The 141887-nt window shown below is 49.4% G+C and overlaps 3 protein-coding genes and 1 long non-coding RNA gene across 8 annotated transcripts in view; 1 reads left to right on the top strand and 3 right to left on the bottom strand.

Annotated features, from left to right (window-relative positions):
* The window catches only part of LRSAM1 (leucine rich repeat and sterile alpha motif containing 1), a 55083-nt gene extending 2745 nt beyond the window's left edge, over positions 1-52338 (top strand). For all 5 annotated transcript variants that reach the window (XM_039506234.1, XM_039506236.1, XM_039506238.1 and 2 more), the window contains 24 exons: positions 2421-2614; positions 6191-6247; positions 8347-8391; positions 9597-9674; positions 11819-11887; positions 14663-14747; positions 17708-17829; positions 18257-18347; positions 19870-20000; positions 25432-25461; positions 26824-26946; positions 27480-27619; positions 29008-29052; positions 30249-30319; positions 34396-34495; positions 35435-35522; positions 36434-36508; positions 38211-38291; positions 42788-42883; positions 43537-43635; positions 44640-44771; positions 45338-45419; positions 45750-45886; positions 46792-52338. In XM_039506234.1, the coding sequence (XP_039362168.1) occupies positions 2421-2614; positions 6191-6247; positions 8347-8391; positions 9597-9674; positions 11819-11887; positions 14663-14747; positions 17708-17829; positions 18257-18347; positions 19870-20000; positions 25432-25461; positions 26824-26946; positions 27480-27619; positions 29008-29052; positions 30249-30319; positions 34396-34495; positions 35435-35522; positions 36434-36508; positions 38211-38291; positions 42788-42883; positions 43537-43635; positions 44640-44771; positions 45338-45419; positions 45750-45886; positions 46792-46917 (2297 nt within the window). In that variant the 3' untranslated portion in view covers positions 46918-52338. The remainder of the gene's footprint in view (positions 1-2420; positions 2615-6190; positions 6248-8346; positions 8392-9596; positions 9675-11818; positions 11888-14662; positions 14748-17707; positions 17830-18256; positions 18348-19869; positions 20001-25431; positions 25462-26823; positions 26947-27479; positions 27620-29007; positions 29053-30248; positions 30320-34395; positions 34496-35434; positions 35523-36433; positions 36509-38210; positions 38292-42787; positions 42884-43536; positions 43636-44639; positions 44772-45337; positions 45420-45749; positions 45887-46791) is intronic.
* Positions 52339-69391: 17053 nt separating this feature from the next.
* LOC120386926 lies at positions 69392-70105 on the bottom strand. Its single transcript, XM_039506975.1, has one exon. The coding sequence runs from the start codon at positions 70076-70078 to the stop codon at positions 69392-69394; it is 687 nt and encodes a 228-aa protein (XP_039362909.1). The 5' UTR covers positions 70079-70105.
* A 10898-nt stretch (positions 70106-81003) lies between these two features.
* Positions 81004-88253, bottom strand: LOC120386729. The gene is made up of 3 exons (XR_005589884.1): positions 88154-88253; positions 81548-81683; positions 81004-81110 (listed from the first exon to the last, which is right to left on the bottom strand). It is a non-coding gene; the product is annotated as an uncharacterized LOC120386729 (long non-coding RNA).
* A 4422-nt stretch (positions 88254-92675) lies between these two features.
* On the bottom strand, positions 92676-136999 carry LOC120386908 (zinc finger protein 774-like). The gene is made up of 8 exons (XM_039506918.1): positions 136959-136999; positions 127203-127316; positions 126047-126718; positions 119334-119447; positions 118479-118976; positions 106585-107001; positions 95237-95353; positions 92676-94863 (listed from the first exon to the last, which is right to left on the bottom strand). The coding sequence occupies exons 1-8, from the start codon at positions 136990-136992 to the stop codon at positions 94232-94234; spliced, it is 2598 nt and encodes an 865-aa protein (XP_039362852.1). The 5' UTR covers positions 136993-136999; the 3' UTR covers positions 92676-94231.
* Positions 137000-141887: the final 4888 nt, after the last annotated feature.

The following is a 141887-nucleotide window of genomic DNA, read 5'->3' as shown; positions in this document are numbered from 1 at the left end:
TATTTACCATTTATTCCTACCTGTTTTTTCCCATATTTTAATCAGGTACTGATCCATGAGATGACCTTCCCTCTTATCCCATGACTGCTTACTTTGTGTAAGAGCTTTTGATGAGGGACTTTGTCAAAGGCTTTCTGAAAGTCCAAGTACACTATATCCATTGGATCACCCTTTTCCACATGTTTGTTGACCCCCTCAAAGAATTCTAATAGATTGGTGAGGCATGATTTCCCTTTATAAAAGCCATAGTAACTGTTCTCCAACAAATTGTATTAATCTGTGTGTCTGATCATTCTGTTCTTTACTATAGTTTCAACCAGTTTGCCTGGTACTGAAGCTAGGCTTACCAGCCTGTGATTGCCTCTGGAGCCTTTTTTAAAAAAATGATGTCACATTAGCTATCCTCCAGTCATCTGGTACAGAAGCTGATTTAAATGATAGGTTACCACAGTTAGTGGTCTTCATGTGATCTGAGTGTTCCACCCATCCAACTGGCTCCTAGCCTTCCCACCCTCTGTTTTTTTCACTGGCTCTTGGTTCCATTTTCTTCTCCATCCCCTGGCTCTCAGTCCCAGTCTCCTTGTGCACCCAATTCCAGCTTATCCTCTCCACACCAGCTCCATGCCTTCTTGCCCAACCAGCCTGAATTTCCAAGCAGTTTCCAAGCAGCTGCCATTTAAAGGATCCAATTTGCCAGACAACCAGTTGAAATTTCTCCTTCTAAACTGCTCATCCTGCCCTTCACAGCAATCTTCAGTCTTGGAGGAGGGGCATTAGTTAAGGGCCCATGTCTCAGAACTGATTGGGGATAGAACCGGGTCTTCACTTTCCACTGGGATGCCCAGCACCCAGTTCTAGCCCTGGAAGGACCTGAGATATCAGACCTTCCACTTCCCTCATTGTTATATCAGAAAACTATTTTAATGTTTAGAGGTCTTTACAATGTATTATTTACAACTGTCCTCACCCACTGCAGCCTTGCGTGTTTGGGTGTATATAATCTACGGCAGCCTACCTTTGTAGGTGAAAGGCCCTGAAAATCGTATCAGTTTAGAAACCTAAAATCTTGCAAACACTTTTACACTGTTTGACATATATAAAATATATGTGGGGATACGGTAGGCTTAAAGAAACCCTGCCTTCCCTGACTCACTTGTGCCTTCACTGCTTGTGAGTTATGCAGCTACCCCAACATCAGCCAATAAAACCTTTGTAATGGACCAGTAACATTGTGTGTGTAAATTTCTAGGTAGAGTATCATGTTATAAAGCACTAGGTGCCATTCAAACAGCCAGCTCTGGATTGGCTGAATATTCCTAATTCTCTCATTCTGCATCTGGTGCTAGCTGCTCTTAGTTTAGTTCTGACTGCTGGACTGTTCCATTTTAAGGTTATTCTGAGGGAATGAAAGCTGCCATATTTTTCATGAACTTAATGTCATTATTTTGTTGTTCATATTCTAAATCTTAATAGTGTCTGGTGCTGTGATGTTCCCTCTGATGGGACTGTATCTGCCATATACATGTATAGCAGGTAGTAATACATCAGTAATACATAGTCCCAGTCACAGCTCATCTGAGAAAGAACCATTCAGTTACTCTTTGCAACCCTGTATCTCAAAGCTCTTTGAGGTTTTTGGTACATTATCTCCAAACAGTAGTAACCCCCAGTGCATCTTAGTTCATGCATGCCTCATTTCTGAAGATAGGAATGGTCTTGGTGTGCTAACAGCACTCTCATCTTATTGCTATTGTTACTACATGACTGCGGTATTGTTTGCATAGTTGCTGGTTAATTCAGGATTGGCTAAATGTGTCCCAGAGTCAATAATTTGGTGTAACAAGGCCACCCTAGTGTTTAATATGGCAAGACTGTCTGCAAAAACTAGAGGTTGCAGCATCAATACTCAAGCTTGAGCTGAGAGTCTTGTGCTCTGGGCACTGCAGTTTGGAATTTATCATCTCTGCAGCCCATGGCACTGCATATGACTAATGCGGTGGCAATTAGCTCTGATTTTATGGACAAAGTTTAGGTGCACTTGCGTTAACACAGGTTAGAATGTAAGTGATTATATCTTGAAAAGTCTGCCAACTGAAAATGGGCTTTAAACTACTAGATGTTTTAAGCAAAAGTATTAGGTGATTAAAATTGGAGAAGTATCCTACTTGGATTCTGTATTTCTGTCTAAGAAGCATGTGCCTGAAAAGTATTAATTAGCCCAAAGCAAAGGTGGGGTTTAAAAGCATAAAATAATCTACTGTAATGGCAGGTACTGCCTGGATGCAAAATAAGTGTCCAATTGGGCACTCTAATCCTTCTGCCAACATGGAGTCCCACTGATTTATGGAGATCATCTGGCAGAATCAGGGCCTAAACGAAGACAAATGCAGAGATGGTGATTTTCTCTTCTTTTTACTTAGAGTGCAATTCCTTAACCCAGACTCACTGTCAACACCTGTTACATACAGTCCCTGACTCTTCTGCCTTTGTTTACACTGATCACTTTCTGCCACTGAGACGGGTCTGGAGTGAAAAGCTAAAGATGCTGCTGTTCTTCCGTAAAAGGAAACCCAGTGATGAGGCCCGGAAGCGTCTTCAATACCAAATGTGCCTGGTAAGCTTTGGGGTGGTGCTTTTCCCTTTTCTGTATCCCTCTTTTGGATAAGGATGCTAAGCTGAACTCCCAACCACTGGTAACTACAGATCCTATGGCACTTTCCCTACTATGTGCTACTGCAGTGCGAATAATAATAATGAATAAAAGTCCAGGTGTTTACCTGCACTGTGATTTGGCCAGGATAGCTGGAGTAGATCCTCAACTGGTATAAGTTGTCATAGCTACATTGAAGTGAATGAAACTACAGTGCTTTATACCAGCTGAGGGTCTGTCCCCTGGTTTATATTCTGCCTCCTTAAAACAATCTCCAGGTAGTTTTTTCACCACTTCTAAAAGTAGTTGTGGAGTGGTGCTGGCATAGGATGACTGCCATGTTCTGCCCCAGAGGTAGCCACATTTTGGTAGCGGGAGATTGAGTCCTATTTAAGCAGATAGCAAAGTGCTTCAGGATGAAAGGCCTTATGCACTGGATGAGGTGTAGCTGGTGTAACTGAGAAGAGATGAGTGGTTTTAGACTTTTTCCCCTATTCATAATTTTAATCGTTTAGAGACACTAGCTAGCCAAAGGATCAAATGTTGCTTTGGATGTCTGCATCCAGTGTGCGTATTTTAAATTAGTATGATGCATAAGCTCTGCCTCTCTAAGCACTTCCTGCTATCTTGCTCTGCACTAAAACCTTCATTTAAAGCTGAATTTGGCCCCTGTATTTTCTGACACGTATCTTCATGACATCAGTTTCACTACCTGGGTTAATAACAGTAGTTACATCTAATTGTCTGGTGAAAACAGGAATGAATAAATACGTATTAATGATGCTACTCCCTGAAGTCATTACTTTGGAAATTATTAGACCCTCAAAATGTAATTTACCTTAGAAGCTGCAGAGGACTAGAACAGGGTTTCTCAAACAGGGGTTGCCGCTTGTGTAGGGAAAGCCCCTGGCGGGCAGGGCAGGTGTGTCCGGCCGATCGTGGCTCCCACTGGCCACGGATCGCTGCTCCGGGCCAATGGGAGCTGCTGGAAGTGGCATGGGCCAAGGGACTTACTGGCCGCCGCTTCCAGCAGCTCGCATTGGTCCAGAGCAGCGATCCGTGGCCAGTGGGAGCCGCGATCGGCTGGACATGTGGACGGGGCAGGTAAACACACCGGCCTGGACCGCCAGGGGCTTTCCCTACACAAGCGGTGGCCCCTGTTTGAGAAACCCTGGACTAGAAGAACTCTTCTTCCAACTGGTCATTGTATCTTTTAATAGCTCAGAGATGAGGATGCTGAGTGTTATGAAGAATTGCTCTTGTGACTTGCAGCTGCTTCTAATTCTTCCTAGTAACCCCAGAAGCCTGACCAGTGAAAATGATGGTTTTCTTTGTCTCTGAACATTACAGTGATTCATGTGTTCAGAGTCCAATCAACTAATTGGACTGACTTGGTAGTTGTTGTTAGCCTCTGTCGGGTTCCCCCTCACAACTCCCTTTCACTTTTATGTTCATGTAAGCTGCCTTCATTTCAGTAGACTGTGTGAAATGAATTTGCGGGGAGGGGGTCTTTGGCTAGTTCCTAGTGGGACAGGTGTACATGTCACAAAATACACACAAATGGTTACTTATTGGCCCCTTTGTTGCCAATCTCAGCAGAGAGGCCAAGGACAGTGAACCTACCCTTTTACCCCAGATCTGGTCGCACCAGGTCAGGATTGGCACATTGGTGGGGCAGCAAAGGGGCAGCTTGCCCTGTGTTGCTGGGACTGTACCTGTTCTGGAAATAAATGGGAGCTTTGGTCTCCAGGGCTATCAGTCTGTTACTCCACCATCCCTAAAATTCACTCAAACTTCCACCTTCATGGATAAAGCTTAGGTGGTGTTTGGAATTCAGTTTTTGCTCCTTGAAACTTGTCTGAGGGGCCCCAATTCAGCAAGGTGCATAAGCACGATAGAGCTTTTGAGACAGTAGGACTATTCACGAGCTTAAAGTTAGTCATGTACTTAAATATTCTCCTACATCAGGGCCTAGGTGCTTATGCACTTGAAGACCCTGATCCATCCCCCCTTGAAGTGAGTGGTGAAACTCCTACTGCTTGTAGTGGTGCAGGGCGTCACGAAGTCCCCGGGCGATGCTTTGGAACTGCTCCCCACAAAGCCAGTCAGGACTTTGAGGAGCCTCCTCTCCCTTGGAGCAGACTGTCTTCAGGGCAAGAAGCTCACACGGCTTCACCTTCCTGGGTCTGACCTTGGAGCATTCGCATATGCCCCTCCATGTGCTTCCCGCAGCGAGTCCACCCAGGCGGGGTCCTGGGGAAGCCAGAGGGTCCTGCACGCACCCCCACTTCGCAGTCAGACGTGACTCTTAGCCAGCCAGTAAAACAGAGGTTTATTAGATGACAGGAACACAGTCTAAAACAAACCCCATAGCTGGGTCCATTTCTGGGACCCAGCGAGCCAGACAACCCCGTCTGCCCTCGCTTCCCATCCCCAGCCAGCTCCAAACTGAAACTCCCTCCAGCCCCTCCTTCTCTGCTGAGTTCCTTTCCCGGGGCAGGAGGTCACCTGACCTCTTTGTTCTCCCACACCTTTAGCATCCCCTTGCAGGGGGGAAGGGCCTGGCCATTAGTTGCCAGGAGACAGAGTGTCAGCCAGAAACTGAGACACCCACACAGTATTCAGAGGAAACATTAAGAACAGTCCCACTTCGTCACACACGGTCAGGCCCAAAGTGTGTCTCTGCTCTGGAAAAGTGTCTGTAAAACTAGCACTGTGGTTTTTGTTGTCCCAGGATTATTGCCATAGTGGCTGTGCTTATTCTCCAAGTGAAAGGATTTTTTTTCTAACTGCCAGCCCTGTAGACTCAGTCTGGGCTCCAAGTCAAGCTGGACACTTTCCATCCTATGAGCATCACTAATAATAACAAGTTCGGGAGGCCAAGTTACACTCACTGGTGCAACCTCATTATTGCCTTAGTGATAGCAACAGGTTTACACAAGTGCTACTCACTGGAACATAATAACCGCTTTATGCAAGAAGGAATTAATCCCAGCTCCCCTTTCACCAGCTGAGTTAGCCCTGTAGCAGGAATAGAAAGCAGCAGCAATTACTTTTGTTCCCATAGATAGCAGAATCTGATTCTCAGTGCACAAAGGGAGTAAGTCTGTTGACTAAGAGGTGTCATTTTTACAGTAGTCCCTTTAGGTAGTAGAGCCTCCCTCTCATTCATGGCATGATCTATTTCTCTCCAGTCCCAGAGAACCAGGAATTATGTCACTAAAACACTTTCATATGCTCGCTGTTAAAATCTTCTCGCACAAGTAAGTGACATCTCTGCTCTTGATGCAGAAATTCACTTTGCTGCACAAACAATGTTTGTATTGTTGAATTTAGTTTCTTGGTTGCATGAGCAGGGCTGCGGGTATAACTCTGGAATATACTTTGCATCTAATACTGGCTTTTGATTGTGGTGGTCATAACAAAGATTAAATTTCTATGTCAGCAAGGTAGTTTAGCCAACATGCAGCAAGAGGCCCCTTGTCTCTCTAAGCATTCTAAGGCTGCAGCATATATCTCTATCTCTTTCTCTCTCTGTAGGCAAAAGAAGCTGGTGCTGATGACATTCTTGATATATCTAAATGTGAACTCTCCGAGGTATGTGATTTGTAGAGTGAGGGGACCTGTCCAGTTCTCTCATTTCCTCCCAGTACTGAACTTCAGTCATTATACTCTGATGAGTCTAGAGCAGTGGTCACCAATTGGTCGATTGCAATCAACTGGTCGATCCTGGAGGATCTCCCAGTTGATCATGATCTCCAGCTGCACAGCAGGGCTGCCGCTAAGACAGGCTCCCTGCCTGTCCCGGACCCACACCGCTTCCAGAAGCAGCCCTGGGGGGGTCTCCCTCTGTACACTGCTCCTGCCTATAAGCATCACAGCCACAGCTCCCATTGGCTGGGGATGGGGAGCTGTGGCCAATGGGAGCTGCGGGGGCAGTGCTTGCAGAGAGAGGCAGCGCCCAGAGCCACGTGCCGCCCACCCCCTCCCCCCAGCGGCCACAGGGGCATATTGGCGCTTTCCAGGAGTGGCATGGGACCGAGCTAGGCAGGGAGCCTGCCTTAGTGGCAGCCATGCTGCACCGCCGACTGGGAGCCACTGGAAGTAAGTGCTGCCCAGCGGGAGGCCACACCCTAACCTGCAGCCCTGAGCCCCCTCCCGGAGCCAGTACCCCGAACCTCCTCCTGCACCCCAGTCCTGAGCCCCCTCCCAGAGCCAGCACCCCGTATCCACTCCTGCACCCCAACACTGTGCCCCAGCCTGGAGCCCCCTCCTGCACCCAAACTCCCTCCCAGAGCTTGAACCCCTCACCCCTTCCTGCACCCCAAACCCATCCCCCAAGCTCAGCCTAGAGTCCCCTCCTACACTGCGAACCCCTCAGCCGCAATGGAGAATGGAGTGAGGCTTTGGGGAAGGGGCGGGGCCTCATGGAAGCAGTGGGTAGATCCTGGGTTGCCCTTAAATTCAAAAAGTGATCTTGGGCATAGAAAGGTTGGAGACCACTGGTCTAGAGACAGAGATGAACGTCTTAACTTATCTGTGTCATCACTTTATCCGTGCTGAATTGTTCCCTCTTTGTTCAGTCTAGTTCATCTCTTGAAGTGTGGGGCTTCTGCCTCTTTCCTGGGAAGTCTTCTCTGTGGCCTAAGTCAGTAGTTCTGCACCTTTTCCATATTAGGAACACCCTCTCGTTTAGCAATATGGGAAGAGAAGGGTGATCAAGACCCCCGACACCTTATTGTGATCCCAGGTTAAGAATCCATGGCTTAATATATCTCATTGTCAAGGAATTTATTTGTGAAAGGCTAACGGTTGCTTTTCTTAACTTTATCCCTTTAGTACTAGACCTAGGAATCTTGCAACCTATGCTTATTTACCTGTACAGGTAAAAGTCTGTGGTTCCAATACAACTAGGCTGCTGCTTTAAGAAGAGAGAAAATCCCTAACGGCAGAGCAAGGCCCCTCTCCTAGCTTTGTCTTCTTCTAGGCTGCCCACAAACTTGGAACAACCCAGATGTTGAGAAGCGAGGACAGTTAATAGTGAGTGAGGAATTGCCACGCCCTTTAGCGAGACACATCTTCACATTCTGGCCCCCTGATGGTCTGTGAGCCGCAAACCAACTGATGTTTCACCTTCATGTGAACAAGACAGGTCAAAGCATCAGCGGTTCCGAATGTGCCATGGTGCTTGGTACTGGCTAGAAGTGTGCACTGATCTCAGTTTTCTGACTACCCCTGTGTACAGTTGCCAACATATGTAAAGGCATCTATCCTCTCCCCTTTCCCATTTGGCCAGGGTGTGTGCTGGGAGTTACAAAGACATGCTGGGATCCCCATTTGTATAGTGACTCATTTAGAATGTGCCTGGGCTTCTGAGGGATCTGCACACTGCCTGTTAAGCCACCCAAGTCCTGGACAGCTGCCCAGACCTAGCAGCACATTCTCTGTTAGCCTGAAGTCCCTGTTGTGCTGCCCAGAACCAGTGGTTGACGTTCACAGCAGTGCAGTGAAGTGCTGGGTCCTGGGACCAGCTATTGACTAATGACAGAGACCAGTAATCTTAGAATCAGTTGGGTTTTTAATGAAAGCGGATTGTTCAGTCCTGTGGATGGATACTTTAGAAGTGCTTAGAAAAGTAATGGCATGTTGCAATGTATCGTTGTGATATATTGAGCTATTTTTATGCTTGATTTCAGATTCCTTATGGCGCTTTTGCAACATGTAAAGTTTTGCAAAAAAAGGTAAGAGAAGTCTAAATACTAAGCGTTATTACAGTATGTGAAGTGCCTGTGTAGTGTATATGGGCATTTAGATGATGCTTCGGAGGAAGATGAAATTTCTGTCCTTAATGCACTTGGCCAGTTGTGCAATGCTATATATAGAGGGTGTTGTGATGTTTTCTTGGGGCACACAGGAGTCTGTTATCTTGTTACTTCCTTGCCTCAGTGAGAGAGAGAGACTTGCTGGTGCTAAACGTGGTGTCAGTTCCCTATCACTCTAGTCAAACAATCTACTCAGAAGCTCTGCCAGCCTTGCTTTACCTTGCCAGTTAACTTTAGGTGCACTCCAATCCCTCTTGAAGGCAATGGGGGCATGGAGGAACATCCGGGGGGTGCCATGGTGCCCAGGCCAGCTGCCATGGGGGCAGGGAGGGAATGCTACCCAGCCCCTCCCTGCCCCCAGCTCAGCTTTGCTCCCGCCCCCAGGTGTCCCCGGCCCTACACCTGGCCCTGGCCCCAGCCTCAGTGTGGCTCCACTCCTGGCCCTGCACCAGTCCCCATCCTCAGCACCCCCACCACAGCCGGGCTGTGGCCCCGCTCCCAGCCCGACTTACCCCTGGCTGCAGCCCCAGCCTTGGCCCTTTTACCCCTGTCCACATTCTTCCCCCTGACCCACGACCCTGTTCCTGGCCGCTTTGGGGACCGCTTTGGGATCCCCCGTTTGGGGACTGCTGCTATAAGCTTTCATGTAATACCTCACATGACCTTCTTTACAGACAAATACTATGATAGCAGTATGTTAGGTGTAGTGAGTTTGTCAAGTCTGATAGGAGTTGCTGTCAGAGAGTAGTGAACCACTAATGGACCTCTGTTTCACAGGAGAATATGTGTAGGGATTCTTGCTGAGCCCCTACAGGAGTTAACTTAGAATGAATCAAATCTCCTACTGTCTTAACCTACATGACCTCAAGTATTATTGATCAGAAAATTATCCAGACCCCGTTTGGATAGAAAGGTTTAAATCCAACTGTGATATCTGACTCTGGCCTCCTGTGGCAGCCAGTTTCACTCATGCAAATAAATATTTTATTTAATATTTAATCTAATCAGGTCTGAACCCCTTACAGAAATAAAATAATTGAATACAGAATGAAATCCACGGGGATGTGGTTGTTCAGGCTGTAATATCTCCTGTGATGTTATTCCAATAATATTTTTCTCTTCAGGTGCTGATTGTTCATACTAATAATCTAACATCTCTGGTTCCAAAGTCCTGCAGTCTCCTGAATCTCATAACTGTGAAGGTAACCTGTGATCCTGTAACAGTGTCTCTGTTCTGCAGAGTAAACCAAATAAGCCCCCTACCCATCCAGGGGCATCTCTAGGCACCAGCAAAGCAAGCACCTGCTTGGCGCAGCACATTTGCAGGGGCAGCAGGGATCCAGCATGGGAGCTGAGAACCAACAGGGGGCCCTGGGAGCTGTAGTTCCTTGGTTAGCTCCCTGCCTATAGAGCCAGCCCTGGAGCAGGGAAAGAACTACATTTCTCAGCATTCCCTTGGCCACTACCAACTGGAAAGGAAGGAGGAGGACCTCATGCCGCAGTGTGCTGTGAGTGGAGAGTTGCACTGTGAATGGTAGGGGGATACCATATTTTAACATTCAAAAAACAGGACACTCCACAGGGAGGGAGGGTAGCCCCACCCTGCCACCATCCACTCCCTCCGACTGCCCCCCACAGAAACCCCAACCCATCCAACCCCACCTGCTCCCTGTCCCCTGACCACCCCCTCCCGGGACCCCTGCCCCTAACTGCCCCCCAGGACCCCACCCCCTATCTAAGTGCCACTGCTCCTTGTCCCCTGATTGCCCCCTCCTGGGACCCCTGCCCCTAACTTCCCCTTGAGACCCCACCCCCCATCTAAGCATCGCTGGTCCTTGCCCCTGATTGCCCCCTCCTGGGACCCCTGCCCCTAACTTCCCCTTGAGACCCCACCCCTATCTAAGCACCGCTGGTCCTTGTCCCCTGATTGCCCCCTCCTGGGACCCCTGCCCCTAACTTCCCTTGAGACCCCACCCCATCTAAGCCTCCCTTCTCCTTGTCCTCAACTGCCCCTCGTGAGACCCCCAACTTCCCCTCTAGGACCCCACCCCTACCTCTCCCTGACAAACCCCTGGGACTCCCATGCCTATCCATCTGCTGCCTGTCCCCTGACTGCCCCTCCGAACCCCTGTCCCATCTAGCCCCCTTCTCCCTGCCCCTGACTGCCCCCGAACTCCACCTCATCCAAACCCACCTGCTCCCTGTCCCTTGACTGCCCCCCCGGAACCCCCAACCCCATCTCCAACCCCCCAGCTCCTTACCGTGCCACCCAGACCAGCGTGTCTGGCTCTGCGCAGCTCAAGCTCAGTTTGGGCAGCTATTACTTCATTTCTCCCAAATCAAATATAACTTGCTGTAGAAAAAGTAGGATAAAATTGAGCAAGAAATGCTTCCCAGTGGTTATTAGCACTGGAATTGCTATTTTCAACAGCCGTTGCTTTTTTTTTGTTTGTTTAAAAGGAAGACAGTGATATTGCATTGGCAAATTCCCCATAGAAAGAAAGAGTGGAACAAAAGACTAATAAAGGCACCTCAACTTTTCCTCATTTATGGAGGACAGTCTTATAATATGCATCCAGATATCCTCCAATTATGGGAATGAATCCTGTCTGTGTTTTGCGCACATCCAAAATTCCTGCTGAATGACCCGCCCAGGGCTGCAACGGAAGGAGGGTGCAGATGGGGTGGGGGGAGAGCCCAAGGCTGGGGCGGCAGGAGGTGTGGGGGGGAAGGGGAGAGCCCAGGGCTGGGGCAGCAGGGAGGTGCCGGGGGGAGCCCAGGGCTGGGATAAGGGGCAGCCAACATTTTTTTTGTTTGGGACGGCAAAAAACCTAGAGCCGGCCCTGTACCCATCAGACTGATTCTCACCTCTAGGGACTGGCAGCAAAGTGCAAAGGCTTCTTCACTGAGCTTACCCCTTCAGTTTCATCCCCGGGAAGCAGTGGCAGGAAGTCTTTACCATCTGGTGGCTGTTGAGCTCCTATCACTGGCACTACCATGAATCCATTTGTTTGCAGAGGCTGGGTTTTTCTTAGAGTCATAGAAATGCAGGGCTGGACGGGATTGAGAGAGTTCATCAAGTCCAGCCCTCTGCACTGAGGCAGGACCAAATAAACTTCCTTTCTTGTCCTTCCTTTGCTGGCCATGAAGAACAATGGATCACGGATAGGAGTTAGGTGCCCAGCTCCTATTGGAAGTCAATAGGAAATGGATGCCTGATGTTCTGAGGGCCCTTTGAAAGTGGCAGACTGACTTTCACTGCTAGGTAACTGCTCTCCTTCCGTGCTTACAATGTGACACCTCACCACAAGCTTGGTTGAGATGGAATCTTCTCCTCCTGTCCTAGGTTTTAGATCTCCATGACAACCAGCTGACATCGCTTCCTGATGATATTGGCCAGCTGACATATCTCCAGGTAAAGGGTTTGTGGGTTGTGTCCTGGGTGTCTGCTTTAGGATCTGTTCTAGGGCAGCGTGGTTGATTTGTATTGCTATTAAATAGCTAGCTAGTATTTTAAACGATAGTTGTCAGTGGCTTGGATCCTTATCACTCACTTGACTTTCCCCAAGAGCCAAGCTAATCGCAGTGAAAATGGCAGGATGGGGCATAACAGGCGTGTCACATTTCTTGGTACCAGTTTACACCACTCTGCTATAATTGGCCTTCAGGCTAGGGCAACAGCTAGCAAACCAGTCACAGCAGGTCACCAAGCGTGTGCCAGAAGCAGAAGTTTCCAATCCTATTGCCTTTCTGAAATACTCAGGTTCTGCAGCTCCTATTCATAGAGAATCATAGAATATCAGGGTTGGAAGGGACCTCAGGAGGTCATCTAGTCCAACCCCCTGCTCAAAGCAGGACCAATCCCCAATTTTTGCCCCAGATCCCTAAATGGCCCCCTCAAGGATTGAACTCACAACCCTGGGTTTAATAGGCCAATGCTCAAACCATGGAGCTATCCCTCCCCCGAACGTGTTGGGAGTGACAGTCCCACTGTGCCTATTGTAACTCTGACCTCCTGTTGCCACTGGAGAAAGACACTGGTCCTCCCCTCCTGCTCTGCGCTCTTGCCGCAGAGGGCATTGCTCTAGGAAGTTACCGGACATTCCACGATGAGAACCCACTGGAGCACAGGGATCTTGTCTCCTGAGAAATGAGGAAGAGCATTACAAGACTTAAAGTATGTGTGTATTGTACATAATACACAGCTACGTTGGACCAGTCATGTCAGCCGCATGGATGCCAACAGAATCCCCCGCCAGCTTCTCTATGGTGAGCTCTCCCAGGGCATCCGGCATATAGGTCGTCCACGGAAACGTTACAAGGACACCATCAAAGCCAATCTGCAGTACAGCAGTATCAAACCTAGGGACCTTGAGGACGCCGCCAGCGACAGAACACAGTGGCGTGCAACAGTCAGAAATACCTGCATCGCCTTTGAGGATGACCGCTGCCGGCGTCTACAAGAGGCATGCGAACGACGTCACAGAGCACCAGCAGCGCACAATCCACTGACCGCGAACTTCTCATGCACCATCTGCAGCAAAATGTGCACCTCTAGAACTGGCTTGTACAGCCATCAGAGGGCACACCATGAGACCAACAATAGATGATCTGCACAGATTTGTCATCATTGGATCGATGGACTACCAAGATGGAGGGGGCACATGTCCTGTGCAGCCTTTGAGAGACCTACCCTCAGCAGTGACTTTGGGAGCCCTGTTCCAAAGACCATGGGAAGCTATGCATTGTGGAGGAGGGAGATGGTCTCCGTGGGTAGGGCAGGATTGGACCGTTATGTGAACAAACTAACTGAGACCCCAGCAGCATGCTCTGATTAGGTTGGATGCTCTGCCCTTCTGTTGGGAAGGTGGTGCTCTAGCAATGGAGGCTGGGAAATATGGTCCAGATCGGGAAGAAATAAATTTTATTTGACAAACCAATGTTAATACTCCTTGTAAACTCAAAACAAATTCAAACTTAAAACAATTGTCTGAAAATGCATCTGACATTTTATCTATGTACTTTCTCAAAGTCTCAGATCTAATTTATTACATCTTTCCTGGAGGTTATTTTTAGGTTATACAGTGCACTAACAATATAGGCCCTGGGTGTATTACACAGCATTGTTATGTGTTGAACAGGGGCACTTGTGGTGTGAAAAATGTTTCTCTGGAGTCTGGACCTTGCCAAGAAATTATACCCTGGCCAAGAAATTTAGATCATGACAAAAAAAAATTGACTACCCCTGTCCTTGACCCTAATATTCCTCAGGGAATTCTGCTCTATTATGCATGTGCAGAAGTCATGTGTCCTGCTGAATTTTTTTTTTCAGCAAAAAAAAACATTTCTGTCCCAGAAGTATGGCAGTTCTGCCTTTGCCCAGCAGAGGCCGCTGTGGCACCAGAACAGCTAGCACAGAATTCCCCCAAGAGTAACTCCGAGGAGTCTAGTGGGACAGCCATGGACTGTTATGGGTTACTGGGTCCTCAGCCTATGTGTCAGTATATAGCACCCATCTGATCATATCTGGCTTATTTTTCTGTGCAAACAAAGGGGAAAAGTGGGCAGCTCTGCAGGGTCTCTTACTAGCAAAGCCAGACCCTTAGGCCATATCTACACTCAAGCCTGTGGGTCAGCAAAATGTATGTTGCTCCGTGGTGTGAATATTCCACATGCCTCCGAGCGACATAAGTTACACCAACATAAGTGTTTGTCTGCACAGCACTATGTCAGTGAGAGAACTTCTCTTACCAATATAGCTTATGATGCTCGCGGGGGTAGTTTTATTATGCCAACAAGAGAGCTCTCTCCCGTCAGCATAGAATGTCTTCATCAGATGTGCTGTAGCGGCGCAGCTATATCAGTACAGTTGCACAGCTGCAATGCTGTCCATGTAGACATGGCCTTAGGGACTACAAATTGACAAATCCTCTTAAAGTGACTCAGTGGGAGCTTCCAAGAACAGCTCTTCCCAGCTAGGCCAAAACTATGCTCTTGTATTCTGGTCAGCTGCAGACTCCCAAGTCTCCCTGAGTGACTGGCCAATGGCTCTTTCCAAGAGTTTTGTTACCCAAACAGTTGTTCCTAAACCCATTGGGCTTGTGGGCACCCTGACACAGCATAAGCAAGCAGAGGTTCTGAGGCTTATGGAATGAATCGCTTGAATATCTTCTCTCTCTTAATATTCTAGGTCCTAAACATTGAAAGGAATCTCTTAAAATCTCTTCCACGGTCTATAGGGGACCTCGCCCAGCTCCAGACCCTCAATGTGAAAGGTATGACAAACTTTTCTAAGGCTGGCCACCAGGAGTGCAACAATAACAAGTTCCCAACTCCTAATTTGCATGTAATTTACATATTTTAAAACCACATTGAACTCTCACACCTATGGTTCTTGCTTGTCCTTGTATCTTCCTCGTTAGATGACCAGAAACTGTTGCTTGTTCAAGCTCTCGAGCAATTAAAAATAATGGTCCTGTGCCTGCTCATACCAGTAGTTATAGGGAGAGAGCAAATGGCAACTGCATTTTAGAGCTCCCCAGTCTATATTTCACCCTCTGGCTGCACTTTGGGCACCTGGTTTAGATTATACATCCCTTGAATCTCCCAAGCATAGAGGGGAGGAGAGCAGGGCAGCCTGCATCTGTGGAGGGAAATACAGTCAGAGAACCAAAGTAACCTCTTTCTGCCTAGTGACTTTGCCTCTGCAGATGCTAGTGGTGCTAGGCCGGAGGAAGAGGACTGGAGGGCAGGGGAGTGGGAATGCTGTGTATGCTCGGTGGGGTACTAGTGACTCAGGGACGGGGGGAGATCACATGCCACCTTAACCGGTCATTTCCTCTATTTTGTGGGCTTGTTACTAATGTACAAAGCCCACTGACACCTCAACCCTTTAACAAAGTTTTTGTGTGGAAATTTCCTTTGTGTAAATTCTGACACAAAACTCTTCTCTACTAAGTGCTATGTTTTGGGAGCGCACGTAGTGACTCTGAATACAGATGATGGACATGACAGGAGAAGTCAGGCAAACAGAAGATGACTCTTAAATATTTGAATGCTGGGGTTGTTTCTCAAACACACTAATGCACCTCTTGCTCTGTGCTCTCCTATGAAATTGCCCTGCTCTGAACCAGGCGCTATGTCATATCAGTTTTCTGCTAGGCTGGTAGAAAGGACCAGGAAGCAGTAGGATTGGCAGATCTGCTGTAGGCTATTGAAATACCCCCCTTTTAGTTTAGTTGTGACAATGCTTTTGGTGTGGTGTTGTAGGGGATGGGAAGAGCTACACTCTGTGCTGTGAGACTAATTTCTGGCAACAAGAGAAGTGAGGGGCTATAACACAGGCCAATAATCAATATCCTTCCCTCTCATACCATGTCTTTGCAGTGGAGTTAAGATGTTCCAGCACCGTGTGTGGCCTGTTAGGGTACATCTACACTGCAAAAAACCCCATGGCAGCAAGTCTCAGCGCCTGGGTTCACTGACTCAGGCTGATACTGCAGGGCTAAAGCTAGCAGTGTAGATGTTCCCACTCAGGCTGGAGCCTGGACTCTGAGACTCTCACCCTTTGCAGAGATGTACCCACAGACTCAATGTCTCAGTAAGAGCTTGTCTACACTACCGTGCAGGGTCGATCTAAGATACGCAACTTCAGCTACGTGAATAGCATAGCTGAAGTCGACGTACTTAGATCTACTTACCACGGTGTCTGCACTGTGGTAAGTCGACAGCTGACGCTCTCCCGTCGACTCCACTTGTGCTTCTCGTTTTGGTGGAGTACCGTCGACGGGAGAGTGCTAAGCGATCTACTTATCGAGTTTAGACTAGACGCAATAAATCGACCCCTCCTGGATCAATCACTGCCCGCAGATCCTGCGGGTAGTGTTGATAAGCTTTTAGTGTGACTAAGGAAGGAGGTTCTGTGCATGCTGAACTGCCCAGCACATTGTAGTGCTTAGAAATTGCTGATTTGGTAAGCCTCAGGCTGGGGCTGTCAGGATAGGCCCTGATGTCCTAGCTGGCTGTGGCCAGCTAAGGCATCTAACAAAGCATTAGCCATACCAGAGTGTGTGTACAGTTTGTGTAGTTTAATAAACAGTCTGGAACCAAGAGGTCCCGCAAGCCCAAAGACTAGGTCTCACTCTGAACTTCGTAGCTGACAGGGCTGATTTCACTCAAATGACCAAGAACAGCAGTTTAGCTATTTGGAAAGACTAACTTTTCTAGCTGTACTGTCCCTTTAAATGTTAATACCTCTGTCAGGGGCTGGGGGCATTTGTGCCTGCTCCTGGCTTCCTCCCCATCTGTTCCCCATGTGTCCTCGCTGTCACATTAGGCTCCTCTCTCCATCATGGCTGTTGGCAAATCTTGTCATTTGTGGCTGTCCACAGTCTCTATGCCCCAGCCTCTCCTCTGCTCTTACCATTATGGTGACATTTTCACTGCCCTGTCCCCTGCATCCCATCTGGCTCCTCTCCAGTCTGGACACTGCTGCCAAAATCCCTCTCTCCTAGCTGCTCAGCCCTGGGCACTTCCCCTCTTGGAATTCCTCAATTGGCTTCCACTCCCCTCCAGTGCCCTGTTCTCCTCTTCCCCTGCCAGGCCCTGACCAGCTCCACCCCTTCCTCCAGCTCCCTTCTTGTTCCCTCCTGCTTCCTGAATTCCCTTTGTGGGTTTTTCTCCCACTTTCACGTTTGTTCCTTTCATGTTGCTCCTTAAGCCTGGAGTCCCTTCCCTCTGCTTTGGGGTCAAACCCTGCCTCTCCGCAAAGCCCCTCACACTCAATCCACAGAGTCCTTAACCTGGTACATTTGGGTTCTGGGTTGTAGCTAGTCAACCTCTTAAGCCAAGGACCATTCTCTCAATATCTTTTGTAAGGGACTGGCTGGTCACATGGTGTTGGCTTCCAGCTGGCTGTGTCCCACTGTGACCTTCCCAGGGAAGCAACTGCTGTAGTGACCCCAAGGATGTTATGTGGCATTGCTGGTGAGCGATCTTGACTATGAGGGAGGCATCTACATTGGTCTCTTTGTTAAAATGTGCTGAGCCTGCACCAAGTTTTGAGATCCCCTCATGTATGGTACATAATGATTTTTATTCAGACTAGTGTAATCTCAAGTCAGTGTATTGAAAATACCAAACTAGCTGGCAGCTGAGGGGCTTGCAGTTCAGAGGAGTGAATTCTCTGGAGTGTCAATTTGGAGGGTGGACTAATTGGCGTCCCTTTTCTCCCTAGGTAATAAGCTGAAGGAGCTGCCTTCTACCCTGGGTGACCTGCGCAGCTTGCGCACCCTTGATATCAGTGAGAATCTGCTGCAGAAATTGCCCCAGGCACTGGCTCACATCCGCACGCTGGAGGTATGCAACCCCTGCACACACATGGCAGTGTTAGGCACCCACAATCCAGGCAACTGCAAGGGGCCCCGAGACAGTGAGAGGACCCTGCATATGGTGACTCAGTTACTTGTCCCTGGTGACAAACACAGTTGCAGTGGAGCTGGAACACACCCTACCTGTGCAGATGATTCCATTTTTTCTCTACAGAATGGCATCCTCTATGCACAGTGCATGTGAGATCATGCTGGCTGCAGGTGATGCCTGCTAGTGCAGAAACATTCTGCCATTCAGTCATAGTGAGGTGCAATGAAAGTCTGGCAGTTCAATCTCTAGGGTGAAACTGTCCTTTTCTGCTGCTTTGACCCCCTGGCTTTGAGCCAGCGGGACTCTGTCTGGGTTGTTAGATTGTGAATGAAAGCTGGAGCTCTGTGTGCTCTTTGTTTTGGAGACTCTGATGCTGGATGCTTCGTCCATGACCTACCCGCCGTATGATGTTTGCAGTGCTGGCACAGAGTCTGTCCAGCAGTTCCTGTGCAAAGGTAAGCAAGGGGAGAAGCCTGTAGATGGGGGTGAAAGGTCAAGGGTCTGCTGCACAATGTACCTGCGGCTAAATGCCAATTAGGTCTTGCCCTGAGTTCCAGGAATGTGTCTGTGAAGGCGTGATGTTCCAAAGGGGATTGGTACTTCATGAGCTGTACCTGGTACTTCAGGGAGCTCATGATTGGTGTTTTGCTCATGTGGCAGATACATTAGAGAGCATGTAAGCCGTAGCTGGCAGCCAGCCAGAGTATGAGCTACGGGCTGGGTATTGACTTCTTACTGGCTTCTTGAAATTGATGACCAATTTCTGAAAGGGGCAAGGTTGGTCTTGTGGTTAAAGCATAGGAGTGGGAGTGTGATGGCAGATGTTGACCTCACACTCTCCAGGAAAGGGTAATGAGCTGCTGTGGGCTCAGTCAGCCCTGCCCCATTCCACCTGCAATAGGTGTCAGTCTTGGAGGGAGGGTTACCAGGGGAACAGCACAGCTCAGTGGGGGCTGACTGGGACAGAGAACAGGCTTCCAGCTCTCACTCTGAAAGAGGCGCCTGGCTGGGGCTGCAGACTGCTTGAGAGACAGCTGGCTGCCAGAGCCTTCCCGGGGGAAGCTGGGCCCGATGCAGGACTGTTCTGATTTGCTACTGATGACTCGCCTGCAGTTGCAGAAGCAGGTGGCTGCAGATATTGCCCCTCCTGAAAGGGACGACATCCCGATAAAACCCTGTTGCCTTTTTACACCTGCCCAAGGACTCCGTAGTGCTCTGTCCTGAGCCAAGGAGAGATCCAGGTGCGTGGAGTCCGGAGAGCTATTCCAGGCTGCGTTACTGACTGTGTGACTATGGACAAGCCACGGTCTCTGCATCTTCTGTTTCTCATCCATAAAATGGGGACAATGTGACTTCTCTTCCTCATGGGAGGATGGCAGGCTTCTTTCACAAAGGGCTTGGAGGCCCTTGGAGAAGGACAAGGGACTGGTATTAAAATGCAAACACTTAAGCCTGCTAGGTGAGAAGAGGGTGAGGGAGGAAGTGCTGCTTGTGTGTGTAAGCTATATAGCCAATATGGGGGGTGCTAAATGGAGTCAGACTTTCAGCTGAACTCCCTGCGATAAGAGCAATCGGGGAGAGAGTCAGAACTGTAACATTACTGTAATTCCAACTGAGCACAATCTCCCCCTCAGCTGATCCCCAGGCAGCTCAGTCGAAGTGGGTCTGGTGACTCCGAGTAGCCTTGTTTGTCCCTAAGGAGAAGGGGACACTAATGCTCCTCCCCTCCAGTGCATGAGACCATTCATCACAGCCACCATCTTCCTAGGTGAGAACAAAGCCGCAGCACTCCCTTCAGAGCCTGCCATTGCCAGCTCCTAGCTGGCTCCAGGGATCTGTGAGCTCCTTCAGGCACTCTACCAGGGTGGGGAGTGAGAGACCGTGACTGGAAGCAGAGTCTCCCTGGGCCAGCCCTGACCCACGTGTTGTGTAACTGGGTGGCTCTGTGTGATTTGCCTAGTGTCTGGTGTCTTCCAGAGTCGGGAATCAAATACTGCCCTCCCTCCCAGTATCTTCTTCCAGTGCTGGAAAGTGATGGAGGAGAAACATCAGTGGATGGTGTCGACAGGCATGTGCATAAATACATGGAGGAAGAGAGCGAGTGGCAGGTGAGGATTTCAGCCACATACAGAGCAGAATACTGGCACTTTGCACTTCTGCTGCACCTTCCATCTGCAGATTTCCATGCCCTTAGTTCACTAAGCCTCAGGATCTCTCACCCCTGGGAGGTATGGAAGCCTCATCCTTACATCCATTGGCTAAACGGAGTCACTCGGGTCATGGAGTAAGTCAATAGCGGAGCCCTGATGCCCTGGAACACAGCTCCATCACCACGGCCCTGCTGCTCAGGGTGTTCAAAGCACACTGGAAGCCAGTTGCATAGAGCACATTATACATATTCATGTTAGTATTTTCCTGCACTACAGTACCTTCATTTTAGGTCAGCATCTTGAAAGCAAGGAGGCAGGATAGCTAGAGGGACACGCAGAGTGTAATGCACTGTGTGGCCTGGCATTGCAATACAGGGAAATTCTGAATCTTCTCCAACGGGCATCAATGGAAGCATTAAGGCTCCATATAGGCCACTTCCCCATTCGAAGCTCAAGCTTTAGAATGGGAAGTCCTGCAGCTCCACCCAGGAAGTGTGGAGTCAGCCCCTGTAGGTCTCAGTTCGATACTGATTAGCTACTGATGCCACATGGCAAGTGTGCTGGGAGAATCTGTTGAGAATCCTTCTCCTATAAGCCCTACTGTGTTTTATTTGAACCCTTTCCTCATTTGGGGTATTGTATACAAACCAGCATGCCCCGCTGCTTGCTTCTCATTTGAGGCCAACGTGCCTAATTAGGCCCAGTTTATCACCGTGTCAATCCAGAATCACTGCTTGTGGTCAACAGATTTACATGAGAGCAGAATCTGGCCCATCAGCTTCTGTCTCTAACATCTCAAACCCTTCCATGGTAACTAATTGGCATTGGCTTGGATGGGCCACGGTATTGCAAACTGAGGACCCAGATTTCTAGACATAGTATGGGGCATGCAGGGTCAGCCCTGCACAGGGCTGTGTGGAGAAGAGCTTTTTCATTGGACCAGCTTTAGCTATTAGGGTAGGGCTAGATATCTTTTCAGTTACAGGCTCCCTCTGGGAGCTTAGATGGAAAATCTTCTGCTATAAAACCCTCATGTTCAAGAGATTTGTTTGTATTTGGATTTTCCCCCATCTGCAATCCCGACATTGCAGCCTTGTCCTAGGGCAGGGGTCGGCAACCTATGGCACGCGTGCCAAAGATGGCACGCGAGCCGATTTTTAATGGCACGCTGGAGCCTGCCAGGACTTCAGCATGCCATTAAAAATCCTGCCCAGCCTGGCCTGCTCTCCTCTGCCCTCCACTCCCCCCGCAGGGGCAGGGAGCAGAAGCACAGCCGTGCGCATGGGGTGGGCAAATGGCCCCCCTCTCCCAGCGTGGCAAGCCACGGGGTCCGTGCTCCCGGGCCAGAGTGCCAGGCCGAGCGCAGCAAGCTGACGGCCCCTCCCTTGCCTTCCCTCCCCTCCCCTCCCCTGGAGCCCTGTTGCCGCGTGCGCAGCGCTCTGGGGGTCGGGGCTGCGCGCTCCTGCAGGGCAGTGTTTGGCTCTGCGGGGAGGCAGAAACGCTTCCCCCTCCCCTGGAGCCATGCCACCCTGTGCTCTGCGTGGAGCCTCATGCTAAGGGGTCCAGGGCTGGGGGGGTTGGATAAGGGGTGGGGGCTGTCAGGGGACAGAGAGCAGGGTGGGTTGGATGGGGTGGGGTCCCGGGGTGGTGGTTAGGGGCGGGGGTCTCTGGTGGAGGTGGTCAGGGGGCGAGGAGCTGCGGGGGTTGTCTGAGTCAGGAGTTCTGGGGGTCCTATCAGGAGGCAGGGGTGTGGAGAGGGGTTGGGGCAGGCAGGGAGCAGGGTGGGGGTTGGATGGGTCGAGAGTTCCGGGGGTCCTGTCGGGGTGGGGAGCAGTTGGATAGGCATGGGAGTCCCGGGTATCTGTCTGGGGGTGGGGATGTGGATAAGGGTCGGGGCAGTCAGGGGACAGGTAGTGGGTAGGGTCCAGTCAGGGGACAAGGAACAGGGAGGCTTAGATAGGAGGTGGGGTCCTGAGGGGGCCCGGGGGGGGTAGTCAGGTGACAAGGAACAGGGGGGTTGGGAGTTCTTAGGGGGGCAGTCATCCAGCCTTCTCCCCTGAGCCCCGCATCCCCCCAGGCCCCTGCCCTGAGCCCTGTACCTCCCTCATACACATCCAGCCCTCTGCTTGACTCCTTCATCCCCCTCCCACAACCCTAGCCCTGACTCTGGCACCCCCACTCATACCCAGCCCCCGCACTGCCCTGACACCTGCACCCCCCACATACCCAGCCCCCAGCCCTGACTCCAGCCCTCTGCCCCCAGCCCTCTGCCCTGACTCTTGCACCCCACCACATCACCAGTCCCGCCAAACCCCATGCACCCGCCACATCCCCACCCCTATCCAGAGCACCAAACGGGAGCTCCTGCACCCCCCACACACATTCCCACCTGCACCCCTCACATCAAATGGGAGCTGCCCAGGTAAGTGCCCCATACCCGAACCTCCTGCCCCAACCCTGAGCCCCCTCCCTCATTTTAGCTCCTGGCCAGACCCTTCACCCCCAGCCCTGTGCTCAGTGCACTCCCACCCTCAACTCAGTGCAGAGAGAGGAAGAGAATGGCCAGAACCAGGGTTAAGGTAGGTATGTGGGCAGGGCCGGGACCCCAGACTGGCAGCGGGCTGAGCAGGTCTGGCAGCCGGGATCCTGGCTGGCAGGAGCCGGCGGATGGAACCCCTGAGCGGCAGTGGGCTGAGCCGCTCAGCCCACTGCCGGTCTGGGGTCCCAGCCGCCGGCCCCGCACAGCCCGCTACTGGTCTGGGGTTCTGGCTGCTGGACCCTTGCCAGCCAGGGTCCCGGCCGCAGGCCTCGCTCAGCCCACTGCCGGCCTAGGTGAACAGAACCCCAGACCAGCAGCAGGCTGAGCGGGCTGGCAGCGTAAGATCAACATTTTAATTTCATTTTAAATGAAACTTCTTAAACATTTTGAAAACCTTGTTTATTTTACAATACAACACTAGTTTAGTTATATAATATAGAGACTTATAGAAAGAGACCTTCTAAAAAACATTAAAATGTAGTACTGGCACGCGAAACCTTAAATTAGAGTGAATAAATGAAGACTCGGCACACCACTTCTGAAAGGTTGCCGACCCCTGCTCTAATTTAAGGTTTTGCATGCCAGTAATACATTTTAATGTTTTTTAGAAGGTCTCTTTCTATAAGTCTTTAATATATAACTAAACTATTGTTGTATGTAAAGTAAATAAGGATTTTAAAATGTTTTAAGAAGCTTCATTTAAAATTAAATTAAAATGCAGAGCCAGGATCTGGGCAGTGTGAGTGCCACTGAAAATCAGCTTGCGTACCGCCTTCCCCTGCCTTACAGGCTTGGCCCTGAATCTTCAGTGGCCCCAGAGCATGCTGCTTTCCACCGGGTTCTGAATCTCAGTGGCACCTGGCTGGGACGGGCAGGGGCAGCGCTGTCTCAGAACAGTAACTGTGGGTCGAACCATTTCCTCTTTAATCAGATTTAACAGATTGTCAGGCCATGTCTGTGCTACAGCAGCAGCTATGCTGCTTCCTCCTACAGCGACGAAGGGTTTTTCTGTCTGTAGGTAATCCACACCCCTGAGTGGCAGTAGCTAGGTGGACAGAAGCATTCTGCCATCAACCTAGCTGCATCTACCCCAAGGGTTAGGTCGGTATAGCTACAGAGTTCACAATTGTGAAACACTATAGCTATGTCAACCTAACAAGTGTAGACATGGCCTTAGGCCATGTCTACACGAGAGAGCTTACAGTGGCGCCGCTGTAAAATCTCCAGGATTGCCCCTCTATAATTAAGCCACCTCCAGCAAGCGGCAGTAGCTGTGTTGGTGGGAGAAGCTCTCCTGCCAACATAGTGCTGTCCATACCGGCGCTTACATTGATATAACTTATGCCACTTTGAGGGAGAGTATTCACACCCCTGAGTGACATAAGTTATACTGATTAAGTGGTAGTGTAGACCAGGGGTCGGCAACTTTTCAGCAGCGGTGTGCCGAGTCTTCATGTAAACACTCTAATTTAAGGCTTCGAGTGCCGGTAATACATTTGAACATTTTTTAGAAGGTGTCTCTAAGTCTATAATATATAACCAAACTACTGTTATATGCAAAGTAAACATGGTTTTCAAAATGTTTCAGAAGCTTTATTTAAAATTAAATTAAAATGCAGATCTTATTAGTTTAGTGTGATCTGATCCTTGCCCTTGCTTTTCCTTGCTGATTTTTCCAATGTCTGGTTGCACCTATTTAGATACTTTAAGCTGCAAACAGGCTTCTGAGTTATAAGTTGATAACTAGCTGGCAGAAGGTCAGTGGCTGGAACCCCTGATCCGCAGCTGAGGTGAGTGGAGCTGGCGGCTGGTAGGGCTGAGCAGGGCCGGAAGCCTGGACCCTGTCTGGCAGGGGGGTTGTGCTGGAACTCCAACTGGAAGCAAGGTGAGTGGGGCTGAGGGGACCCCTGCTGGCAAAGGACCAGCAGCCAGAACCCCAGAGCAGCGGGGGGCTGACCGCCAGAGCTCTGGGGTTTCCACCACCGGCTCCTGCCAGCTGGGGTCTCAGCCCGCTGTCAGCCTGGGGTTCCTTCCCCCAGGCCAGCAGCTGGGCTGAGTGAGATTGGCAGCAGGACCCCGGCTGGCAGGAGCCAGCGGTGGAAACCCCAGAGCCAGGGCTGGCTGAGCAGCTCAGCCCGCCGCCGCTCTGGGGTTTCCGCTGCTGGCTCCTTGCCAGCTGGGGTCTCAGCCCGCTGCCAGCCTGGGGTTCCATCCGCCAGGCCAGCAGCTGGGCTGAGTGGGACCGGCAGCAGGCCCCCGGCTGGCAGGAGCCAGCAGCGGGAACCCCAGAGCCGGGGCAGGCTGAGCAGCTCAGCCTGCCGCCACTCTGGGGTTTCCACCACCGGCTCCTGCCAGCTGGAGTCTCAGTCCGCTGCCAACCTGAGGTTCCATCCCCCCAGGCCAGCAGCTGGGCTGAGTGGGACCAGTGGCCGGACCCCAGCTGGCAGGAGCCAGTGGTGGAATCCCCAGAGCAGTGGCGGGCTCAGCAGCTCAGCCTGCTGCCGCTCTGCAGTTTCCACCACCAGCTCCTTGCCAGCTGGGGTCTCAGCCCGCTGCCAGCCTGGGGTTCCATCTGCCAGGCCAGCAGCGGGTGCTGAGTGGGACCTCGGCTGGCAAGGGGCCAGCAGCGGGAACCCCAGAGCGGCAGCGGGCTGAGCAGCTCAGCCCGTCCCACGTGCCATGAAAAATCGGCTCACGTGCCACCTTTGGCATGCGCGCCGTAGGTTGCCGACCCCTGGTGTAGACATAGCCTCAGTCGAGGAAGAGGGAACGGAGTGGCCTAACATTACCTAGAGAATGTGGTTCCCCTGATTAAATACCTCTCTCCTAATGATTTCCTTTACTTTTCAGAACAAATTCTTGGATTATGAGAAGAGGAAGGTAAGGAAGAGTCCCTGCAGAGGCCTTTTCTGGGAGTTCTGAGTGTGCTCGTTTCTCTTTCTGTCCAGTTGAGCAAACCAGCACTCAATGCCTTGAAACCTGGAGCTTTGCAACCCCCTGCTCTCTGAGTGAGAGAGGCATCAGAACACACACTCCACATCTGACTCTGAAGGCAGGAATTGCCTGACACGCACTAGTTGTTTTCCTTTCAGATCAGTTTGTTTTGACAGCCGTGGCATATATTTGCGTGAGAAGTCCCAGTTCAGGTTAAGCATGTGTCCATCTCCATGTGGAAGAAGCAGGGCTGCTTCTAGTGCTTATGCTTTCTGGAGCCATCCCAACCCTTTCATCACTTCTTTTCTACTCTCTAAGCTTCAGGAGTTTAAGTGCCTGGCTAGATCCAGACACTGTGTGTAAACGTATCCACACTCAGCTGTGCCAGAGCACCCGCGTCCTGACCTGCAGCCCCCTGCTACTCCAGCCCTGGGCCCCATTCTGCCGAGGTACCTCAGTACTGCCCCACGGCAGCTGCTGTTCCTGACCCCCTCCCTCCTACCATATAGCTCTTCCAGTGCACCTCCAAGCCAGACCTGCAGTCGTAACGAGAGCCCTTGTTGCTGCTCCACTCCTTTGCACATGCAGCTAAAATGTCAGTGATCTTTTCTGCAGCCAGAGTGCTGATTTGCTGTCAGTTGTCACCACAGAACTGACATTACTGCTCATCTGGCTTCCACCTCTCACTGCGCCTCTGGCTCTGGGATTCTTTCCCCCTGATTCATTGACTGGCTGCATTTTTCCCAGTGAAATCTCATTTCCTGCCCCCCTCTCTAACCTCTACCTGTCCTTGCTGCTAGGCCAACGCCATGAATGTACTGCATCAGCACTGCCGACCTCTGTTAGTCACTCACTCTGTGTGTCACCCAGACCCCCTCCCTCAGCTCAGGCTTTCTGACTGGCTCATTCTGTTGCTGACGGCCTTCTCTGCTGGCGTTCTGAAGCTCCTGGGGATTTCCCTGGCCTTCCAGAGGCTAACAGTACTGCATCTCTCTCTTCCGTACAGCATGTTGTGGGGCTGGGGGAGAGGGTGAGCTCACTGAGTGAAATGACTTTCTGACCATGCTGAAATGTCGGTAGCAAGGCAGCTGGAACAGCAGTTTCCTCTTGATGCTGTTTGGATTCCTGTGTAGGAATCACTGGATTTTTCTAGAGCACTCCAGCTCCCCAGCTGGTTTAGCCTGGACATACAGTTGGGATCTAATTGCCCTGATACTGTTTTCATCAGCCTGGGTCTTGGTTTGAATAGTGGAATAGCCTGCAGGCTGCCGATCCTGACCCTCACTCTGCTTCTCGCTCCTCTGCCAGGAAGAGAAGATGCTGGAGAAGCTGGAGTTCGAGCGTCGCCTGGACATGGGGCAGAGGGAGCATGCTCAGCTTCTTCAGCAGAGCAGCAGTCAGAAGGAGGAGATTCTGCAGACTGTGAAGAAGGTACATCAGCTGGGGCCCAAGGCTCTGGCACCTGGCCTGTGGCTGAGGAGTACATTTGATCTGGACTGTCCATCTGTTCTGCTCTGGACAGACTTGACCCTTGCCCACCTGCTCCCTTTCAGAACAGGCATTTCATGTATCGACATGTGGGCCCCACCCATGCTGAGGGGCCCCCCAGAGGCAGCACTCACAGGGCTCTCCTCTCAGCTTTCTGTCATTTTTATTCCCAGTTTCTCCTCTCCTTTTGACTCTCCAGAGGGCTTTTCAGGGACTGCAGCGACAGTCCTGCACTGGCCCCTCACGCTGGCCTAGAGGTGACCTAGCATGTCTCTGCTCTGTCTAGTGTCTCTGGCTTTCACGTGATGCCATCAGTGTCCGTGTAAGCTCTGGATAGGCTCCTTGTCCACTCTCTTGGAACCTTTCAGCTCCTTGTAATAAAACACCATCCTCAGTGATTCGCACGGGCTGTGGGCACAGCTCAGCAGAGTTGTCATTTCTCCCTTCAGCTAGTTTCCCTTTTCTCCTTGCCACAGGAGCAGGTGAGGCTGGAGAAAGGTCTGACGAAGCATCAGCGCAACCTGGAGGGAGAGCACCTGAAGCTGCTGGAGCAGCTGAAGCAAACGGAGCAGGGCATTGCCAGCCGAATCCAGAAGCTTCTGGAGGAGAATCAGAGGTTGGCCTCCTCCCTGGACACCTTGCAGTCAGCGCTGCCCCTCTGCACATTTATTTCTTTGTCCCGTTTTGCGCTGACCGACTGCTTGTGACCTGTCCATTTCTCTGAGGTTTTTCCATAGTCAAACTCCCCAAGCAGCACAGAAATGACTGAGCAGTGAGGGTGAATCCCTGTGATGCTGTGGTGGGGCAGGGGTGAGGCTGGAGAACAACGCCAAGGGAAACCCTCAGTGCTGCAAATCACCCAAGGGAAACCCTCCGTGCTGCAAATCCTTGTTTGGAGGCACATTCTATCACAGCCTTCCTGGTACAGACTGTGGGCAAAACTAGCCAACGTGCTTAAGGCCTTGTCCATACATCCAAGATGTCCTACTTTCTATGGATATAAGTCTCTAGTGTGGACACAGTTACACGGTGTCTCTATGCCTTGTACCCAGGGAGCTGGCCTTGGGCTTAAGACACCTCACTGGGACCTGAGCTTTGGTTTCACTTCCCAGCCCTACTAGTCTCTGCTACTTCTCTGGCTTTAGCAAAGTCTTTGGAGGTCCGACTGAATGACCAAAATGGTCCTGCCGCCCCAAGTCTGAACTCTGAAATTTGTTAGGTGCAGGCTGCTGTTGTCACTGAGGCGGGCATGATCACATGTGTTTAGCCAACAGGGACAAACCTAAACTTTCAGCCCAGAATTCCTGGTGCAAATAACTGTGAACAGAAGAGTTTGGGCCGTGGTGGAAGCGGCTGCACCCTGGGTGTCCCAGCTCCCACTGCCTGGCCTGAATCTGTTCGGCACAGAGCTGCGGAGGGATAGGTGCTGACCTGAGCCCAGATACTGAGGGGAGGGAAATGTTGCAGAGGCGCTGTACCCCAGGAACTGTGTGTCCTGTTGCTTTGCAGGAGAGGGGAATGCCAGCTAGTGTGTGTGGTGTATGGAGTTATATGATGAAGCTGCCAACAGCAAGGAAGGCTGCCAAGCTCCTCCATGCTCCAAGGGGTAAATCCTCTGGCCAGCGCCTAGCCCAAGCCCTGGGAAAATAGGTACAAAGAAGGAGTCCTGCTCCACCCCCACTCCTCCCATCATGGGGTTGGCCTCCCAGTGGCTCCCCCTTGAGGGTGAGGATGGGAAGATCTACCCAAAGGCAGTGTCCCCCAGCCTCTTGCCTTTTCCACTGATGCCTGTGCCCTGGCGGGGGGAGCTCACATAGCTCCTGCCCCCATGTAGCAGAACTGCACCCTGGCTGCAGCTGACAGCTCCACCAGCACAGAGGCAGGGACAGTGGCCAAGTCAGTGGGCTGGTGGTAGCGGCATGTGGCTTGCTCAGAGAGGACTCCGCTCCCTGGGGAGAAGGGTGCCCTACTCTGCAGTAAAAACCTTCTGCTTTATTTTTCTAGGCAGAAACAAAGTTCAGAAATTTTAAAATCCCTGGAGAACGAGAGGTAAGTGCCCTGCCTAGGATAGGCTCCTCTGGGCAAGGGTGAGTGGCTGGGATGGAGGGATGGACTCGTTCACCTCTAGGCCATGATTCTGAATCCAGCTCAAGTCAGCAGGGATAGAAAGTTGTTTTCATCTGGCAGCCATTGGGTGGCCTGTGTACAATGAGTTTGCTGTTATTCGACCTGGTTCCTGGTGAAGCAGGAGTCCACACCACAAGAACCAGATCCACAGTTGGCAATAATTGGCCCGGGTGCTGGCAGGCTCAGCAGAGAGGTCAGGGACTAACCAGGTGGTGAACGTTGCTGAGGATAACCAGAATACCCACGGTTGTTACAGCTAACAGTATGGGAAGGGCGAGGAAACGGTGTCTCACTCTTCAAGATCAGGATGAGACGTAATGTAGGGGCAGATTATCCCTTGTTTGCCTGCTGCAAGATTCCTTGCACCTCCCTCTGAGGCATGTGCTTTAGGTGCTGTCAGAGACCTGATGCCAAGCTAGATGGCCCCAGTCTGATCCAGTCTGTAATTCCAATGAGAAAATTGACCTCTCCTCTCCCCAACAAAGAGGAGGTCCCTGCAATCTCCTGAAGCCCTAAAATGTGGATCAGAGGACCCAGATACATCTGCTGGCTGTTGTAGGGCAGAGGGTTTCTGGGAAGGTGCCGTGCTGTTGGGTTGAGCACTTTGGGGACATCGATCACCACCATCTTTGTTGTTTATGCAGTGCCATTGATGTGCATAGCAAGGCAGAGATACAGAGTCCTTGGCACTCTAGAGGCTGGGGATGTGTATATGGGGGGACCCCAGAGAACAGGAAGCAAAAGGAGGGGGTCATCATTTAGGCAGAGGAATAGAGGTTTCATAGAAGTTATTTTATTTCACTTATTCTTACTCCCTTGGGTTTTCCCAAGGGCAGCCAGCCTTCTGGCAATGCCCTCTGATTTGGCCCTGCTGGGAACAACATAGGCACCCTCCCCAGTGGACAGGCAGTGTCCTGTCTGCGGCTGGAGATTCCTGAGCCTCTGCAGGCCTCCTCCTGGCATCTCTCGCTCACACGGATGAGTGACCGGATGGAATCACTCAGCCATTCAAGCCCAGGGTGCAGCTTTGAGGTGGGTGGAGAGGGTGTGGCTGGCTGGCAAGGGTGAAATGTGGCTCTGGCAGAAGCAGTGGTTGAATGGACCTGCTTCTTTCTTAGAATAAGGATGGACCAGCTGATGGCAATAACGCAGGAGGAGACAGAGCAGCTACGCAGAAGGGAAGTGGCCTGTAAGTCCAAGGGAAGGGGGTTGTGGTGGTCATCTGGGGGATTGGGGGAGGGGGTGCGAGAGGGCCGTATCCTCTGATGGGTGGAGGGGGACTGAGAGGACCGTATTCTCTGGGGGTGGGGGGGCTGAGAGGGCCATATTCTCAGGTGGATCGGGGGAGGGCTGTGAGGGCCATATCCTCTGGGGAGATCGGGGGGGAGGTCTATGAGGGCCATATTCTCTGAGGGAATGGGAGAGGGAGGCCATATCCTAGGAGTGGCTCCTGGCTACACATGACTCTTACTGCTATAGCTTGCCTGAAATAGTGGTGTGAGCAGGTGTGTAGCTAGCACTGGGTCCCTGGATGGCAGCTCATCCATTACCCTCCTGCACTGCACCACTAATCGCAAGGGAGTCACATCCCTCTGGCTGGAGCAGTGAGAGATCTGGCAAGGGATCAATCCCCAGCGCACACATAGCGCGTTGTACATTCAAACCAGCTACAACTGGCAACCAGCCAGGTGAATGAGGCAGGGCTCAGACCTGCATAAATGTTACCATGGGTAAATACTGTACCCTGTGGGGGTGGGGTTTGGGGTGCTGCCTGGATCCAGCTGAGCCAACTCTGCTGTATAGGAGCTGGAAGAAACTGATTTTGAGGTTTGGAAAGCAGCCCAGTGTGTGCACTCGTTACACAGAGACACGCGTCTCACCTATGCTGCCAGCATTTGCTGTTGGGATTAAAATGTGTGTGTGCAGGAGCAAGCGCGTGCCCTGCTGCGACAGAGACATCTGTGCTGAAGCTATCTCAGAGCCAGTCTCCTGCCTCAGCCCCTATTTGTGGGTATTTCAACCCTCAAAGCAGTGACTTCATAGAATTCAAGATCAGAAGGGACCATTATGATCATCTAGTCTGACCTCCTGCAAGATGCAGGCCACATAAGCCGATCCACCCACTCCTGAACTAATTCTCTCCCTTGACTCTGCTGTTGAATGCTCCAAATCATGATTTAAAGAATTCTAGTAGCAGATAATCCACCAGCAAGCGACCCCTGCCCCATGCTTCGGAGGAAGGCAAAAAACCTCCAGGGCCACTGCCAATCTACCCTGGAGGAAAATTCCTTCCTGACCCCAAATATGGCGATCAGCTGAACCCCGAGCATGCAGGCAAGACTCTCCAGCCAGACTCTCTGGAAAAAGGCTAACAATATCCTATCATTGACCCTTTGTACTAATTACCATTGTGGCACGTTATTGACCTATTGACTAAACCCGTTATCCTATCATACCATCCCCTCGAAAAACTTATCTAGCTTAATCTTAATGTCATGGAGGTCCTTCGCCCCCACTGTTTCCCTCAGTAGGCTGTTCCAGAATTGCACTCCTCTGATGGTTAGAAACCTTCGTCTAATTTCAAGCCTAAATTTCCTGACTGACAATTTATATCCGTTTGTCCTCGTGTCCACATTAGCACTGAGCTGAAATAATTCCTCTCCTTCCCTGGTATTTATCCCTCTGATATATTTAAAGAGTGCAATCATATCTCCTCTTATCCTTCTTTTGGTTAAGGAAAACAAACCGAGCTCCTCAAGTCTCCTTTCATACGACAGGCTTTCCATTCCTTGGATCATTCTAGTGGCCCTTCTTTGTACCCGTTCCAGTTTGAATTCATCCTTCTTAAACATGGGAGACCAAAACTGCACACAATACTCCAAATGAGGTCTCACCAACGCCTTATATAACAGGACTAGCACCTCCTTATCTCTACTAGAAATACCTTGCCTAATGCATCCCAAGACCGCATTAGCTTTTTTAGCGGCCACATCACATTGCCTACTCATAGTCATCCTACAATCAACCAGGACTCCTAGGTCCTTCTCCTCCTCTGTTACTTCCAACTGGTGCGTCCCCAGCTTATAACTAAAATTCTTGTTAGTCATCCCTAAATGCATAACCTTACACTTCTCACTATTGTATTTCATCCTGTTACTAATACTCCAGTTTACAAGGTCATCCAAATCTCCCTGGAGGATATCCCGATCCTTTTCCGAATTGGCAATACCTCCCAACTTGGTGTCATCCGCAAACTTTATCAGCCCACTCCTACTTTTGGTTCCGAGGTCAGCGATAGATTAAATAAAATCGGACCCAAAACCGAACCTTGAGGAACTCCACTGGTAACCCCCCTCCAACCCGACAGATCACCCTTCAATACGACCCTCTGCAGTCTCCCCTTTAACCAGCTCCTTATCCACCTCTGGATTTTCATTTCAATCCCCATCTTTTCCAATTTAACCAGTAATTCCTCATGCGGTACCGTATCAAACGCCTTACTGAAATCAAGATATATTAGATCCACCGCATTTCCCTTGTCTAAAAAATCTGTTACTTTCTCAAAGAAGGAGATCAGGTTGGTTTGGCACAATCTACCTTTCGTAAAACCTTGTAATTTGTCCCAGTTGCCATCGGCCTCAAGGTCCGTAACCACTCTCTCCTTTAATATTTTTTCCATGACTTTGCATACTACAGATGTTAAACTAACAGGCCTGTAGTTACCCGGGTCACTTTTTTTCCCCTTCTTGAATATAGGAACTATATTAGCTAATCTCCAGTCAAACGGTACAACCCCCGAGTTTAGAGATTCATTAAAAATCATCGCTAACGGGCTTGCAATTTCACTCGCCAATTCCCTTAATATTCTAGGATGAAGATTATCTGGGCCCCCCGATTTACTTCCGTTAAGCTGTTCAAGTTTGGCTTCCACCTCAGATACCGTAATGTCTACCCCCATATCTTCATTCCCGTCAGTCCCTCTACCACTATTCCTTAGCCCTTCATTAGCCTCATTAAAGGCTTTCTCGGGATACAGGCCTCTGACAGCTCCTGCAACTTCAACCTGAAATAACCCCAGGTGTCATCCGCCTTTAGATCCCTAAATATGTTAGTCCAATCCACTTCCCTAACTAGTCGCCTCAATTTAGTAAAGTTAGCCCTTTTGAAATCGTAAATTAGTCTCAGATGCAATTATGTTTATCCTTCCATTTATTTTGAAACGAATTAGCTCATGATCACTCGAGCCAAGGTTGTCCCCTACAACTATTTCCTCAACAAGGTCCTCGTTACTTACCAAAATCAGATCTAAAATGGCATCCCCCCTCGTCGGTTCAGCAACTACTTGATGAAGGAATTCATCAGCTATCACGTCTAGGAAAAGCTGAGCCCTATTATTATTACTAGCATTTGTTTCCCAATCTATATCCAGGAAGTTAAAATCTCCCATGATCATACAGTTCCTATTAGTATTTACCTCCTTAAAAACATTAAAGAGCTCTCTATCCATATCCAGGCTAGATCCCGGCGGTCTATAGCACACCCCAATCACTATCCCAGGGGACGCTCTAGTAGTTTTCTTCCCCAATGTCACCATTGCCCAAACAGACTCCGTATTATTCATTGCATTGCTAGTTATTTCGTTACTTTTCACCTCATTATTGACATACAATGCTACTCCCCCACCTTTACCTTTGTTTCGGTCTTTCCTAAACAGCACATACCCTTCCATACCTGTGCTCCAGTCATGGCTACCGTTCCACCATGTTTCGGTTATTCCTACGATATCCGGTTTCAATTCTTGGACTTAAACCTGCCTTCATGGGATGGCGAAGTTTTTACCCATCTCTCTAGTTCTCTTTCCTTCAGTAGCTGGGTGGAGGCCCCAGGCTGCAGCGGGGAGATCAGATCTGCAGCCCAGTGGGACCACTAGTTAGTGACTCTGCTCCTGCAAGCAGCTGCTGGGGAGCTGAAACTGGGGTGGTGCCCTGCAGAGGCTGAGAGCGTATCGTCTGTGTAGAGCAGAGTCCACAGGACGCTCTCCTGGCTGGCCTCTCATCAAGCCCTGATTAGTGGTTGCCCATTGGGAGGGTGCAGCTATCTGGCTTTCCACTCTGAACAGCTTTACATGGAAACAGGGATGGAATAAAAATTGGAGGGGGGACCCCAATTTTAGCATGTTCTTGTAGCTGAGTGGGGAGCAGGAACAATGCTGGACATAGAGTTAACCTGCTTCGAGCACTAATCACTCCACTTTGTGTCTCCCAGCTGCCATGCAACAAATGCTGGCTGAGAGCTACAAGAACAAGCTCATCCACATGACCTCTGAATCTCGAAGGCAAGACCTCGTCAACCAGGCATGCTCCAGGTACTTTGAGAGAGCAGTGTGACTGATAGCAATCTTATAGAACTCCTTCCACGGCAAAGGGCCCCAGCACAATTCTGAGACATACACACAGGGATCTCTGCAGCCACTTCTGGAGCGGAGCACGACAGCTATTTAACAGCACACAGCAGTATTAAAAATTGAAAAACAAAAGGGACACCAAGATAGAGCTCTTACATTTAAACACGAATAATATTAGTGTTACTAATGCTCTGGATTAGTAAGAATTGAAAGAATGGTATAAGCCTGATTTATTTTATTTCTTACATTTCACTCAGTTTGGAGGGTGAAAATGAAACCAGTCATTTCATTTTTGATTAGTCACTTTCACTGCCATGCAGTCACACAGTGTTCTTTGGGGGCCTCTGTGTGGCCTGGAATTCATAGGGTGCTTTGGGGAAAGGAAAAGCATCAGAATGTTGGTTCTTATCCCTTGAAAGCAGCCAGAGCAGTTCTCTCATTGAGCGTCAATCAACTGCACTTACAGCGCAGTTCTGCTCCGACAGCGACAGTACTGGGGTGTCTTTTTACTTGAGAACTGAGACCGTTTCCTCTGCAGTCACTGAGGCAATGCACTTCATGGGACTAATGATACAAAGTCCTCTCTTGGAGCAGAGGCCACACTTTGATGTTTTATGAGCTGTTGGGCATGGACACTGAGTCACTCTCAGCGGGTGTACCAGTAAGTTGTGCCTCTGTTTTTGTTTCATTTATCAGCCAGGGTTGGTTGGTGGGAAGGAGTTTACACACCTGCCAAGTGCGTGTGAGAGCTCTGGCTGTCCACTCATGCTCAGTAATAAACTCGCCTGTTTTAGGAAGTCCCCTGACTTCTCTGAGTTCATTTCCATGGCCAGCTTGACCTCTTATTTGCATTGCAGTCTGAGACCCTGTAGTAATCCCCTGGTGATGTATCTCTTACAGCCTGGCAGAGATGGATCAGAAGTTCCAACAAATCCTGGCTTGGCAACAGCTGGATCAGAACAAGGCCACTAGTCAGATCCTGCAGGAGGTAGGCTTGTGATCAGGGAAGCTAAGTGCATGTTGTAATGGGGGTGGGGAACAGAGCTGGCATGACAAGCACATTGGCTGCTTTAAAGCCTTGTTAAAACTAGTTAGTTAGGTGCAGAAATCTCTGGCAATCTGGATAATTGGTTGCAGTGGCTAAAGGGAAACTATGTAATGACTTGTTCTCTACCCAGAGAGCCAGCAGGAAGCTTTGAGGCATCTGTGAGAGGAGGGCAGGGGGTAAAGATCATGGGAAGCAAAGACAGTCAGGTGACTGAGGCAGGCGACCTGGTTTTGGGGCTGGGTGACCTAGAGCAAGTCACAGGCCAATGTTTTCAAGTCAAACATTGGAGGGATAGTTCAGGGGTTTGAGCATTGGCCTGCTAAACCCAGGGTTGTGAGTTCAATCCTTGAGGAGGCCACTTAGGGATCCGGGGCAAAAAAATTGGTCCTGCTAGTGAAGGCAGGGGGCTGGGCTCGATGACCTTTCAAGGTCCCTTCCAGTTCTAGGAGATTGGTATATCTCCAATTATTACCTTTATTACCTTTACCTAATCACTAACTCTGGGTTCCCAGGGGAGATGCTGTGGGCCTGACTTTCAGAGGTGCCAAGCCCCCTCAGCTCTCACTGATTGCAGATTGCTGATAGCAGTTGGAAAATCAGACCCCAGCTGTTAACACCTGCTTTGAAAATGTTTGGCCTTAATTTCTCTGTGCCTCAGTTTACCAGCTGTAAAATGGGGCAATTGTGTTTTATTTCTTGGGATTGTAAGGAGGCACCCAAATTCTGCAGGGGTGAGCACCAGGGAAGTGTTTGTAAATCAGATCATTTCAGTGTAGTGAGGGTCACTGGTGTGTTTGCATCCCCATGATTGGGCCTCGTTCCTGGGTTAAGCAGAATGTAATGTTTCATAGAGTGAAATGCAGAAAGCGGCCTTTGAAGCCCTTCAGGTGAAGAAGGATCTCTTGCACCGGCAGATCAGGAACCAGGTGAGTTGGCGCTGGCAGAGCAGAAGCAACCAAAGATTCAGCTCATTCATCTGGGTGGTGAGACCACTGCAAGGAAAGTTGCCGTGCTGCCTATGCAGAGCAGGGTCTGAGGAAAACCAAGGACCCTTCTGTTTCTGTAGGGCTGTGTAACACAAAGTGTCAGGCAGCACTGATTTGATTTAATAATACTTCTTTCCACCATGGAGGAGTGACGGTGAGGTCTAATAGATCCAAGGGAAATGATGGAATCCCCATTACTTGAGTCATCAGAAACTCGACTGGCCAAAGCACATGAGAATGGGTTATAGAGAGCAATCCTGAGCCAGGCCTCTGCCATGTGACAGGCTGCATAGTGAGTGGGGCTGCTGTCTCCATAAGAATTCATTGCATCTCCATCCAGACCATTAGATTTGCACATTGCGGCATGAGCTCATTATTATCTGTTTCTGTTGCCAACCTACTGTTTGATCTCCATTTTGTTAAAGATGAAGCATGTTACTGGGGGTGGGTGGTGGAGACAGTTCTGGGAGCACGGCACCAGGGTGCCCCTATGGTTAAACGACAGAGAGGACCTGGCCAGTTTCTCAGCGGAGTGCTCCAGGCTTTCCCCTCTCTGACCCTAAGAAAGGAGCTCGGTGTAGGAGATGGGGAGGAGAAGTTGAATGGCTTTGCTTTGCTATAATGAGCTAAACAGGGCCAGTCTTTGCAACTTGTGGGAAGCCCACAGGCCTTGTCAGTGATCAGATCACACAAATGTGCTTTTTGCTTGAACTTGTACCTTCCTTGCAAGATTCCATCACTGGAGTTCACCAGTAACAAGAACCTTGTGGATGATCAGCCTACTTATCCTTGCTCTACAGTCCTAGGGCGTCTTTGGGTCATGTCTGGCCCTCAGGCTTCACTGCTGGGCACCTCTCTGTTAAACACTCTGCTCCTGGGCCTTCACTTCCCCTGCATTCCATTGGCATGCTGTGCACCTAGTGGAGTGGTAGGATGCCCCTGGAGCAGTCAGCAGCATGCCAAGGGTGTTCTTCCTGGATGGTTGTGGGATGTATGGCAGCAGATAAAATAATGGTTCAAGTACAAGCCTGGGTGACAGGCGATCTGGGCTCTGTTCTTGGCTTTGCCACTTATTTACTGTGGGATTGTGGACAAGTCACTTTGCCTCTCTGTGCCTCAGTTTCCCTATCAATAGTTATACGTTATTGGTATTGTAGTAGCACCTAGAAGCCAAATGTTGTGTGCCCTGTACAAACACCTAGCAAAGAGATGGGCCCTGCTCCACAGAGCTTACAGTCTAAGGAGCTGCATTAACACAGAGTTAATGTGTCCCTACTTTCCAGGCTGGCTGAGAGGCTTGAATGAACCAACTGACTGCAAAGCACTTCAGGGCCATAGGATAGAAGGTGCTTAGAGACAGGCATATAAAGCGCCTTTTGTTGTGTGGGGGTGGAACACAGCTAGTTAGCATCAGGCAGAGACTAACCATGAGCAGCTGGCAGCGCAGTCATGCAGGCAGTGCAAGGCAGCTTGTGAGTTGTTTACTTGGCCCTGGAGAATTGACAGAACAAAGGGAGAGGACAGGCTTCCCAAAGCGCAGTCCAGCCCCCTGTCTCCCCAAGGGCAGCTAAGGCTGGCGCTAAAGCAGCTAAATAAAAGTCATTTCAAATGTCAGTAAAAAACTGTTTCATCTTCTGTTTAGATTAAGTTAATAGAAACAGAGTTATTGCAGCTGACACAGCTGGAGTTAAAGAGGCAAGAACTGGACACAGAGACACTGCAGGTATGTAGGGCTCCGGGGCTGCCCCCTCTTCTACCCTGTACCTTTGCTCTGGGGTCTCAGAAGCTCTGCTCCCTTCCTGTGCTCTTTGCAGTTTCTAGGTGGTTTCATGCTTAGTCAGAAGGGGATGTTCCCCAAATTCCCTCTCTCCTGCTGCTTTCTGAAAACATTGCTGCTGCTCCTGGAGATCTTGAGTAATTTTCAGTTTGAAAACTTGGCAGAAGCAGGCTCATTGGGCGGGGCAGGAGCTTCTCCTAGCACACATCTTCCAAGCATCTCATGTTTTCTTGCATTGTTTTTTTTTTTATTTTAATTTGTTTAAATATCTGCCAAAAATGACCCATACCTCTCTCGTCCTCCTTTCTAAGTCATATCTCCAAGGTCATCACAGCATCCCCTCTGCCAGACAGCCTCCCATCCCCAGGGCAGTTTTCATCCAGCTGTAAAGGGAGCTCAAGTTGGGTTAAAGCAGCTTAGCTTTAGTTTTCTTTCATGTGCCTTTGCAGGAATTGTCTTGCAATGTGAATTACCCCATAGGATTTGCCAGTTCAGGTCATTGGTCCAGTAAGTCTGGTATCTGTAGCCAATAGCTGATGTGTCAAAGGAATATAGTTTGCCTAGTACACCCTGCACTGATCAGTTGACACCCTGAAGCATGAGATTCGATTGCCACTTACTCAGCATGTGTGACTGTAAATGCTATTAGTCATAAAACACCCCAATAACTGATCTCTGGTGGCAGGGAACCCTCCAGGCTCATTATACCTGGGGGAAGCAAGACAGTCACAATTTCCTCTCTTCTGGGAGGCTGCCAAGTAGCTCACTGTAGATTGTTAAGAGCTGGGCACATCCCTACACACCTGATACACGGCCCAAGGATCATGGCACAGGTAGTTGCAAAGCAGCCACTACAAGGGGAAAGAGTGGGAAGTCCTGTGGTCAAGCGAATGAGACGGGGCAAGGGTGTAGGCAAACTGTGGCAGTGCCAGGGATGGCGGTAAAGTGTCAGGAATGGTGTCTTGACTCTAATCTGTCAGCTACTCTCAGCACCGACCACTTAGAAACTACAACTGAGCCACATTCCCCCTGGTAACGCATTAGCCAGCATGGTTATATACAAGCCCATAGCACAGTCAGCATGGATTCACCAAGGGCAAGTCATGCCTGACTAACCTAATTGTCTTCTATGAGGAGATAACTGGCTCTGTGGATGAGGGGAAAGCAGTGGATGTGCTATTCCCTGATGTTAGCAAAGCTTTTGATACGGTCTCCACAGTATTCTTGCTGGCAAGTTAAAGTATGGGCTGGATGAGACGACTATACAGTGGATAGAGAGCTGGCTAGATCGTCGGGCTCAGCGGGTGGTGATCAATGGCTCCATGTCTAGTTGGCAGCCGGTATCAAGCGGAGTGCCCCAAGGGTCAGTCCTGGGGCTGGTTTTGTTCAATATTTTCATTAATGATCTGGAGGACGGCATGGACTGCACTCTCAGCAAGTTTGCAGATGACACTATACTGGGAGGACTGGTAGATATGCTGGAGGGTAGGGTTAGGATACAGAGGGACCTAGACAAATTAGAGGATTGGGCCAAAAGAAACCTGATGAGGTTCAACAAGGACAAGTGCAGAGTCTTGAACTTAGGACAGAAGAATCCCATTCACTGCTACAGACTAGGGACCGAATGTCTAGGCAGCAGTTCTGCAGAAAAGGACCTAGGGGTTACAGTGGACGAGAAGTTGGATATGAGTCGACAGTGTGCCCTTGTTGCCAAGAAGGCCAACAGCATTTTGGGCTGTATAAATAGGAGCATTGCCAGCAGATCGAGGGACGTGATCATTCCCCTCTATTCGATATTGGTAAGGCCTCATCTGGAGTACTGTGTCCAGTTTTGGGCCCCACACTACAAGAAGGATGTGGAAAAATTGGAAAGAGTCCAGCGAAGGGCCGCAAAAATGATTAGGGGGCTGGAGCACATGACTTATGAAGAGAGGCCGAGGGACCTGGGATTGTTTAGTCTGCAGAAGAAAAGAATGAGGGGGGATTTGATAGCTGCTTTCAACTACCTGAAAGGGGGTTCCAAAGAGGATGGATCTAGACTGTTCTCAGTGGTACCAGAGGGCAGAACAAGGAGAAGTGGTCTCAGGTTGCAGTGGGGGAGGTTTAGGTTGGATATTAGGAAAAAAAATTTCACTAGGAGGGTGGTGAAGCACTGGAATGGGTTACCTAGGGAAGTGGTGGAATTTCCTTCCTTAGAGGTTTTTAAGGTCAGGCTTGACAAAGCCCTGGCTGGGATGATTTAGTTGGGTTTGGTCCTGCTTTGAGCAGGGGGTTGGACTAGATGACCTCCTGAGGTCCCTTCCAACCCTAATATTCTATGTTTCTACAGTAGTTTCATGCATGTCTTGAACCCTTAATGCAGGATCAATGCCCAAAATGGGGTGCAGCAGGAACTCACATGAAGCCCAAGCGTTGCACTAGATGTGCACCAAGTGGAGCAGACTGCAGCTGCCACCCTCTTTAGTACCAAAGTGCTGCCTGTAGAGACGCTAGGTCCCATTATACAATGACTGGCCTGAGCACCCTTCCAGCTGCTGCAAGCTGCAGTCTGTGCAGGCCACAACCGACCAGGGTAGCTGGAGAGCAGCATTGGAGACTTCTGAGGTTGCACTCCAGCCACACATGCTCCAGGGGGCTAACCCCCTGAATCGGTACTGCGTGTGAATGTTCTCCCCTGGCAGCAGCTTGAGCTTGGGCCTCCGTGAAGCGGGTACACTGGGCATGCCTGGGGACTGTGGGGAACCGAAGAGAAGGCCTGAATAGCTGGCCAAGGAAAGCTGGCCATGTGGGGAGGGGAGCACCAGAGCTAAGCTGCTGCTTCTGAGCCGTGCATCAGTGGCTAAAGCCTCCAGAGCTATTACTTACCCTGTCCTGAGCAAATGGGGAGAGGGTCAAGCACCTTGGAGTGGGACAGCATGGGAGGGATAGGAGCTGATTGCTCCCAGAGGTATGTTTCCAGCAGAGCTTTCCCCAGGGTAATTGTCTTATGACCTTCAGGGAAGCTGATCAGTTCTGTGCTCCAAACCAGCCCTTTCTTGCTCACAGAATCCATGTGCCAGGATCTGTGTGTCTGTGGAAATGAAAGAAATCAACAATTACAAATAAACATGAACACAACATTCTGTGTCAAGGGAAATGTCTTCTCCAAATGAGATCAGCACAAGACAGAGGGGTTGTGTGGCTGGTGTCCCATGCTCAGTACCCTTCCTTTGGGACAGAGAGGAAGTCAGCAAGTATTTCACAGACCTCAGACACTCACCACGTTCCTGGAAGCTGCTGCCCGTATTTTGTCTGCAGTCTCCTGCTGCACCACCCAGGATTAGGGGGCTCTCATTAAATCCTCTGCTGAGACATAACCCCCTCAAGAGTAACGCAACAGCAGCGATCAGAACCCGCCCCTGTTCCTGTTAGAGGAAATTCCTGACAGTGTCTGAGCCCTGTCAAGGCCATGCTTGATGAGTGCTTCTCTCTGCTCCCCAGGCCTCTTCTGGGGGGTTGGCTCCAAATAATGTTGCTGGCACCTTGGTCCCAGACATCTAAAATTTCCAGATCCAGTATTCTGTTGGTTTCACCATACCCTATGTTCCTCCAAACTAACACAGAGCTAAGTGGGATAAACCTCTGCAGCCTCACCCCTGTATTGACCAGCGGGAGGCGCTGTGATTTGTAATGTCCCAGGGGTATTCCAGCTCTTCTGCTGTCATCACTGTCCTTGATGACAATGGTTTACAATGAGGACTGCACCTCTACAGCATCCTCCCCTCCCCCCACAGCCACAAGCTCAGGGCAGCATACAACAGAATGAAGATCAAATCCCAGCCCCGTGACATACAGCTCCATCAAATCAAGCAAGCCCCCTCCCATGGAGCCTGATTCTATCTGATACTCGTGAGATCTCAAGGAGTCCAGCCATCTCCAAGGCCATGGAGATGCTGTTGCCTAGGCCCGTCCCCACCCACCTGGGTACCTGGCAGGCTTGCAGATCTCAGCCTCTGTGGCCTTGCTGCAGATAAGGAAGGGGAATACAGATGTTCCTGTTGCTATAGATTGAGGCAGAGTCTCCAGCTGGAGTGTGAGGGTGGCTTATGGGCAAAGGGCTGCCTGAGTGAGTCTGGTCACTCTGCACAGCGTGTGGTGGGACTGGGGTAATGGACAAGTGCAGGGCGGTACGTTGAGAACTGGGGAACTGCCATTACTTGGTCTAATGTGCGTGGCAGCGACCCCTGGCCCCCAGCAGAGATCTCCCTGAGAGTGGGATTGGGAATCTGCTCAGCTTTGCTGAGGTTCAGTTGGACACGGCTCAAAAACTTGGGTTGAGTATTTGAGCAAAATTAATGCTCTGCCCACTGGAGGTTATGGTTGAGAGACAAAGCTCTGCAGCTGCACCCCTGCCATAGCCTTCATGTGATCGGGAGACAGGGCTGCCTCTGCTTCTGCTGCAGGAGGTGATCACAGAGCAACGCCGAGCCCTGAGCTACATGCTGCAGCAGCTGCTCAAGGAGAAGAAGCAAAGGGAAGAGGAACTGCAACAAATCCTGGTATGTGATGGGACTTGTTAATGACTCTGCATAGAGCAGGAGCAGCACACAGTGCTATGTGGGGAGTGACCACATGGGGGAGAAAAGGGGACCAAGACGAGGGATGTGATATTCTGTGTTCATAGGGCCCATTAGTGTCAATGGGAGCCTTGCCGGTGACTTTAGAGAGCCTTGAATCAGGCCCTCAGTGTCCCTGGACCAGTGTGGGCACTGTGTTTGGCAGAGGTCATCATGCATACTCCCTCCCTGCCAGAGCAATGGTGACCATTGCAGTGTTGTTTCTAGGGGAGGAGGGAAGCAGGACACAGAGACCCTATGCGGTATCATAGCCTGCCAACGTGCTTCGTCTTCTCGAGCCATATCCACTGGCAGCCCCTTAGCACAGTTTGGTCCCAGTGCGTGGGACAAGGGTGCCTGCAGGGCAGAGGGAGATGGAGAATCCTGGGGGTGAGCAAGAGAAGGGATGTAGGGATCAAAGGAGAGTCAGCCCCAGGAGGCCATTAAGGTCCCAGCCCTGGCGCTCCATGGCAATGTGAGCTACCATCGGTGGCTCTGAGCTTGCTCCACACTGACATTGCTGTTGGCTTCTCCTTTGGTGCTGCAATTCAAACTCCCTAGAGCCTGGGTTCTAATTCACCTTCTTTTTCTTGCAGCTGGAGATGGAGGCAAAAAGTGAAACAAAGCAGGAGAACTACTGGCTGATCCAGTATCAGCGCCTGCTGAACCAGAAGCCTCTCTCACTGAAACTCCAGGTCACTGCGGGGTAGTGCTGGGATTGCGGTAGTGCTGGGGGCCATGGTACTAGGTGCTGCCCCAAATCTAAGCCGGTAACAAGCGCTTTCCATTGCCCTGCCCACCTGCTCGGCTGGAGAGCAGTTCCATTAGCAGTGTCACCACAATGGCTGAAACGCTACCAGATCTGCTTTCCTCTGATCCCCTTGTGAGGTGCCTTGCTAGACCTCCCTGCCCTGCGCAAGGTTGTGGCTGCTGAGCATATCCACAGAAATCCCAGTGCAGCTGTCAGGAGGAGATGCTCTTCCCTTTGAGCCTGCAGTGAGCCAATAGCTCAGCATGGCATTGGGGGGCGCTGGGCTGCCAGAGGTATGGGCCTCAGCCTGAATTTTTAGCTCCTAGTGGTGATTACACTGATAGCTATTTTAAGAATAGGACTTTTGGTCTTAGCCAAACTTCAGCTCAGGTAGCTGCATTCAGCATCCCCAAATCCCCCTGCAATTTCAGTTGAATGCAGGAGTCTTTTCACTTTCTGTCCGTAACTTTTGCCCTGTGTTGCGCACTGTTATATAGCTGCTGGAGTGGTGGCTCAGGTGGCTGATTTCAGCAATGGCTGAATTGATCCCGGCTGGCTTGCATATCGACTGGAGTTTGTAAAGCACTTTGGGAGGGCAGGTACCTGCCAGAATGGGAACTGTCAAACCCTTGGTTTTACTCTTCCAGAAATGGAACATTTGGGGCATGGCTGGTAAACTAGAAAGGTGCAAACACTGCTCAGATGCAGCAGTGCTTCCAGGGATCCAGCATCTCTTGGGGAGCAACTTACCTCTGAGGAAGGCTTCTAACCAGTGATTACCTAGAGCAGGGGTTTGGCCTAGAGAGATGGTTTGGGAGCAGTGCTTGTTCCTCTTACGCGGCTTTGGAACAGGGTCTCACCCCGACCCGGGGCTGATCTCGCGCGCTGCCCGACCGGGGGCTGACCCTGCGCAGTCCCTGGCCAGGGGATTTACCTTGTCTTTTGCAGGAGGAGGGCTTGGAGAGGCAGCTGATAAACCTGCTAATCGAGCTGTCGGCTGAACAGTACGTACCAATCTTTGCCCATCACCGGCTGTCGCTGGAAATGCTCAGCACCATGACCCTCAGCGACCTGGCAAAGGTACAATGGCAAACGCCCCTGTAATGCCATTCCCTGCGTCTGCCCTGCACTCCAGGGGCTGATCCTGCCATGGCCCTGGGCCTGGGCCTGGGCAGCCTAGGGAAGCCCTGTTGGGTTTTGTGCTTACTGCTGTGTATACGGGTGGGGGGGCTGGATGGAGGGCCTCATGCAGCCCCATGTGCCAGATCCAGTTGGGTGCTCTTCCAAGGGCCTGTCTCCCGACACGGGCCTTACCAAAACGGCTGCTGCTGTGCAGAAGCCACCCGCTGCAGCGTCTGCTGGGAAGGAATCTGTGCAGCTGGCTTAGCACCTTCCTCCTCCCTTGAGAGCTCTCCGGGCCTTGCTGGCTCATGCCGAGAAATGCTTTGGTTCTGGGTCCAGGGCCTAGTGGAGACGCAGGAAGGCATCGCCTGCTTCCCAAGGCATTGCAGCATGAAGCCAACGAGCCTTGCCCAGGCTGTGTATCCTGCTTCGGGAAACATGGCCTCCCTCTCGCTTTGCCTCCCCAGGAGCTCTGTTCTCAGCCCTAGCCTCTCAGAGCTAACTGGCCTCTCCTTGTGCTGCAGATTGGAATCACAGAAACTGGCCTGCAGCACACGATCCTCAGGCGAGCCCAGGAGATCCTGGCTGTGGCTAAAACAATCCCAGGTACCACCAGCTTATTCCTCTGCCGCATTGCTGGATGTCCGTGTTCTATAAGCATCCAGGTCCCCTTCAGCCCGGAGCAGCCTCCTAGTCCTCTGTGCTGAAGGTCTGCAGCTCTGTGCAGGCACTGGACAGCCCAAGTGGGGAGTGGGGAATGTGCAGGGCTGAGTGAGATCCGGAGAAGAGGCAGGCCAGGGAGAAGCTGCAGAGCCTGTTGTTGCTGCAGCCTCCCACCGTTCAGATGGCAGGGCTCCGGGATATGCTGCTTGGCCTGGGGGCTGGTATTAAGAGGAGGCTAGTGCTGGCATTCATGCTTTCTCCTGCTGACTACAGAGCTGCTGAAGAGCACTGAGACCAAGGGCCCTGCTGCCCCAGAGCCGAGTGCCCCCCCTGAAGAAATCCTCCCTTCTGCACCCCAGCTGGAGCTGGACGAGAGGAAGTCTGAGTGCGTGGTCTGCATGGAGCAGGAGGTGAGATCCTGGAGCTGGCGAAGGGACTGATGGCTGGAATGCTGCAGCTGTGCAGCAGTGTACAGCAGAGAGCTCCCGGAGGCTGACCTACTAGGTGGGCTCAGCAGCCTAGCCTGGGGCAGGGCCCTCTCATCTCTCCCTTTGTGGAGGCTGGAAGGCACATGACACCCATCTCCCACCTCCCGCCTCAACAGCTGGCTGCTGGGAGCTGCTTCTGATCCTCAGCACTTGCCAAGAGCCCAATGCCAAGAGCCTCTTCACATCTGCGAGCCCAGCCCTGGGCTGCCAAACAGATGGCTGAGAAGAGCAGCGAGTGGAGATGCCGACCCTGCTCACCTTGGTGTCCTTCCAAGGGGTGCTCACAAGTGGGATGGGGGAGTAGGATCAGTCACCTGGCAGGTAGGGGAGAGATTTGAGTTTTCACCTGGGTTTATCCCTGAAAATGGAGCAGGGCAAGGTACAGGGTCAGACGGGGGTTGCTGACAGCCCTGATCCCCGCAGACTGGCTCTGTCCAACCCCAGCTGTCCAGAGTGGCAGTGCCTGAGCTCTCTGCTTCGCAAGCCCTGCTTTGCTCAGTATATTCAGGAACATAGGAGAGTGAAAGCTGGGCCCGACACTGGATCTGCTTCAATAGAAATATGCAGTGCTTAGAGGAAGGGACCAAAGATCAGGACACCTGGATTCTAGTTCCAGCTCTGCCATGGACTCACTGGGTGAGCTTGGGCAATTCACAGCCCCGCTCTGTACCTCAGTTTCTCCTCTGTAAAAGAGAAGTGACACTGCTCTTCTACCTGGAGGGTGCTGCAAGGCCTAGCTGGTGATTGTGTGCACTAGGCTTTCTGCTGTGCAGTGGATGGGGCAAGAGCAGTATGACCCCCCTCTCCACTCTGCCTCCTTCCTGCAGGCCCAGATGATCTTCCTGAACTGTGGCCACGTGTGCTGCTGCCAAACATGCTGCGAGACCCTGCGCATCTGCCCCCTCTGCCGCAAAGACATCGTGCAGCGTGTCCGCATCTTCCACAGCAGCTAGCCAGGGAGCAGCTGCTGGGCTCTTGGGGCTGGAGGTGCCATCAGCTGGGAAGGCCGCTGCCCAAGGCTCCTCGGAGGCCTGGGTGGGTGTCCGATCTGCTCATCTCCATGCCGCAGCGTATCAACCACCCCTCCCAGTGTCACGTGTACACTTTGCACTGCTCAGAGCCTGTGACTGTGAGGCCGCTTTGGGGAGGACTGGAATGTGCACTGTCACCTCATGTCCTGGGGGGGTAACTCCAGGGCTGAATGTTCTCATATGCTCCAGTAGGCATGTTTAGCACACGCCTCTTCCCCCACAGTAACCCCTGCAGTCGCCCCCTGTGCTATGCAGATGGAAGCAGACGCTGCTGAGTGACTTAAGGGCTGTCTCAAGTCCCCGTGAGTGTCGGTGGATTTCTGCCTCCCTTGCCTTGCCTGTCTGTGTGCTCCCAAGATGCCTGGGGGGCTGCAAGCCCGTCCCTTCCCTGTCTAATGTATTTATTTGCCTTCAGCAACATGATCACACTACACTGTTTCCTCCAAGCCAGAGGAGACTGGTTCAGTCAGTAGCTTCCTTTTGTGCTCTGAGTAGCTCCCTTTGTGCATGGCCCTGGGCACCTGGGAGACCAGAGCTCCTCCATGGGGTGCTGTTGTGGGAAAAGACAAGCACTTGGTAGCAAGCATGGGATTCTCTGGGAACCCTGTCAGGCCCTCACACCCAGACTGCTCCAAGCCCTCACACTCCTGCACCGGAGGGATCTGACCCTTAGCAACTGACCATGCTGGGAGAACCATGATTCCCCCCCCACCCCCGACACACACACTTTAACCCATCTCCCATTGCAGGGGGAGGGCCTGTGGGTCTGCTGGCAAGGAGCTGTCTGTCAGGTTGGATCTGCTGGCTAGACATAGAGGGGGCTGGTTCTGAATGTAAGTGGCTGCTCCAGTCTTGCAGCTTGGACTGCAGGCTGATAGCGCAGGTCAGGCATGGACTGGGAGGGCCCATTCCCGTCACTGGGTTTGGGGAGGGACAGACTAAGTAGCATCCGTCAGCGATGTGACTGGAGAACTTGCAGCTGACCCTGCAGGATGGGGCCCACAGCTGCTCTGCACAGGTGGTCCCGCTGGAATTGTGGGGCCATTTGTCCAGCCCTGCCAGGTCCTGGGTGAAAATAAATGTGCATCTCTGAGCTAAGGCTCTGATTTCCTCGGGGCGCTGCTGCCGCCCTGAGCCAGCACGGTCTGTGGGGGAGAGCAGGGCACTCTTGCCAAAGCTATAGGCGGGAGGTAGTCGTGCATGGGGGGAGGGTGATGTTCTTGATGGAGCTGTTGGCAGCTTTGCATTGGGAGCAGGACATTTGGTTAATTGCTTCTCCATTTTAATTAATAAGTAACGATTTCAGTAAGTTCCCGCTTTCTAGACCTTGACCTACAAGCTGAACCAGCCTGTCTCATTTCCCCAGGCGCAGCTGGTTTGTGCTGGTGGCTGTTTACTCACGTTTTCTTGAGAAGTGTGAGGGCAGTTGAAGGGTGACTCAGTGTTGAGTACTGGCCTTTTACCTCCATGGGCCGAGGTTCAAAGCCGGTCCTGGATCCCCAGTAGCAATGGGACTGCTGGGATCTCACTGGTTATCCTCCTCTGTCTGCATCAGCGAAGCCCAGCTCCTCAGAGCTGGTGGTGTTGGCTCATCTCCCTCCCAGAGACCAGCGGGGGCCACTGCAGGGTGGCGGCAGAGCTGGGAGGTGGGAAGGCCACAGCATAGGACTGGGATAGGAGGCAGTAGGACTAAAGTGCAGGTGGAGCTAGACCTGCTGGTGCCAGGCCTGGCTCTCCAGAGCAGCACTAGGCAGTTCCCTCACTGATCTCCTCAGCGGCTGAGCTCTGGGAGGAAGGATCCAGAACGTGGGACCCACTGGCTGCTTCTCTGGCCCCGGCCCCGTGACTGGTGATGGCAAAACAGTGGAAGGCTGATGGGCCCGAGGCTACGAGACGTGCCTTGGGGGAGCTGCATGCTCTCTCTGCGCCATGGTCAGGTGGCATTATGAGCATCCTTGGTCGGGGGGGTCACTTCCCATCTGAGGGACCCAGGAGGGCTGAAAGAAGGCCATGTCAGTGGGGTCCCAGGGCCGGTTTCTCAGCACGGCAGGGGGCACTACCCACCAATGACATGGAGGAGCTGCCTAAATGAACTCGGATTGAAATGGGGTAGGGGCCCCACAGAGGGGTCTCTCTCATCCCATCCCCAGGGCCTTTTATTGCTGGGTCCTGATCCTGTGGGTGGCTGAGTCCCCTTCGCTCCCAGGGCCTTCTGTGGGGGGAGAGGCAGGATCAGGCCCTTCCTCCCTGATACAGGGCTCAGTGCTGGAGCAGAAGGTTCGTGCTGGAGCTTCCTTTGGCATCTTCCCCGGCTGTCCCGCTCTCTCTAGGCTCCAGGACCCTGTGTGGGGGCTGTTCCAGGCTGAGGACTCTGAGGAGGTGCATCTTGGCACATCTCTGGGGATCCAAAGTCAGCATTGGGCCTAGGCAAAAAAAAACCCCAAGGCCCATCTGCCTTTGCCTCAGAGAGCAGGCTGGTCCCTGGCTCAGTCTAGGAAAGCAGCTTTGACCGCTCTCCTGAGCCCCTGCTCACAGAACAGTTACTGTGCCCCCAGCGTGTGGCAGGGGAGTCAGACAGCGGCATGGGCTTATGGCAATGGCAGCAGCATGCACAACACCTTATCCCCACGTCTCATCCAGCCCAACTTGGCACTGACCCTGGCAAGTGAGTTTGGGGTCTGAGTTCCCAATGAGCTGGAAGCTATGTCCCACAACTCCCCCTTCCTGCAGTGCCGTCTCCCCACTGACCCTTAGGGCCGATCTGTAGGCAAGGGTGCTATGGGCCTTGCGAGTTCAGTAGCCAGAGCTGCCCAGCACCTGTTTACTAGCTCCCACCTCACCCACCCACTCTGGAAAGGCTCCCTCCCCTGCCGTGCTTGCCCCCAGCCTGCGAGCCAGGCCTTTCCACAGCACCCCTGAAGCCCTTGGGGAAGGCTAAGACCGTAGTATGGCTGTCACATGTATGTATTTCACTACTGAGCCTGTATGTGAATAAATGCCTTCAAAGGGTGGGTCCTGGCGAGGCCTGGATTGAATTTCCTGCCCCGGGCTCCCATGCCCCATGGACTGCAAGCGTCTCAGAGGGGCACGGGGAGGAGAGTGCCCCTCTGGCTCTGGCAGGTTCAGAGCTCAGGCGGGTTGTGAACCGGGGTGTGTTGGGGGACAGAGTAGGGGCAGGGAGGGAGGCTCCAGCAAAGACAAGACTCAAGCCCTTACATGCAGCTGTTTGCTGGAGAGGTGGCAGTGTCTGTAGGGAAAGGCCTGTGTCCCATTGTTGTGTGTCTTCCCTGGGACTGTCAGGTTAGATCCTCCAGCTGCTGCTCTGGGGGCAAGGCCTGGCATGTGTGAATGCAGCATCACAGGTGTTTCTGTAACACTGCCCAGCCACCTGTGCCAAAGGTAAGGCAGAGGTAATGAATGACCAAGGCAAGAAGCAAGGTCCACAGCTTGCCAATAAACAAGCCTCAAGCCAAAGGTCCTTGGATAACGCAGAGCTAGGAGGTGTGTTTCTTGGCCCTCCCCCATGTGGTAGCTGGGATTGGGCTGTGGGAATGTCTCGCCTGTCGCTGCTGGGAATTGCTGGCTGCTGGTTGTGCAGACCTATTTGTGTCTTGTTTCTGGCAAAAGAAAAGAAAGAGGCATGAAACTGAACAATAACAAACCAATCGCCCTGCTAAGGGCTAGCGCTCCCTCCACAGCCCGTGGCAGCCGCAACAGCTAAGGCTCTGCATCTTGGGCTGAGTCCCCTGCTGTTGCCCAGCCTATGGCAATGCCATTGAGGGGGGGGGCCTATGCTGGTAACACAGGTCAAGCCTCATGTCCCCACCTGGGGCCTCCCTTGCACCCTGGGTGTTCTGGTCACCTTGTAAGTTAGAGAGGAAGGTGGGTCCTGCAGACAATGGACGGAACTTCCCACTCAGCAGCCTCCCTCCTACCCACCTCACCTTGCCTCCCCTACCAGCAGGCTGCCTACTTCTTTGCTAGCTTCCCTCCTTTCCCTGTTGGTTCCATGGTGCCCTGCTTGCCATCCTCAACCCTTGATGGCCAACCTTCTGCTGCCAGCCTTGGACAGATACTGGAGAGAATTTCCCCAAAGCCCCTCTGAGTGCAGCTACTGTTGGAAGAGTTGATGTAAAAATAGTACCTTTTCACTGCGCAGCTCTGCGACCTGCAGGGACTGTGCTGATCATCTAGTCAGAGCTCTTGGAGAACCTAACCCAGTGGTTTGTGTATCTAGCTCAATTCCTGAGTGCAGCTTTTGGAAAGCCAGCCAGTCTTGATTTTAGATGCCAAGTGATGGAGAAGCAGCCTGGGCTCATTACACTTCCTTTAAATTTTGCATCTTGTTTTCAGTTTAAATTTTGCTGACTTCAAGTTCTGGCCATTGCGGCTTATTTTGCTTTTGTCATTCTGCTCAATTAAAGAGCCCTGTAGTATCAGCAAGACCTCGGTGTAGGTACCAAAAAACCATGACAAAATTACCTCTGCCCCTTCTGTTGGATAAACTAAATAGATTGAGCTCCTTCAGTCTCTCACTGAGCTCTCACCGGGTGGTTTCCAGGCCCCAGGCAATTCTTGTAGCCCTTTGCTGAACCATTTCCAAATCTTAAACCTTTCTTTAATGTGTGGACAGCAGAACTGGATGGTCTCACTAGGGCCATGTGCAGAGGTAATACCACCTCCCTCCTCCTAACTATTCCCTTCCATACTGTGTTAGCCAACGGCCTTGCACTAGGAGTGCATGTTCAGTTGGTTATCCACCTTGGCCCTTCATCCTTCCCAGATGTACAGATTTTACTGGCTATGCTACATTGTTCCTGCATTTCTCTCCTGCTAGCCGTGCAGAGCTGATGCTGCTAAGGCTGCTGTAGCTGTACTGCACTCGGGGGCAATTCAAGGTGTGACTGCAGCATGGGTGTACCTGTATCAGTAAGGGTTTGGATTTGTCTGTGCCTCGTGCCTGAGCTGATGGAGCCTGGCTTGGTTCTTGGATCCTAGGGGTTGGGGCTAGCAAAGAGACTTCTTTACTTTCAAACGAAGCAGATTTACTCTGGAGTAAGTCAGTACCCATGCTCTTCCACATGACCCCTCCCTGCAATGCTGTACAGAGTTGCCAGTGCCCATTGTTAAGGTGACCTGATGCTTCCCTTTACAAGACTCTGTTTTCAGTGCTTATAACTTTGCCAAATGTTATGCATTTGGGCTGATATTTCCCAGGCCCAGTGTCTGCTGCAGGCTGAATTGTTTTGGGAAGCTTCAGCCAAAACCATTCAGCCACTTCTCAGAATGAGATCAGGTAAAATATGTTCTTGTGCCCATGTCAATCAAAAACTCTGACCCATTTCACTCTGGAGCAGGGATGTGAAATGTGGCAGGGGGTGGCCTTGGTGTCAGTGATGTGCCTTTTGCTACTCCTTTTTTTAATAATTGGAAATATACCAATCTCCTAGAACTGGAAGGGACCTTGAAAGGTCATTGAGTCCAGCCCCCTGCCTTCACTAGCAGGACCAATATTTGCCCCAGATCCCTAAGTGGCCCCCTCAAGGATTGAACTCACAACCCTGGGTTTAGCAGGCCAATGCTCAAACCACTGAGCTATCCCTCCCCCCACTCCTGGGGAAATTCACACAAATTTGGCCAAACTGGGCATTTGCAACCACCTTCTCTCTCTCTCTCTCTCACACACACACACACACACACACACACACACACACACACACACACACACACACACACACACACACACACACACACACACACACACACACACACACACACACACACACACACACACAGAGAGAGAGAGAGAGAGAGAGAGAGAGAGAGAGAGAGAGAGCGCCTGAGTGCAGAGCTATCAGGGCTGAGCAGGACTTCTCCTGCAATTGCTGCTCCCAGCTGTCGGGGGGCTGCTGTGGGGCCAGGCATGAGTACTGAGAGCAGAGACTGTTGCTCCTACAGCCTGATTGAACTGCAGAACAGAGGTTGGAGGGGGAATGATTGGGGTGCGGGGGGATTCAGCCTCCTTGTGCATATGCAGTGTTCTCGTGATCACATTCAGTGCAGAAGCTGGGCGCTATGCCGTGCATGAGGCAGGGCTGTGGGAAGAGAAAAGAGTCTCGTGGTTATGGCAGCTGAATGCTGCCCTGGAGGACTCAATTCTATCCCTGTCTCTGCCACAGAGTTTGTGTGTGGCGATGGGCATGTCACTTACACCAGTCTTTTCACAGTTCCTCATTTTCTGGGTGCCCAGCGCATGCCCCTGGCCCATAGGTGGAGAGAGGGTGACTGCGGTTGGGGAAACGAACACTTAACAGCTACCTGGAGGTGGGGGTAGGACAGTGAGCTCGCTGGGCCCTGTACTCACGGGGGCTGTCAGAAAGCGAGCTAGCCCAGCTGTGCACTCATCTGGGGCAGCGCTGGCTCCTGTCCCGTGGCCGCAGGGCGGGCTGCAGAGCAAGGCCACCCAGCTATGTCCTGTCCCATGGAGGGGGCTGGCCTGAGCCCAGCTTCCCCCCACCCCCAGCCTTTGGGCTCTTTTTCACCACAGTTTGGGTCAGGGCTTCCCCTCGAGCTGGACATGCATGTGAGTGGCAGTTGGGGAGTTGGGCTGATAGATTGGGGGGGAGCCCCCTTTAGCCATATCCACCTGCCACCTGTACCCTGGGGCTGGAGCTGCAACCTCTGCAGCTGAGGTCGATCGGCAGTCTGCTTCGAGCACAGAACGGGCTATAAAAACACTAACTGGCCCTGAAAAGCAGGAACTGTGTCACAAGTTGGGCCACCAAAGCGAGTATCCACTGTTGACGGTTTTGGCCTTCCCTGGTCTGTGCTGTGTTCACCAGCTGGATGAGGAGGATGACACTACCACCTACTTGCACGGGGTGGTGTGAAGCTGAATTTATGAATAGCTGTGATGGACAGGTGCTGTGGCGAAAGCAACATAGCAAAGCACCAGAGGAAGCAACTACTCTTGTGTTCAGTGCAAAATAATGCCCGGGGCTTCCTGCTGATCACAATGGATAAAAGAAATAAGGAGCTGCCTGTGGAGAACAGAGCCTGTGATGGCTGAATCTTGGTGCATACACACAAGGGGGTGAGTCAAGGTAGCCCAGGCAACTGATTTCTGATTCTGATGGCTTGATTCTGCACCTTCAGGATGCTCTTTGGAGGCAGTTGGATGGAGACTGAGTCCCCTGGGAGAGAGCTGCTGTGCCAACCCAGCACCTCTGGGCGCTTGCTTGAAATGCCTGATGGGGGAGGGCTGGAGGTTCAGAGCAGCCATAAACTCTAGGGCAAGCTGAGGCCTGGGAGTGCTATGCTGCCCCCCCCCCCCCCCCCCGCGCCTGAGCCCTGCATGTGCTGCAGCACATAGAGGGTCACTGTTGCAACACTTTGTCCTGCAACTCCAGGATCCCTGGGGAGGAGAAATTGGATTTCAACATCCTCATGTCAATAGTTGGGGTGGGGGGGGAAGGGAGAGAGATAAATAGTGGGGTCAGGCCTGAGCCATCTCAGCCAGTCTCTGTATTTGCCTTCTGCAGATAACCAGCTAGGCACTTGAGGGAGAGGAAAGAGGGGGGAGGATTCCACCCCATGCCTGGGCAGTGGAGGGGGTCAAAGCAAAGCCCTGGGAGCAGAGCTGGGCTAAGTGCTCTGACTCCAGCCATTGTGGGGGAGGGGGCCCTTCCTGGGGCAGCCCAGAAACCTCTCATTGCAGGCCCCCTCTAGTCTGCACTGCAGCATGCAGCACACATGGGGGTTTACCGCTGAGCCCCAAAGTGCTATCAGCTGCCTGGCGTGAGGGCAGGACTGGGCTCAATATGGGAGCTGATGAGAGGATGGCAGAAGTGGCCCAGGGTTTTCCCTTTTCCCTGAATGTTCCCTGTTAAAGGCTGTTGTCACGCACACGGTAAACAGTGACTCCTGCGACTGGTGAGCGGCTCCTCCCAATGCAACACTGCATTTCCTTGCCCTTTGCACCAAGTGCCAGACGGGTGGGCTGGCAGCTTGGGGGTGTGCAGTTGGGAAGCCCCAGCAAGTGGAAGCAGTTTCCTCAGAGTCTCGCCTGCTGCTGGCTGGGTTGACTCTGTTCAGCAGCTATGCTGATGCTGGGATGGCTGCAGGAAAGGTAGGGGCAGCAGCATGTCCCTGACTGCTGCGTGTGCTCCCACCCACAGCAGTGGGGACCTGGGGCTGCTGGATTAATCAAGGATCCACCAGTTTTGCTGCTGGGCCAGGTCTTCTGAGCTGCCTCACCCCGCTCCCAGCTCTGCTCCTACTGGCCAGTTCGGTCAGTACGTTGAGTAGGGTCTGACAGACAGGGCTTCGCAAGAGCTGGCTGAGCCTGGGGGAGCAGGACAGGGCAGGGAGTGGAACTGAAAGTGCTGCTGGGGACTGGGGAGGGTGGAGGTTGGGTGATGAACTAATCTGTAGTGAGCTCAAGGCTGTGGCATTAGGCCAAGTCCCATACTGCACCAAACAGCTGTGCACAGTGAGGGGGAAAAGGAAGCAGACTAGTGGGAAATGTGGCAGGGAGTCCCCCTGGGCTGTGGGTGGGGGGCTTGAAGCGTCAGCGCTTTGGGGCAGGGACTTTTTGTCCTGTACTTGCATGGCACCTAGCACCCTGGCCCATGGCAGAGACTCACAGGAGCAATGGTAAGACATACAATAAATAATAACAATAAGCCACACCAGCCAGGCATCATCTGTTCCAGGCTAACTGCGGGGAATACCGGCTGTGAGAACAAACATGAACGCGAACATACGTCTGACAATGGGGAGGGGTACCCCATCCAGCTCAGCCTCCCCCTCCACACTTTGCTGGTTGTGTTTGGCCAACATTTTCCTCTTAAGCGCTGCTCCTGCCCGCAAGGAGTCACAGTTGCGAGGGTGCAGATTGGTGTGGATACACCATGGCCCCTGCTAAGGAAGGATGATGAAGCTGAACATATCAGTGACTGCTGTTAACAGCTCATCACAGCCAGGGCATAGCCTGGCTAAGTCAATGACCAGCCAGTCCTGTTTCCAGCCTTTGGCCCTGTGCAAAGAGTGCCCTGTGGTGCGTGACTCCCCACCCCTGGCCTGTTATTCTGGCTTGGACTACACTTAGAAATGACATCAGTCAGAACAGTCAGAAATGTTACGCTCTGAGTCCTGAAATCAGACTGAGCTAGCCTGGGGTGGATGAAAGAATTCTTCCACCTTAAACCTAGCTACCACCTTGGGAGGAAGTGGGTCTACCACTGCACTGGAAAATCCCCTTCTCTTGACATAGGAAGTGTCTACACTCGAGTGGCACAGCTACAGCATGGCAGCCTCAGGCCTTGTCTACACTAGAAAATTAAGTTGGCCTAAATATGTCGCTCAGGGGTATGAAAAATCTAGACCCCTGAGTAGAGTAGTTAAGCCAGAGGTTCTCAAACTGGGGGTCGTGACCCCTCAGGGGGTCACAAGATTATTACATGGGGGGGTCACAAGCTGTCCACTTCCACTCCCAAACTGCGCTTCACCTCTAGCATTTATAATAGTGTTAAATGTAAAAAAGTGTTTTTAATTTAATTTAATTCAGAGGCTTGCTGTGTGAAAGGGGTCACCAATACAAAACCACTCAGTTAAACCAACCTAACCCATGGTGTAGACAGTGCTAGGTCAACAGAAGAATTCTCCCATTGCCCTAGCAACCGCCTCTCAGGGAGGTGGATTGCCTATGCTGATGGGAGAAACCCTCTGGTCAGCAAAGGTGACGTCTACACTGAAACACTCCTGCTGGGCTCAGAAAGCTCCTTGGCTTCTCCAGGCAGGTCTCTCCATTGCAGGGCACCGCTGGCTCCCCAGGGTTGTTGCCAGCACGGGTAGGTCACAGCGAGGAGCTGAGGCAGCCACGCCGTTCCTGCTTCCGCTGCCTGTGTGGGCTTTGGCTCGCCTTGGGGACTTTGCGCTCCCTGCAGCAGCAAAGCCACAGGCCAGGGGCTGGCTCAGGGCAGGATCCGAGGACCCAGACAGCCAGGACTCTCTTACTGGCTGATTTAATCCCTGGGGTCAACTTTCCTCAGCACCCAGCTCCTCTGGTGCGGGACCCAAGGCCAATCCAGCTCCTGCAGCCCTGGGGATGGGCCCTCAGTAACGGCCTGAGCCAGCGAGCACCCTACTGCTTCCCCAGGACAGGTCATAGAATCATAGAATCTCAGGGTTGGAAGGGACCTCAGGAGGTATCTAGTCCAACCCCCTGCTCAAAGCAGGACCAATCCCCAACTCAATCCCCAAATCCTTAAATGGCCCCCTCAAGGATTGAATTCACAACCCTGGGTTTAGCAGGCCAATGCTCAAACCACTGAGATATCCCTCCCCCTGCAGCAGGTCCCACTCCAGCCCAGGCCTCATGGCGCTGGCTCCTGCTGACATCCTGCTTGACGTGTGTGCCAGGGAGTGTGGGATTTGCTACGAGGCCTACAAAGCGGCTTCCAAGTGGCGGGTGCCGAAGCTGCTGCTGTGCCACCACTCGCTGTGCCTCTCCTGCCTCAGGAAGCTGGTCTGCCAGGCCCGGGCCATCTCCTTTGTGGTCTGCCCCTTCTGCAGGACGGTGACCCTGGTGCCCGAGCAGGGGTTGCAGGCCCTGCAGAACGACGAGGACATTCTGCGGGAGGCATCGGCCCCGTGCAGCCTGCGCAGCCCTGGGGTCCTGGCGGGGGCCAGCTCAGCCCCAGGGGAGGAGGAGAGGGAGGAGAAGGAGGAGGACGAGGCGGCCCCCAGCACCTCGGAGTACTCCACAAGCGCTTCCTCTCTCTCCCTGGACATGGAGTTTAACTACGTGACCCATTCGTCCATCTTCACCATAAGCAGCGTGGTCTCCCCGTACGGCTTGGCGGTGCCGGGCAGCCCCAGGGCCTGGAGCGGGCTCCACATGCAGGAGGTGCAGAATGCTTTCTTGGTGGGGCTCCCGGGCCAAGCAGCGTCCGTGGATGCTCAACCACCCATCTCCTCGGTGGAGAATCTGCGCCTGTGCTTCGCCATGGGCATCCTCATCCTCATCATCTCCGTCTTCTTTCTGCTGGTGTTCCTGAAGTAGGCCAGGACCTGGGGGTGCAGCAGGAGGGGCGGCTGGAACCAGCCCAGGACAGAACTGACCCGGTAGCCATGGTGGCAGGAAGCCAGGCTGCTGATGGAGCAATGGGGAGAGGCCTTTTCAGATGGCTCAGCTGAGCTCTGACCTGAGACCCCTGCAGGAGCCCAAACGCGGCAGCCTCCACCCAGAGCCTCGCTGAGCCACGTGTGTGGTGTCCTCGGTGCTGGGAACACAGGGTGAGCTGAGCTGAATCCCCTACAGCCACCTAGTGGCAGCATGAGTGTTGGGGTGAACACTGGGCCCCACGCATGGGGTGGTGGTACTTAGCGTCTCTGGGCAGGAGGCAGCGCGCTGCGTGACTGAATTGGCTGCAGATTTGTCTATGGCTGAGTGGAGTGGGCACTAGAATAGTTGGTGATGGGGGTGGCATGGGGGTTTAGCCGGAGCTCTCTGCTGGGTGCGGGCATTGTGAGTGCGCACAACTCAGCAAAAGCTGGCCCAGCTGGCCTCCAGGGACAAAGGCACTCAGAATTACAGGCCCATTTTGGATATGGCCTCGTTTAACAGGCAGGGATTGAACTGGTCCCCACTTTAGCTTGACTGAGTTACTGGCTAGAGCTCACCTCAGCAGCAGCAGCTGCACCTCACCCTCCTTAAATGCTAAGGCTTCTATGCCCAGATCCTGAAAGGTACTGGGGCTGCCTCCCAATGTCATTGAAGTCAGTGGGCGTTAGGAGCCTAAGTAACTTTGAGGGTCTGGGCCTTACTGCCTAAGCATGATCACACTCATTTGGGTGCACTTGTGGGGTGAGAACCCCCCTCACCCTCCAACCCCTACACCTGGAATTGCTTCCCTCTGAGCAATGTCAACATTGCCAGCCCCTAGTGATCAAAGGTCAGGCCCCATGCGCAGAAGCCTGAACACTGGTATTTCTTCTTCGAGTGATTGCTCATGTGTATTCCACAATAGGTGTGTGTGCTACACCAGTGTTGGAAACTTTTTCCTTGGCAGTATCCATAGGGGAGCGCCCCTAGCGATCCCTGGAGTGGCACCTCCATGGCGCGGTATAAGGGGCGCTGCGCGCTCCCCCCCCCCCATCCTCAGTTCCTTCTTGCCACCAGTGAAGGTGCTTCAGAACTGCAAGCTGCAGCTTGTCCCCAGAACTGCTTGTTTGTTCAGTGTATGATAGCCGTAGTTCATTAGTTTGATTAGTTTAGCTAGCGCGCCTGGGCCAGGGCATGCCCCACGCACCGGGTTTTAAGTCGTGCAACACTTGTAGGTGACCTATGCCAGTCAGTGATATGCATGCGGGCTGTTTGGGGGAACCCATCTCAACTATCACTGCAAGATTTGCAAGTTGTTTAAGCCTGGGACCGAGAGAGAGAGACATTAGGCTCCGGGTCATCCTGATGGAGTTGGCGTTGACCCTGACTCCGACGTGCCGCTCCGAGTCGGCACTGGACACTGCGGTGTTGTTGCACGGTGACCCCTCAGCGCCATCTACTGGTCGGCACCACTCCCCATCCAAAGGTCCTCGTCTCAGAGGGGCTATCGTAGCCGGTCATGACATGAATGTCGAGGCCGTTCCCATTCGTCCTCTCGCTCCAGGCCCTCACCACGGCACTGCTCCCGCAGCCCCCGGACATCAATCGCCAGCAAGTCGCCATCGTGGATCCAGCCACTGGAGCCGATCGCGGAGCAGCTGTTACCGACAGTACTGGTCCTCCACGTTGAGGTCGCAGTCAGCACTGCTCCTGGTGCCACCGCTCCTCCCAGTCCAGGGACAGCAGCTGGTCGTACATCAGTCCGGTGTCCCTTCATAGCTGTCCATCGATGGGTCAGGCCAGCCAGGCCAATCAGCCCGGTCCCCTGGTGCCACAGCAGGTGCAGTGGTGCCAGGCCCCGTGGCCAGCACTGGCACAATGGTACCAGTGGGCACCATGGTCCCCGACGCAGCCGCTGGTGGGGGCTCGCTCGGTGTCCGGAGCCTTAGAAGGGCCATCAGCCTCCCTCTCCCGGCCTCTGAGGAAGGAGTTGGTGGGAAGTTCATCCTCGGCACCGTGCCCAGAGACCGACCAGGCGGTGGATCCTCCGGTGCTGGTGTACATGCAAAGTACTGCACCAGCCACCTCGCCCTCCCCAGAGTAGGTGATTACAGCTTCTCCTCCCTCCGTCCCGCAGGAGGACTCTAGGGCCCACCAAGAGCTATTGAAAAGGGTGGCTTCAAACCTCAACCTCCAGGCAGAGGAGGTGGAGGAACCCTCGGGCTCCCTGTTTAACATCCTGTCTGCCTCAGTACCGGGCACACAAAGGGGTGACGAGAATTTCAAATGCCTTGTGGCAAACCCCAGCCTCATCTCTAAGAGAGCGGAATGCAAGTATTTTCTGCCTGTCAGAGGGCATGAATATCTATACACCCACCCTGCGCCACCAACCATAGGGAGCAGCAGGGCCAACCAGCCCCTACTCCAAAAATAAAGATTCAAGGAGGATTCATTTGGAAGGAAAATGTGTTTATCCTCAAGCTTCCAGTTATGGGTGGCAAACCACAGGCTCCCCTGAGTTCAATCTGTGGGGCTCTTTGCCCAAGTTTGAGGACTCCCCCCAGGAGCTTGACAGGAAGGAGTTCAAAGTGCTGGTGGAGGAGGGTACAGAGGCTGCCTGAGCAACCCTGAAGACAGCATCTGATGCGGCAGACATGGCCACACGGTCCATGGCCTCCGCAGTGTCCATGAGAAGGACTTCGTGGCTCCTGCTCTCGGGACTGTCCAGCAAGGTGCAGACCTCCCTGCAGGACCTCCCATTTGACAGCAAAGCTCTGTTTGCATAACAAATGGATATAAAAACTGCATGACCTGATTCCCTGAAAGATTCCCGCACGATGCTCAAGACTCTGGGTCTCTATGTTCTGGCTCCAGCTAGACCTAAGTTCAAGCAGCAGGCTCCCACCCAGGCCACCCACTCTAAATATGAGCCTGCTTATAAAAAGTTGCGGGACTATAAGAAGTGCCCGCAGAGGCAGTCTCGACCTGCCCCCAAGCCTGGGTCCTCCAAGGGCAAACAAGCAGGGAAATGGAATTTTTGACATGATGCCTGGGGGCATGCTGCCAGTTCTCATCAGGGATCCACCCACAATTAAGCTTCCCTTCTCCAATCGGTTGTGTGCTTCCTTCCGGAGTGGTCACAGCTGACCTCGGACTGATGGGTCCTCAACACCTTCTCTCGGGGTTACACCCTCCAGTTTACCTCTACCCCGCCCAAACGCCCTCCACCTCCATCCCTCCTGGGGGACCCCTTTCACGAGACTCCGCTCGAGCAGGAGGTGGGGCGGCTCCTTGACCTAGGAGGGGTGGAAGTGATGCCAGTGGAGTTCAAATGCAAGGGGTACTACTCCAGCTGTTTCCTTATCCTGAAGGCCAAAGGGGGGGCTCAGGCTGATCCTGAACCATTGTGAAGCTCAAGTTCCGCATGGTCTCCCTGGCCTCCATCATCCCCTCCCTGGATCCCAGGGACTGGTACGCCGCCCTCGATCTGCAGGATACGTATTTCCACATCCATATATTTGAGCGGCACAGATGCTGCCTCCATTTCACAGTTGGACAGGAGCACTACCAATTTACGGTCCTCCCATTTGGCCTGTCCATTGCCCCCAGGGTATTTGCAAAGTGTATGTCTGTGGTGGCGGCCTACCTCAGGCACCGTAGGGTCCAAATCTTCCCCTATCTGGATGACTGGCTGGTCAATGGCAGCTCCCGGCCGCAGGTGCGGGATCACGTGGCTCTCCTCCTGTCCATGTGCGCCGCTCTGGGCCTGTTGGTAAACAACACCAAGTCCACGTTAGTCCCAGTACAATGCATAGTTTATCAGGGCGATCCTGGATGCCATGTCGTCCAGAGCCTCCATCCCACTGTACAGGTTCAGGACCCTGAAAGGGCTTATTGACATAATCACAAGGTTTCCAGTGACAATGTCCAGAGCATGCCTCCAGCTCTTGGGTCACATGTCAGCATGTACATATGTGGTCTGTCATGCCAGACTCAGGAATGAGGCCCCCTCCAGTTCTGGTTGGCCTCGGTGGTCTCCCAGGCCAGAGACAGGATGGACAAAGTCCTCACAGTGCCTGACCCAGTGATCGCCTCCCTACGGTGGTGGTCCTCCACAGGGTCCCATTCAGAGGCAGGCCCCCATCTCTGGAACTGGTGTCCGACGCCTCAGATCTGGGGTGGGGAGCCCATGTGGGACACATTCAGACCCAAGGTCTTTGGTCTGCACAGGACCTGGTCTGCCACATAAACGTCAAGGAGCTCAGGGCAGTCCGACTGGCGTGCATGGCCTTTTTCTTGCACATGGAGGGTAGGGTGGTCAGGATTCTCATGGACAACACGGCCTCGATATTTTACATCAACAGGCAAGGCAGGGCCTGATCCTCTGCCCTCTATCAGGAAGCTCTCAGGCTGTGGGACTTCTGTATAGCCCACGACATTTCCCTACAAGCTTACCTCCTACCGGGTGCCCGAAACTCATGGGTGGATCGCTTGAGCAGGGACTTCTCCTCTCAGCACAAGTGGTCTCTACACCAAGAGGTGGTGTTCAGACTTTTCCAAGAGTGAGGAACTCTCCAGGTGGACTTGTTTGTGACTCGGCAGAACGGCCGGTCTCCCCGGTTCTGTTCCAGAGGGGGCTGGGAATGGGCACTATCTCTGATGCCTCCCTCCTGTCCTGGTTGGGCTGGTTTCTCTATGCCTCCTCCCACCCATTCCCACTGATAGGCAAGGTCCTGGAAAAGATAAAGACAGACAGGGCCCAGGTCCTCCTGATTGTCCCGGCATGGCCCAGGCAGCATTGGTACGGGACCCTCACAGGCCTGGCAGTCACCCCGCCATGGCCATTGTTGTCCCACCCGGACCTCGTCTCCCAGAACCAGGACCACCTTCTCCACCCCAGCCTAGCGGCACTCCACCTCACAGCATGGCTGCTCAATGGTTAGGTTTCGAGGAAAGGACATGCTCGGAAGGGGTTCAGCACATCCTCTTGGAAAGCAGGCAACCTTACATGTGCTAAGCCTAGTTGGCAAAGTGGTCTCAGTTTTCCCGATGGGCGGATGAGTGGGGTGTTTCTCCCATGCCTGCCCCAATCCAGCTAATTTTGGACTACCTCTTTCACCTTAGGGTCGAGGGCCTGGCACCCTCATCCATCAAGGTGCACTTGGAGGCCATATCTGCTTTCCATCCGCTGGTGCGGGGCCACATGGTATTCTCCCATGCTATGACTGGCCTATTCTTTAAGGGCTTGAATCATCTCTTCCTGTACGTTAGTCCCCCAGTCCCACAGTGAGACCTGAATCTGGTATTGGCCTGCCTCACAGGCCCCCCTGTTTGAGCCACTAGCTACGTGCTCCTGGTCGCACCTCTTGTGGAAGGCAGCCTTCCTGGTGGTGATCAGGTTGGCTAGGTGGGTCTTGGAGCTCAGGGCCCTGACCCCCGAGCCCCTGTACATGGTGGTCCATAAGGATAAGGTCCAGCTCCTCCTACATCCTTCGTTCCTCCCGAAGGTGGTCTCTGCCTACCACATGGGTCAGGCCATTTTCCTACCAGTCCTCTGCCCCAAGCTCCATGGGTCCAGTGAGGAGCGACGCCTGCACATGCTGGATGTGAGACAGGCTCTGGCTTTTTACCTGGAGTGGACTAAACCATTCAGGAAGTCCTTGCAGGTGTTCATCTCCTCAGCCAAGTGCATGAAGGGTCAGCCAATCTCCACTCAGCGGCGCTCCAACTGGATCACCTCGTTCATCCACACCTGTTACGACCTGGTAGGAATCCCCTCACCGCCAATTGTGAGGGTGCACTCGACTAGGGCGCAGGCCTCATCGGCTGCCTTTTTAGCCCATGTCCCCATTCAGGTCATTTGCAGGGCTGCCACATGGCTTTCAGTTCACACATTCACCTCACATTATGCGATCGTCTCCCAGACCAGGGAAGACACAGGGTTTGGCAGGGCAGTGCTCCATCCCAAGTGTCTGTGAACTCCTACCCACCTCCCACAGATATAGCTTGGAGTCACCTCTTGTGGAATACACATGAGCAATCACCCGAAGAAGAAAAGACAGTTACCTTGTTGATAACTGGTGTTCTTCAAGATGTGTTGCTCACATCTATTCCACATCCTGCCCTCCTTCCCCTCTGTCGGAATTGTCTGGCAAGAAGGAACTGAGGGTGGGGGGGGAGTGCCCCCCCAAGCCAGCAAGTTAGAGCACTATAAAATGTAAGTGTAGACAAGCCCTAAGGGTATATCCATGATGCAGAATTTACCTGGAGTTACCTGATGGGGCATTAACTGCACCTAATTAACCATTGTAAAGGTGGTGTGGACTCTCCCCAAATGTTATCCAGGGTACAGAGTCCCGCCCACCTTTAAAAACATGTTAATTACCTGGAGTTAATGGGCAATCAATTAACTCCAGAGAAACTAGATAAGCCCTTCATGGCAAGTTGGCCAGGAGCCCAAGGTGGCTAGCAAGGGACTCTGGGCCAGATTTTTAAGTGTATTTAGGTGTATTCAGAGATTCCAAGGCCAGTGTAGACCCTGGTGATCATCTGGTCTGACCCCCTGTACAGCACAGGCCAGGGACCTGCCCCAAACCAATGCCTCAAGTAGAGCTTTTAGAAAAACATCCAGTCTTGATTTACAAATTGTCAGCGATGGAGCCATGGTAAATTGTCCCAGTGCTTATTTACCCTCAAAAATGTACACCTTATTTCCAGTCTTAATTTGACTAACTTCAACCGCCAGCCTTTTAATTATTATACATTGCTCAGCTAGATTGAAGAGCCCATTATTAAATCCCAGTGAGTCAGTATGGCCTACGTTTGTTCCTAGATGTTTACATACAGCCGTATTAAAATGTGTATTGTTTGTTTAGCCCAGTTTACCAAGCAATCCAGCTCTCGCTGTGTCAATGACCCGTTCCCTTCATTATTTACCACTCCCCCAATTTGTGTGTCATCTGCAAACTTTATCAATCATGATGTTATGTTGTATTCCAGGTAACTAATAAAGATGTTAAATGGGATAGGGCCAACAACTGATCCTTGACGGACGACACCCCCCCCACTCCCAGAAACACACTCACTTGATGGCAATTCCCCATTTACAATGCCATTTTGAGACCTATCAGTTAGCCACTTTTTAATACATGTAATGGGTACCATGTTGATTTTATATCATTCTATTTTTTTAAATAAAAGTGTCATGTGGTAGTAAGGCAAACGTCTTACAGAGATCAAAGTAGATTATGTCACTGTTACCCAACGTTGGGCCAGCCAGTAAGCTTAGGGAGGACTAATGACCCACCACGTTTATTATACTGAGAGCTAAGCTCAAAAGAAGGTGCGGCGTCACACTCAACTACTCATGCTCCCAGGACAGGCACAGCACAGGAGATGTCAGGATCCTTTAAAGTAAGTGTCCCACAGCGCAGCGATGGAGGGTGCGATGAAGGTAAGTCTTCCCGAGGCGCGATGGAATGCAATGCAGCGAACCACTGGCCAGGTGGTCCGGGTGAAGGGCCTTCACGGGAGGTACAAGCTTGTGAGTGCTCTCCTGAGCACATGGCCCCTTCCCCTTTTAAGGATCTGCTCCTCATGGCCTGCGACTAGAGATGACTTGGCTGCATCTGGCTGGTCACACTCCACCTCGGGCAGTGTCCATGCACTGGGTGTCTGAGTGCTGCCTAATTAGAGTCCCAGACACCTTGCCTAGCTGGGAGCTCTTCTGATCTTCCAGCTGTTTAAGCAGCCCATTCATCGCACAAGCTTTCCAGCAGGGAGGGGGAAAGCCACGTCACAGGTATACAAAAAGAGAGAGGAGACAAAAGCGGGGGCGGGGGGGTAACAGAGCCCTTTTGAGCATACTGGTTATACATAGCATACAGACCACTGCTGCTCCTACAACAGTCAGCACTGATACTGTTGTCAGCCAGATGCAGAGGTGTGCCTGGGCATCTGTCTATAAAGGAATTTAGGCTCCTAATGCCTGTTGAAATCAACTTACACTAAGCGCCTACATACCTCTGTGCATCTGGGCTATTAGGCACCTTTAATGTAATACAAAAATCTGTCTATGCCTGAATTGGGCTCTCAAGAAATTTGATCCAATTACTGTGACCTCAAGCCCTGGTTCCACTCACGTTTGTAAAATCCCCTGAGGGATTCCCGTTAGCTGGGCTCTGGTTCTGTAACAAGGGCTCAGCCAGCTAGCAGCATGGATGGTGGCACTGCCAGCAGTAGCAGGCTAGTGTAAAGGCTATTTAAAAAACTGCTCTGGAGCAAAGTAGCCTGATGCCTGTATTTCCCTCTCCACCAGGGGCAGAACATTTTTTTCTTTTCTATTTAAATTTGGCGTGTTTTTCACACCATGAATGCCTGTGGGGCAAGCCTGGGTCGTGCTGTGGGGAGCTGGGCACTGGGGAAATGACAGCATCAAAGGAGCCGAGTGGGAAAACTGCACTATGGACGGATTTTTTTTCTCCAGCTTTTAAACTCTTGGACAGTGCTCTTCTCCGTTACCACTTACTGCCTGTCAGTGACTAATGTACGGTTGGGATAAGGAACCCTTGGTAAATATCCAGCATCCTTGCCTCTGCTGAATGGCTGGCAAAGCAAATCTCCCTGAGCTCACCAGGGTTCTCCCACAAAAGCAGGGTGGAGTAGACATGCCTGATTGTTCTAAGGTGAAAGAGATGCAGTTAAACACACAAACAAACCAACCCTCCTTTCAGGCTCTCTTAACACAGGATAAAGCATAAAAAAGGGGGACTAAGTCCAACTAGAAAAAAAATCCTCTATAACAGCAAAGGGGCAGGTGGCAAGTGGTGCGGGGCCTGGCCTGTCAGGGAAAGGGAGATGGCGGATCAGTAGGCGATGCTGTGAGTAACTTCTTTCCGGAAGGGAAAAAACACTTATTGTTTTACAGACAATTAAAACGTGAACACTCTCCTTGTGTCACTGCCATGTATGGAATTGCCACAGGGCTGCTACTTGCTTGCAAAATGCAGAACATTCTCTCCATCACAGAGCTATGAAAAGTTTGAGGTAACTGCCTCTAACAGAGGGGTGGGTTATGGTTAGGGTTTGAATCACCCCTTGAGCTTGGGGAGTGACCAATCGCTGGGGAGTGACCGATGGGAGCTGCAGGGGTGGCACCTGCAGACAGGGCAGCATGCTGCAGACCCACCTGGCCTTGCCTCCATATAGAAGCCAGAGGGGGAACATGCTGCTGCTTTCAGAAGCCACTTGAGGTAAGCGCTGCCCCGAGCCTGCATCCCTGAGCTACCTCCCCGCGTCCCTGCCCCAGCCTTGATCCCCCTCCTGCCCTCCAAACCCCTTGCATCTCACCCTCCCTGCTCCAGTCAGAAGCCCCCTCTGGCACCCATAACTCCTCATTTTTGACCCCACCCCAGAGCCCACAGCCCGACCCAGAGCCCTCACCCCCTCCCACACTCCAACCCCAATTTCATGAGCATTCATGGCCCACTATACAATTTCTATGCCCAGATGTGGTCCTCTTGCCAAAAAGATTGCCCACTCCTGCTGTAACAGTTCTCACATCCCTAGGAAACTGCACCCAGAACTATGAAAACACATTGAGGAAAAGTCTACAAATTCAAGCAAGAGAGTGAGACCTCATCTTGCAAGGCAGGCATCCAGAGGTGGGAGGGATTATAGGGGAAGGTTAATAGTAGTTTAAGTTTTAAACTTGGTGATCTGTTCAGGCATTTCCAAAAGATGAGCACTATGTCTGCTCAGCCTTAAAGTTCTGGACACCTGACCCTGATACTTGGCACAGGGCACTTAGCCATTCCTGAGTCACTCCCTGGACATGCCTAGCCCAGAATCAAAGGGCTGTTTATCTTAACCCACAGTGGGAACAAGGCCCTGCTTCTGGAAGACGTCCACACTGAGTTATTGAGTCACTGCTGTTCCTGAGTAGCACCATGTATGACCAAGCCCTTAGGGCTGGGGTGCTGAATGATTTTCTAAAGGCTGGCAGATGTCCCCATTTTACAGCCAGGGCAAGAGACTTGCATAGATAGCTCATACTTCTCACCTACTGCCTAAAACAGACAGCTGACAGACTCCTTGACTAGTGGCTGTAATCCATGGTGTTACCCTGTGCTCTGCTCCATATGGCAGAGCTGCAGCAGGTTTATATAGTGTTCTGTGTCAATGGGCTGACTTTACAGCTAAGCCATGTCTGCTGATTGCTAACAGTAGTTCATGCATTTAACGTCTGCTGGGGGGGACGTTATCGTTCATGCTCCCAGCAAACTGTACACTCTGCATGCCAGGGACCAACAAAACAGGAATGAAGTTGGGCTGCACAGAAATCTAAATGAACCACCACCCAGTCCTAGGAACAAAAACAGGGCAGGCCACCCTGGTCAGAGAAGGAGCTGGCAGGGGGCTCTGTACTCAGGGCCTGGCAGGCAGCAAAGCCTCAGGCTAAGACATACTCATCCTCACCACACATAGTAAGAGAACGCCTGCCCAAGCAGCTGGGCCAGAGCCTCAAAGCATTCCAGGTGTCTTAACTGCCATTGCCCACAATGACCAGAACTGCTCTGTCCCAGCAGATACAGGCAGGGCCTTCCCTTGAGACTTAGCCGCAAGTGGAGAGGGACGGGGGATAAGCCTGAAGGGGAAGTGGGCAGGGTTGCAGGACTTGTAATGGCAGTTTTCTGCCTGGGCTGGAAGCTTGGCTGCTCCCGGTTCCCTTTCCCTGTTTGCAGGGGTGGCCCGGGCTCTCATGGCGCATTAGTGGCTACTGTTCTGCCCCATGTGACGCTCACAGAGACCCAGCACACCAGGGTGGAGGTGAGTGGGAAGCTGCCTTTATTTCTTCTTACCACCTAGCTCTCAACAACCGCCAAAGGGGTCTCTCCAGATGGTCCCAGGCCCGGGGAGCCTGCCCACAATGCCTGGCCCCCAACCACACACACAGCCCGGGCCAGCCACTGTCACTTCTGTTCGAAACACAAATATTCATATTAGGGCTTGTGCTGGATGGCTGTAGGCAAATCCTCTGGCACCCACGCTGAACCCACCTTGCGTGCCCAGAACAGAGGACACCACACACGTGGCTCAGCGAGGCTCTGGGTGGAGGCTGCCGCGTTTGGGTTCCTGCAGGGGTCTCAGGTCAGAGCTTAGCTGAGCCATCTGAAAAGGCCTCTCCCCATTGCTCCATCAGCAGCCTGGCTTCCTGCCACCATGGCTACCGGGTCAGTTCTGTCCTGGGCTGGTTCCAGCGCCCCTCCTGCTGCACCCCCAGGTCCTGGCCTACTTCAGGAACACCAGCAGAAAGAAGACGGAGATGATGAGGATGAGGATGCCCATGGCGAAGCACAGGCGCAGATTCTCCACCGAGGAGATGGGTGGTTGAGCATCCACGGACGCTGCTTGGCCTGGGAGCCCCACCAAGAAAGCATTCTGCACCTCCTGCATGTGGAGCCCGCTCCAGGCCCTGGGGCTGCCCGGCACCGCCAAGCCGTACGGGGAGACCACGCTGCTTATGGTGAAGATGGACGAACGGGTCACGTAGTTAAACTCCATGTCCAGGGAGAGAGAGGAAGCGCTTGTGGAGTACTCCGAGGTGCTGGGGGCCGCCTCGTCCTCCTCCTTCTCCTCCCTCTCCTCCTCCCCTGGGGCTGAGCTGGCCCCCGCCAGGACCCCAGGGCTGCGCAGGCTGCACGGGGCCCATGCCTCCCGCAGAATGTCCTCGTCGTTCTGCAGGGCCTGCAACCCCTGCTCGGGCACCAGGGTCACCGTCCTGCAGAAGGGGCAGACCACAAAGGAGATGGCCCGGGCCTGGCAGACCAGCTTCCTGAGGCAGGAGAGGCACAGCGAGTGGTGGCACAGCAGCAGCTTCGGCACCCGCCACTTGGAAGCCGCTTTGTAGGCCTCGTAGCAAATCCCACACTCCCTGGCACACACGTCAAGCAGGATGTCAGCAGGAGCCAGCGCCATGAGGCCTGGGCAGGGACCTGCTGCCTTGCGACCTGGCCTGGGGAACAGCAGGGTTCTCGCTGAGCTTGCTGGCTCAGGCCGTTACTGAGGGCCCATCCCCAGGGCTGCAGGAGCTGGACTGGCCTTGGATCCCACACCAGAGGAGCTGGGTGCTGAGGAAAGTTGCCCCCAGGGATGAAATCAGCCAGTAAGAGAGTCCTGGCTGCCCTACTGGCTGTCTGGGTCCTCGGATCCTGCCCTGAGCCAGCCCCTAGCTGCAGGGAACGCAAAGTCCCCAAGGCGAGCCAAAGCCCACACAGGCAGCAGAAGCAGGAACGGCGTGGCTGCCTCAGCTCCTCACTATGACCCACCTGTGCTGGCAACAGCCCTGGGGAGCCAGCGGTGCCCTGCAATGGAGAGACCTGCCTGGAGAAGCCAAGGTGCTTTCTGAGCCCAGCAGGAGCAGTCTACTTATGTAGCCTTCAACCTCCTGGCCGGCTGCACTGTAGTCACTGAATAACAGGCCAGCACTCAGTCTGGGGAGTCCCACACTGCTGGGTACTGTTTGCACTAAGATAAAGGCTGGGAACGGGAATGGCTGGTCACTTGCTTAGCCAGGCTACGCCCTGGCTGAACTTTAATCACTAATTGATGATCTGCTAAGAGCAGGACCTCTCACGTTTGGTGCCTCCCCTCCTTAGCAGGACTCCTGGGGATGGGAGCAGACCATGGCCCAGCAGCGCTCCAGAGGAAAGTGCTGACCAAATAAATGTAATAAAATGTATAGTATGGTTAGAGACCCGTGGCTGGAAGGAAGAGTTTCCCACATCCCCGATAACTGTCTCCAGTCCCACTGTTAACAACAAGGCGTACAAATGCCTGCCTGCATTGGAATTGCTGGGATGTTCTTCTCTCCAAGGACATTTGGTCCAGTTTGGGTCCTGCCCCAAAGGCAGAGCAAGAGGCATTTTACCAGTACAGGTCTTTCTCCAACTATTACTTTCTAGCATGCTGAGTCAGCAGACAGCAGCCCCTGGCATCGGCCCTAAGAGCTCATTGTGTCACTAGTTAAAGAACAGGGCAGCAACTTAATGAATAGCAATAGCTAATGAGAGTCCTGATCACCAGCAGAGGCTGTTTGCTAAATTGTCTCCACCAGGACCATCAGAATGTTCCTTTCAGGAGATAAGGTAGGGAGCTCCTTTAAGGGGGAGGGATAGCTCAGTGGTTTGAGCATTGGCCTGCTAAACCCAGGGTTGTGAGTTCAATCCTTGAGGAGGCCACTTAGGGATCTGGGGCAAAAATTGGTCCTGCTAGTGAAAGCAGGGGGCTGGACTAGATGACCTTTCAAGGTCCCTTCCAGTTCTAGGAGATTGGTATATCTCCAATTATTATTACCTAGATGCCCAGATGGTGCCAAGCCCTGCCATTCCTGGGATTTGTCACATCCCCTTTTAGCCTTGGGCTTTTATTTTTATAGTCAATGTGCTAACCTGGTTTTGAACCGCCCCTTTAACTACCTGTGCAGGCAGTGCTGAGTTATTAGCTAACTTGATTAAAAATCCCAGCCTTCTCACCCTTGTGACCTTGGAAAGTGGATGTCCTGGTGTCTGTCTCCTCTGAACAGGTGACATTCCCTACCTAGACTGAGCTATTCCAAGGCCAGAAGGGACAGGGGTGATCATAATGCACAGGCCACAGGATCCCTTAACTACTTCCTGTTTATGCTAGAGCAGATCTTTTAGAAAAACATCCAGTATTGATTTAGAAATTGCCACTAATGGAGAATCCTCCATGACTCGGTAAAGTATTGCAGTGAGTAACTGCCTTCATTAATAAACGCTTGTGTATTATTTCCAATCTGACTTTGGCTAGTCTTGCCAACAAGTTAAAGAAGTATGGGTTGGATGGCTGGATGGACTATAAGGTGGATAGAAAGCTGGCTAGCTCGTTGGTCTCAACAGGTAGCAATGAATGGCTCCATGTCTAGTTGGCAGCCGGTATCAAGCGGAGTGCCCCAAGGGTCAGTCCCGGGGCTGGTTTTGTTCAATATCTTTATTAATGATCTGGAGAATGGCGTGAATTTCACCCTCAGCAACTTTCCAGGTGACCTTAAATATGGAGGAGTGGTAGATACGCTGGAGGGTAGATAGATAGATAGGATACAGAGGGACCTTGAAAAATTAGAGGATTGGGCCAAAAGAAATCAGAGGTACAAGGACAAGTGTAGAGTCCTGCACTTAGGAAAGAAGAATCCCATTCACTGTTACAGACTAGGGACCGAATGGCTAGGAAGAAGTTCTGTAGAAAAGGACCTAGGGGTTACAGTGGACAAGAAGCTAGATATGAGTCTACAGTGTGTCCTTGTTGCCAAGAAGGCTAACGGCATTTTAGGCTCTATAAGTAGGGGCATTGCCAGCATACTGAGGGACATGATCATTCCCCTCTCTTTGGCATTGGAGTACTGTGTCCAGTTTTGGGCCCCATACTACAAGAAGGATGTGGATAAATTGGAAAGAGTCCAGCGAAGGGCAACAAAAATGATTAGGGGGTTGGAGCACATGACTTATGAGGAGAGGCTGAGGGAACTGGGATTGTTTAGCATGCAGAAGAGCAGAATGAGGGGGGATTTGATAGCTGCTTTCAAGTACCTGAAAGGGGGTTCCAAAGAGGATGGATAGACTGTTCTCAGTGGTACCTGATGACAGAACAAGTAGTAATGGTCTCAAGTTTCAGTGGGGGTCGGGAAGGGTTAGGTTGGCTATTAGGAAAAAAAATTCACTGGGAGGGTGGTGAAGCCCTGGAATGGGTTACCTAGGGAGGTGCCTGGTTTTGGCATTTGGATTCTCACCACTAAGCATGATTCTCACTCTGACCACTAGGTCTGGTCTCCTGACGTGTTCGGGCTGGTTTGTGGTTTAACCATATGGTAAGTTCCGTGTAACCTTGTGCATGTCTTTGTGAGTAAACCAAGTATCACCAATAATCAGTGCATGTTATAGCACAGCGCTTCTCAAACTGTGGGTCGGGACCTCTTTTTAATATGGTCGTCAGGACTGGTGTTAGACTTGCTTGGGCCCAGGGCTTCAGCCCTGGGATCAGGTTACAGCCCCCCACCCCCAACCTGGGCCTGAAGCCCTTGGGTTTCGACTTTGACCCCTTCTGTCCCACGGGAGTTAGGGCTCGGGTGGGTTCAGGCTTCGATTCCCCCTCCTGGCTCACATAGTAATTTTTGTTGTCATAACGGGGGGTCATGGTGCAATGAAGTTTCAGACTTGAACTTGTTATAGCAAAGTTCTTATCTTTCTTTACTATCGTTTGCTGTCCTAATGCCATGTAGTCCAGCTCTGTTAATTGGCTTACCATATCTGCCACAAACCTTTTCAGTCATATCTCCCATTATCAGGATCATAGCTTGATCAGACCTCTCATCTACAATGCTATCTTGCTGTTGATAAAGCTGTCCTCTTCTCCTGCTTCTGTTTGTGTATGTAGCAGCAGCTCCCAGTTATGCATAATTTATTGTAGTTAATAGTAAACCTTGCTATAACAATCTGCTCACACATTGTTTTCCAGCTGTTCAATGAAGTAACTGTTCTCTTGTCCACTGCTATAGCAATCTTATCACTATGCTTCACTTGTCCACTTGACTGTACAGAGTAAAGGACAATGTAATTTCTGAGTGTCAGCTTTCCTATACATAGGCAATGCATCTCCTGTGTTGCAGCAAGGGAGAGTTGTAACTTCCTTAACTCCTCTGTTACTAGCTGAGCCTGCCCTGACACAGAGTTCTATCATTCCAACTGTAATGTTCTCTGAAATCTATGACCATTTCTATTTGTTAGCTGATCAGAATCCCTATAAATCAGTTTGGTTTGCAGCACTGTTTCTATAACAAATGCGTTTCAAATGGGATTACCAACTGGCCTGCTAGGGACAGGTATTAGCAGTTCCACCCTCATCTGCTTGCCTTCCAAAAGCATTGCACAAAGCAGTGAATAAATCACAACTATTGGACAAGCAAAAATTTTGGAAGGCAGGGGCTCAACAACTAGCGCAGGCATCAAGAAAACAATATACAAAAAAGTTAAATTGAATGGAGACACAATCAGGCCAATGATGAAAGCATTGAGAACAAATGTCAAATAGGTGCTGAGAGTATGGCAGGAGCATTTTGACAAAGTGCTGAACCTTATTCATCCAGATGCAAGCATTTTAGACATCCTAGAAAACAGGGCACCTTGCAAAGCAAGGCTAAGTGGATATCAGCACTGAACTGAAATCAAAAGAATAAATAGGAAGCGCAGTGAAGCCATTAGAAAATGAGAGCTGCAGGAGTATACAATATAACTGCTGAGCTAATAAAAGCCAGTGGGACGAATGCTATTAGCATTAGAAAAAATATCCAAGAAGGTACGGGAGCAAGAGCTACTAGCTGAATGATACAACTACTCTTGTAGACAATCATGAAGAAACGAGTTAATTATAGTGTTGTAAGCTTATTGTGAGTACTGGGAAAAATCACGATGAAAGCAGTTATTAGCAGATTAAAGCCAATTTTAGAGGCAGTAGTAGACAAGGAACAGCATGGTTTAGACTAGGCCAAAGTTGCATTAATCAGACATTCATGCTCAGATAGTTAATGGTGGGGGGAAATGAGAATGGGGATTAAAGATATTTGCAGTTTTGTTGACTTTACAAGCATTTGATTCAGTTTGGAGGGATGAATTATGGAAAGTAGCAAAGTTATATGGAGTTCCAGATACGATAACTGCAATTATATAAGCTATGTACTAAAATTCATTGGTAGAAAATTTAAGCAGCTGGCTCAAGTCAAATGATGTAAGATATTCTCTTCTCTGTCATGGAGAATTGGTGTAGTCAACTTGGTTTTACAATAAATTCCAAGAAGATACGTGGTTGCATGTTGGAAAAGGAACACCAGATAGTACTGAAACAGAGTCATAGAGTCAGTAAAATTTTGTATGGCCCCAGGAAGTTTGATTAGTGCCAATGGAAGTTAAAAGGAGGTGTGCCTTAACTATGAGTGCTGTACAGAAACTGATGACATTATGGACTGATAAAAATAATGTTTAGTAACAAAGTGAAAATTTGTCAAAGCGGTGTACTAACAACATTAGTCTATGGCCTGGGAGCAACTGTGTTAAATGAAACAGACATCGGAAGGCTGGAGGAAGTCCTGAATGGGCTGGTGGTATAGTTCTGAATGGCTATAGACTACTGGAACGCCCCCCCTAGTGTGACCTCGCACAAACATGTGGAGGATGCCATTTGGCTCTACAAAATGGTGTCTTCCCTGTGGCATGATCTTGCATGTATAGGAAGTGTGAGCTGATGCTGTGAGGAGGGTGCCATTTTGAAAGAGAAATAGCATCCTCTGTGCACCAAAAGTGCTGGAATGCTGTTCCGGCTCTGCTACACCTCGGGATACTGCAGAAGACAAACAGATGATGGGATGCCAAAGAAAGTGCACACAGCCAAGGTCAAGCCAAGCTAGATCTGACCATCAGCTAGCTGTTATGCAAAGACATGACCAGGCTGGGCTTAAGGAAGGAACAAAGCCATGAATGAATAACAATGCTGAACTGCTCCTTCTTTCTGTAAAGATGCTTAGGGATGAAAAGGAGGTTTTATGCCTTAGCAATTCTGATACAAAAGCTAGAACAACACCACCTTTTATCTCCTCTTCCTCTTTGAATACCTGTGAAGTGGCTTTCCCCCTCCCTGCTGGAATGCTTGTGCGATGAATGGGCTGCTTAAACAGCTGGAAGAGCAGAAGAGCTGCCAGCTAGGCAAGGTGTCTGGGACTCTAATTAGGCAGCCGTCAGCCACTCAGTGCATGGACACTGTCCAAGGTGGATTGTGACCAACCAGATGAGGCCATCTCTAGTCATCTCCATGAGGAGCAGATCCTTAAAAGGGGAAGGAGCCATGTGCTCAGGAGTGCACTCACAGCTTGTACCGCCTGTGAAGTCCCTTCACCCGGACCGCCTGGCCAGTGGTTCGCTGGGTTGCATTCCATAATCCATCAGGAAGACTTACCTTTATCGCACCATCTATCGCTCCACTGTGGGACATTGACCTTGAAGGAGACTGACATATCCAGTGCCGTGCCTGTCCCGGGAGCATGAGTATGCGAGTGAGAGTGTGACGCCGCACCTTCTTTTGAGATTAGCTCTCAGTATAATAAATGTGCTGCTTTCTGCCAAATCCTGGTGAGTCATTAGTCCCCCTAAGATTACTAGCTGTCCCAATTTCGGGTAATAATATGACTCATTAACTTAGAGGTGAAAGCTGGGGTGTTGGAACAATTTGTATAGTGGAGGAGCTGTTTGAGCAATTGAACCAAACTGTAAACCGTGTATATGAGGGAAAACACTTCAGGCTAGGGGATCTGGCAGCACCCCTAGATCCAGCACTTGTTGGTGAAAGGCTCCATAAAACCAGTCACTAGAGCTAGCCAGGTCACTGTGATGGTCTCTTGTTTTGGTATTTTAAATATATAACCCTTTGTACCTATGTAGCAATTTAATCCACACAGCAAAACACTTTAGAAACATTAAGCCCACTATGGACTCTGTTGATGATCATGTGTAGATGCTCTGGTGATGCTGGGGGGGGGAATGGAAGGGGGAAAGCAACATAAAAACCCTATCGTATATAGAAAGCTTAAATCTGACAACACCCTTGTGATGTAGATAAGGGGGGTCACTTGCCCAGTTTGGAGATGGGATGCAGCAACTGTTTTGTAGCACAACAGTTTGGGTAGGAAATGATGAAGAATACATTATCTAATTGAACTTAGATTAAAATGTAATTAACTGATCTGGCCCCTGGCCAAATCACTGGAGTAAAAAACCACACACACTTACAAAATTCAGCATGGGACCCTTACTGATCACACAGGTGTGAAATTTACCTTTCATTGGAAGATGACACATTTAGCAGCACACTGCCCCTGACAGACACATTGTTGGTCACCAAGCCCATATTGACCCAGATGGGTAGAATTCATCATAGCACTGCCATTGTCTACAGCGCTTGGAGATGTCCTAGCTAAGTATTCATTGACCCAGTTATGGTTTCTGAGATCTGACATGTTCACAATACAATGCAGGATGCTACTATCTTTTCATTATCTGTTGTTTTACAAGAGGTCATTAAGACTGAGACCTAATGTGGTGATCCTTCTTGGGCAATAACAGTATATAGCCGGTCATGGGGCCTGATTTTCCCAGCCTTCTGTAATCCAGCGGTGAGTGTGTGTTACAGGTCCTAGTCTCCACCGAGCCACAAAGCAGATGAGCTGTGACAGGCTCCAGCTACAGCATTTTGTTTCTTTAGCTTAAGCTGTAGCATCTCATGCTCTTAACTCTGGAGGGCCCCAGTACATCGGCCAAGATGGTGGCCATCACACTTACATGGAATTAGCTTATATGGACTTAGTATGCTAAGATATAATTTCACTATTCATGAAATAAAGTACTAACTGATGTAAATGAGCAAGGCAGAATCAGGCCTGTAATTATTAACAGCTTCAGGCTTGCAATAACTTAAGTATTGTCAAATTTCCGTTCTGACCACTCCGTCCAGGAAGGCTCTGCCAGCCTCCTGTTCCCAGAAGTTTTGTAACAGATTGACCACTTTGTATCTGTTCTACTCTCCTATACTGAATCGAATACTGATCTTCAGACCTGCTTGTATGTATGCAATTTCCATCTCCTGACAATAGCACCAATTCAGCAAAGCAATTGAGCACCTGCTTACGTGCCATTCAGTGCTGAAGAGGGATGGACTTAAGCATGGGTTTCAAATTAATGGTTGCATAAGAGATGCTGGTGTTTTGCTCAGTAAGGGCAAGTGGTGCAGGTACTCATTTGATGTACTCGGTGTTTTTGGAGGCAAAGGTCATGAGTTATTTTCCTGAGGTTCATTTTGCTGGGTTGTCTCCTGATGTCCATTGTGTTTGCATGTATATGTTCATGACCATGGATTATTATCCAACCTCAAAATCTGGGTTCTAAAGAGATAGGCTCGAATAACTGTACAACAAATCCTGCTCTCTTCTGAACTCTCTGAAGTGTAGTCAGAGAGAGAGAGATAGATATTACTCTTCAACTTATAGCCTTGAACCACTGATTGACGCAAGGGTGGGGAATAACTATGTAATGGACTAGTCAATTGCTTTGGAAGATATCCATTTAGCAATGGGTTTACTAATATCTGCAAGCATGCTCTATTTAACTTGTTGACTATAAATCTGATGGAAATTAAGTGCTATAGAAACAGCCTTCATATCACTTTAATACCATACAATTGTCTTGCTACTAAATTCCTGGAGCTGTCCCTTAGGCTTCTTTTTTGGGGCTGGTTAGAAAATGGAGGGAAAAAAATCACAAAATGTTTAATTTTCATCAACATTTTCCAACCAAAAATGAGCTTCTCAATTCTCTGACTTGTGATAGGTCTGTTATAATAATTATCAGAAAATTTAATATTTTCGCTAGTGACTTGCTAACATATTATGCCACCAGGATAAATATGGAATAATTCTTATGAATTACCACAGATTTACATATGGGTAACTGAAATCCAATATCGTCTTTCAGATTATCAAAAATAAAAGAATGCTGTAGATTTTGTGGAAGTGTACAAGATACAGATTTATAAAAACAATATGAAAACAGGTAGTTAGGCTGGGGAAAGGGGTAGTCTTATTGCAGGTGGTGGGCGTACTAGTTGTCCTTCATTCAGGAGAAATGTAAAAACAATCAATCTCTTTTGTGGAATTAGAAGCCACCACCCAAGCTGGAATAGGAGTTTAGCCATGCAGTCAAAGGGGCTTTCACTGCGATCTGAGTGCAAATGCAGGAGAATGGGAATAGAAGGGAAGCGGGGAGGAGTGTGACACCGCAGAAGCACAAAGGCGGCCCAGAGAAGTAGTTGTAGTGAGATCTCAGAAAAAGGTGAGCGAGAGAGAGAGATTTTTGGGTAGACTGCTGGATCGAAAGAGGCTTGGAATTGTGAGCAAAGAAACTATTCCTGCTGTCACTAGGGAAATTGAACTCTGTGTACATTTTTGTAAATAAACAGGATTGCATAAAAAAACCCACCTGACTCCATCATCAATTTATCCCCCTAGTTTAGAAACAACTCACAAGCCTCCAAATATTCACGACTTGCTAAGGTCAAAAGTGACAGTATTATGAATTCTTTTGTTGTCATGTTCTTAGGTAAAGCGTAGACCCGTTTCAGTAAAGAACCCTAAAACACTGAACATTCTGTTCTGTTTGCGCACAGCTAGCTATCAGTAGATCTAGACAATAAGAGTGTTTGTTGTTACATAACACTAAGAATTCAGTTATTAGCCCAAATCATTGTATTTCTTCTCTGATTAGGCTTTAAAAATAAGCAATTAGATATTCTGTAAAGTGCTTAGGAAATTTGCATGATCAAAATCAGCATGTACTCTGTATAAATTGCTTTACCATATTGCAACCTGGTATCTACTCTTAAGAGGACAACGTTTCCTGAAGCCGTCTCATAGCACTTCATTCTAGATCCGTTTTAAGCTACTTTATGTTTCAAATATGGGTGGTATCCAGCTGTGTCAATTAATTTTTTAAAATTATGACCATGCTCTACGAGCCAAATGCTAAGAATTTGTTTATAGCAGTCATGTGCTATGATAAGCAGGGCTGCTTTCCTGGACTGTGGTTTTTATTTGGAACTCTCTTTATAATTTAGAATCAACCCCACTTCTTAAACAAGTTTCCCATATCAGGGCCTCCAGGTGTGTTAACGTGAACCAGTTAATCGTTGTAAAACACATTTAAACTTGAAATGATTTGACATCAGAGTTATAACAATTTGAGAAAACACTATTCCCTTATATTTATAAGGGGCTTAATTTGTGTTAATTTGCAAAGATCAGCTCTCAGGTGGGGTAAGGTGGCACAGTCTCTTTGCCTTTAATGAAATGCTATAACTTACATTAGCTGAGGGTTTGACGGTGATAAATATAAAATTATCATAGCGGCAGCCAAAATGAAGGAAATGTTTTATAGCTACAGCATGAACAATACTATTGACTTGTACCACCATCTGCTGGAAGACAGCAAAAATAAAAACAATTGGAAGTTGTTAGCTACTCCCTCGGGACAAGATTTACTCTTCTTTACACAGATCTGGGCCCTAGTCAGAGGGAACATACCCATGTAATCGAGGAGCAGCATTTGGCCTAACTGAGTACAGTCTCTCAGTTAGGCCTGTCTTTTTATCATGTCCATCCGTATAGTAGAAGAGTAGCTGTCCTATGTCATACAAGATTCATCAATATCTATATTGTTTATTCACAATGTTTTTATCTTTGTTGTACTGTTCCTTTTGAGAAATAAGAATATAGAGTCAAAATAAAATGTACTTTTTAGCCCAAATCTATGTGCCATTCCTGATCTTAATTTAACAGGACAGAGCCTCTTTCCTCTGGAATGAGCAGCCAGCTGAGACACCTACGGCAGTTGCACACATTCTACAAGGGACTCCAAAGTCAGAGCAACGGTGTTTAGTGAAGTAGAGCTGCTCTCTTTGAACCTCCTGACAGATGAAATAAAGGACTGGAGGTCATCATTAAAAATAACGTAAATGGGCGTTTAATCCGCAGCGCTATGATTGCCGAATCAGGAGAGAAAAAATAAGACGGCATGTCCGCTCAGGGCTTGGCATATTCACTTTATCGAGAGGTAATAAAGATTGGCCATGACGTAGAAAATCAAAATTCAAGTTTGCCAGGAAGAAAAGAGCCTGCGTAGTAGTCAACTAAAGAACGGAACAGTTCACGTAAGCAGTTACAAGAGCCTTTATTAAAATGGAGAGTTACTTTTGGCAGAGGTTGACTCAGGACTAGAGGAGGAACCACTTGGGGGGGGGGGGGGTCCAGAAACTCTGCTGACTTGGGAAAGTGTGTCTTTATGCAGAAGTGTGAATTGTCTCAGTAGATTCTGATGTGTTTTTATCCCTTAGGCAAAGATATCTAAAACAGGGAATATAAAGTACACAGGCTTTACAAACCCACACCACTAGGTGGAAGCAGATACTTTGAGTAGTCATTTATTGAGAAACGGTTAAAAAAAGTGAAGTAATATTCTTGCCATTCTGCTTAAAGCCATAGGGCATACAGCTGAGCAGAGTCATCTATAGAGGTCTGGATTTTTAATTTTTTCCATATAAGAACCTGCTTAAAAAAATCACTTTAATAAATTGCGTTTTCCTCTCTCACCTATTTGTGATGTGATGAAAAAAGATATAATTGTCTGTTTATAATAGCTACTTGAAGCAGAGAGTTAGAAAACAAGTTTGTAAAATGCTCCCCTTGATTTCCGTGCGAGTTAGGAGCCTAAATACCTTTGAGGCTCTTGACCATACTCCTTTCCAGCAAAGTGAGAGAAGCCATGTAATTAAAGCACCTACCTGGTCATCAGCAGCTTATGGGGGTAGGCCACAGTCCCGTGGCTGGCATAGTGCTTGCATAGGCTTGACTGGCTAGCCTGGACATGACAGACTGAAAGGCCAACTGGAGCTCTTTGAAGAAAGGACTGCAGGAGGTCTTGAGGAAAGATTTAAAGATGAATACATTTGTGAGTGAGCAGGAGGTAACAGACAGAGCTAAAGTAAACCATTGTATTCTCTAATATCCATTCTATATTCACACACACATTTAAAAACTATAGCTTAGTTGTGTGGAAGAAAACAGTCTCTTTACGCTCAGTTTGATTGCAACAAGTCAGAGACAATTTATTTTCCTGATACCTGCAAGGGGAGAGTACACTCAGACAGTCCCAGGCAGGCCTCCGTTAGATAAACAGGTAGGGCAAGCATTTATGCGTTTTGTTACAGACAATAATGATCAACAACCGCATCTTGTTTATACAAATTCCTTCTGATAGCTTACTTTTGTCAGCAGTTCCTGCTACAGTCTGCATTCCAGTCTTATGTAACACAAGGTCAAAAAAACAGTAGCTCTTACTCGCTTTCCACGTGCCTCAAGCACTACCAGAAATCTCGCGTTATTAAAGGTAGTGTTCGCCTGATTCTTACTCTTATTCCTAAAAGTTAAGATAGCTGTGTTCAAATTCCCTTGATCCTTATCTCTTGCTTCCACAGCTTTAATGTTCGCCACTTATATGCCCAGAACCTCAGCGGCTGTAAACCAGTGTCGCTCTGTTGACTTCACTCTAGCTGTGTTTGAGTTACACCAGTTGAGGAGTTTGTCTACAGCCTCTGGACCTGAGTTTCTAGTGAATGTTAAGCTGAAGGTCTTCCTTTTCTCCCAGTTGTTTTGTGTTTATTCTGGGTCCTCATTTTGTGCTTTCTGCATCCATGGAGCCAACATCTAGCTGTGGACTCCATCAGCGAGAGAGGAAATTAGAACAAAAAATGCAGAAGGACTTCGCCTCTATCTCGCTGCATGAAGCTCTGCTAATATCTTAAATGCAGGATAACAAAGCGTGCGGTCACATTTCTTAGCAACACTCGTGCTCCTAAACCTACACTATTACTATAGCAGGTGTCCCATTACCTACCAGGTGTCCCATCTGCTATGGTCAATCCCCGATGCTTCAGATGAAGGTTGGGGGGAAGCCCCCCACACCATACTCACAGCGTACATCTAGCCAATTGTGCATGGGAGGAAATTCCTTAATGACCTCTGCAGGAAAGGTCAAAACAGGGGACCTAAAGTTAGGCTTCTAAATTCATACTGAGGGGTAAGAAAGTGGCCTGATTTTCAAGAGCTACTGAGCCCGCAAAAGTTCTGAGCATAGCCAATAGGTACATCTGGGTGCTCAGGATTTTTGAAAATGAGGCCTTGACTAAGCAAAATCCTTAAACAAGTCTATTTGTCGGGTTAGAGTTAAGGATTTGATTAGGATGGTGAATCAGGGCACTGGTGCCTTATCATGGATTTAGAAGCTTAAGTTTAGGCAGTTCTGAAAATTTTGGCCCTCAATTATTATTCTGTATGCTGTCAAAACGCATAAATGGACAGTAAAGAGGCAGATTATTTTATGTGGGGGGGGCTCTACTTGAAAGGAGCAAATTTTCTTCATTACGATTTCCCCCAAACACATTGGGTAGTTCAAGAAACAAACCTGGAGGACGGAAGGAAGAGGCTTTACATGAGTCCCAGGTCTACTTCTCACAGTGTTTGGCGCCTGCAGAATCTTTACTGGCTAGTGAACTAAAGATGCCAGCACCAATTTCTACTATCAGTGGTAATCAGAAGAATCCCCTAATCTCTCCCATTCAGTAAGACACATCTGCCCGTCTCCATGTCTTCCTACCCCCGAAGAGGTCCTTGCACCCCCCCCAACCACGTGTCCCTCCACCTCCACTCAAACACCCACTACCCCATCCCCATGTGTTCCCCACTACCTTCAAATCCCAGTAAAACCAACGGCTGTTAGGGGCACTGAACAGCTTTCAGACAATCTCACTCAACAGGAAATCATACAGTGTTAGGGTTAAATAAACAACAATTGCAAAGGACGCGAGTCATTCAGAAGAGAGCTGATTGAAATATTTTCTTAATTATATTTATATTCATAATTTTTTCCCCAAATTTGATTAAAAACAAATCTGAAAAATGTCAATGACAATTTTTAACAGGAAGTATGCAGCTAGTATTTTTGAGCTGCTAAAGAGGAGGCTGAATTTTTTTTTTGAAAGTTAAAAATGATTTTGATACTTAGCAATGTAAACAAATTAAAAATAAAGATTTTTAAATTAAACTGCCTTTGCAAACAGCTCTAATTAAGAGGTACAAAGAATGGAGGAAAAAAGTCTTCAAATTATTGTACTTGAAAAAAGAGTGAGAGCTATAAAAGAGAAAAAAGCCTTTTGTGACACAAGACGCGGAAGGGAGACGTAAATGGGTGACTCGCAATTCTGTGTTAAAATTCTTCCGTTCTACTGTCATGTGACTAGCAACTGGGTGACATGTGAGGCACTAAAGGTGAGTTTTGCTGGCTTTCTAAACTTTTAGCAGAAATTGTAATGGTAAATGCTATGTGTCTGGCACTCTGTGATGATGACATTTCATGGTTGGTACTTTTGGATGGAACAGCATATCATATAAAACATCGAAAACCCATAGCTTTATAATATTACGACATCATGGAAATTCTGTCTGTACCGCGTGTACATGGATTGTAGTTTTTTAATGCACCTAAAGTGCAGCTGAACATGGGATAGTTAGCTAAATTAATTACTGCTATAAGTCTAGTCTGCCCCAGTGTAGTTACAGCAGGCATGAGTTGGCCTAGAATGCATTAGTATCTGGGGAAATAGCTTACCTGGTCTAGTTGGGAGGCGCATTAGAATAGACTCCTGAAAGCAAGCTATGAATCTCGGCTCTTTACCAGGAAATATTGTGATAGGGCCGTTCATACAGTAGCCCTGTGAAAGTTGCACTCATTAGGAGTAGAAAAGGTGTGCCCGTTGGATGATATTGAATGACTTAGCAGGAACATAAATTCTGTGTCTCATCTATGCAGTTGAAGCAGACCATCATCAAAGCCTCCGTCTACATAAGGAGACGCAGTAAGATCAGATAGTTAAACAGCTCTCATGGTTCATGTATGCTTCTTGGCACAAAGAATTGAGCCCATTTGCGGTTCATGGTGAAGAATTAGCTGAACATGAACGCATGTTGTGGCCAAAAAAGCTAAAGCTTGGAGGTATAAAAAGAGGAATCTCACATAGGAGTACATTTTACCTCTAAAACTGGCACTTGTGTGACTACCGTTGGACTACTGTGTCCACTTCTAGCGCCCACAATTCAAAAAGGGTGTTGCTAAATTGCAGAGGACAGTGACAGAAGAGCCACAGTGATTAAAGGATTAGAAAAAATGCCTTCCAGTGGTACTGTTTAGTTTAACAAACAGAAACTAAAACTGTGTGTCACAAGGTTTACTTACCCCGCATTGATTCAGCAGGGTTAATCATACTTTGTGGGCCGAGGAGGCCATGCCCCTCATCTCTGCTGGCCATGGTTCCGCTGGAACCAGGATATAAAAGAGAACTGCTCAGTTCAGTCTGGGATGGCTGCCGAAGGGAGCAGAGGTGCACTGCAGACTCCTGGAGAGAGACTGCCAGAGTGCCAGGATTCAGCGGCCAGCTGGATTGTGGCTGCAGCCGACGCCCAGCCACCCAATGCCAGAGATGGCGGAGCGCCCACAGAATCCAGGAGACTACCAGCTGCGGAAGACCAGGTGGGAAGTAGCCTAGGTGGACTAAGCGTTGAGCCAGTTGAGGTACCGGGCTTTGACTCAGCCCATTTTGGAATTGGAAGGATCTTCACTGAGTTCGTGGCACAAACCTCTGGGGCAAGACAAGACCCTGGGCGGTCACCCTGTGGAATAGGTGGAAACCAGTGGAGAGGGGCTGGCCAGTAGGCAACACTTCCCTGCCGCAAACGGTGGTTCTAGTTACTCTGGCCACTACGTCATATTGCCCTGCTGCCAAGGGTGGTTACATTGACTCTGGCCAATAGGCTGCACTGCCATACCTAGAAGGGCAGCCCTAGTGACTCAGGTTTTGGGCCATGGCCCCTCACCGAAGGGTGGCTGTACTGATCCCGACCATTAGACTATGCTACCCCAGTAACCAGGACTGCTGTGGTGGCTAGGCCACCCCAGATCGACTTCGATTCCTCCACAACCTGACCTTATCCTGTGATAAGATGGCTTAATTACAGTCTATAATATCATACACGAGCGAGTCCTATTTTATAATGGGCTTTTCAATTTAGCAGAGAAAGGTGTAACTTCAGCCAATTGCTACCAACTGAAGGTAGACACATATAGACTGGAAGTATGGCGTACATTTTTATGGTGAGATAATCCTTTACAAAGTGCCGGAGAGGATTCTCCTCTCTGACAATTTTTAAATCAAGATTAGTATGTTTTTCTAAAAGGACAAAGTCTATGGCCTGTGTTATAATGAATGTCAGACTTGATGATGGCCATCATCCATTCTGGCCTTGGACTCTACGAAGCCCCTGAGTCTGTTTTAGTCACTATATAGTGCTCCTTTGTCTGCCCACCATCTGCCCGTCACCCTCTGTTGCAGAGTCTGAGCCAGTCTGGTGAATAAACTAGCCCTCTACTGAATGGGATGTGTCAAGCCATCAGAAGTGCTCTGCACAACCTTGAGCTTAGGCACAGAAGATCTGAAGCATATTAACAATAAAAATCTATCGAATGATAGTGAAGAACCTTGGGACCGCCTCATGCCTAACTGATTTATGCAGGCTCAAGACTAAGCAGGTAGTGGGCTCATTTCTTAGCTAATATCAAGCTCAGTTTGTAAAGTAATTTCACCTTAAGCCGCTTATCGGGGGTCTCAGAGGGCACATGGACTGCCCGCCCCCCAAGGCAGCAATTCGGCGCGCTGCTTGGGGCGGCGAAAACTGTAGAGCCGGCCCTGTCTCCCCAGCAGCCAGGAACTGTTCATCACCCTGGAGCTAATACCCTCCACATCCTCCCAACGTGGGCTACCGGACCATGATGGCGGAGAAGGCACTTCTGGTGAGTGCACCTTTGTAAATACAATACAGAGTTTAAAAGAAAGTGTGTTTAATGATGCCTTTGCCCTGAAGACTTGTACAGCTACTGGAAAAGTCTGTTAACATGTCTGGGGATGAAGCTCTCCTGGAGGTACTCTGAAAGCCTTTGCAGAAGGTTTCTGGGTAGGGCTGCCTTATTCCGTCCTCCATGGTAGGACACTTTAACTTGCCAGGCCAGTAAGCAAGTAGTCTGGAATCATTGCAGCACAGAGCATGGCAGCAAAAGCTCCTGGGTTTTGGGTGCATTCAAGCAACATTCATTCTTTATCTCTCTGTGTTAGCCTCACGAGAGTGATATCATTCATGGGCACCTGGTTGAAATAGGGACATTTGTTTAAGGAGACATTCAGAGGTGTCCGTTCACGCTGGACTGCTTGCGTTTGGCTTAAAGGGCTCATCCCTGATCAGAGCCACGCAGTGGGGGGAGGATGCCGCAGTTCGAAAGCATTCCTACATGTAATGAAGGTGAAAGAAGCAGAACCCCGTGTGCCCTTAGGGCTTACGATGGCTGCCTGCAAGCTGAAGTCTATTGCCCAGCCACGTGTGATGCCTCAGTCACACCAAACCGGCAGGCAGTCAGTATAAAAGGCAAAATGCGACCTTGTACAGAAAGAACATGTGCTATGTACTATGAATTGCTTGTTTCACTGAGAAACACTCTCCCATTTGTTCTCTAAATTTATCTTTTTTAATTCTACTCTTCCTTTTTCTCCTCCTGCAAGTGCAAATGTTTCTATGCCCCCCCATCATCTCCGTCCCAGAGGCTGTCCCAGCTTAGAAGGAGAAAAAAAAAACACTCGGGACGACATGTTTTCAGAGGATGTTTTCTCCCGCACTGATAGGGCACAGATTAATGCGTGGAGGCAAATAATGGCAGCGTCCTGGAAAGTGTTCAATGAACGCGATGAGAGCAGGCAGGAGCATGATGAGAGCAGGCAGGATGCCATGCTCAAGCTAATTGGGGAGCAAATGGACATGCTCAGGTGTCCGGTGGATCTGATGCGGGCAGGTGCGACTCTAGGGATTTTGCCGCCCCAAGCACGGCAGGCAGGCTGCCTCCGGCGGTTTGCCTGCGGAGGGTCCACTGGTCCACTGGCACGCCTGCGGGAGGTCCACCGAAGCCGCGGGACCAGCGGACCCTCCACAGGCAAACCGCCGGAGGCAGCCTGCCTGCCGCCCTCGCAGTGCTGGCAGAGCACCCCCCCGCACCTTGCCGCCCCAAGCACACGCTTGGCGTGCTGGGGCCTGGAGCCGCCCCTCGTAGCTGTAGTCAAGAAACCAAGTGATTGGGCAGCTGGCCCAGCACTCCACACTGCTGAGTTTTCTTAAGCATAAGGAGATGGAAAAGGCTGCCAGAGCCTATCATTGATGACATGACTTCCTTCCCCAGAGGGGATCAATCTTTCTTAGAGAGCTTGTTGACTGGAAAGGTAGAAGATTTCAGCCTTTACCTTGGTCTTTATGGTTGACAATTCCAGCTTACTCCACTTTAGGGTGCGTCCCCTGAGATTTCTGGGCAAATCAGGGTGAAGTATGCGTTGGACACCGACAACATGACCCAATGCAGTTGGAATGAGGACAACTTTGAGCTAACATCGTTTTGGAAAATTCTTCCCTAATCCACCAGTTTTCTTAAAGTATCTGTTCATGAAAACCACATTCAATGAAGATGTGTGAACCCTAAAGATAAAAATGAAAGAAAAAGCAAGGCCCGTTTTAAGGACGGCGCCATAGCCTGGCCTAATGGTTCAATAGCTATGCTTTAATATCTGGCTTTTTCAAAAGGAAAGCGGTCTGACTACCCATAAAAATAACTGGTTGCAGACATTTTTAACAAAAAGAAAAAAACAAAAAAATGAGTAATGGCCTCATGCATCCATCAGCTTGCTTATAAATATATATATAGACATCTCATCACAGACGTCATGTCTTTCCTTTGCTAACAAGAACTAGGGAATCTAGGTAACCCTTACAGTCTAACTGGGTAAAAGGTTACATAGCTGTCTCCTTAAGTAGTCATCCTCTTAACAGAAATTGACTTTAAAGCTTATCAGAATAAATTCAGTTTGAAATAGAAATAATTGAATAATAATTGAATAATTGAAATACTGATCTGTATTCTCAAGCACATTATTACTCTCCCATATTCCATCACCACAACCTTTGGAGTACGGTTTTATTTCAGCATTCCTTAGTAAGAAGGGGTAAAATAAGCTTTTAAGGATTGGCTACTGTTTGCTATATTACTAATGAAAAGAGAAATATAATCAGAAATATATTGGAAAGATAAAAATTATCACACAATTAGTCTCTTGCTCATTAACAAATAATGAACTTCATGTTTAATTTCATTGTCACTGGTAACAATAACATAATCCAAGATTACAAAATCTTACAATATATGGTATTTTCCTTTAATTCCATTTCAGCCAAGTGAACCCTTCTGTAAACTTGCAGTTTACACCTATATAGGTGCCTTCCATTTCTGGAAGTTAATTTATCTCTGGCTTTTCTGCCATAATTGTTGGTGGAAGAGGTCTCAAACTACATGGGAAGGCTTGCAACATGAGTAAACCCATCTCTATTCTATTTTCATACTTTTTATCTGTCAAAGTAGCTGGAGATGGAGACGTGATGCAAAGGCATAAAACACAAGAACAAAACTAAGAGACTAAAGCACAGAATCAGGACTCAACATTCAGATATCCTGCAGTCTGAACTTGGAGCTTGACACATGGGTTACCATCACTTGCACAGAAGGAAAGTCCTTATTGTCCAACAGTGCAGCCAGTTTGGGATCCATGCGGAAGGATTGTCCTCAGAAAAAGAGTTGATACTCCACTTTGCCTTGTGAAACTTTGGATTCAAATGGTAAAGGACAATTTAAATCTAACCACTGCATCCTTTGGGACTCTAATCAATGGCACTGAACTAGGGAGTTGTGTTCTAAACACAGTTTTTCTTGGATCGTAAAAGCCCACAGCAGCTTTCATTTCTATGGTGAAAAACAACTATTGGGTGCCTGCTGTTTTTACCTGAGTTCTTGCCAAATCCTTGGTCTTGATGAGGGGAAATTTACATTTCTCTGGAGAAGAATCCTTTTCCAAACCATCCAAAATCTCAGAAGTGCTAGTGAATAATGACTTCCCCAAACATGCTCAGTTTATTTCTTTAATCTGGTGGAACAGGTCTAAATTAGAAACTAAATATACATCTGGATGAGAATCACTATAGGGTACACGATGTGGTGTTTTTATTCAAAAAGAGTAAATTTTCGGCACCTGTCTCACATTAAACACTCCTTTCATTTTATACACATTGGAAGCATTACAAAGGGTGACTTCAACTACAATAACAAAACACTTCTATTTCCTCCACATCTGCATTGCTAGAGACAGCACTTCTCTCTGTTAGGATTAGCTAGGAGATATCTTCAGGAGTTGTTACCTCTAGAGCCTGGGTAACAACTAGGGTTGCCAACCCTCCTGGATTGTCTTGGAATCTCCCAGAATTGGCCTCTATCTCCTGGCAGCTATTACAAGCCATCCATGAGCTTTTAATAGGTTGCTAAAAGTCTGGTGGGCAGTGCAGTGGGGCTAAGGCAGGCTCCCTGCCTGCCCTGGCTATGAGCGACTCCCAGAAGTGACCGGAAAGTCCCTCTGTCTCCTAGGCGCAGGGACAGTCAGGGGTCTCTGCGCACTGCTTCCGTCCAGAATGTTGACTCCACAGCTCCGATTGGTCAAGAACTGCAGCCAATGAGCACTGCAGGGATAGTGCCTGCAGGCAGGGGCAGTGCACAGAGCCGGCTGTCACCGTGCCTCAGTCACAACTGAGAATACCAAATTCAGGACAAATTCAGAAATAGGCCAGACACACCCCAAAACTGGTGGTTATTCTCCCATAAAATATGCCAGACTAGCAACAAAGGTAAACTTTTGTTTCACCACTCTGTCTAACAAAAAGTCAGAAAAGCAGTTTCCTTAGGTATTCCAGTCCTTGTATCACCACCAAAAACACTAAGCTTAATGATGAGTGGTTATTTAAAACCAATTTCATCAACCGAAGGGTTCTTCTGATCTCAAAGGACCAGCCACACACCCAGGTCAATACATAACTCAGATCTTACCCAATAAACAGGGCTGGCTCCAGGCACCAGCCGAACAAGCTGGTGCTTGGGGCGGCAGATTCCAAGGGGCGGCATCCCGCCGAATCTTTGTTTTTTTTTTTTTTTTGCGCTTCCTTCCTCCGCCCTTGCAGGTTTTTTTCTTTTTGGTTTGCTGCTCCTGCCGCCCTGTAGGGGGCGGTGGCACAGAGGAGGGGAGTGCTGGGAGCGGTGTCAGGTCTACAGCAAGCCCGGCACCCAGACCGCGTCCTTCCCTGCCTGCCCCCCGGAGCGGAGCCCTCCCAGCAGGCGGCGCGGTGGGAGGGGCCGCATGGCAAGCACCTCGCTTAAGGAAGCCCTGGCCACCCCCCTTCTCTCCCCGCCCCCCAGCTGGGGTGTGCATTCCGCTGCCCGGGGTCTGCAGGGCTGGGAGTCCCCATGCTCCCGCCGCCCCGCAGGGATTTTTTTTGTTTTGTTTTTTCTTCCCTTCGCCGCTCCCGCCAGCCGGGCAGTTTGTTTTGCACCCACCCGCCCTTTGCTGCTCCGGCTGGCAGGTTTGTTTCCCACCCTCCCTCCTTCGTCGCAACGACCGGCCGGCAGGTTTCCTCCCCCCCCCCACCCGCCCTTTGCCGCTCCGGCTGGCCAGCAGGTTGTTTTCCTGCCCCCGCCCCCTTTGCTGTTCAGGCTGGCTGGCAGGTTTGTTCTCCCCCGTCCCTTCGCCACCCCGGCCGAGCGGCAGGTTTGTCGTCCCCCCCACCCCTTCCGCCCTTTGCTGCTCCGGCCCCCGCGCAGGTTTGTTTGTTTGTTTTTTGCTTGTGGCGGCAAAAAAGCCAGAGCCGGCCCTGCCAATAAACACGCTGTTTCCAGTCCTTTAGTGTCTAAAATCTAAAGGTTTATTTATAAAATGAAAGAAAGAGCTGAAAGTTAAATTTGGTTAAAAGAATCAAATACATGCAGTAACTGCAAAGTTCTTGGATCAGACTTCTAACAGTGATGGAATAAACTGATGGCTTGTTAAGTCTCTGGCTGCTTCCAAATCATTGGAAGGTCCTCAGTCCATTGATTAGAATGCTCCCATTAGTGTAAGTCCATATTCCAGAAGTTTGAGCAGGAGAGGCAAAATGAAAATCTTTCCAGGGCCTTTTATAGCTTCTGCCAAGTGAGGGGAAACCCATTGTTCTAGTTTGTGGAAAATTACAGGTAACAAGTAGGGTTTGGAGTCACATGGGCAAATCACATATCAATGCCTGCTTCGCTTAGTCATAGCAGAGGCCATTACCCATACTTCAGTTAGAACATTCAAGGAAAATCCATCAGGCATGGACAGGCGTTTTCCATGGCCCACTGTGAGTTCTCTGTTCTTTGATGGGCCATTCAACTCGAATAGTTCCTTCACAGTGTGCTGGCTAAATACCTTGTGGGTGTTACCACAGGAACAAACATGTAGTAATACAGGTACATAATATAAGAATATTCAGCAAATCATAACTTTTCCATTGACCCCTAACTTGACACACTTTGTACAAGATTTGTTGCAATTATATAACAGTACAACATAATAATAATAAAACAATGATCTACATGATCATATATTAATTATATAATGTCACAGCCTGGCCGCCTTGAACCTAGGAGCTGGACATGTCGGCTGCTTCTGGGAGCCTGCCCCCCACACCCTTTCCCGCTCCCAAACTCCCTTCCAGAGCCCTCACCCTGCACCCCAACCCCCTGCCCCAGGAGCCCCCACTCCTGCACCCAAATTCCCTCCAAGAGCCCCCTCCCCCTCCCATACCCCAACCCCCTGCCCCAGGTCTAAGACCACTCCCCCTCCCATACCCCAACCCCCTGCCCCAGTGCTGAGTCCCCTCCCACACTCCGAACCCCTAGGCCCCAACTCTCAGCCCAGAGACCACACCCCTTCCCCATGAGAGTGAATGAGGGTGGTGGAGAGTGAGCAACGGAGGAAGGGGGATGGAGTGAGTGGGGGGAAGGGGACTCAGAGAAGAGGTGGGGCAGGTGCATGGCCTTGGGGAAGGAGTCGGGCAAGGATGTTTGGGTTTCTGAGATTAAATGTCAGCCTAGCAGTATTCAAGGTTATGTGAATATTTCCATTGGTGTAACTATATCAGGGGGTTGCAACAATGTAATTAGATTGATGTTTAGTTGCCAAGGTGCAGTTGTCTACTAGATAGTCAGATGAATCTGGAATGAGTATATCTTAAAACCACTAAAAACCTTGATTTAAAACATCAAGGAGAAGAGTCCTTGCAAGATTAATGTGAGCAATAATTTCCTTGATAGCACATCCCATAACTGTGAATATTCTCTCCAGTTGACTGAATTGAATTTGAATTTAACCATTTCTTCACGGAGAGGTGGGGAAAAACAAAAAATAAGGGAAGAAATTACCATTGAAGCAAATGGGAATTTGTCTCAAAGTCTCCAATAAATCTGCCAGAGAAAACTAATATCCAGTTGTGTGACCAAACAGCTTTCAGGAAAGAGAAAAATCTACCAGAGGTACAAGACATTTTTCATTTCAGATAGAATGAGATTCTATAGCAGGTTTCATCTGATGACTCAGAATCAGGACCACAGATTTTCCCATTGCATTGTCCTCTGAGCCACTGAAACCTGCTTCACTCACTGCCATCTCATTATTATTGAGTTGCATTATTTGCAAAAGTTTTAGCATCATGATAATGGTTTGTCTAGACTAGGAAATGTGGAGTACATTAGGACAGGCTAAGGGAAAATATACTGGCTAACGCAGACTAATATACTTGGGCCGTGTCAGTATAGAAAACATAGCTGTGATTTTACATCTGGATAGCTCACTGGAGCTAGCTAACTACAAAAACATGCTAATGGAGAAAAGGCCCAGGTAGAATTTACCACAATCCGACTAACTGACTTCATTTGTATTTCACCAACCTGGAGCTGATGTGCATTCCTAATAAGAGGGACTCATACTCCCGTGACTCATAGAACAAAACAGATGATAGAAAGGGTCTTTGGGGATTCACCCAAAGAAGCGCAATCTGCAAAAAGCAAAACTGGACAACTCACCTGGGGGAGCAGAGGGACCACAATGAAGTAAATGGCGCTAACAGGCTAAATACCAAAAATTTTAAAGGGAAAATACATTTTCTTGTTAGCCCTAGACAAGATATTTATGGTGTTTATCTCCTTTGTGGCTTCACTGAAGATAAATAATGCATAACCTCTGATAGAAGCTTTTTTCCCACTCTCAGAACATATATAAGGTGTCAATCCTGTGTGGACCATTTATTATCTCCTAAGGTCTGAGTAGTAAATGAAAATTTTCCCACACACAACATTCACAGGGTCTCTGTCCTTTCTGGAATTTCTGACGATTAATAAGGGCTGATTGAACAGAAAAGTTTTTTCTATACTCACAGCATTCCTAGGGCCTCTCACAAACATGGGTTCTCTGATGTCTAATCAGGGTTGAGCTCTGAGAGAAGGTTTTCCCGCATTCACAGCATTCAAAGGGTCGCTCTTGAGTGTGGGTTCTCTGATGTCTAATAAGATGTGAACGTCGCGTGAAGGCTTTCCCGCACTCACAGCACACATAGGGTCTCTCTCCTGTGTGGATTCTTTGATGTACAATAAGCTGTGAGTGCCAAGGGAAGATTTTCCCACACTGGCAGCATTCATAGGGGTTAGGGTTTGTGTGGGTTCTCTGATGTCTGATAAGGTCTGAGCGCCGAGTGAAGGTTTTCCCGCACTCACGGCATTCATAGGCTGTCTCTCTTGTGTGGATTTTCTGATGTAAAATAAGGTGTGAGCGTCGAGGGAAGGTTTTACCACACTCAGGGCATAGGCTTTTTCTCTCTCCCATAAGGATTCCCTGCTGGGCTGTGGTTTCCTTGAGGTCCTTGTGATTTTCCTCACAACTGATGGATTTACTCACTTTCTCCCCTGGTTGGGACACGTTTTGTTTAATTCCTTGTGATAATAACCTGTGCAGTTCAATGTGCTCCTCATCTTCCTGCTGTGGATTCTGCTCTTTGTTCTCACTCACCATCCGATCACCTACAAGGACAGAGAAAAACCTCAAAAGAAGAGATGGAAAAGGGGACAGGAAACCAAAGGAAGTGCTGGAGCCATGGGGGAAAAGATCAGGAAATTATGTCCCCAAAACTCTTTCCCAGAGGGGAAAGAGGAGGGGGATCAACTCTTGTCTGAGATCCAATTACAATGCTCAGGATGCAGGCAGGTTAAGAACTGAACTACTGCCACGTGTCAGACAAGATGGGTAGGATGCCATGAGCGATATCTGCTCTGAAGATATGACACCAGCTCGGGGACAATCATGAACTCAAAAAGCTCTCAAGGTCCTGGTAGGGAATCCCAGCTGTGTCCTTCAGGCCCAGATAGTATTTGAGTTGGTCCAATGATTCTTCACCTGTGCAGGTTCCTGTCAGGATCTCTTTTTCCCCCAAGCCCTGGAGATCTGAGACCCACAACTCTTCCCCTGGTTCCAGCTGGGACATCACCTCAGGTTTGGAGACTGGAAGCCCTGCTGAGATGAAAGAAAATAAGTGAGATCAGGTGAATTCATGGGAGCCTGATCACAAAGAATAAATATGGCCTTTTTAAAATCCCTGCTCATTTTAAAGCACTGAAATTCTTGAGCCAGCTCTCCAGGTGTTCAAAGGCACCAGACACTCTGCTTATAAGGGGATTTACTACCCACCTCTGCTGGTGCACACACAGCCAGACACTCCTCATCAAAGGGGCTCCTGTAACCTTGAGAAGTAACTCCAAATTACAGGAAGCCAAGGGACATGTCACCTTGGAACTGCTTCTTACTGACAGAGACCCCCCCAAGGGAATGAGACTGGTGAGCATGGGTTTGCGGGTCTCAGCATAGTAATGAATGGGGAGGAGTGGGGAGATCACTGAGTGCAGCAGGGCTCAGCATTGTAAGTGTGGAAGAGAAGTTAGTAGGCCCAAAACCTTTGGTTGACATGACTGTGTCAATGATCATTGGGCTGAAGGGGAAGAGAGAATGGAAATTGCCAGCAGAACTTTTGCAATAGCCAGTCTTGTGAAATATAGCCGTGATAGCTAGAAATTAGGAAAAGCCTCAACCGCAAAAGTACAACCTGATGATAAACAGGAAAGCTTGTTGCTTCTGTATTCCTAATAAGGGATTGTTTTTTCTGTTTAAGAGCATATTACAAAAGAAAAAGTGTTTGACTAATTGCGGTTTTAAGCTTTATAAGCCTCTGTCTGTCTGTAATTCGGGGGCACTATCCATTTGATAGTGGCCCCGGGCATGCTCATTAAATAAAGGAGCCTCAGGCTGTTCTGATTCAAACACAACGCGTGGTTAATTCATCCACAACATAAGGAATGGGAAGGAGTGGGGAGATCACTGAATGCAGCATGTCAGGGATGTTGGGATTAAAAAAGCACATTTTGAGAAGTTAAAGAATATAGCAAGTCAGGTGAAATAGAAAGGAGCTTGAAAATCCCATAATGTATGGGCAAGGTTATAGAATGGTAGAATCATAGAAATGTGGGGCTGGAAGGGATTCCAAGAGTTGATTTAATCCAGCCCATGCACTGAGGCAGGAACAAGGAAACCTAGACCATCCCTGAGAGGTATTTGTCTAAACTGTTCGTAAAAGCTTCCAAGATGGGGATTTCACAAACTGTATAAAATGTCTTTTTGATAAAAGTGTGTAGGCTGCATAGATTAATAGAATTTGCAATAAGCTGTAATGCAAGATACCTAGAAACTTCTAGGCCAGACATCCTGGCCTATTTCCTCTGTGATGCTGAAAGCAACCTTTAAGACCCTTACTCAGAAAAGTAATAATAGGAGACAAACCTACGCAAATTGTCTAGGGACTTTTTGAATATCTGCTAACCTTTCACCTAGTTAGGTGCAAAAGGAGGGTATTTCTGCCCACAAAATCTAACAAGTATACCACAAGATACGTAGATAGTTGTCATCCATATGCACATAAAAGGTCAACCTATGAAAACAGGTACCCTTACCTTTCCATGGGGGAAAGACAAATTTGGGCATAGGAGGAAGGATTTCTCCCTATAAAAAGGGTGGTAATCCTCCATTAGGACAGACGATACATCCAGCTATTTCCCATCGTCTCACCCCGTCTCCCCTTTGAAGGCTGTCAACTACTGATGGTATTTCTTTTCACAGCTGTATGAACTTATTTCTGTTTTGCTCTAAAGCATCTATACTAAGAAGGGTTTAACTCATAGCCAGTTTCTTTGTAACTTCCTCTAGCAAAGGTGTGAAATTCACTCTAGTACTACTGTTGCAAAGTGCATTAAGAACTGTGATATTTTGTAACTTTGTAATCTCATACTGCTTTTAACATTTTACATTTACTTCTTATTTCATTGATTTTAAATAAAAGGTCTTGTTTGACTAATTCTGTCTCAGTAATAGTTTTTCTGCCACATACCCCAATCTCCTTGTATAAATTCTGTGAAGCCTGATTCAAGACGAACTTTATCTTCTGATCACACATATTGGCGAGCCATATCCATATTATTAATATTTATCAATTATTATTAACATTCTTAATTAATTAGAAAATTAATTATTAAATACAACTAAATTAAGTGGATAAATTCCACTGTCCCTACTAACCCTCCCCAAATCAGGCTACACTAGCTAGCACTTCCTGGGGGTGTGTATGGATAAATTATGGCAATGGGAGAATCCCTCCCATTACTCTAGTTAATGTCTACACTGAAGTGCTAATGTGGCGCAGCCCTTAGTCCTATTTCTCCAATCTCCCTGTGGTGGAGTTGGAGCTGTTCTGTAATAATGATGAGTACTGTCAGGTGTCCTGGATACTGGGATATTTACTGTATGAATATTTTGTAGGGCTGTCGATTAATTGCAGTTAACTCACGAGATTAACTCAAAAAAAATAATTGTGATTAATCGGACTGTTAAACAATAGAATACCAACTGAAATTTATTACGTATTTTTGGACGTTTTTCTACATTTTCCAATATATTGACTTCAATTACAACACAGAATACAAAGTGCACAGTGCTCACATTATTTTATTTTTATTACAAAATATTTGCACTGCAAAATGATAAACAAAAGAAATAGTATTTTTCAGTTCACCTCATACAAGTACTGTAGTGCAATCTCTTTATCATGAAAGTGCAACTTACAAAAGAAGGGTTTTTTGTCACATAACTGCACTCAAATACAAAACAATGTAAAACTTGAGAACCTACAATCCACTCAGTCCTACTTCTTGTTCAGCCAATTGCTAAGACAAACAAGTCTGTTTACATTTACAGAATACAATACTGCCCAATTACATTGTCACCTGAAAGTGAGAACAGGTGTTTGCGTGGCACTATTGCAGCTGGTGTCGCAAGATATTTACGTGCCAGATGCGCTAAAGATTCATATGCCTCTTCATGCTTCAGCCATCATTCCAGAGGACGTGCTTTCATGCTGATGATGCTCATTAAAAAAAAAATCCGTGTTCTGCCACATATTTCATGTTATAGCAGTCTTGGATGATGACCCAGCACATGTTGTTCATTTTAAGAACAATTCACTGCAAATTTGACAAAAGGCAAAGAAGATACAATTGTGAAATTTCTAAAGCTAACAGCACTTGACACAAGATTTAAGAATCTGAAATGCCTTCCCAAATCTGAGAAGGATGAGGTGTGGAGCATGATTTCAGAAGTCTTAAAAGAGCAACACTGATGCAGAAACTAAGAACCCAAATGTAGCGGGGTGACCACCTGCTCCAGCCTGGAAGGGGTTGGAAAAGCCCTGCAGAGGGCTGGGGCTGGGCAAGGTAAAACTCTGGCTGATTGGGGGAAGTGGCTGCAGCTGGAGCCATGCCCCAAACTGAGCAACAGGGCCTTATAAGAAGGCCAGGGAAGCCAGAAGAAAACGGTCTCCCTCTGCCTGTAGAGAGAGAAGGGCCTGGCTGCAGGGAGCTAGAGACAAAGTACCTGAGGGGAGCAGGGCTGGGGACAGGCTGAGGAGCTGGGGAGCTCCAGCCTGGAAAACCCCAGGCTGCGGCCTAGCATTGGGCTAACAGGTACTGGGGGTTGCAGAGGGCAGCCCAGGGGTAGGCCAAAGCAGCAGGTCCAAACCCAACCTTGCCAGTGATGAGTGGCTGATACTGCAGTCTGCCCCAGGGTGCGGGGGCTAGACCAGGCCTGCACAACATGCAGCCTGCGGAGCCTCACTGTGCGGCCCGCGGGGGGATTCTGAATCCTCCCCCCCACAGCACTCTGCGGGCAGCCCAGAGCCCTTTAAATCCCAGCCGCGGCCGGGAGTCAGAGGGCTCTGCACTGCCCTCAGCCGCGGGGAGCCCAGAGCCCTTTAAATCCCAGCCGCAGCCCGGAATCAAAGGGCTCTGCGCTGCCCGCAGCCGCGGGGAGCCAGAGCCCTTTAAATCCCAGCCGCAGCCCGGAATCAAAGGGCTCTGCGCTGCCCTCAGCCGCGGGGAGCCCAGAGCCCTTTAAATCCCAGCCGCGGCCGGGAGTCAGAGGGCTCTGCACTGCCCGCAGCCGCGGGGAGCCCAGAGCCCTTTAAATCCCAGCCGCGGCCGGGAGTCAGAGGGCTCTGGGCTGCCCGCAGCCACGGGGAGCCCAGAGCCCTTTAAATCCCAGCCGCAGCCCGGAATCAAAGGGCTCTGCGCTGCCCGCAGCGGAGGGCAGCCCAGAGACCTTTGAATCCCGGCCCGCGGCCGCTGATTGCCTCCTCTACGGACCCCTGCTCTAACTGCCCCCCAGGACCCCCACCCTTTTCTAACACCGCTGGTCCTTGCCTCCTGATATCCCTCTCCCAGGACCCCACCCTCTATCTAAATGGCGCTGCTCCTTGTCCCCCGATTGCCCCCTCTCGAGACCCCTGCCCCTAACTGCCCCTTGGTACCCCAGCCTCCTTGTCCCCAACTAACCCCTCCTGAGATCCCCCCAACTTCCCCTCAGGACCTCACCCCCTACCTGTCCCCTGATGAACCCCTGAGATTCTCATGCCTATCCAACTGCTGCCTGTCCCCTGACTGCCCCCCCGAACCTCCGCCCCATCCAACCCCCCCTGCTCCCTGTCCCTTGACTGCCCCCTGGAACCCCCTACCCCTTCTCCAACCCCCAGCCCCCTTTCCGTGCCACTCAGACCAGCGTGTCTGGCTCCATGCAGCTCCAGACACATTGCTGCCATGCTCCCCCGTGGAGCCCACAGCCTTCCCTGCCCCCCAGCACCGGCCTTCCAGATTTGAACACCTCAGGATTCAGGAGTGCTCAAGCTCAGTTTGGGCAGCTGTTACTTCATTTCTCCCAAATCAAATATACTGATCCACTGTAACTTGCTGTAGAAAAAGCAGGATAAAATTGAGCAAGAAATGCTTATTAGGACTGGAATTGCTATTTTCAACAGCCATTGCCTTTTTGTTTGTTTAAAAGGAAGACAGTGATATTGCATTGGCAAATTCCCCATAGAAACAAAGAGTGGAACAAAAGAATAATAAAGGCACCTCAACTTTTCCTCATTTATGGAGGACAGTCTTATAATATGCATCCAGATATCCTCCAATCACACAAGCTGAAAACTGTTCCACTTTACTGCAGCTCTGTAACCATATGGGAACCAATCCTGTCTGTGTTTTGTGCACATCCAAAATTCCTGCTGAATGACCCACCCTGGGAGTGAGTTACCAGTGACCCAGGGCTGGGGCAGCAGGAGGTGTGGGGGGGGGAGCACTGGTGGGGGGGAGCCCAGGGCTGGGGCAGCAGCGGGGTGGGGGGAGGGCACTGGTGGGGAGGAAAGGGGGAAGCCCAGCACTGGGGCGGCAGGGGGTGTGGGTGGGCGGAGAGCCCAGGACTGGGACAGCAGGAGGGTACAGGGGGGAGCCCAGCGCTGGGATGGGGGGCAGCCAATTTTTTTTTTGCTTGGGGCAGCAAAAAACCTAGAGCCGGCCCTGCTGGGTTCCCCCAGCCGCCGGAGCCCCGGGCCCTTTAATTTGCCCCTGAGGGCTCCCAGCCACCTCTTCAGCAGAGAGCCCCTGGTTGATTTAAAATCAAAACCTCCCCACCCCCAACCTTCCTTTTTGGCCCACAGCTGTTTTGGTGGGGCAGCGCTGGGGAAGGAGGGTTTGTTTCCGCAGGGCTGGGCGGCCCTGGGGCGGGGTGTTTCTGCGGGGCCGGGAGGTTTCGGCCCTCAGCTGTTTTCTTTGGAGGAATGTGACCCTCGCCACTTTACGAGTTGAGCAGGCCTGGGCTAGACAATGACTGGCAGTAGCCTGATACTGAGGCGAGGTGGGGATAGAGGGTGGGGGTTCCTTGGGGTAGGGAGACCCTGAGAGAAAGGAGTTACTGCCAGGGAGAAGCACCCCATGTACAAGGGCACTGGGTCCAGGGAGGGACACGGGGATCAGAGGACAGGCAGATCACCGGCCTACAGAGGGTGCTCCAGAGCTGGAATGAGCTAATTCCCGGGGACAACCAGCAGGAGGCGCCGCAGGGGTGAGTCCACATGTCTACACCAAACAACCAAAAAAGAAATGCATCTTTCTCAGATGATGAAAATGAACATGTCAGTCCACACTGCTTTGTATCGTTATTGAGCAGAACCCATCATCAGAATGGACTCATGTCCCCAGGAAAGGTGGTTGAAGCATCAAGGGGCGTATAAATATTTAGCACCTTTGGCATGTAACACGACGCTGGCTACAACAGTGCCATGCAAACACCGGTTCTCACTTTCACGTAACACTGAAAACAAGAAGCAGGCAACATTAGCTCTGCAAATGTTAAACAAACTTGTTTGTCTGAGCAATTGGCTGAAAAAGAAGTAGGACTGATTGGATTTGTAGGCTCTAAAGTTTTACACTGTTTTATTTTTGAATGAAGGTATTTTTTAGTACATAATTCTACATTCGTAAGTTCAATTTTCATGATAAAGAGATTGCACTACAGTACTTGTATTAGGTGAATAGAAAAATATTATTTCTTTTGTTTTTTACAATGCAAATATTTGTTATAAAGTGAGCACTGTACACTTTGTATTCTGCATTGTAATTGAAATCAATATATTTGAAAATGAAGAAAATATAAAAAATATTAAATAAATGGTATTCTATTATTCTTTAACAGCGCAATTAATCACGATTAATTTTTAAAATCACTTGACAGCCCTAATATTTTGGTTTACTTTAACAGGGGGCTGTAAGGAAAAGAAGCAGAAAGGGAAGAAGAATGGCTCAAGATGAGCCACAACATGGAAAACCCTGAAGGATTATGAAGAAACAATGCCACAATGATTAGCTTTGAATATTCTACATCCTAGCTCCAACCTGGCTTAGACAAACAGGACCAGAACATCAAACTGGAGCAGCTAAAGAGGAAGGACATGGCTGTTCAGTAAAAGCAGCAAAGAATCCTGTGGCACCTTATAGACTAACAGACGTTTTGCAGCATGAGCTTTCGTGGGTGAATACCCACTTCTTCAGATGCAAGTCATGACAGGATTCTTTGCTGCTTTTACAGAACCAGACTAACACGGCTACCCCTCTGATACATGGCTGTTCAGGTAATTGTTTGGGGGAAGAGACAGAGTCAACAGGACCCCGCAGGTCCTGCTGAAGAACTTAGACTTGCCTCATTGACCATGGGGAGAGGGAAAGTATTTAGGCAAGACACATGCATGAAGACTTTGTTATTTTAAAACCCTTTTACTCTTTTCTTTTTGTTCTGCTGCAAAGTAAAACAGCCTTCTTCATAAGACCTCCCAAAGGTGCCCACACTCAGCCTGACATGCGGGGTAAGCAGAGCAGATATGCTGGGTATGGAAGCCAATGGCCTGGTCTAGGAGAGGGAAAATGGCAGAAATCCACTCCAGAAAGGCATGAGGCTGACACCTTTGGGGGGGAAGGGGACAAAGATATAACTAGCCCTGTCACTCACCAGGACACCTATTCCCCTTTCCTCCCACTGCTCTCAGCCCTCCCTCCTTTGTGGTACTGCAGGGTCACCAGATCCCCATCATCTCATCCTCTCCATTGCTCCCTGCTCTCCCTTCTCCCAAGGACCCCTGATAGGAACCTCACACTGTCTTGTATCAGTGGATGGGCCCAGCTGACGGTCACACCCTCCACGCATGTGGGAAGTGATTATAGCAGAATGCTAGCTCTGACACAGTTACAGTTCAGCACCATTTTCTGTTTATAAATTGACTAATCTAACTGCTCTGAAATCCACGTGCGCTCAGATTATCTTGGCATTTGCTACTCTCCTTGGCAGGGTTCTGAAACTGCAGGTCACGACTCCTCAAGGGGTCACGAGGTTATTTAGTGAGGATCACGAGCAGGTGCATGAAACAGAGAGCAATTGCTACAATTTAAATCTTGGGTTTTAGAAAATTACACACACCTTTCTGTTGCAATGTGTATTTACTTCCAAAAGAACTGTAAATATGTAAGACAGAATCGTTGTTCCTAAACAAAATAAATATTTATATGATCACCAATTTAAGGAAACTGGACTCTGGGGATTGTAGTATCATGTGCAGGTTTGTTGTCTTGAGACAAAAAAGGTGGGGCTAAGACAACATTAGATGGTTCAGCAGTTGAAGACCTGCATTAAACCGCAGACCAATCAGAACATAGAGATTGGCTAAAATAAAATAAAAGTTAATAATTTAACAGTCAGACACACAGACAAGGGTGGCACTGTGTTTTTTTTTTGAAGGGGCTATAGTGACCCCAAATTTTGCCTTAGCTCCCCATAACCACCCCTTCCAATGAAAAAGTCAAACATTACTCAGAACTAAAGATGGCATGGTATGACATTGCCACCCTTACATATGCAGTTCTGCGTTGCTACTTGCATCAGCGCTGCCTTCACAGCTGGGTGACTGGCTGGTAGCTGCTGCTCTCCGGCCCCCGGCTCTGAAGGCCACACCTGCTACCAGCAGCAGCGCAGAGGTAAGGGTGGCAAAGGGGCACTAAGTCTACCGTGAAAAGGTGATAGACAAAGTTTCTCCCCTGCAACCGCATTACTGAACAGTAACTATCTAAAAAAATAACTTTTGGACTTACAACATTATTTCTATACAACTGTGTTTTAGTCTTAATTTATAAACAGTGAGAACGGATACATTAATTTAAAACAATATGGTAATAAATTTAGCATTTAAAATAGTGTTAAATATAAAAAAATGTGTTTTTAATTTAGAAGGGGGGAGGTCACACTCACAGGCTTGCTGTCTGGAAGGGGTCACCAATACAAAAAGTTTGAGAACCACTGCTTTATGGGCATGCAGGGTATAGTTAGTGGTTTAAATGTAAGGTTATTTGAGAAAACAGTTCCTGAGATTCATCCCCCAGAACTCCCTCAAAATGATCCTTTTTACATAACCCTTTTGCTCTTACAACATTTTGCACACACCAGGATGAAACTGTGCTTCTAATGGTTCCCAGACTGATCTCATTTACTTGCCATTTATCTCAGCTAGTACAAGGTAACCTCCTGTAGGGCCTGGCTTATAACTGTTTTGGGAACCAAATACATGGGCATTTTGCCTTGTTCCAAGTAACGTACTATGGAACTCTCTCCCCAGACATGTGAGATAATACTGACCTACATAACTGAACAACACTGTGATTATATCCAGTTACTTAGGTTAGTAGCACAGATTGGGGTGTGCTGTTGTTCACCATTTCAGACTTGAGATTTCAAACCACTCTTGTTTCCTTGGTTGCATATCCCATAACTAGGAGAATTCTCTCCAGTTGACTGAATACCATTTGAACCTCCCCATTGCTTCACAGAAGGGTGGGGAAAAACAAAAAATAAGGGAAGAAATTATCATTGAAGCAAATGGGAATTTGTCTCAAAGTCCTCGATAAATCTGCCAGAGAAAATTAATATCCAGTTGTGTGACCAAACAGCCTTCATGAAAGAGAAAAATCTACCAGAGATATAAGACATTTTCCGTTTCAGATAGAATGAGATTCTAGAGGAGGTTTCATCTGATGACTCAGAATCAGGACCACAGATTTTCCCATTGCATTGTCCTCTGATCCACTGAAACCTGCTTCACTCACTGCTGTCTCATTTATCAGAGGGGTAGCCGTGTTAGTCTGGATCTGTAAAAAGCGACAAAGAGTCCTGTGTGTCCAGGGAGGTTGAAGTATATTACATTGGTGGAAGTGCTGGTGAATGAACCGGTGATGTAGCGGCTTTCACAGGCCTTGGGAGGCAGGCCAGTCCTTGCCCACAGACAACCCTCCAACCTTAAGCATATTCTCACAAGCAACCACACACCACACCATAGTAACTCTAACTCAGGAACCAATCCATGCAACAAACCTTGATGCCAACTCTGCCCACATATTTAGACCAGCGACACCATCACAGGACCTAACCAGATCAGCCACAACATCACCGGTTCATTCACCTGCACGTCCACCAACGTAATATACGCCATCATGTGCCAGCAATGCCCCTCTGTTATGTAGATCGGCCAAAGTGGACAATCCCTACGTAAGAGGATAAATGGACACAAGTCAGATATTAGGAATGGCAATATCCAAAAACCTGTAGGAGAACACTTCAACCTCCCTGGACAGACAATAGCAGATTTAAAGGTAGCCATCCTGCAGCAAAAAAACTTCAGGACCAGACTTCAAAGAGAAACTTCTGAACTTCAGTTCATTTGCAAATTTGACACCATCGGCTCAGGATTAAACAAAGACTGTGACTGGCTAGCCAACTACAAAAGCAGTTTCTCCTCCCTCGGTGTTCACACCTCAACTGCTAGAAGAGGGCCTCATCTTCCCTGATTGAACTAACCTCATTATCTCTAGCCTGATTCTCGCCTGCATATTTATACCTGCCTCTGGAAATTTCCACCACATGCTTCTTATAAAGTGGGTATTCACCCACGAAAGCTTATGCTCCAATATGTCTGTTAGTCTATAACAGGACTCTTTGTTGCTGTCTCATTATTATTGAGTTGCATTATTTGCAAAAGTTTTAGCATCATGATAATGGTTTGCCTAAACTAGGAAATGTGGAGTACATTAGGACAGGCTAAGGGAAAATACTGGCTAACGCAGACTAATATACTTGGGCCACGTCAGTATAGAAAACATAGCTGTGATTTTCCACTTGGATAGCTCACTGGAGCTAGCTCACTACAAAAACATGCTAATGGAGACAAGGCCCAGGTAGATTTTACCACAGTGAAGCTAATTTAAGTCATTTCTGTTTTCCCCATCTGGGGCTGATATGCATTCCTAGTAACAGGGACTCATACGCCTCTGACTCAGAGCAAAGCAGTTGATAGAAAGGATCTTTGAGGAGTCACCCCAAAGAAGGGCAAGCTACAAAAAGCAAAACTGGACCACTCACCTGGGGGAGCTGAGATCACAATGAAGTAATGGCGCTAACAGCCTTAAGGGCCACATGTGCGAAATAGCAAAAATATTAAAGAACAAAACCTATTTTCTGTCAGCCCTAGAAAAGGTTTTTATGGTGTTGATCTCCCTTTGGCCTTCTCTGATGCTAAATAAGGTGTGACCTCTCATGGAAGCTTTTCCCACACTCAGAGTGTCTATAGGGAGGCCATGCTGTTTGGATCATCTAATGTTTCCTAAGGTCTGAGCGGTAAATGAAAGTTTTCCCTCACTCACATTCATAGGGTCTCTTCCCTTTGCGGATTTTCTAATGATTAATAAAGCCTTCTCTATCAGAAATGTTTTCTCTGTACTCACCGCTTTCACTGAGGTTTGCACCTGTATGGATTCTCTGATGTCTAATGAGGTTTGGGCATCGAGTGAAGGTTTTCCCGCATTCATAGCATTTATATGGTCTCTCTCCTGTGTGGATTCTCTCATGTAAAATAAGGTTTAAGCGGCGATGGAAGGTCTTCCCACATTCAGAGCACATGTTTTCTCTCTCTCCCTTGAAGATTCTGTGCTGGGCAGTGGTTTCCTTGAGGCACATGTGATTTTCCTCACAACTAATGGATATACCCACTTTCTCTCCTGGGTGGTTTCCCTGCTGCCTCTCCTCACGACTCCTGGACATGTTCCCTTTAGTTCCTGGTGATAATCCCCCGCACAGTCCCACGTGCTCAGCATTTTCTTGCTGTGGATTCTGCTCCATGTTCCCACTCACAATCCCATCACCTGCTAGGACAGAGAGGAACCTCAGAAGCAGGGATGGAAAAGGGGAGAAAAAGCCAAAGGAAGTCCTGGAGAACTGGGGGGAAAGATCAGGAAATGAATTCCCCCAAACTCTTCCCCAGGGAGAAATCAACTGCTGTCTGAGATCCAAATCCAATGCAGGCAGGTTAGGAATTGAGCTATTGGCAGATATCAGCCAGGATGGGTAGGAAGCCATGAGCAATATCTGCTCTGAGGATATGACACCTACTAGGGGACAATCCAGAACTCAAAGCGCTCTCAAGGTCTTGGTAGGGAATCCCAGCTGTGTCCTTCAGGCACAGATGGTATTTGAGTTGGACTAATGATTCCTCACCTGTGCAGGTTCCTCTCAGGATCATTCTTTCCTCTGAGCCCTGGAGATCTGAGGGGGCTCTGCATTTTAATTTAATTTTAAATGAAGCTTCTTAAACATTTTAAAAACCTTATTTACTTTACATACAACAATAGTTTAGTTATATATTATAGACTTATAGAAAGAGACCTTCTAAAACATTAAAATGTATTACTGGCATGCAAAACCTTAAATTAGAGTGAATAAATGAAGACTCGGCACAGCACTTCTGAAAGGTTGCTGACCCCTGAGGCATTTGAGTGTTCAGCAGTTGAAGACTTCCATTAAACTGCAGACCAATCAGAACATAGAGATTGGCAAATAAAAAAAAAAAGTTAATAATTTAACACAGACATATAGATAAGGGTGGTGCTGAGGGGGGCTAGCAGGGGCTATAGCCACCTGAACATTTGCCTGAACTCCCCCCCACCCCACCTTCTAGTGCAAAGGTCAAACACTACTCAGAACTAAGGATGTGGCATAGCCACCCTTACTTATGCAGTCGTGTGCTCCTGCTGGCAGCAGCGTTGCCTTTACAGCTGAGTGACCAGTCAGCAGCTGCTTCTCTCTGGGCCCCCGGCTCAGAAGGCAACGCATGCTGTCAGCAGAGGCCCAGAGTGGCAATGGGGCACTAAGTGTACTGTGAAAAGTGATGTGGACAAAGTTTCTTCCCCCCTCCACACTCCATTATTGAACAGTAACTATTTAAAAAAATACCTATACATGGAGATATACCTATCTTATAGAACTGGAAGGGACCCTGAAAGGTCATCAAGTCCAGCCCCCTGCCTTCACTAGCAAGACCAAATACTGATTTTGCCCCAGATCCCTAAGTGGCCCCCTCAAGGACTGAACTCACAGCCCTATGTTGAGCAGGCCAATGCTCAAACCACTGAGCTACCCCTCCCCCCAACCTTTTAGGCTTATATTATTATAGTAATTGTTGTTGCAGTAATAAGTTATAATTTCATGTATATAGTTATGAGGCTGAAAATGTATCCTCATGGCTTAAAATAAGACCAGGCAAGAACTCTCTAAGAGCAGAGGGGCAGATCACACCTTATCAATGCATGTATGGGACAATCCCAGCCCAGCCTCAAAGGAACAAAGGCCGCTGGCCTAGGCAGCAAGAATAGGATCTGTTGGACTCTCGAGTGAGTCACCCCCCTTTCCTTTGGTCAGTTTGGGACTGCGATGAGGTAATGCTGACCTGACTCTGAAGGAGGGAGCACAAAGCAAAGAGGGAAGAAAGAACATGGTAAAAGGGAGAGATGTTTGCCATGCTCTCTCTCTCTTCCACCTACATCTACAGACACCACACCAAGTGACTGATCAAAGCGGACAGCCTGGCTGAAGAGCAATCACCAGCCTGTGGTGAGAAGCACCTAAGTTTGTAAGGGCACTAAAAGTGTTAAGATCAGCTTAGAATGCATTTTGGTTTTATTTCATTTGACCAAATCTGACTTGGCCAGGAAACACAAGAAGGAGAGTACAAGATGGGAAACCTCCTGATTCATACTGAGAAAGTAGGGCAATCGGCTAGTTATCTTAGGTGCATGTACACGATCGCAAGAAACCTGAGAAACATGCAGGAAGAATTAGAAGTCCTGGAACAATCAAGGAACTATGATGTAACTGGAATAACAAAAACTTGGTGGGCCAGTTCACATGACTGGAGCACTGTCGTGGATGGGTATAAACTGTTCAGGAAGGAAAGGTGGGAAGAAAGGTGGAGGAGTTGCACTGTATGTAAGAGAGTGGTATGATTGCTCAGAGCTCCAGTTTGAAACTGGAGAAAAGCCTGTTGAGTATCTTTGGGTTAAGTTTAGAGATGAGAGCAACAAGGGTGATGTCATGGTGGGCGTGTGCTATAGACCACCGGATCAGAAGATGAGGCAGTTGAGGTTTTCTTCAGACAACTAACTGAAGTTTCCAGATCACAGGCCCTGGTTCTAATGGGGGACTTCAATCAGCCCGGTATCTGCTGGGAGAGCAATACAGCAATGCACAGACAATCCAGGAAGTTTTTGGAGTGTTGGGGACAACTTCCTGGTACAAGTGCTGGAGGAACTGACTAGGGGTCGTGCTCCTCTTCACCTGCTGCTTACAAACAGGGAAGAATTGGTAGGGGAAGTAGAAGTAGGTGGCAACCTAGGCAGCAGTGACCATCAGATAGTTGAGTTCAGGATCCTGACAAAAGGAAGAAAGGAGAGTAGCAAAATACGAACCCTGGACTTCAGAAAAGCAGACTTTGACTTCATTAGGGAACTGATGGGCAGAATCCCCTGGGAAGCTAATATGAGGGGCCAAGGAGTCCAGGAGAGCTGGCTGTATTTTAAAGAAGCTTTATTGGGGGCGCAGGAACAAACCATCCTGAAGTTCAGAAAGAATAGCATATATGGCAGTGAAATCTTCGGTTAGCTTAAACTCAAAAAGGAAGTTTACAAGAAGTGGAAATTTGGACAGATGAATAGAGAGGAGTATAAAAATATTGCTCGAGCATGCAGGGCTTGTAATCAGGAAGGCCAAGGCACAACTGGAGTTGCAGCTAGCAAGATATGTGAAGGGTAACAAGAAGGATTTCTACAGGTATGTTAGCAACAAGAAGGTGGTCAGGGAAAGTGTGGGAGCCTTAGTGAATGAGGAAGGCAACATAGTGACAGATGATGTGAACAAAACTGAAGTACTCAATGAGGTTTTTGCCTCGGTCTTCACAGACAAGGTCAGCTCCCAAACTGCTGCACTGGGCAACACAGTATGGGGAGGAGGTGAGCAGCCCTCAGTAGTGAAAGAGCTGGTTAAGGACTATTTAGAAAAGCTGGACGTGCACAAGTACTTGGATATAATGCATCCAAAGGTGGCTAATGTGATTGCAGAGCCATTGGCCATTATCTTTGAAAATTTGTGGTGACTGGGGGAGGTCCCGGACGATTGGAAAAAGGCAAATATAGTGCCCATATTTAAAAAAAAGGGAAGAAAGAGAACCCAGGGAACTACAGACCGGTCAGTCCCCTGCAAAATCATGGAGCAAGTGCTCAAGGAATCCATTTTGAAGCACTTGGAGGAGAGGAAGGTGATCAGGAATAGTCAACATGGATTCACCAAGGGCAAGTCATGCCTGACCAACCTGATTGCCTTCTATGATGAAATAACTGGCTCTGTGGATATGGGGAAAACAGTGGACGTGATATACCTTGACTTTAGCAAAGCTTTTGATACAGTCTCCCACAGTATTCTTGCCAGCAAGTTAAAAAAGTATGGACTGGATGAGTGGACTATAAGGTGAATAAAAAGCTGGCTAGATTGTCGGGCTCAATGGGTAGTGGTCAATGTCTAGTTGGCAGCTGGTATCAAACAGAGTGCCCCAGAGGTCGGTTCTGGGGGCAGTTTTGTTCAACATCTTTATTAATGATCTGGATGATGGGATGAATTGCACCCTCAGCAAGTTCGCAGATGACACTAAACTGGGGGGTAGGGATAGGGTCCAGAGTGACCTAGACAAATTGGAGGATTGGGCCAAAAGAAATCTGATGAGGTTCAACAAGGGCAGAGTCCTACAGTCCCCATGCACCACTACAGGCTGGGGACTGACTGGCTAAGCATCAGTTCTGCAGAAAAGGACCTGGGGATTACAGGGGACGAGAAGCTGGATATGAGTCAGCAGTGTGGCCTCGTTGCCAAAAAGGCCAACAGCATATTGGGCTGTACTAATAGGAACATTGCCAGCAGATCGAGGGAAGTGATTATTCCCCTCTATTCAACACTGGTGAGACCACACCTGGAGTATTGCATCCAGTTTTGGTCCCCCCACTACAGAAAGGATGTGGACAAATTAGAGAGAGTCCAGCAGAGGGCAACAAAAATGATTAGGGGGCTGGGGCACATGACTTGAGGAGAGACTGAGGGAACTGGAGTTATTTAGTCTGCAGAAGAGAAGAGCGAAGGGGGATTTGGTAGCAGCCTTCAACTACCTGAAGGGGGGTTCCATAGAGGATGGGGGCTGTTCTCAGTGGTTGTAGATGACAGAACAAGAAGCAATGGTCTCAAGCTGGAGTGGGGGAAGTCTAGGTTGGATATCAGGAAAAAACGGTTACCTACCTTTTAGTAACTGTTGTTCTTTGAGATGTGTTGTTCATGTCCATTCCAAGCAGGTGTGTGCGTGCCGCGTGCACGCCAGCCGGAAGATTTTCCCCTAGCAGCGTCCGTAGGGTCTGCCTCGGTGCCCCCCGGAGTGGCGCCTCCATGGCTTATATATATATATATATATATATATATATAGGCCCGCCGACCCTCCACTCCCTCAGTTCCTTCTTGCTGGCACTCCGACAGAGGGGCAGGAGGGTGGGTATTGGAATGGACACGAACAACACATCTCGAAGAACAACCGTTACTAAAAGGTGGGTAACTGTTTTTTCTTCTTTGAGTGATTGTTCATGTCCATTCCAAGCAGGTGACTCACAAGCCTGAACCTAGGCGGTGGGGTCAGAGGTCACAGCTGATTGAAGCACTGCACGGCCGAAGGCTGCATCATCTCTGGCCTGGTGCGTGATGGCGTAGTGCAACGTAAACGTGTGAATTGAGGACCACGTGGCGGCTCTACATATTTCCTGAGTCGGGATCTGGGCCAGGAACGCCGTGGAGGAGGCCTGCGCCCTTGTAGAGTGGGCCGTGATCGGAGGGGTAGGGACCTTAGCCCGATGGTAACATTCCCTGATGCAGGCCACGATCCATGAGGAGATCCGCTGTGATGAGACCGGGAGTCCCCTCATCCTATCAGCCACAGTAATGAAGAGCTGGGATGATTTCCTAAATGGTTTGGTCCATTCAATATAGAAAGCCTGGGCCCTGCGGACATCCAGGGAATGCAGTCTACGCTCTGTACCCGAAGAGTGTGGCTTTGGGGAGAACACTGGGAGAAAAATATCCTGACCCACGTGGAATTGGGAGACGACCTTCGGAAGGAACGCTGGGTGCGGCCTGAGTTGGACCTTATCTTTATGGAAGACAGTGTACGGGGGCTCGGACATCAGCACTCTGAGTTCCGAGACCCTCCTGGCCGAGGTGATAGCGACGAGGAATGAGACCTTGTATGAGAGATATAGCAGAGAGCACGAAGCCAGGGGCTCGAAGGGGGGCCCTGTGAGGGCGGAAAGGACCAAACTGAGGTCCCAGGCTGGAGCTGGTTGTCGAGTATGTGGAAACAGCCTGTCCAGGCCCTTGAGGAAGTGACCAACCAGCGGGCTTGCAAAGACCTAAGTGCCTTGCTCTCCTGGATGGAATGTTGAGATGGCCGCTAAATGAACCCGAATTGAAGAGAGGGGGAGCCCTAGCTGTCTCAGATGAAGCAAGTAATCCAGGATAAGAGGGATCAGGGCCAGCAATGGCACCTGTCCCTGCTGTTCGGCCAAGATGGAGAAGCATTTCCACTTAGCCAGGTAAGTTGCCCTGGTAGATGGTTTTCTGCTACCAAGCAGGACTTGCCTGACCTGTTGAGAGCATTGCATCTCCACAGGATTCAGCATGGAGCATCCAGGCTGTGAGGTTGAGCGAGTCCAGATTTGGGTGGCGGAGGCAGCCCCGATCCTGTGTGATCAAGTCTGGGAGCAGGGGCAGCGTGAGGGGCGCTCGAGTGGACATATGCAGGAGCGATGTGTACCAGTGCTGGCGCAGCCACGCCAGTGCTATCAAGATTACGCGGGCGCGATCCCTGCGGATCTTGAGAAGCACCCTGTGAACCATGGGAATCGGGGGAAAGGCGTAAAGCAGACCGTCTTCCCAAGAGAGGAGGAAGGCATCTGACAGAGACCCCGGACTGCGGCCCATGAGGGAGCAGAAATGCTGACACTTCCTGTTTTCTCTCTCGAGGCAAACAGGTCTATCTGGGGATAGCCCCAGAGAAGGAAAATTGAGCGCACTACAGCCCGGCGAAGGGACCACTCGTGATGGAATGAGCGACTGAGGGCATCCGCCAGGCCGTTCTGCTCCCCCGGGAGGTAGGATGCTGTCAGGTGAGTTGCGTTCTGTATGCAAAAGTCCCATAACGCGAGGGCTTCCCGGCACAGGGGAGAGGAGCGTTCACCCCCGTTTGTTGATATAAAACATTGCTGACGAGTTGTCCGTGAGGACTGGAACACATCTGCCTGTCAGGTGAGGTTTGAAGGTTAGGCATGCCAGAAGCACTGCTCGCAGCTCCCCGACGTTGATGTGCAAGGAGAGATCTTCTGGCGACCACAGGCCCTGGGTCCTGAGGTTCCCCAGATGCGCCCCCCACCCCTGATCCGAGGCATCTGTTACCAAGGAAAGGGAGGGCTGGGGACTGGCGAAGGGAACTCCCGCGCACACTCCTGCGGGTCGAGCCACCACTGAAGGGTGTCCAGCACCGAACGGGGGAGCGTCACCACCGAGTCTAGGGCGTCCCTGGCTGAGCTGTATACGGTCGCCAACCAAGACTGGAGAGGACACAACCTGAGTCTGGCATGGTTCACCACATAGGTACAGGCCACCATGTGGCCCAGCAACTTGAGGCAGTTTCTTGCTGTGGTGGTCGGGGCGCGTTGGAGACTGAGAATGATTTTGGACATGGACCGGAACCTGGACTCCGGTAGGTACGCCCTGGTGTGCGTCGAGTCCAGAACTGCCCCTATTAACTCTATCCTCTGAGTGGGAGACAGGGTGGACTTGGCCTCATTTAGCAGGAGGCCGAGCTTGAGGAAGATCTGTCTGATGAAGAGCACCTGAGCCTCCACCTGTACCCTGGTACGGCCCTTTATGAGCCAATTGTCCAGGAAGGGGAATACCTGAATCCCTTGCTTGCGCAGGAAGGCCGCCACGACTGCCATGCACTTTGTGAAAACCCTCGGGGCTGCTGACAGGCCGAAAGGCAGCACTGTGAACTGAAGATGAGCGTCGGCTACGACGAACCTGAGGTAATGCCTGTGTTGGGGGATTATGGCAATATGGAAATACATGTCCTTCAAGTCGAGGGCGGCGTACCAGTCCCCTGGATCCAAGGAGGGAATGACAGAGGACAGGGAGACCATGTGGAACTTGAGCTTCTTTACGAACTTGTTCAGATGCCGCAAGTCCAGAATAGGTCTGAGGCCCCCTTTCGCTTTCGGTATTAGGAAATAACAGGAGTAGAAACTCCTGCCCCTGAGTTCCTGAGGAACTTCCTCCACTGCCCCTGCTGCGAGGAGGCACTGCACTTCCTGAGTTAGAAGTTGCTCATGAGAGGGGTCCCTGAAGAGGGACTGGGAGGGGGGCTGGTGGGGCGGGAGGGAGGAGAACTGGATAGAATATCCCCTCTCTACCGTGTGAAGCACCCAACTGTCTGATGTGATTTGGGACTAGGCCCGATAGAAGGGGGACAGACGTGACCCAAAGGTAGGGTTGGGAGGATCCAGAGTACTGACCGGTAGGTCGTCCTCGACCGTACCATCAAATTGGAGGCTTGGGCCCCGACGGCGGCCTCGTCTGGTTGGAAGACTGGCAGGAGGGCTGACGTTGGTGCCTCATCCTACCATTCCTGCCTCGCCGGCGCCCGGCGTCCGGGCGGTTCTGAGGCTGGTAAGGGCGAGGGGCTGGTTGTGGTCTGAACCGCCTGCGCTGGGTTACTGGGGTGTGCAGGCTCAGGGAGTGAAGAGCAGCCCTTGAATCCTTCAGGCTATGCAACCGCTTGTCCGTTTTCTCCGAGAAGAGCATGGGCCCATCGAAGGGGAGGTCCCGGATGGTCTGTTGGACCTCATGAGGAAGGCCCGAGACCTGAAGCCAGGCTCCCTGTCTCATGACCAGGCCAGTTGCCAACGTGCATGAGGCTGAATCTGCCACATGCAGGGCTGCCTGGAGGGATGCTCGGGATATCAACTTCCCCTTCTCGACCAAGGCCGAAAATTCCGTTTGTGATTCTTGGGGAAGAAGTTCAGCAAACTTAGACAATGCCGAGCATGTATTGTGTCCATACCGGCTCACTATAGCCTGTTGATTGGCTATACGCAATTGCAGCCCCCCCGCTGAATACACCTTTCTGCCAAACAGGTCCAGCTTTTTGGCCTCTCTGTTCTTAGGTGTTGACCCTTGGAACCCCCGACGCTCCCTTTGGTTGGCAGCATCTACCACCAGGGAGTCCGAGGGAGGGTGGGCATACAGGCGCTCATGGCCCTTAGAGGGTACGAAGTAGCGCCTCTCCGTCTTTTTGGCGGTGGGGGCCAGTGAGGTCGGCATCTGCCACAAAGTATGGGATGTGTCCGCTATTGTCTTAATCAACGGTAGGGCTACCCTGGATGGGCCCGAAGGGGCCAGGATGTCCACTACCGGGGTCCACATCCACTTCAATCTCTTCTGCTTGGATCGCCAAGCTCTGGGCCGCCCGTCTAAGCAGCTGTTGAAGCACTCGGTTGTCCTCTAGGGCCGGTGCCGTTGCCGTGCCCGAGACCGCCTCGTCTGGAGATGAAGAGGAGGAGATCACCTGTAGTGGACCTTCCTCTGACTCTTTCATGCCTTCAGGGGCTTGTGGCACACGGTACTGAGGTTGCGGGGCCGGTATGGGTTCGAGATGCGGCACCATGGCTGGTACCGGGGTTGATATTGACCGATGAGGCGTGTCGGGCGGTGCCTGCGGTGCCGGAACCACGGTCGCCGCCGGTGCCGGTACCTGGCTAGGGGGTGCTGGACTTTGATGCGGCACACCCCTGTCAGATGACAGTGCCGGTGGACTAGGCAACTGCACCGGGGCCACCGACGTCGAGGAGATCGATGCGGACCTGGAGCGAGGACCAAACGCCTGTCCCACGGACTGATGGTAGGCCCATGGAGTCCAGAAGGGCCACTGGGAGGGCAGTTGCCACTGCTGCTGCCACTGCTGCTGCCACTGCGGCGGATAAGGCTGCTGGCTCGCCCGTGAAGCTGACATCCTGCTCCTAGATCTACTAGAGAGGTAGGACTCCGCCTCCGAGTCCGAGGTCTCCGAACAGGAGGACCTAGGGGGAGCAGTACCCACTGTCACCGGGGAGCGGTGCTGCAGGGACGGAGAACACTCCCTCTGTCCCAGTGCTGCTGGGGTGGCGTGGGGCGGGGAGTGAGGTGACATCATGGCCGGCTTGCTCCGTGACTGCCCCAGGGGTCGGGCCACAGCCGGCGGCTCCATGCGGTGCGGAGAGGCCAGCACCGGGAGATTCAACAACTCAGAGGCTGCCTTGAATGCCTCAGGTGTTGATGGGACCTCGCTGAGGTCCGGGAATCTCGGCCGGTCCGGACTCGACTGCCCTCTCTCTGGTGCAGGAGTCGATGGAGCAGCTGGAGGATGGATCTGTGGCCCAGCCTGTCCACTTGCACTCGTGGACGGTGTCAGCCTCTTAAGGTCCTGGTGGGGTGATCATCCCCTCACTGGCCTCTTCTTTTTGGTGGGCACCGGAGAGGGCGAGCGGTGCCGCACGGAGGCTGATTTCCTGTGATTCAACTCCCTCCAGTGCCGGGATTTGGAGGCTTTGGTCTGAGCCCCGTGTCTTGATACCAGTGCCGGGGAGCTATGCACTGAAGATGAGGTGCTGGGTGCCAGGTCGGCCGGCTCAGGGTTGGAGGGTGGCTGCAAGGCCGCCTCCATCAGGAGCACTTTGAGTCTCTGCTCTCTGTCCTTAAGAGTCCTGGGACGGAAGCCCCTGCAGATACTGCACCGGTCTCTTTGGTGGCTCTCTCCAAGGTACCTCAAGCAGGCAGAGTGCGGGTCACTCTTCGGCATAAACTTCCCGCAGTCCCTGCAGAGTTTAAACCCTGGGGATCCGGGCATGCCCCAGCGGGGTGACAAGTACGTTGGGGGAGCCCCCGCAACAACTATCAACTATGTACAACTACTCTAATCTAAAAATTAAACTATATACACTAATAACGAGACACTGCTAAACTTGCTGTAAGTGAGCAAGGTTCCAGCTAGCCATCACCGGCGGTAAGAAGGAACTGAAGGAGTGGAGGGTTGGCGGGCTCCTATATAGGGTGCCATGGAGGCGCCACTCCAGGGGATGCCGAGGCCGACCCTATGGACGCTGCTAGGGGAAAATCTTCCAGCTGGTGTGCATGCGGCGCGCACACACCTGCTTGGAATGGACATGAACAATCACTCGAAGAAGAAACACTATTTCACTAAGAGGGTGGTGAAGCACCGGAATGGGTTACCTGAGGTGGTGGAATCTCCATCCTTAGAGGTTTTTAAGGCTCGGCTTGATAAAACCTTGGCTGGGATGATTTAGTTGGTGTTGGTCCTGCTTTGAGCAGGGGATTGGACTAGATGACCTCCTGAGGTCTTTTCTAACTCTAATATTCTGATTCTATGTTATGCTTTGTCTTATAATCACTTAAAATGTATCTATGTAGTGAATAAATCTGTTTATTCTACCTGAAGCAGTGTGTTTGATTTGAAGCGTGTCAGAGACTCCCTTTGGGATAACAAGCCTGGTACATATCAATTTCTTTGTTAGGTTGATGAAGTCATATAAGTTTGCAGCGTCCAGCGGACATAACTGGACACTGCAAGATGGAGATTCCTAGAGTTATGTCAGGGACTGGAGATATTGGCTAGTGTCATTTTGTTGAACAATCCAAGGAATAGCTTACATGCCAGCACCCAGGGTTCTCACAGCAGAGCAGAGTAAGGCTGCTTCCCAGAGTCAAGGATTGGAGTGACCTAGTAGATCACCGGTCCGGATAACACCAGAGGGGAACATCACACCTGCATTCCTAGTAACAGGGACTCATATGCCTCTGACTCATAGAGCAAAGCAGTTGATAGAAAGGAGAAGGGCAAGCTGCAAAAAGCAAAACTGGACCACTCACCTGGGGGAGCTGAGACCACAATGAATATTAAAGAACAAAACCTATTTATTGTCAGCCCTAGAAAAGGGTTTCTCTGATGCTAAATAAGGTGTGACCTCTCATGGAAGCTTTTCCCACTTAGAGTGTCTATAGGGAGTTCATGCTGTTTGGATCATCTAATGTCTCCTAAGGTCTGAGTGGTAAATGAAAGTTTTCCCTCACTCACATTCATAGGGTCTCTGTCCTCTGCAGATTATCTAATGATTAATAAAGGCTTCTCTATCCAAAACATTTTTTCTATACTCACAGCATTCACTGGGGCTCGCGTCTATGTGGATTCTCTGATGTCTGATAAGGTCTGAGTGCCGAGTGACAGTTTTCCCGCACTCACAGCATTCATAAGGTCTTGCACCCGTGTGGGTTCTCTGATGGCTAATAAGGGTTGAGCGTCGCGTGAAGCTTTTCTGGCATTCACAGCATTCATAAGGTCTCTCGCCTGTGTGGATTCTCTCATGTATAATAAGGTGTGAGTGCCTAAGGAAAGTTTTCCCACATTCAGAGCATATGTTTTTTCTCTCTCCTTTGAGGATTCTCTGCTGGGCAGCGGCTTCCTTGAGATCGTTTTCTTCACCACTGATAGATTTGCCCACTTTCTCCCCTGGCTGGTTTCCCTGCTGCATCCCCTCATGACTCCAGGACACGTTTCCTTTAGTTCTTCGTGATAATCCCCCGCACAGTTCCACATGCTCAGCATCTTCCTTCTCTGGATTCTCCTCCTTGTTCTCACTCACTACCCCATCGTCTCCTGGGAGAGAAAGAAACCTCAGAGCCAGGGATGGAAAAGGGACTAGGAAACCAAAGGAAGTACTGGAGAGACGGGGGGAAGATCAGGAAATGAATTCCTCCCAACTCTTCCCCAGAGGGGAGAGAGGAAGGAATCAACTCTGTCTCCACATCCCATCCCAATGCTCAGGGTGAAGGGAGGTTAGGAAGTGAGCTATTGCCACTTATCGGTCGGGATGGGTAGGAAGGCATGAGCAATATCTGCCTTAACTATATGACACCTGCTGGGAGACAATCCTGAACTCAGATTGCTCAAAATGTCTTGGTAGCTGTTTCCTTCAGGCACAGATAATATTTCTTTGGTCTAATGATTCCTCACCTGTGCAGGTTCTTCTCAGGATCTCTCTTTCCTCTGAGCCCTGGAGATCTGAGACCCACAGTTCTTCCCCTGGTTCCAGCTGGGATATCACCTCAGGTTTGGAAACTGGAAACCCTGCTCAGATGACAGAAAACAAGTAACATGAGGTGAATTCATGGGACATTTGTCACAAAGAACATGCCTTTTCCTAACCCCTGCTCATTTTAAAGCACTGAAATTCTGGAGCTAACAGTCCAGTGATCAAAGGTGCCAGACACTCTGCTTATAATGGGATTAACTCTCCACCGTTCTGCTGCTGTGCACACAGCCTCTGCTGCCACACACACACTTCATCAAAGGGGCTCCTAAAATGCAGAAAAAGTAACTCCGTATCACTGAAAGCCAAGGGGAAGTCACCTTGGAAATGCTTCTTACCGACAGAGAGACTGCAGGGAATGAGATAGTCATAGAGGAACTGGGACTGGTGACCATGAGCTTGCAGGGAATGGGAAGGAGTGGGGAAATCACTGAGTGCAGCATATCATGGGTGTTAGGGATCAGGAAAGTACATTTTGAGAAGTTAGGGAATATAGCGAGTCAGGTGTAATGGAAAGGAGCATGAAAATCCCCCAGTGCATGGGGAAGGTTAGAGAATGATAGAATCACAGAAATGTATGGCTGGAAGGGACTCCAAGAGGTCATTTAATCCAGCCCATGCACTGAGGCAGGAACAAAGAAACAGAGACCATCCCTGAGAGGTATTTGTCTACACTGTTGGGAAAAGCTTCCAATGATGGGGATTCCACCTCCTCCTTTGGAATCCTATTCCAGAGCTTAACTACTCTTGTAGTCACAATTATCTTCCTAATACCTAAGCTAAGTTGCCCTTGCTGCACATTAAGATACAGTACAGTCTTTCAACCAATTTTGCACCCATTATTATAACAATTTCATCTAGACCCCATTTCCCTAGTTTCCTTATGAGAATGGCATGTGGGCCTGTGCCAAAGAACTAACTAAAATTATGATAAGGCAAATCTGCTGCTTCCCTGTAATACCCTAGGCCAATAACATTATCAAAGAAGGAAATTAGGTTGGTTTGGCATGATTTATTCTTGACAAATCCATGCTGCCTATTCCTCATAATGCTATAATCCTCCAGGTGCTGACAAACTGATTGTTTAAAAATATGTTCCTGTATCTTTCCAGCTCTCAATGATAGACTGACTGATCTATAATTCCTCTGGTCCTCTTTGCTCCCCTTTTCAAAGACAGGTACTATGTTTGCCCTTCACCAGTCCTCTGGGATTTCACCTGTTCTCCATGAATCCTCAAAGATAATTGTTAATGGTTAATGGTGCTGAGATTGCCTCAGTTAGTTCCTGAATTACCTAGGGTGAGGTTGGGGAATTAGATATTATAACTCAGTAGCTACAGACTAATTCCTCTGGAAAAGAGAATATGAAAAGCAAGAATAAGACCATGTGATTTCAGGAAAGACTTCCTCAAAGATCTAAGGAACTAGTAGGGAAGAGAGACTGTGGCTACTGCAGCTAGAAAGGGGGGAGAGACACCTTCCAGGTCCCCAGAAGTTTCATTACCAGCCTATGACATCACCAAGAAAATGTGCATTTATGGCAGGGAAGGAGACACCTGGGAGATGACTGGGAGGAATGTGAGCAATCAGGAATGGAGGCTAGAGTCACAGTGTGTAGGGAATATGAGTGGGGGGCGGGCAGGGTAGGTAGGCACTGATCAGTGGAGAGAGAAGAATGAGAATCATAATATTTGAGATGATGTAAAACAAAGTGAAGGTAGACTCTGATTAGAATGAAGTGCAGGCTCTACAGCAGGGGAGGCTAACCTGAGCCTGAGAAGGAGCCACAATTTACCAATGTACATTTCCAAAGAGCCACAGTAATATGTCAGCAGCCCCCCATCAGCACCCAGCCTCCCCGCCCAACTCCCAGAGCCTCCTACCCACTGGCAGTGCCGCCGATCTGCGCCTCCCCCTCCCTCCCCTCCTTTCCCTATCAGCTGTTTCTTGGCATGCAGGAGGCTCGGGTGGGGGGAGGAGTGAGGGCACAGCATGCTCAGGGAAGGGGGTGGAAAGGGGTGGAGTGCGGACAGGGCCAGTGGCAGAGCCAAGGGGTGAGCAGTGAGCACCCCCCGGCACATTGGAAAGTTGGTGCCTGTAGCTCCAATGGAGTCGGTGCCTACACAAGGAGCCGCACATTAACTTCTGAAGAGCTGCGTGAGGCTCCGGAGACACAGGCTGGCCACCTCTGCTCTACAGCAATGGGGAACTGGGCAGGGGTTCTCCTCTAAACAGGCTGGGATCCCCTGCAGCTCTCAATCGCCCAAACCATCCCTCCCTTCCCCCCACTAACCCCACCCTCCTCACTTATCAGGTGTCCCTTAGGCCAGTGGTTCTCAAATTAGGGCTGCCGCTTGTTCAGGGAAAGCCCCTGGTGGGCCAGGCTGGTTTGTTTACCTGCCGCATCCGCAGGTTCAGCTGATCATGGCTCCCACTGGCCGCGGTTCACCGCTCCAGGCCAGTGGGGGCTGCAGGAAGCAGCGCGGGCTGAGGGACATGCTGGCCGCCCTTCCTGCAGCCCCCACTGGCCTGGAGCGGCGAACCACAGCCAGTGGGAGCCACGATTGGCTGAACCTGAGGATGCAGCAGGTAAACAAACTCGCCTGGCCCGCCAGGGGCTTTCCCTGAACAAGCGGCAGCCCTAGTCTGAGAACCACTGCCTTAGGCCACTGAAATGTTAAGTTGATCCATCACTTGGGGCATGAAAAATCCACATCCGAGTGATATAATTAAGCCAACCTAACCCCCAGTGCTGACTGTCCTATGTCAATGGAAGAATTATTCCGTCAACCTAGCTAGCACCTCTTGGGGAAGTGAATTAACTATGGAGATGAGAGAATCCATCCTGTCGCTCTACTTAACGTCTACACTGAAGTGCTACTGTGGCACAGCTCCAGCACTGCTGTCAACCCCCTGTGGTGTAGTTGGAGGTGTTGTGGAGTTGGAGGTAATTATGATGAGTATTGTGTGTTGGCCTGGATACTGGGATATTTACTGTATGACTATTCTGGTTTACTTTAATAGGAAGTTGCAAGGAAAAGAAGCAGAGAGGGAAGAAGAATGGCTCAAGATGAGCCACTACTTGGTAAACCCTTAAGGACCGTTAAGAGACAATTTCAGAATGATTAGCTTTGAATATTCTGCCACCTAGCTCCAGCCAATTTATAGACCTGGCTTAGACTAATGGGACCAGAAGATCAAATGGACTGGAGCAGTTAGAAAACGGTCTCCGTCTCTGGAGGGCATGGCTCTTAAGGTGATTGTTAGGTGTAGAGACAGAAAGAAGAGGACCATGCTGGGGTGTTTGAAGAACTTAGACCTGCCTTGCTGACCACTGGTGGATGGAAAGTCTTTATGCGGGACATAGGGGTGAAGACTATTTGTTATTTTAAAATCTTTTTGCTCTTTTTCTTTTACCCTACTGTAAAATAAAACAGCCTTCTTCAAACTAAAGTGGTGTTTGTCACTGCACACCACTGATCCCAGGCTCCCAAAGGTGTCTGCACTCAGCCTGATGTGCTGGTGAAGCACAGTTGATATGATGGGTATGGTAGCCCAGGGCCCAGCCTAGGAGAGGGAGAATTTCAGAAATCCACTCCAGAAAAGGCATGAGGCTGAAACCTTGAGAGGAGGGGGAGGCACTCAGAGACACTGGGAAGGGGCCAGATATATAGTTAGCCCTGTCGCTTACCAGGACACTCACTCCCCTTCCTCCCACTGCTCTCAGCGCTCCCTGCTTTGTGGTACTGCAGGGCACCAGCTCCCATCATCTCATCCCTTCCACTGCTTCTGCTCTCCCTTCTCCCAAAGCTCCCTGAATAGACCTCACCCTGTCTTTCATTAGTGGATGAGCCCAGCTGTCACACTCTCCAGGCGTTTAGGAAGTGATTACGGCAGAGCGCCAATTCTGACACTGTTACAGTTAAGCACTATGTTCTGTTTAAAAGTTGAATACTCTAACTGCTCTGAAATGCACACGTGTGCTTGAATTGTCTTGGCATTTGCTACTCTCTATGTGCATACAGGGTACGATTAGTGGTTTAAATTTGGGGTTATTTGAGCAAGCAATTCCTTAGGACTTCAAAAAAAAAAAAACAAAAAAAAAAAACCCCCAACAAAAAAAAAACACACATTTCTACAACATTTTGCACACACACAGGCTGAAACTATACTTCTAATTGTCCCCTCATTTCATTTTTTTGGATCTTTTATCTCAGCTAGTGCTGTGTAGGCCTGCTGTAGGCCTAGGTTACAAACCAAATGCATGGGCATTTGCCTGCCTCTAGTCACTCACTACTAGTCACTTTCTGGATTATCTCTCCTAGATAATACTCTGATATAACTGAAAAAATACTGTGATTATATTAAGTTTTTATTAAGTTTTAGTTTGGGTTGTGTTGTGTGGTGTTGTTTTTCAGACTAGACAGGATTTTCAAACCCCATTTCTTTTTTTGAAGCATATCCCATAACTGGGAGTATTTGCTCTAGCTGACCGAGCTGCAATTGAACTTTCCCCATGTCACCATGGAGGTGATGGTGAAACCATAAATAAAGGAAGAAATCACTGTTGAAGCAAATGGTCATTTGTCTCACAGTTCTCAATAAATCTGAACTACACTCTGCCAAAGAAAACCAATATTCAGTTGTGACACCAAACAGCCTTTAGGAAAGAGAGAAAAATCTACATCTCAGAGAGATATAAGACATTTTCTGTTTCAGATAGAATGAGATTCTAGAGCAAGTTACATCTGATGACTCAGAATCAGGACCACAGATTTTACCAGTGCATTTGTCCTCTGATCCACTGAAATCTGTTTCACCGCTGTCTCATTATTATTGAGCTGGGTGATTTCCAAAAATTTTAGCATCACAATAATGGTTTCTCTAGACTAGGAAACATGGAGTAGATTAGGACAAGGGAAAATGTGCTAGCTAACCCATACTACTTTATTTGGGCTGGGTCAGTACAGAAAACATAGTTTAAAAAAATAATAATTGGAGATATACCAATCTCCTAGTACTGGAAGGGACCATGAAAGGTCATCAAGTCCATCCCCCTGCCTTCACTAGCAGGACCAATTTTTGCCCCAGATCCCCAAGTGGCCCCCTCAAGGATTGAACTCATAAACCTGGGTTTAGCAGGCCAATGCTCAAACCACTGAGCTATCCCTCCCCCCACTGAACTGGTTTTATACGTGAATAGCTTACTTGAGCTAGCTACAACAAAAAATGCTAATGGACACAAGGCACAAGTAGATTCACCATGGTGTAGGTAACTGAGATAATTTGTGTTTCACCCACATGGGGCTGATGTGCAATCCTAGGAAGGAGGACTCATACCCCCAAGATTCAGAGAAGACAGCAGTTGATAGAAAGGATCTTTGGGGATTCTCCCCAAAGAAGGGCAAGCTGCAAAAAGCAAAACTGGACCACTCACCTGGGGAGCTGAGACCACAATGAGGGAAATCGTACTAACTGCCTTACAGGCCACATGTGGAAATTAACAAAAATATCAAAGGAAAAAGCTAGTTTTGTCAGCCTGTGACGGGGCTTGCTTACCCCACACTAGCCCAAGCAGTATCAGGCCTGTGGTATTGACAGCGGAAGTCCCGTCTCCTCGGCTGGACTGGGCATGCTCCAAATGCTCTGGTAGTATAAAGAGGGGAAGCCCAGCTCATTCTGGGCTGGCAGCTGCAGGGGAAGGACCTGCCTGGGAAGCTCTGGCAGAAGACTAGCCACAACCCTTGATGGTGCCGGGAGTCAGAGCCCACCCCCTGGGCCTGCTGGAAGCCTGGCGCCTGGAGAAACCAGATGTCCATGGAGATTCTGAAGGCTCATGGGAGACCCCAACTCACAGTCTGGTAGGAAGTGACCCAGGGTGGGTGGCAGAGTGGTACCTCCCCCCCGGGAAAACTCAGTGTGTTTTGGTAGGGACCCTCCCTGCTAAGTCAGTGGCAAGGTGCTATGCCCCAGTTAGGGTCCTAGGTCGGGGCCCAGTGGAGTCAGGTGGGCCCAGGCCCCCCTACTGGAGCAGCCCCACCGCAGGGGCTGCTTCATAGATTCTGGCCAGAAGGCCTCACTGCTCTGCACTGAGGGCTGCATTGCAGAGTCTGACCATTAGGCCGTGCTGCCCTGGCCCCAGGGATATAAACCCTCACACAGCCCTAGACAAGGATTTGATGCTGTTTATCTCCCTGGTGGATTCCCTGATGATAAATAAGGTGTGACCTCTGACAGAAGGTTTTCCCAGAATCAGAGCATCTAGGGCAGGGGTTCCCAACAAGCGGCGTCATCGCGAGGCGTCACCACCAAATTTCTGCAGCATTGCGGTGGTGACGCCTCTCGATGACGTCGCTTGTCATCGAGAGCTGTTGCTGCCGAAATGCTGCAGAAATTCAGCGGCATTTCGGCGGATGCTCCACCGCCGCCATGGTTCTTCGTTTGGCGCCTGCCAGACGAAAAGGTTGGGGACCACTGATCTAGGGTGTCTATCTTGGGTAGATCTTCTGATGTCTCCTAATGTCTGAGCAATAAATGAAGCTTTTTACCACACTCACAACATTCATAGGATCATCTCTCTCCTTTCTCGATTCTCTGATGCTTAATAAGGGCTCAGAAAAGTTTTTTCTATACTCACAGCATTCATAGGGGCTCGCACCTTTGTGGGTTTTCTGATGTCTGATAAGGTGTGAGCGCCGAGGGAAGGTTTTCCTGCACTCGCAGCATTCATAGGGTCTCTCTCCTGTGTGGGTTCTATGATGTCTGATAAGGTCTGATCTCTGAATATAGTTTTTCCTGCACTTGCAGCATTCATAGGGTCTTTTTCCTGTGTGGATTCTCTGATGTACATTAAGGTGTGAGCGCCGAGTGAAGGTTTTCCCACACTCACAGCACTTATAGGGTCGCTCTCCTGTGTGGATTCTCTGATGTACAATAAGCTGTGAGTGCCAAGAGAAGGTCTTGCTGCACTCACAGCACTCATAGGGTCTCTCGCCTGTGTGGATTCTCTGGTGTCTAATAAGGTGAGAGAGCCAAGGGAAGGTTTTCCCACACTCAGGGCACATGTTTTGTCTCTCTCCCTTGAGGATTCTCTGCTGGGCTGTGGTTTCCTTGAGGTCCTTGAGATTTTCCTCACAACTGATGGATTTACCCACTTTCTCCCCTGATTTGTTTCCCTGCTGCCTCTCTTCACAGCTCCTGGACATGTTTCCTTGGGTTCCTTGTGGTAAGCCCCCTTGGAGTTCCATGTGCTCAACATCTTCCTGCTGTGGATTCTGCTCCTTGTTCTCATTCACCATCCCATCATCTCCTGAGACAGAGAGAGAAACCTCAGAAGCTGGGATGAAAAGGGGGAAGAGGAAAACAATGCAAGTGCTAGAGAGATGGAGGGCGGGGGGGTCGGGGAGATCAGGAAATCAATTCCCCAAAACTCTTCCCACAGCCCATCCCAATACTCAGGATGAAGGGAGGTTAGGAATTCAGCTATTGCTACGTGTCAGCCAAGATGGGTAGGAAGCCATGAGGTCTGAGGATATGACATCTGTTGGGGGACAATCCGAGGGTGACCAGATGTCCTGATTTTATAGGGAAAGTCCTGATTTTGGGGTCTTTTTCTTATATAGGCTCCTATTACGTGCCCCTCCCCTCCCCCGCTCCCTGTCCTGATTTTTCACATTTGCTGTTGGTCACCCTAGACAATCTTGAACTCAAAGAGCTCTCAAGGTCTTGGTAGGGAATCCCATATGTTTCCTTCAGGCACAGGCAGTTTTTGAGTTGGACTAATGATTCCTCACCTGGGCAGGTTTCTCTCAGGATCTCTTTTTCCTCTGAGACCTGGAGATCTGAGACCCACAGCTCTTCGCTTGGTTCCAGCTGGGACATCACTTCAGAGTTGAAAACTGGGAACCCTGCTCAGATGTCAAAACAAGTAACATGCGGTGAATTCATGGGACATTTGTACAAAGAACAAGGAGGATTTTTTTAAATCCCAGCTCATTTTATATTCTGGAGCTAGCTCTCCTGGTGATCAAAGTTGCAGACACTCTGCTTTTAAGTCTCCACTGCTCTGCTGGTGCACACGCAGCAAGACACTCCTCATCAAAGGGGCTCCTAAAACCCAGGGAAAGTAACTCCATATCATAGAAAGCCAAGTGAAAGTCACCTTGGAACTGCTTCTTACCGACAGAGAGACCCAATCATAATGAGACTGTCATAGGGGAACTGCGACTGGGGAGCATGGACTTGCAGGGCCCAGCATAGTAAGGAATAGGAAGGAGTGGGGAGATCACTGAATGGAGTATGTCGGGGTGCTAGATACCAGGAAAGTACATTTTTAGAAGTTCAGAAATATAGCAAGTCAGGTGTAATGGAAAGGAGCATGAAAAGTTTTAGAATGATAGAACCACAGAAATGTGGGGCTGGAAGGGACTTGGAGAAGTCATTAAATCCAGCCCATGCATGAGGCAGGAACAAGTAAACCTGGACCATCCCTGATAGACATTTGTCTAAGCTGTTCTTAAAAACATCCAATTATGGGGATTCCACAATCCTATTCAAGAGCTTAAGTACCCTTGTAGTCACATTCCCCCCATATCTAATCTAAATCGCTCTTGCTGCAGATTAAAATTGGGTACGGTCTTTCAACTAGTTTTGTACCCACTTCATCATAATTTCATCTAGACCAGATTTCCCAAGTTTCCCTTTGAGAATGGCATGTAGGACTGTGTCAAGACATTAAAATTAAGATATAGCAAATCTGCTGCTTCCCTGTACTACCCTAGGCCAGTAACACTGACAAAGAAGGAAATTATGACTGATTTGGCATGATTTATTCTTGACAAATCTATGCTGACTACTGATCATAATGCTATAATCTTCCAGGTGCTGACAAACTGATTGTTTCATAACATGTTCCAGTATCTTTCCAGCTGTCAAAGTTAGGCCTGATCTATAATCTCTCAGGTCCTCTTTGCTCCCCTTTTTAAAGACAGGTACTGTATTTACCCTTAACTAGTCCTATGGGAGCTCACCTGTCCTCCATGAGTTCTCAAAGATAATTGTTAATGATTCTGAGATTGCCCCAACTAGTTCCTGAAGTACCTAGGATGAGGTTGGGGAATTAGATATTTTAACTGAGTAGTAACAGACTAATTCCTCTGGAAAAGGAGACTATGAAAAGAATAAGATCATGTGATCACAGGAAGGACTGACTCAAATATCCAAGGAGCCTGCAGAGAAGGACTGTGGCTGCTGCAAGAAGTGAGGGGGGGGAGTCCTCAGACATTTCATTACCAGCCTATGACATCACCAAGAAAAGGCACATTTATGCCAGGGAAGGAGTCACTTTGTGACTGGGAGGAATGTAAGGAATCAGAAATGGTGTCTGGGGTCACCGTTTGTAGGGAAGAGGTGTGTGTGTGGCGGGGGTAGTCACTGAATAGTGGAGAGCGAAGAATGAGAATCATATCTGACAATATGTAAAACTAAAAGAACATGGACTCTGATTAGAATGGAGTGCAGGTTCTACAGCAATAGGGATTGGGCAGGGATTCTCTCATAATAGGCTGGGATCCCCTGCAGCTCTAGATTCCCCCAAACCACCCCCTTTCCTCCACTAACCCCACCCTTACCAGTTGCCAGGTGTCCCTTAGGCCATTCTAATGTTAAGTTGACCCATCATTCTGGGTGGGTAGTGAAAAATCCACATCCAAGTGACATAATTAAGCCAACCTAACCCCTGGCATAGACTGCACTAGGTCAATGGAAGAATTCTTCCATCATCCTAGCTAGCTCCTCTTGGGTAGGTGGATTCATTACGGTGATAGGATAAGCCCTACGATCGTTCTAGTTAATTTCTACGCTGAAGTGCTACTGCTGCACTGCGGCTGTAGCATTTGAGTATACAAACCCTTAGTCCTGTTTCTCCAAACCCCTGCATTGGAGTCAAGCTGCTCTGTGTTGTGTGTTGGTTATAGCAGAGCATCAGCTCTGCCACAGTTATGGTGAGCCCTACTTTCTGTTTAAAAGTTGACTATTGAAACTGCTCTGAAATGCGGAAGTGGTCTTATATTATCATGACATTTGCTCCTCTCTGTGGGCATGGAGGGTACAGTTTGTAGTTTAAATTTAGTGTTATCTGAGCAAGGAGTTCCTGAGATTCCCCCTGATTCCCTTCAAAAAAGAATCATTGTAGAAAATCCCCAGGCTCTCACAACATGTGCACACACCTAGGATGAATGTGAGCTTCTCATTGTCCCCGAAGGATCTCAGTCACTTGGCATTTATTTCAGCTAGTTCAGGGCACCCAATGACTCCCTGAGAAAGCAGTATTGAAAAAGTTAAGTGTAAAATTGGGAATTTCAGATCAGCAGGAGCCAAACTGATTAATCAAAGAGATTGAAATGCACATGTGTAGGAAGAATAAGGCTCTGTTAACAGCAGAGGGTTTCTTGCAATCAGCTATCACAGTATCTGGTTGTCTCTAGCAGACATGCTGGGGCATTTGCTGAACCTCAGCTACATTTGAATTTGAGCCCTACCATTTACAGCTTTCAGACAATGTATGTTGAGCTTTTTCCTTACATTTTATAGGGGGTCCCCTTTGGAAGATTTGCCCTGATGCCAAAATTTCTGGGGAAAACAATATTTTAAAGTACTCAAATCCAAATGCAGATTTTCATTTTAGTTTTGCCAGCGTAGCTGTGTCAGTTAGCTACATGACAAATCCATATGAGGAGAGATTAATAAGACTGGGACTTTTTTGGCTTGGAAAAGAGACAGCTAAGGGGAAATATAATTGAGGTCTACAAAATCATGACTGGTGTAGAGAAAGTAGATAAGGAAGTGTTGTTTACCACTTCTCATAACTCAAGAACTAGGAGCCACCAAATGAAATTAATAGGCAGTGGGTTTAAAACAAATAAAAGGAAGTATTTCTTCTTACAATACACAGTTAACCTGTAGAATTCCTTGCCAGAGGATGTTGTGAAGGCCAAGACTATAACAGGGTTCAAAAGAGAATGGGTCCATCAATGGCTATTGGCCAGGAATGGTGTCCCTCTGTTTGCCAGAAGCTGGGAATGAGCAACAGGGGATTGATCACTTGATGATTACCTGTTCTGTTCATTCCCTCTGGGGCACCTGACACTGGCCACTGTTGGAAGACAGGATACTGGGCTAGATGGACCTTGGTCTGACCCAGTAGGGCCATTCTTATGTTCTTAGGTACACTGAGAATGTATAGAAAGGACACCAGAACATATTTGTCTGAGAGAATATTCTTGTCAAGGAGGTAATGATACTGATATTGGAATCTAGCTGAGGGAATGAGAACTGTGCGTTCCTTCCAGATGCAGGAGAGACATAGGGTATGTCTACACTACGGGATTATTCCGATTTTACATAAACCGGTTTTAAGTCGAGTGCACGCGGCCACACTAAGCACAGTAATTCAGCAGTGTGCATCCATGTACCGAGGCTAGTGTCGATTTCCGGAGCGTTGCACTGTGGGTAGCTATCCCATAGTTCCCGCAGTCTCCCCCGCCCCTTGGAATTCTGGGTTGAGATCCCAGTGCCTGATTGGGCAAAAAACATCGTCACGGGTGGTTCTGGGTACAGCCTCACCCCTCCCTCCGTGAAAGCAGCAGACAACCATTCCGCGCCTTTTTTCCTGGGTGAACTGTGCAAATGCCATAGCACACCAAGCATGGACCCTGCTCAGCTCAAAACAGCAATCATGGACGTTGTAAACACCTCGTGCAGTCTATGCTGAACCAGGACCTGCAAAACCAGGTGAGGAGGAGGAGGCGGCTACAGCAGCACAGCGACGAAAGTGATGAGGACATGGACACAGAATTCTCTCAAACCGCGGGCCCCTGCGCTTTGGAGATCCTGATGGTAATGGGGCAGGTTCTAGCCATTGAACGCCGATTTTGGGCCCGGAAAACAAGCAGAGACTGGTGGGACCGCCTAGTTTTGCAGGTTTGGGACGATTCCCAATGGCTGCGAAACTTTCGCATGCGTAAGGGCACTTTCATGGAACTTTGACTTGCTTTCCCCTGCCCTGAAACGCCAGAATACCAAGATGAGAGCAGCCCTCACAGTTGAGAAGTGAGTGGCAATAGCCCTCTGGAAGCTTGCAATGCCAGACAGCTACCAGTCAGTCGAATCAATTTGGAGTGGGCAAATCTACTGTGGGGGCTGCTGTGATGCAAGTAGCCAAAGCAATCATTAAGCTGCTGCTACGAAAGGTTGTGACTCTGGGAAATGTGAGGCTCATAGTGGATGGCTTTGTTGCAATGGGATTCCCTAACTGTGGTGGGGCAATAGATGGAACCCATATCCCTATCTTGGCACCACAGCACCAGGCCACCCAGTACGTAAACCGCAAGGGGTACTTTTCAATGGTGCTGCAAGCACTGGTGGATCACAAGGGACGTTTCACCAACATCCACATGGGATGGCCGGGAAGGATTCATGACGCTTGCGTCTTCAGGAACACTACTCTGTTTAAACGGCTGCAGCAAGGGAATTACTTCCCAGACCAGAAAATAACAGTTGGGGATGTTGAAATGCCTGTCGTTATCCTGGGGGACCCAGCCTACCCCTTGATGCCATGGCTCATGAAGCCAGACACAGGCAGCCTGGACAGTAGTCAGGAGCTGTTCAATTACAGGCTGAGCAAGTGCAGAATGGTGGTAGAATGTGCATTTGGCTGTTTAAAGGCGCGCTGGTGCACATTACTGACTCGCTCAGACCTCAGCCAAACCAATGTCCCCATTGTTATTGCTGCTTGCTGTGTGCTCCACAATCTCTGAGAGTAAAGGGGAGACCTTTATGGCGGGGTGGGAGGCCGAGGCAAATCACCTGGCCGCTGATTACGCGCAGCCAGACACCAGGGCGATTAGAAGAGCACACCAGGAAGCAGTGCACATCAGAGAAGCTTTGAAAACGAGTTTCATCACTGGCCAGGGTAGGATGTGACTCATTCCCTGTAAGCAACCCACCCTCCCCCTTCGATTACAGCTTGCTTAAGGAAATAGTCACTCTCGTTTAAAAATCATGTATTCTTTATTAATTCATTATAAAAAGAGGGAGAGAACTGACAAGGTAGCCCGGGTGTGGTTTGGGAGGAGGATAGGAGGGAAGGAAAAGGCCACTAAAATTTTTCACAATAATGACAGCCTTTTGGTTGGGCTGTCCACGGGGGTGGAGTGGGCAGGTTCACGGAGCCTTCCCCCACGCGCTCTTACACGTCTGGGTGAGGAGGATGTGGAACATGGTGAGGGTGGTTATACAGGGGCTGCAGCGGCACTCTGTGATCCTGCTGCCGTTTCTGAAGCTCTACCAGACGCCAGAGCATGTCAGTTTGATCACGCAGCAGCCCCAGAGTTGCATCCCACCACCGCTGATCTTCCTGCCTATACCTCTGATCTTCCTGCGGCCACCTCATCTCGAGCATCCCTCCTGTCCTCACGTTCACTGGCATCTTTCCTGTAATTTGATACCACGTCCTTCCACTCATTCAGATGAGCTCTTTCATTGCGGGCCACTTCCATGATTTCTGAGAACATTTCGTCTCGTGTCTTTTTTTTCCGCCGCCTTATCTGAGATAGCCTTCCGGATGGAGTAGGAGGCTTGAAAAATTTGCAGCTGCATGAGGGAGGGAAAAAAGGGAGAGAAGTATTTAAAAATACATTTTACAGAACAATGCTTACTCTTTCACGGTGAACAACACTATTCACCTTACATAGCACATGTGATTTCACTACAAGGTTGCATTTTACATCTTAATATTGAGTGCCTGGGGCTTTGGTGTTAGAGATCTCAGACGCAGGTCTGGGCAGCAGAATTCGGCTTGCATGCGGTCATGGTAAGCCATTGTCTTTCGGCTTCTGCAGCCTTCGTATATCCAGCACCCTCCTTTACCAAATAGCAAGCAAAGCCCGTTCAGTGCTGCTTCTTTCCTGTTAACATGCAGCAGCAGAAACCACCACCCCCCATCCAATTCTCTGGGATGATTGCTTTACCCCTCCCCCCCCCCCCACTTGGCTGGTATCATGGAAGATCACTGCTAAACACCCCCCTCCCCCCACACCACGTGGCTGGTAGCAGGGAAGATCCCTGCTAGCCAAACGCGAAAAAGCTCAGCGCCAATCACCACCCCCCATATCTCTGCTTGGCTACCTGCAAGGAAGGATTTCTTTTAAGCAACAGGCAAACAGCCCAGTAGGAATGCCCATCTCTGTCCCCTTAATTAAATTCCTGAATTTCAACCAGGTTACCATGAACAATATCACTCTCCTGAGGATAACACAGCGAGATAAAGAGCAGATGTTGCTTGAATGCCAGCAAACACCGGGACCATACGCAGCTAGGCTTTGTCATGCAATGATACCAGATTACTCGCTACATGCATGGCGTGGTCAAGTGTCCTATCATGGAGGACGGAATAAGGCTGCCCTGCCCAGAAACCTTCTGCAAAGGCTTTTGGAGTACCTCCAGGAGAGCTTCATGGAGATGTCCCTGGAGGATTTCCGCTCCATCCCCAGACATGTTAACAGACTTTTCCAATAACTGTACTGGCCGCGAATGCATCCCAAGTCCTCAGGGCAAAATAATCATTAAAAAAATGCTTGCTTTTAAACCATGTCTTATATTTACAAGGTATACTTACCAGAGGTCCCTTCCATGGCTTCATTGTCTGGGATAGTTGCTTGGGAGGGCTGGGAGGGTAATTCTGTCAGGTGAGAAAAAGCTCCTGGCTGTTGGGGAGAACGGAGTGCTGTGTGCTCTCTGCAAGTTCGTCCTCATCTTCCCCCTCCTCATCTTCCCCAGCCGCAGAATCCTCAGCCATGGCTGCGATCACCCCTCGGAATCCACAGACAAGGGCGGGGTAGTGGTGGCGGACCCCTCTAGAATTGCATGCAGCTTAGCGTAGAAGCGGCATGTTTTCGGCCCTGCCCCGGACCTTCCGTTTGCTTCTTTGGTTTTCTGGTAGGCTTGTCTGAGCTCTTTAACTTTCACACGGCACTGTACTGAGTCCCTGGTGTGGCCTCTCTGCATCATGGCCTTGGAAATTTTTTCAAATGTTTTTTCACTTCGTCTTTTGGAACGGAGTTCTGTTAGCACGGAATCCTCTCCCCATACAGCGATCAGATCCAGTACCTCCCGTGCAGTCCATGCTGGAGCTCTTTCAATTCTCAGGAGACTGCATTGTTACCTGTGCTAATGAGCTCTGCGTGGTCACCTGTGCTGATGAGCTCTCCACGCTGGCCAAACAGGAAATGAAATTCAAAAGTTTGCGGGGCTTTTCCTGTCTACCTGGCCAGTGCAGCCGAGTTCAGATGGCTTTCCAGAGCGGTCACAATGGTGCACTGTGGGATAGCTCTCGGAGGCCAATACCGTCGATCTGCGGCCACACTAACCCTAATCTGATATGGCAATACCGATTTCAGCGCTACTCCTCTCGTCGGGGAGGAGTACAGAAACCAGTTTAAAGAGCCCTTTATATCGATATAAAGGGCCTCATTGTGTGGACGGGTGCAGGGTTAAATCGGTTTAACGCTGCTAAATTCGGTTTAAACGCGTAGTGTAGACCAGGCCATAGATCCAGCTCTTAGTCTTACAACAAAGGGTGGTAATGTATCTGTTAAGGCTCATTATTGAACAGAACCTGTCATCAGCTTGGAAGCATGTCCTCTGCAATGGTGGCCAAAGCATGAAGGGGCATACCAATGCTTGGCATATCTGGCACACATACCTTGCAACGCCAGCTACAAAAGTGCCACGTGAATGCCTGTTCACACTTTCAGGTGACACTATAAATAAGAAGCGGGCTGCATTATCTCCTGTAAATGTAAAGAAACTTGTTTGTCTTAGCGATTGGCTGAACAAGAAATGAGTGGACTGAGTGGACTTGTTGGCTCTACAGTTGCACACTGTTTTTTATTTGTGTGCAGTTATGTAAGGAAAAAACCCTATATTTGTAAATTGTACTTTCACGATAAAGAGAATGCACTACAGTACTTGTATGAGGTGAATTGAATACTATTTCTTTTTTACAGTACAAATATTTCTAATATAAAGTGAGCACTGTACACTTTGTATTTGGTGTAATTGAAATCAATATATTGAAAAATATTTATAATGTAAATTGCTATTATATTTAACAGTGGGATTAAACTGGATTATTGGAATTAATTTTTTTAATCAAGTTAATTTGATTTGAGTGAATTGCTTGAGTTAACTGATTAATTGGCAGGCCTAGTATCTGTTGATTTCTGTATAGTGCTGTACTAATCTGATTGATAATCTGGGAGCTCTAGGTGGCTGTGCCTGCGGACGGTCAACATAAACAAAACATCTCATGGCCTGACAGCAGATTACCCTGATGGGCTGCATGCTGAAGTTTGCTGACCCCTGATTTAGTCCAACACAAGATATTCAGCTCTGTACAGCAGTAACTGGATGAAATTCTATGGCCTGTTGTACAGGAGGTCTGATTAGATGACCTAATAGTCCCTCCTCGCCTTTTAATTGATGAATCAATAATATCTATGAGGAAGGACTAAGAGACCATGTCATTGTTTGTGTTGTGTTCCACAGATTGGAATGCCAGCATTTATCTGCACGCCCCCCAACTGTGTGCACTGTGTCAGGTGTAGCTGTAACTGAAAGGTGGAGGGATTGGTTGGAGCCAGGGGCGCTCCAGGCCCCAGCACGCCAAGCGCGTGCTTGGGGCGGCAAGCCACGGGGGGTGCTCTGCCGGCACCGCGAGGGTGGCAGGCAGGCTGCCTCCGGCGGCGTGCCTGTGGAGGGGCCGCTGGTCCCGCGGCTTCGGAGGACCTCCCGCAGGCACGCCTGCGGCAGGTTCACCGAAGCTGCGGGACCAGCGGACCCTCTGCAGGCAAACTGCCAGAGGCAGCCTGCCTGCCGTGCTTGGGGCGGCAAAATCCCTAGAGCCACCCCTGGTTGGAGCAGTTTGGCAGAGCTGTGACTGTGGTATGAAGAGGTGCATGTGAACCTTGAAAAACCAACTATGCGTCATTTCAGTGCTGTGTTGTAGGTTGTGACAGTGCACAAAGGTGTATTCTTGCCAGGGGAGGGGGATTGTCAGCACTCTGGTGGCATACATGTCAGTTGCTTACAGGGCTTAGTGAGAGGTAAGTGAAGGCACTGACTCAGCAGTAATCCTTGGGATGTGGGGGGGAATAAAGGGGTGGCAACATTTTTGCAAATCTGAGCTGGTTTATGTGCAGTAGGCTCAGTGTTTGAGTGGTGGCCAGGCATAAGAAACTTCTGTTCTTTATGCCAGATCTAAACCCAAGTTTTGCCTTTGCAAAGAGAAGACCTTAGACTTTGTGCTCTACTGCTCCTGTGCTCTGTTCCCAAAGTGCCCTCTAGCAGGGGAGGGGAGAGTGCTAGTATGTGTGTCACTGGCATGTTGGGGTATTGCTGAAACAGGGCAGAGTTGAAGTTACATTGTGTGGTGATATGAACCTCAACTCTTCATTTCCCCTTTTAATACCAGAGTGGACAGGAATCCTTACCTAGCGAGGTCACATTCTCATAGTTCTCCTGCATGACGTCCCAGTAGACATCTCTCTGAGCAGGGTCCAGCCAAGCCCACTCTTCCCTGGTAAAATACACAGCCACCTCCTCAAAGGTTACTGGCTCCTGTAAGAGCAAGAGTCCAACACTCAGTACCTGCTGCCCCACTGATAACCCCACGATTCACAGGGTCCATCAAATGAAAGCTCTTGGATGCACACAGTCAGCAGAGTCCAATCTGCACCCTGCTCAGAGCAGCCAGTAGGCATTAGGGCAGGGGTAGGCAACCTATGGCACACGTGCTGAAGGCAGCACGTGAGCTGACTTTCAATGGCACTCACGCTGCCCAGGTCCTGGCCACCAATCCAGGGGGGGGCTCTTCGTTTTAATTTAATTTTCAACGAAGCTTCTTAAACATTTAAAAAACCTTATTTAACTTTACATACAACAAGAGTTTAGTTATATATTATAGACTTATAGAAAGAGACCTTCTAAAAACGTTAAAATGTATTACTGGCACACGAAACCTTAAATCAGAGTGAATAAATGAAGACTCGGCACACCACTTCTGAAAGGTTGCCGAACCCTACATTATGGTAAGGAGAGAAAGAGAGCTCTCGTCCCTCCCTTCTCTCCACTACAGGAGGATATTCTCTTGCCTTATAGGCTGACATAGGACACAGAGCCCCCAGCTGTGCCCAGACACAGCTCCCTGGTGGGAATCTAAACACCCTCCTCATTGCCATCAGTTCAAGTGAGAGGATAGGGCATCTCCCCTAAGCCCCTTCATATCTCCCAGCAGCCTCTGGTCAGTGGGTTCAGGCTGCAGCACTGGCAGTCTGGTAAATTCTCCAGCCCTGTCTGAGGGGGTGTTTCCTGTCCCATAAATTGGGCAGTTTCCTCTCTCAACCCCCATAGGTCTGTTCCTAGAACCTAAGCCCCAATTAAAACAAATTTCAGCAGGTTTGTCACACCTTGTCCCCCCCTGCTTTTCTCCAGCCTGTGGATTTTGTGCCCCCTCCCACCTTCAGACCGAACTTCCCAGAAGCTCTGACCTTCTATGGGTTTACTGCCCTGTCAATGCAGAGGGAACCCACCAGCAACTCCCTGATAATCCCTACCTGAGCCAGCTCCACGGCAGCCATTTTCCTTCCCTGTCCCCTAGGAGGCTGGGCCCATCCAGAGTGAAATGTGGATGTCGTTCTGCAGCCTGTCAGGGTAAGAAGGTGGACTGAAGAGATTTCATAACCAGCTTTAGTGAATTTCACAGCACATTCCCCCAGGCTCTTTCCCTGCTGAGAAATGTTCTAGGCTCTCCTATGGCAAAACACTTAGTCACTTTATTGCAGTGTAGACCCAACCCCTCCCACCAGGGCTAAACCCACTGAGATCCTTTAACATCTAATCTGCTGCTTATTAATTTAATCAGGTGAAGGGATTAATAACTCTTATCCACTTTCTCCACACCATTCATGACTTTATAGTCCTCATATGGGAGTTTTACCATACCCCTAATCATTTTTTGTTGTCCTTCTCTGCACCTTTTCCAATTCTAATATCTCTTGACATGGGCTGACCAGAACTGCATACAGTATTTAAGGTGTGGCATACCATGGATTTATATAGTGACATTATGATATTTCTAGCTTATTACTTATTATTTCCTGAACAGTTCCTAATGTTCTGTTATGTATTTTGACTGCCGCTGCACACTGAGTGGATGTTTTCAGAGAACTATCCACAACGAATCCAAGATTTCTTTCTTGAGTGATAATAGCTAATTTAGACACCATACTTTTGTATCTCTAGTTGGAATTGTTTTTCAGTGTATGTTACTTTGCATTTATTAATATTAAATTTCTTCCGCTACTTTGTTGCCCGGTCACCCAATTTTCTGAGTGCCCTTTGTAACGCTTCTGTTTGCTTTAGACTTAACTAGCAGGAATAATTTTGCATCATCTGCAAACTTTGCCAACTCATTTCCCCATGGTTCCACTTCATTTATAAATATGTTGAACCACAATCCCCCTAGTATAGATCCCTGAGGGACCCCATGATTTACCTCTCTCTCCACTGTGAAAACAGACCATTTATTCCTACCCTGTGTTTCCTGTCTTTTAATCAGTTATTGATCCATGAGAGGATCTTCCCTCCTATCCCATGACTGCTTACTTTCCTTAAGAGCCTTTGGTGAAGGACCTTATCAAAGGATGTCTGAAATTCCAAGTACACTATAGCCACTGGATCACCCTTGTCCACACATCTGTTGACCCCCTTGGAAAATTCTAATAGATTGGTGAGGTATGATTTCCCTTTACAAAAGAAATGTTGACTCCTCCCCAACAAATCATGCTCACCTTTGTGTCTGATAATTCTATTATTAATAATTATTATTATAATTAGTTTAAAAAATGTGCCTAGTATTAAAGTTAGGCTTACTGGTCGCTAATTGCTGGGATTGCCTCCGGAGACTTTAAAAAAAACAAACTATTTTCATTAGCTGCCCCTAGTTATCTGGTATAGAGGCCAAGTTCAGTGGTAAGATACATAGCAGAGTCAGTAGTTCTGAACTTTTCATATACGAGTCCCTTCAGTATTATTAGGTCAATACCATCTAGTCCTGGTGACTTATTGTTTAAATTATCAATTTGCTCCAAAACCTCCCCTATCAGCACCTCAATCTGGCACTTTTCCTCAGATTTGCCAGCTAAAAAGAATGGCTCAGGTATAGGAAAGTCCCTCACATCCTCTGCAGTGAAGACTGATGCAAATAATTAATTCAGCTATGCTGCAATAGCCCTGGCTTCCTTGTGTGCCTGTTTAGCACCTCAATCATCCAGCGGGCCCACTGATTGTCTGGTAGGCTTCCTGCTTCTGATGTGCTTCAAAAAATTGGTGTTCACTTCAGTGACTTGCTAGTTGCTCCAAGTCTTTTTTTAGACAGCCCAATTATACTTTTTACACTTTATTTGATGAATTTATGCTCCTTTCTATTTTCCTCAGTAGCATTTGACTTCCAATTTTTCAAGGATGCCTTTTTTCCCCTTTAGCTGCCTTAGCCATGGTTGTATTTTTTAAAATCCTCTTACTGTTTCTCCCCCGCCCCGCTCCAAGATACACATTTATTTTGAGCCTCTATTATGGAGCTTTTTAAAAGTATCCCTGGAGCTTGCAGGGGGACAGATAGCTCAGTGGTTTGAGCATTGGCCTGGTAAACCCAGGGTTGTGAGGTCAATCCTTAAGGGGGCCATTTAGGGATCTGGGGCAAAACAAAAAAGTCAGGGACAGTACTTGGTCCTGCTAATGAAGGCAGGGGACTAGATTCAATGACCTTTCAGGGTCCCTTCCACTTCTATGACAGCAGTATCTCTCTATTTGGGGGGGGGGGGCAGGTATTTCATTTTTGTGAGTGTTCCTTTTAATTTCTATGTAACCGGCTCTCTCAATTTGGTGTAGTTCCCCTTTCTGAAGTTAAATGCTACCATAGTGGGCTTCTTTGGTATCTCCCCCATCACAAGGACGTTACATTTAAGTACATTATGGTCTGTATTACCAAGTGGTTCAGCTGCATTCACCTCTTGGACCAGATCCTGTGTGCCATTTAGGACTAAATCGAGACTTGCCTCTCCCCTTGTGGGGTCCAGGACTAGCTGATCTAGCCATTAATGGTTTCTAAAAACTTTATCTCTGCATCCTGTCCTGAGGGGACATGTACCCAGTAAATATGGGGATAGTTGAAATCCCCTATTATTATTATTATTGAGTTCTCTATTTTTATAGCCTCTCTAATCTCCCTGAGCATTTCATAATCATCATCATCTTCCTGGTCAGATGGTCAGTAGCATATTCCTACTGCTATACTCCAATTATTCAAGCATGGAATTTCTATCAGGAGGAGAGGATGGAAAAGGATAAAGTATGGGCCAGATCAGACGAGAAACATTCACATTAAAAAGAATCGGACACATCAGAAAAGGGCAGACAAATAAACAGTGACAAATTTTTAAAGTGCTTGTACACAAATGCTAGAAGTCTAAATAATAAGATGGGTGAACTAGAGTGCCTTGTGTTAAAGGAGGATATTCATATAATAGGCATCACAGAAACCTGTTGGAGTGAGGACAATCAATGGGACACAATCATTCCACGGTACAAAATATATCGGAAGGACAGAACAGGTTGTGCAGGGGGTGGAGGGAGGAAGTGGCATTACATGTGAAAGAAAATGTAGAATCAAATGAAATAAAAATCTTAAATGAATCCAGATGTTCCATAGAATCTCTATGGATAGTAATTCCATGCTCTAATAAGAATATAACAGTAGGGATCTATTACCAGCCACCTGACCAGGACTGTGATACTGACTATGAAATGCTAAGGGAGATTAGAGAGGCTATTAATTGAAATCCCACACTACTGAGGTTTTTTATTTTATCTCCACATAGACTGGGTACATGTCACCTCAGGATGAAATGCAGAGACAAAGTTTCTCGATATTTTAAATGACTGCTTCTTGGAGCAGCTGGTACAGGAACCCACAAGGGGAGAGGCAATTCTCGATTTTAGTCCTGAGTAGTGCGCAGGATCTGGTCCAAGAGGTAACTATAACAGGACCACTTGGAAATAGTGACCATAACATAATAACATTCCCGTGGTGGGAAGAACACCTCAGCAGCCCAACACTCTGGCATTTAATTTCAGAAAGGGGAACTATGCAAAAATGAGGAGGTTAGGCATGGACACTTTTCAAAGACACCATAATAGAGGTCTAACTTAAATGTATACCCCAAATTAAAAAACACAGTAAAAGAACTAAAAAAGAGCCACCGTGGCTTAAAAACCATGTAAAAGAAGCAATGAGAGATAAAAAGGCATCTTTTAAAAAGTGGAAGTCAAATCCTAGTGAGGTAAATAGAAAGGAGCATAAA

Source organism: Mauremys reevesii, linkage group 19 (assembly GCF_016161935.1).
Source record: "Mauremys reevesii isolate NIE-2019 linkage group 19, ASM1616193v1, whole genome shotgun sequence".
In the NCBI taxonomy this organism is placed as follows: domain Eukaryota; kingdom Metazoa; phylum Chordata; order Testudines; family Geoemydidae; genus Mauremys; species Mauremys reevesii.
This window is presented reverse-complemented; position numbering and strand designations above follow the sequence as displayed.

Bases quoted from the DNA above. Each gene is read 5' to 3' on its own strand.
- LOC120386926 (XM_039506975.1), bottom strand. From the start codon at position 70,078: ATGGCGCTGGCTCCTGCTGACATCCTGCTTGACGTGTGTGCCAGGGAG.
- LOC120386908 (XM_039506918.1), bottom strand. From the start codon at position 136,992: ATGCAGGAGAACTATGAGAATGTGACCTCGCTAG. The intron at 107,002-118,478 runs GTGAGTATAGAA...CTGTCCTAGCAG, and splicing joins CGCGAGCCCCAGTGAATGCT to GTGATGGGATTGTGAGTGGG. The intron at 95,354-106,584 runs GTGAGTACAGAG...CTTTCATCTCAG, and splicing joins TGCAAACCTCAGTGAAAGCG to CAGGGCTTCCAGTCTCCAAA.